Raw genomic sequence first — 142,743 nt, 5'->3', positions numbered from 1 at the left:
TTAGCGAGCAGATTTTGAAACAGCTGTGGAATCTACCCTCAAGCATGTAAAGGAAGACACGCTTGTAAAATAACAGATAAGCAAGCAACTATGGCTGCCCACACAAGACACGCACAATCAAGCCAGTCAACACTTTAGCACGGACGGGGGAGAGGTTGATGAGGCTCCACTCCTACTGAAGAAGCTATTGGTGGCTGCTGAAGAAAAATCACTTTTCTCTGGTGATGTGGCTGCAGATAGGACGCCCATGCCTCGGGGGATGGCCCCCTACCTACACCCACTGACATATAGCCGGCACTAACTGGATTCCAGGGGTGATTAATAATAATAATAATAATAATAATAATAATAATAATAATAATAATAATAATAATTAAAGAAAAGGACATGCCGGGCGTGGTGGCGCACGCCTTTAATCCCAGCACTCGGGAGGCAGAGGCAGGCGGATCGCTGTGAGTTCGAGGCCAGCCTGGTCTACAAAGTGAGTCCAGGACAGCCAAGGCTACACAGAGAAACCCTGTCTCGAAAAACTAAAAAAAAAAAAAAAAAAAAAAAAAAAAGAAAGAAAAGGACATGAAGTCAAGAAGGAGAAGGGGTTGGTATGTCTCAATAGGAGCTGGAGATGGTTGTGAAGGGTGGAAAAGAATAAAATACACTATAGACATATATACATTTCAAAGAATAAAAAATATTATTTTTGTAAGATAAATGATTTATTTTTAAATTGTCTATTATTTTATATATAGACAAATGAGATGAGAATATGGTTCAATGGGTAAAACACCTGACATGTATGCATGAAGATCTGAATCTGAATTCCCAGAGCCCACGCAAAGCCACACACAGGAAATACAGGCTTAATCCAAGCTTTCCTACAGCAGGATGCAAGACAGAGGCAGGAGAACTGCTCTCAAAGCTCACTGACAAGCCTGTCATAAACTGCAGATTAACAGCAAAAGGTGGAAATCCAAAGGTTGTCCTCTGACCCTCATGCACACTGTGGCATGCACACACTGCACTTGCTCACACACATGGATGTGCACACACACACACACACACACACACATACAGCAAAACAAATTTTAAAACAGATTTTTAAAAAGGAGAATGGTGGCACATTTAATCTCAGCACTCAGGAGATAGAGGGAGGCAGAACTCTGAGTTTGGGGACACCCTGGTCTACAGAGTGAATTCCAGGCAAGCCAGGGATCCACAGGAAGACCCTGTCTCAAAGATGAGAAAGGAAGAAAGGGAGGGAGGGAGGGAGGAAAAAGGGGAAGGAGCGAGGGGGGGGGGGAACTCTCAGTAGAAAAACAGAAAGTACAAAAAAATACCAAAGAAGCAGTTGGAATCTGGAGAGATGGCTCAGTGGGTTAAGAGCATAAACTGCTCTTCCAAAGGACACTAGTTCAGTTCCCAGCATCATGTTGAGGAAACTCACACCACCTGTACCTTCAGCTTCAGAGGTTTGATACCCTTCTGTGGACTAAGGGGTTAGCTGTACACACGTGGCATGCTGCATACATGTGGCATACAGTCAGCCTGCCCCTCCCCCCCCACATATACACACACACACACACACACACACACACCAAATCTTTAAAAAAATAAAATAAAAACAAAATGAAAAGTCTAGACTTGAGAATAGAGTGACACTTTAAAGATTAATAGATGGGCTTAACACAGGTTAAGAAAAACAAGAGTAACCATGCCTTTAATCCCAAGAAGCAGAGGCAAATGGATCTCGGTGAGGCCAGCCCAATCTATAAACCAAGTCCAGGACAGCCAGGCCTCTGTTACACAGAGAAACCGTGTACACAGAAAAACCAACCGACCGACCAACACAAAAAACATTCTGGAAGCCAATTAACACAAATCATGTAATCTGAAACACTAAAGATGTTACAAATTAAACAGATCATGTGAGACAGAGTATCAAAGGATCCAAGCACAACCCAAGTCCCCAAAGATGACGAGATAGAAGAAAAATAGTCTACAGTTTTCCAAATTTGGCTTAAGGCACATATTTAGGTTCTCAACCTGTGGGTCATGATACATTTGGAGGTTACACATCAGACTCCCTGCGTTTCAGCTATTTGCCTTACAGTTCATAACAGTAGCAGTTACAGTTATGAAGCAACAATGGAAATGACCTTATGGTGGGAGTCACCACCACATGACGAACTGTATTAAAGGGGCGCAACACTGGGAAGGTTGAGGACCAGTGGCTTTGGGACAAAGAATGTCCGGAGAAGAGCAAGCTCATCAGTTATATAACTAGGTGCGAAGGGTCCATATTAGGCTCTCCAAGAGCAAGCATCTGAAGATATTTTAAGACACTGAGTGCCACTGACTCACCATAAGTTAATAAACAGACACATATCTGGGGATCAGTGAGATGGCTCAGTAAGTAAAGGCACTTGCTACCAAGCCCGATGACCTCACCCCATCTGAGTCCTCTAAAGCATCCTTCAACTTGTACATGGCATGTGTGTGTGTCACACACACACACACACACACACACACACACAAATAAAAATCAATGTAATAAAAACATTTAGGAAACATACTTGAAAAGTGATATTCTACATTTATAGTGACCAGGCCATAGTCGTCTCCGGCTCTGTTACTTCCTAGCGACCTCCAACTGCCAGGTTCCACCCACGGAACACTCTAACTGCCTTAAGAGCAAGACCCAGCCCCTGGCCAAGTCCAAGATCAGGGCTTGAAATCCTATGAGTCCCTGAGGTCACTCCAATCTCTAGACTTGAAATCCCACCAGTCCCCACCGTGGAAAGCTCTGGCCCCAGGAAATCATAGTCTTCTGCTCAGTCCCCTGTCGCGTCTTCCTGCCGAGCAGAGGCAGCCGCCCTCCTCGGTTCTCCCCTCTTAATAAATCTCCTGTGTGAGGTCTGTTGTGCTGTGTGACCTCGGTATTCCTTGGCTCCCAACGGCTAGCATACCTTTCCCTTGGGGAAATTCCTCCCCCTTCCCCCCCCCCCCCCAGCAGAGGGGAAGCCTTCCCCTCAGACCCGTAACATTTACACTGGGTGAGAAGAGCAAAACTGTTAACACAGAGGCAACGTGAGATGGAAGCGCCTGCTACAAGTCTCCCCCTGTCTGGGGTTCCCAACTGCCCCGCATCTGAACTTTTCATCTAACCGCGACATGATGACCACAGCTTTAGTAACACAGATGTGAGCGGTGCCTTGAGATTCCCCGGTTACCCGCAGTGATGATGGGCTTACCCACTGAAACCAAGTTCCAATAATTCTCCAGCACCACGGTCCTGTACAAAGCCCTCTGAGCTGGGTCCATCCACTCCCACTCCTCCTGAGAGAAGTCGATTGCAACATCCTTGAATGTCACCGCGTCCTGAGATGACACAAAATACATCACAAAGTTCTGTTATATTGTTACTATCTGTGTTTGGGGTAGAGGTGGGGTGGGGGGGTGAGGAGGGGGTGGGGAGGGGGAGGGGAGTTGGGATGGGGAGGGGGTGGGGGAGGTTGCCTTGGGAGTCGGTTACTAAGTGGAGGGAGGACACAAAAAAAGACTGCACCCTGTACCATGGCACTTATGTGAAATGTCTGGCAAGTTCAAATATGCAGACAGAAAACAAGGCTGGGAGTGAGACAGAGATTAACTGTGGGCACTTGGAAGGTGAGGACAAGTTCAGGGCCAGCTTGGGCAACCAAGTGGGCCACCTCCTCCCATCTCAAAACAAAAAGAGAAAAGGAAAAAATAAAATAGCTCATGATGAATGAGAGGATATTTAAAAAAAAAGAAAGGAAGAAAGAAAGAAAAGACTTCCATGAGCTCTAATGATCCAAGTATGTGGGATCCGCCTACCTGCTACGGCCAGCAGCTCTGCTGTGGGCAGCAGCTGGAAGTCCTCTAACCTAATCTAGTCCTGACACATGTGTCAGATGTCCCTGAACAGTGTCAGATATCAGTGGCTGAGGGCTGCATGTCACAAGACTGCCTAAATTCTGAAGCCAATTACAAGCTCCGTGTTAAGATTTTAGGGGCAGAGAGAGCTGGACAAAAATTCCCATAGAGGGGACTGGAGAGATGGCTCAGTGGTTAAGAGCACCGGCTGCTCTTCCAAAGGTCTTGAGTTCAATACCCAGCAACCACATGGTGCCTCACAACCATCTATAATGAGATCTGGCGCCCTCTTCTGGACTGCCCAGTGTAAGTGCACATTCATACATTAAATAAATAAATCTTTAAAAAAAAAAAAATTCCCATAAAGGGGTACATGAGAGGGGCCTTGCATGACCATCTATCCTGGAACCCAATTCATACTAGGACTGAGATACCTACCTCTGTTTCAAGCGGTTAAAAATGTGCATTCGGGGCACGGTGGTCCACACCTCGAATCCTTCTACTTGTGAGCAGGAGGCAGGAAGATTGCTGTAAGTTTGAAGCCAGCCTGGGCTCCATAATTAGACTCTGTCTCCCATCTAAGTACTAAACCAGGCCCCCAAGCCCTCCTTAGCTTTCAGGATCCAAGCATACCAGGCACGGTTCATGGTGGTCTGGCCATGAGCTAGGAAGATTCTATATCATAAAGGAGTATATATAATAATAAGGTAGGGAGACAAGGGGCTCTGAGTGGGCTGTATGCCTCATGATAGTTATTAGTCGCCTACTAGGCGGTTAAGGATAACGTCCTGTGGGAGAATGGGTTGGCCAGGCCCTGGGACAGACTGTTGACCACAATTTCCAAAGGACTGTTGCTTAGTGCTAATCACCAAGACCACTACTCGCTGGGCGTGGTGGCGCACGCTTTTAATCCCAGCCCTCAGGGGAGGCAGAGGCAGGCGGATTGCTGTGAGTTCGAGGCCAGCCTGGTCCATAAAGTGAGTCCAGGACAGCCAAGGCTACATAGAGACTCATTACCCTGTCTCTGAAAACTCTGTCTTGAAAAGAAGAGAAGAAGAAGAAGAAGAAGAAGAAGAAGAAGAAGAAGAAGAAGAAGAAGAAGAAGAAGAAGAAGAAGAAGAAGAAGAAGAAAAGAAAAGGAGAGGAGGAGGAGGAGGAGGAGGAGGAGGAGACAGCAACTAACCTGTAACACAGCTTGCATTAGTTCAACGGTCATTTCCTGCCTTCCCTCCTGGCTTCTCTCTTGGAGAACAACTGTGTCCTGGGAAGTCCAGCCTAGGGGAAGAGAGGGTAGTGAAAGCTAGGGTCTTCACTGTTCTTTCAGCATCAGCAGTGTAAGCTGCCCCCTTCCCTTTCTCTCTTCCCAGGTTCAGCTGGCTGAGAGCAGATGTGATGCTTCAACTTCGCTGTCAACTCGACTGGATCCAAAAATCACTTCCAGGACCCCGTGGGAACCACGCCAGGGTCTTCTTGTTCAGCCATTATCAAAGAGGCTTCCCCCTGCAGGAGACGGGGACGAACACAAAGGCCCACTCCTGGACACTGTGCACGAAGGGAGAGACCTTGGAACACTTGGTCCTGAATGGGATGTCTTCTTCAAACGCATCCCTCTCAGGGATCAGGGAACTATGCGGAAGGGTAGGTGTAAGATGGTAAGAGCCACAGGGGATAGAGGACACCAACAAACCAGCTGTCTGCTAAGGCCACAACAGCACTGACGCTCACATGAACTCACAGGGACTGTGCAGCTTGCACAGAGCCTGCACAAATCCATTCCAGATGGGGGTCCCAGAGCTGAGAGGCTAAGTGGGCATGAGTCCCGCCCCCTCCGACCCCCGCCTCCAGCTCCCGCCTGCCCCTAACCCAGAAGCCATCTCCAATTGTCAACGCTAACAAAGGAAACATTAGTTTTTCCTCCCAGAGTCTCGCTGTGCAAACTACACTCAAGGGCTGGCTTCACGCCAGTAGACAGCGCCAACAGAAAATGAACTCCAAGTGTGTGTTGTTTGTTTGTGTGTTTGTGTGTTTTTGTTTTGTGTTTTTGATCTCATGTTTTGCTTTGCTCGTGCGTTTTCTTTACCTTACTGATCTATTGCTTATCCTTTTTGGGGGGGGGGGGGCTCTAGCGTTTTATTCAGTGGAACTCTGGGTCTAGAAGAAGGTGTTGGGCCTCTGGGGCACCGGGAGCTTGATCTTGGAGTCGTGGAACCGCTTGACAGCTGGCCGACGGCACTTACCAGCTGCAATCTCTTCCGCCTTCATGATCTGGATGGAGTGCGCAAGGGCACGGGGCCGGGCACCCATGTCGCGGGTAGCACTGGGTGCGGTGGTTAGGTCCCGGTACTCCCGGTACATGTGTGCGCCACTGCGGGAGTCGTAGCGCAGCCAGAAGCCAAAATTCTTCACACGAAGCGCGGACTTCTCAAACACCTGCCCGCAGGACACTATCTCCCCGGACGAACTTCTTCATCTTCCTCAGCTGCGCGACACGAGGTACCGGAAGTGGAACTTGGCCACCACATGGTTGGGCGCAAAGCTGCGCATTCGGTACAGGGGTGGCGTATGGCACTTCGGGGTGGACAAGCAGCTCCCCATCACCTTGTACTCCTGAAGCGTGCCAGACGCCTTCATGGCAGTCCGTTCGCCGCCACTCACCTGCTTTTATCTATTATTACAGCTCCTGATTTTGTGATTTTATGGGTTTTGTCTATATGTATATATCTCTGTGTGTATGTGTTCCTCATACCTTTTCTTTGCCTTTTTTCCCCCCCTGTTTTGTTTTGTTTTGTTTTCTGGTTTACTTGTTTTCCTATTTGCCTGTTTGCTTTGAATTCTAAAGAGATGGGGAAAAAGAAAGCATGTCTGTGAGGGTGTTTCCGGTGAGGTTTACCTGAAGAAGCAGATTCACCCTGTGGGTGGCACCATCCCATGGGTTAATTTAAAACGGGATAAAAGGGGCTATTGGTTCTCAGCTCACTGCTCCTAGCCTGCAATGGCTTTGCCACCATGCCTCTGTGCCATGATGGTCTATTGTCAAGTCTCGGGAATTTCTGTCAGAACAGTGAGGAAAGTAACTGACACGCTGGCGATTCACGGTCACTACCAGAGTAGAGCAAGTCACCCTCTCCCACATGCTTGAAGTCCTAACTTTTTATCGCCAAGCCTCCCTTCCCTTCCCATCACCAGGCCTCGCTGTAGATAAACGGTCCTACAAAAGAGCCATTTCTTCCATGTTATACACAAAGATGGAATTGTTCCCTATGGAGGTTTGTGATTATCCACGGCTTGCCACAGTCTGTTTGAAATCCCACTCCTAACGCTATCTTCCTCTGCCCTAAACCCCAGCGCCTTCACTTTCTTCTCATACTGGCACAATTCTGCTGCCACCATGTCACTTCTGCCCTTAGCTCACTCATTTCTCCTCTTCTCTTTCTCTAGACAGCTCAGCCCAGCCACTGCAGCTTTTCGGGTGCTTCGACAGAGGATTCTTAGGAACACACAGTTCCAAACATACAGGGAATCTAATGCTGCAGGCCAGCAGGAAGGCTCAGTGGTTAATAGCGCTTTCTGGCCAGGTGTGGCGGTGCACGCCTTTAAACACCGTATTCTGACCTCTACACAGGCCAGAAATGTATATGGCACATAGATACACATCCATGCAAGACACTCATACACATAAAAATAAAAATAAATCTTTAAAAAAAATCTAATGCTAACAAAGGCATGGTAGTGCACACCTGCAATCCCAGCTATTGGAAGTCAGGGTACCTCCCAGGAGTGTAAGACTAGCCAGTGAAACTGTGACCAATTAATTAAGGGAAAGGAAAGGAAAAGAAAAGAAATCTCCCAGGGATATGGCTCAGAGGGGTAAAGGTACCTGATGATCTGAGTTTGATCCCTGAGACTCACCAAGTAAAGGAAGGAATCAACTCCTAAGCTGCCCTGTAACTTCACACACACACACACACACACACACACACACCATTCGTGGCATACATGTGTCCCACAACAAAACTAACAGATAAAAGTTTAATTCAAAGTGTAATCACATTTTTATGTTTTTAAAAAAGATTTTATTTATTTATTTATTTATTTATTTATTTATTTATTATGTATACAGTGTTCTGCCTGCATGCACACCTGCCTGCCAGAAGAGGGCACCAGATCTCACTATAAATGGTAGTGAGCCATCATGTGGCTGTTGGGAACTGAACACAGGACCTCTGGAAAAGCAGTCTTTAACCTCTGAGCCATCTCTCCAGCCCACATTTTTATGTTTTAACAGTCTAACTCTATTACCCTTCAAAGTAGCCACTCCACAGGGTCATGATTACATGCAAGATCACCTGTATCTGGATGGGGCACGGGGTCGGGTGGGGAATGGCAAGACAGAGCAGGAGCTGGAATTCCAGATAAGTATCCTGTGACTCTCTCTCTCCCTTCTACTAACACATATTAACAGCCCCACCACCAACACCAGAAGCTAAGCTGCCTCTGTTGTTCTTTGCTAGTTGCTATGGCTACAACATCCTGGTACTCTCTCTCCAGCACGTTGTCTTGGTCATCTATTACTGCGACAAGACACTGTAACCGTGGCACTCTTTTTTTTTTTTTAAGATTTATTTTTAATGTATACAGTATACACCTACACACCAGAAGAGGACACCAGATCTCATTATAGATGGTTGTGAGCCACCATGTGGTTACTGGGGATTGAACTCAGGACCTTTGGAAGAGCAGCCAGATGTTCTTAACCTCTGAGCCATCTCTCTAGCCTCCACCTCCCATGGCACTCTTATGAGAAAAAGCATTTAATTGGGGCCTGCTTATAGGTTCAGATATTTAGTCCGTCATCATCCTGGTGGGAGCCTAGGGGCACACAGGTGGACATGATGCCGGAGAAGCGGCTGAGAGTTCTACATCCACTAGGCTTTTGAAACCTCGAAGCCCATCCCCAGTGACACACTTCCTCCAACAAGGCCACACTCCTAATCCTTTTGAAGTCCTGCCCTGATGACTAAACATTCAAATACATGAGCCTGTGGGGGCCATGCTTATTCAAACCACCACATTCCACTCCCCCAGAGGCTGGTACCCATATCATGATAAAAAAAAAAAAAAAAAAAACCACGCATCCAGTGCACCTTCAAAAGCCCCATAGTCTCTCATAGTCTCAACAATGTTTTAAAAGCCCAAAGTTCAAAGTCTCTCTTGAGACTCAAGGCAATCTCTTACCTGTACCCCCCCCCCCCCGATAAAGTCAAAATTAAAAAGCAGATCACATACTTCCAACACACAATGTCACAGGATATAAATTACCATTCCAAGAGGGAAGGAAGGGGGCACAGTCAGGAAATACTGGACCAAAGCCAGGCTGAAAGCCAGCAGGGCGAACTCCAAAACTGCACTTCCATATCTGCCGCCATTGAGCTCTGCAAATCCTTTCAGCCTTTTTGGCTGCAGCACACTTTCTCTCTCTCTCTCTCTCTCTCTCTCTCTCTCTCTCTCTCTCTCTCTCTCTCTCTCTCTCTCTCTCTCTCTCTCAGGCTGGTTCCACAGTCAGTCTGCAGCTATTCTCAGCAGGCATCCCACGACTCTGGCATCTCTGACATCTTGGGGTCTCCAAACACAATCCTGGCTTCCTAGTTCCAGCTTCACCCAATAACCTCTGGGGCTTCCAAACAAGGGCACCCCGACACAATCTTGGCCTCGGAAGCTTTCCGTAGCCACAGCGGAAGATTCCGTAAACCCTTTCTTGTATCCCGTCACTCTAACGCCAGAACCACATGGCCAAAACCAGCCAAGTCCTGCTGCTTGCTGGGGCTGACACATGGCCCCCTTTTGTTTAATTACATCTTCGTCAGTTTTCTGGTTTGGATGATGACTGCTTAAGCTTCTCTTTAATTCCTTTTCACAAGTTGAAAGCTTGGTTGTGTCCTAAAGTCACCGCTCCTTTTATTCCATTTAGCATAAGGCTTTCCTTTTTTTTTTTTTTTTTTTTTTTTTAAATCTCCTTGAGCACTGGGCCAAGCTCTATTACACTCTCTGGTGCTCCTCTTCTCCTTAAACTGTACGTTTTAATCTTTCTCTTGCTCAGCTTGTTCCTTTTCATTATAGATCTGCATACGAGTGACCACTAATAACGACATGACACTGTCAATTACTGGGCTATCCTGAGGTCGCCTCTGCCAATATCATTAATCCAAAAGTCTCCGACTTAGCCTCAGGTAGATTTTTAAAAAGGACAAACCGGGTGTGGTGACGCACGCCTTTAATCCTAGCACTTGGGAGGCAGAGGCAGTCGGATCGCTGTGAGGTTGAGGCCAGCCTGGTCTACAAAGGGAGTCCAGGATAGCCAAGGCTACACAGAGAAACCCTGTCTCAAAAAAAAAAAAAAAACAAACAACAAAAAAACAAAAACAAAAACAAAAAAACCCAAAACCAACAACAAAAACAAGAACAAGGACAAAAAGCAGCCACATCCTTTGACAAAATATCACAAGAATTGTCTCTAGGCCACTTTTTCTTCTTTGAAACCTCTTCAGTCGGGCCATTGTAGTCTACATAGCTCTTAGCACCACAGTCTCCCGCACCCCTGCAAATGTGGCCCAGTAAGCCCCGCGGTAAGTGTTCAACTTCTTTCCTAATCCAAAGCACCACATTCTACCAACAAACAGCATGGACAGGCCTGTCTCGACGATACCCAGGTCTCTGGCAGTAAATTCTCTTTGATAACAGATTGCTGCTATACACGTCCTATGTTATGACTCGGTGCGTCGGATGGCACCTGCTTTATGACAGACAGCTCAGGTTGCATCACCACTACCAAAAGTAGAGACCAAGCTTTCTCTCCTGTTCTTTTAAATTAGTCACTATGGCTGCAGGGTCCTGGTAACTCTTCCTCCCATGTGTCAATGATACAGTGGTGATAAACCCAAAGGAAAAGGCCATATACCACTTATCCATAGGCTAGATTCATGCCCACTGTTTTCTCAAGATCAAGCCTGTAACACACACACACACACACACACACACACACACACACACACTTCGATGATACAGAGAAAACACAAATTCAGTTTCTCTTCTTTGCACCACAAACACTTAGGACACCAAGTTGGAAGTGTTCCCAAACACATCCAGCTAGCAGTCCTGCAGCAGACCCAACCAACCTAGGTTGGTTCACCAAATTCAGTTCTGACACTATTATGTCAGATCCCACAGGTTGGGTGCTCAGTCCCTAAGGCTGCCTGGTCATCCTGATGCCAGTTGCAAGTTCCAACTTGTCTTATCTGTGCTACTGAAGGACCGGTTATAAATCAAAAGGTTTCTTTGATCCCTCATAGTTCAATCAATTTGCCTGAGTGGCTCCCAGAACTCAGTAAATCCCTTGTTTACAAAAGTATTAGAAGGAATATATTTAAAGGTATAGGAAGAGCTGGAGAGATGGTTAAAGCCGGTAAAGTTGTTCTCACTCAAGCCTGAGGACCAGAATTGGACTCCCAGAGCCCACATAAAAAGCTAAAGGAGAGAAGCAACTCGGCAGTGCTGTCTTCTGACCGCCACAGGATGACACAAATGTACAACTGAAGAGATACGTTGGGCAAAGTTATGTGCGAAAGGATGTAGAATCTTCCACAGGAACAGTCACACATGAAGCTGTCGGAAAGCTCTGAATCCTTTCCTTTTTGAGTTCCTATGGACACTCCATTACATAGGTGTGGCTGTGTAAATCGTTTATCTAGATGTAGGTTGCACAGGCCTATAATCCCAGCACTTGGAAGGCTGAGTTAGGAAGATCAGGGGTTCAAAGTTTGTGGACAGCCTGGGGTACGTGAAACTGTCTCAAAACAATAATAAAAGGACTGGCCTGTGGTAATCAACTGATCCTTCAGCCCCTCTCCTCCTCTCCCCTGTGGGGTTTGAGGCTCTAATCCCGTCAGGCAGCTGTGATGATCAGGCCCCGACCCTGAAGCAAGCTTGATTCTGCCAAGCCACCATCACGAGTAGTCACCAAGAAATTTGCTACTCTGGAGACGCCAAGCATTTAAGTGCTGTAACGCAGATCACCGGAAGATCGACCTACCGTGCGGTCCACGGGTCCTCTTACACCCACGCCACTTATTTCTTCTCAGACTCCATCTTCCTCTCTCTCTCACGCATTCACACGAACGTGCGGCCACACTGAAAACTCAAAGCCCAGTTCGTTTTCACACATACTCCGGCCTGGCACACCCATGCACACAGGCTTATAACCGGGCTCCCCCAGATTCCGCGCATCCAATCGCCTACCTGCAGACGGAAGGGCGCTGGCTTCTGGGAAACGCGGGGACCAAGAGGATCTCTCCCGCCCGCAAGCGCTCGGGCTCCCACTCCCCAGCAAGCACCTAAGCTCACCCTGCTCACCCAGCTGCCTCCCGACCCCGACGCTGTCAACCAAGGGACGCTGGGAGGAGCCTACATGCTTTCCGTGCGCAGGCGCAGCCTCTGCCGGCGACAGCAGCCGAGCAGAGTTCCAGAGAGGCGGGGCTTACGGAGGAGGAGCGGGTCTTCAGAGGAGCCAGAGGTAAGGGGCGGGGTTATCAAGGAGGGCGGGCTCTCAGAGGAGCCTGAAATGGGGGCGTGGTTATCAAGTAGGGCGGGCTCTCAGAGAAGGCTGAAATGGGGGGCGGAGCCTGAAGTGAGGGGCGCGGTTATCAAGTAGGCGGGCTCTCAGAGGAGCCTGAAATGGGGGCGTGGTTATCAAGTAGGGCGGGCTCTCAGAGGAGAATGAATGAGAGGCGTGGTTATCAAGTAGGGCGGGGTCTCAGAGGAGGCTGAGGTGAGGGGTGGAACCTGAGGTGAGGGGCGGGGTTATCAAGTAGGGCGGGCTCTCAGAAGGATGAAATGAGGGCGAGGTTATCAGGTAGGGCGGGCTCTCAGAGGAGGCTGAGATGAGGGGCGCGGTTATCAAGTAGGGCACGCTCTCAGAGGAGCCTGAGGTGAGGGGCGGAACCTGAGGTGAGGGGCGGGGTTAATCAAGTAGGGCGGGCTCAAAGAGGAGCATGAGGTGAGGGCGGGGTATCAAGTAGGGCGGGCTCTCAGAGGAGGCTGAGATGAGAGGCGGGGTTACTAAGAAGGGCGGGCTCTCAGAGGAGGCTGAGATGAGGGGCGGGGTTACTAAGAAGGGTGGGCTCTCAAAGAAGCCTGAGATGGGGGGCGGGGTTATCAAGTAGGACAGGCTCTCAGAGAAGTCTGAGGTAAAAACGGAGCTTCAAGGGGAAGTGGTGTGTCCTCCTCAGTCGGAGGTGAGGGGCGGGACTTAACAAGTAAGGCGGGGTCTCCACACAGTCAGCGGTGACCGCCAGACTTGAGGAGAAGGGGCGGGTTCTCAGAGTTTGTGGAGAAGGACACCCCCTGAGGCGGTTCTAGTACAGCAGGCGGCAGAAGGGATGAGAGCTGGAACACTGTGTAACTGACTGCGTGATTATGCGGAAGGGTTGCTCAGGGTTTCTGGGCGTGTCTGTAAGAGTGACTGGGTGCCTAGAGACCAGAAGCGTCCCTGGTTACCAGCCCGCTGCAGAGCCACGCGCGACTCACGTGTGCGTCTCCATGCAGGATCTTTAGAGTTCCTTCTTTTTTAGAGAGAGAGGCGATTTGAGGCGATCTCTAGCCCAGACTAGCCTCCAAACTGGCTATGTAACCAAGGATAACTTTGAACTCCCGATTTTCCTGTATCCGTCTCCTCATGTTTGGATTGATTACAGGTGTGAGCCACCACTCCAGACACGGAAGGTTGATCTTTAACGGCTAAGCTTTTCCAAAGCAAGAACATCCACTATTTTGCATCCAATTGTCTCCTCCCTCCCACTCATGGAGATCCCCTCCATAACCAGCAAATCAGCGTATTTTTCACCTGTAAAATGGGTATGTCGTTATTAATATTGGGAACCAATGACTATGACGTCATAGGAACCAAAACACAAGGATCGGTCTCTTTTCTGCCCTTTGCCAAAGTGGAAATTACCCCCATTTTTTTGTTTGTTTGTTTTTTGTTTTGTTTTGGTGTGTTTGTTTGTTTTTCGAAACAGGGTTTCTCTGTGTAGACTTGGCTGCCCTAAACTCTCTTTGTAGATCAGGCTGGCCTCAAACTCATAGCAATCCACCTGCCTCTGCCTCCCGAGTGCTGGGATTAATACCCCTGCTTTGAAGGACCAAGAAATCAATACGTGTACTGAAAGCTGAAGTAAATAGAAAGAGGCCACTGGGATAGAGAAAGAAAGAAAGAAGCAAACACAATTAATTCCCTGATTTCTTAGATCTTACCTCCCACAGATGGAGACAGGTCTGACAAATGGTGAAAGGGGGACAGGAGGTGTAAAGAAATACAAAGCAGGAAAGATGTATCATACATTCCCTATTTTCTTCAGATAACATTTCAACATCTTTGACAACATTTTCCATAAAAGAAATTTGCTGGTTAATGTCAGTTCACGTTTTACGCTATCTGGGAATTGAAGGCTTGGCCCCACAAAACTTCCCAGTATTCGTGGTGGAAGTCCCAAACTTTGGTTGTTTTGCCTGTGTTTCTGGCTCTAAACTGGGGTTTCCACCACCCTCGCTTTTTTCTTGTTTTTTAAGACAGGGTTTCTCTGTGTAGCCTTAGCTATCCTGGATTCACTTTGTAGAGCAGGCTGGTCTTGAACTCACAAAGATCCCCTTGCCTCTGCCTTCCAAGTGCTGAGATTAAAGGCATGTACCACCATACCTGGTTCACCCTCACTTTTTGAGTTCAATTAATTTGCTAGAGAGAGAGATACCAAGGAAACACAGGTTCTTTTTTTCCTTATTGTTGTTCGTTTATAGAATACTTTAAAGGACACATGTGAACAGGTTGAAATTAGCTAAGAGAAAGTCCAGAAGGACCCTGAGAATTGGAGCTTCTGACCCCACAGAATTGTAGTACGTCAGTCTCCAGCACATGGCTGTCTTTTTCTTCTTCTCCTCCTCCTCCTCCTTCTTCCTCTCCCCCTTTCCTCCTCCTCCTCTTCCTTCTCTTCTTTTCTTTTCTTCTTCTTGGTGTTTCTGAAAGCCTTGAACTGTTTTGGAGAGGGCGGAACAAAGGCTTTCTTAGCTAGGTCTGATTGAGTAGATCATTGGCTACTGCTAATCAATGTTACCTTTATCCACCACCATCGCCCCCCCCCCCACACACACACACTCCAGAGAGTAAGCTGTCAGTCAGTTACAGCTGTCTTAACACTTGACTGGTTCTGCTGGCAACTAGCTAGCTCCCTGTAGTCACGTAAAGCCCTGAACACAGTGGTTCTCAAGCCTCCTACTGCTGCGACCCTTTAATACAGTCCCTCGGGTTGTGCTGACTCCTAACTATAAAAGTTGTTTTTGTTGCCACTTCATAACTGTAATTTTGCTACTGTTATGAATTGTGATGAAAATATCTGATAGGCAAGATATCTGAACCCTGTGAACCCTGTGAAAGGGCTGTTAGACACACACACATACACACACACACACACACACACACACACACATACCTTTTTTTTTTCTCGTTCATAGAATAGCTTAGGTTTATTCTAATAGAAATAACGCTGCTTAGAAACATCTTTAATCCTTCACAGTTATTATTGTGATAACTTCTGTATATCAATCACATTCATGGTGCTTTGATTTCAGTTATTACAATACCTTATAGTGATCATATAATTTATGCATTATACACCTCTCTCATTAAAGTACAAGCTACATGAGAACAGGCATTGGACTTATTTAACTTTTTCACACATCCCCTTTAAAGGTGTAGGGACCCCCAGTTAAGGACAGCTGCCTTAAGAGATCACTGGGTGGTCATGCTGGGTGTGGTGGCTCATTCCCGAAATCTCAGCACTCGGAGAGCTGAGACAGAAAATTACAAGTTCAAGCAGCTGTGGTTTCATGGAGTTCCAGGCCAGCCGAGGCTAGAATGAAATCCTCTTGTTAAACACTTTTAGCTTGCAGGAGCTGGAGGTGCTGAACTGAAGAAAAAAATAAATTTGTGAAAATAAAACTTTTATCGCCTCATTAACACAAACTCAATATGTGATTTATTAAAAGGAGCCTTTTTATACATAACAAAAGGCTATCCTTCCACCTTTTTTTTTTTTTAAGATTTATTTATTATTATGTATACAGAGCTCTGCCTGCGTGTACACCTGCATGCCAGAGGAGGGCATCAGCTCATATTATAGATGGCTGTGAGCCACCATGTGGCTGCTGGGACTTGAACTCACGACCTCTGGAAGAGCAGTCAGTGCTCTTAACCGCTGAGCCATCCCTCCAGCCCCCTTCCACCTTCTTGAGATGTTGAAAGAATAGATAGATGAGCGATAGGAGGGTGAAGAGTATATGGTCGATGATAGACAAATATACATGAATTAACGATGGATGGAGAGACAGACGGTGGATGAATTGCTAGATGCATAAACGCCTCCTCATTGGTCTCACCAACTTCACATTCTCTCTTCTTTCTGCACGTTTTATGTGCCTAGACAGAGGGAAAGGGTAGTCTAATTCTGCAACTGAGGTGAGGGACAGTGTTAGTGTTATTAAGCTCCTTGGGTGAGTGTTTCTATAGTGGGGGTGGGGCTGGGGCTGGGGCTGGGGTGCCAGAACCTAACTGATATGCTTAAACTACACTGCGGGGTAGGAAGCTAAATTGCACTGGATTCAATGTCTATTGAAGGTGCGGAGGTAGCTCAGTGCTAAATCATGAAAGCGGTGAGGCCATGGGTTGGATCCAAGGGGGTTGGAGGGGGGAGTCTGGGGGCGGGAGAACTGGGGGGGGGGAGAACCAAGGGGAGGGGAGAACCAGGGGAGGGGAGAACTGGGGAGGGGGAAAGAGCCGAGGGAAGGGAGAATTGGGGGGGGGAGAACTGGGGTGGAGGGAGAGCCGGGAAGGGGGAGGTTAGTACTTACCTGCAATTCCAGCCTCAGCTACACAGTGAGCCGCTGCCTCAACAAAACAATGCCTCGTGACGTTCATTACTTTTCTGTCTCGTTAAGCGGTCCACAAGGAATCAGAAAGTACTGAACCAATAAGGGATTGACACATAAAGAGATGGAGGGTTTATTAAAAACCCAGAAACCTTTTGGTGAAAGTGCCAAGGTAGCAAGGGATGTTTCACAGTACTGCAGTGCCATCTGCTGGAAAGAGTGTTCAAATACACCTTTTTTTTTTTTTTTTTTTTTTTTTTTAAAGACTATTATTGCCAAAGCTGGCCTGGAAGTTCTGAGCTCCGATGATACTCTTTCCTGGGTTTTCAAATTAGCTGTATTACACACTGCCACATCCAGCCAACTTGTTTTAAAAACGTGGGCTAGTTGCTGTCTTTCTGCTTTCATTTCTTTTTAAAATTCTATTTTTATTTTATGTCCATTGACGTTTTGACTGCATGTCTGTCTATGTGAAGATCCTCGATCAAGAGTGAGTTGCCATGTGGGTGCTGGGAATCGAAACCTGGGTCCTCTGGAAGAGCAGCCAGTGCTCTTAACTGCTGAGCCATCTCTCCAGCCCACTATTTTCATTTCTTTAAATTTTTTTTCTTTTTTTTTTTGTGCACCAGTTGTTTTGCCTGCACATTTATCTGTGTGATGGTGTCCGGCCCCCTGGAACTGAACTTATAGGCAGTTGTGAGCTACCACATGGATACTGGGAATTGAACTCTCCCCCCCACCACCACCGCCCGCCCCCCTCTCCAGCCCAAGATGTTGTTCTGTTAAGCCAAACCTTTCTCCCATGCTTCCTCAGCTAGACATTGATTCTCTGACAAGTCACCTCACACTCAGCGACTTTCAAAGAAGAGACTACTTGAGCCATCAATAACAGTACGGAGTTTTTAGTTTTTGGTTTTTTGTTTGTCTGTTTTGTTTTTCGAGACAGGGTTTCTCTGTGTTGCCTTGGATGTCCTGAACTCACTTTGTAGACCAGGCTGGCCTCGAACTCACAGTGATCCTCCTGCCTCTGCCTCCGTGAGTATGCTCTTGTACTTAGTAGGCTTGAGTTCCAGACCAATCCTAATTTTACCGGAAGGGATGACGGACAACAATCTTTCCTGTGGGCTCTTAAAAGGCCACCAGCTCAATGGACTTTCCAGTCAGAGGTCTCTCTACGCACCTGGGTCCAATTCACCGACATTCTGACTGGCAGCTGGTGGCAGCGTGGTGATGCCAACTATCCAGACACAGGAACAATCCTCAAGTCGGGTCGCAGTGAGTGAAGCTGCACAATCCCGGTATCTACCATTAGACCTCTATGCTGGAGAGAGTCTTGTGGATGTAACCCCACCTCCAGCCACCTACCCCAAAAAGACATGGCTAAGGTGCTCATCAGAAAAAAAAAAAAAAAAATGTAAAACATCAGAAACTCGGAAGCAACCTGAATATTCAGTAACAGAGAAATGGAGACAACCATTGCTGGTTTTCATGGAGGTGGTGGCAAACCGCTCATGTGTCAAAATACAAACGTCTTTTCTTTTTTGTTGTTGTTGGGGTGTCGCGCCCTCCCGCCGGCAGGAACGACGCAGACACCAGGATTCTTCTCAATCGCGCTTTATTGGGATAGCTCTGTGTATGTGTGGTGTCAGTATCTCATAGGTCGTATCTGGATGCCTCATTAGCGTGCCTCATTAGCATGCCCATGGCTGAGAGGGCAGCTCCAGAATACTTCATTTGCATACCCCTGTTCGGGAGGGGCAAATTGGGAGAGTTTATGTCCGCGCTTGCGCGGGAGTTACGGTTGCCGCTGTTGCCATTACTGGGTGCGGCTGCACCTTACATCTCCCCCTTTTTTATTTTATAAGAAATGAGCGAAGGAAAATCAGTCTGATCAAGGCTGGACCATTATTATGGCCCATCCGATCGAGGACCAATGTGGGGGTAACACTCAACGCCATCCCGCATGCAATGGGCAGAGTCCCCGCGGAGTGCAATGGCCATTGAGCGTTGGGTGCGTGCCTTCCGACGTGCAATGGCAACAAGGCTCAGTCGGGTGCAAAGGCCATTGAGCACTGGAAAGAATGCGCGCCTTCCGACGTGCGGTGGCAACAAAGCTCAGTCGGGTGCAAAGGCCACGCAAGAGAAAGGTAGAGAGAAGCTCATTTTCTTAGGCTTGCTAGCCATACTTGAGGAGAGGCGCCTTGCTCAACCGCTGGTAAAGCTTGGATCATAAGCGTCTTACCACGGGTGTGATTTCTCTTCATCCGACACAATACCCAGAGACAGAACAGGAGGCCACAGATTGTGATGGCTCCAAAAATTCCCACCCCCACCCACTCCTTAAAGTAGGAAAAGGCAGAATGCAGCCAAGAGGTGAATTCCCCTAGGGTCAGAGGTTTCAATCGAGTGCCATTCAGGTGAGTAATCTGGTCCAGGAGCTGTCGGGATAGCTCTTCAGCCTCCAGCGTCCAGTTTCCTGCAAGGTATTCTGATAGCAATTTACTTTGATTAAAAGAAGCATTAAAGTTGTATTGCACTGGGGTAACACATACATGTTTATAATGGGAAACACAGCTGGCCTGAACCAACTCATATAACTCTACCATTTGTTCTTGTAATAAATCTATTCTCTGGTTGGCCAAACGAAGGCCCTGAAGCAAATGTGCATTCATCTTTTCTTGAGTCACTAATGCCGTAGCTGTTTGCTCTACTACACTGTTGACTGCATCAGCTGTCTGTACTTGTGAGGTCATGGCTACCTCTAGAGGGTTTCTGCTTACTAGTGAACTGAGGATTATATGGAGGGGGTGACGACGGTGCTATTCCGTATGGCCCGTATCTCTCCTGCTCATATTGAGCGGCTGCCTCCTCTACGTCCTGTTTCTCTTCAGTACTTAATTCTTCCTCTTTACTATGGCTCTCGGACCCTGATTCGCTAGAACTATTGAGATACAAATTAGCGAAATCATCGAGTACCGGGTATGGCTTCTTGCTAATACTCTTTTCTTCCTGTTTTTCTTCCTCCTTCCTTTTGTTTGAGCTGCTCTTTTATTTTGTTTATCCTTTTTCCTGCTATTCTTCTCCCTTTCCTTGTTTATTCCTTCTGTTTCTGACATGCCATCTTGGTGATTAGCTAACATTCGTTGGCCGTTTTTGATAACGTCCTCGCATCTCCTATCCTCCAGGCAACGCACCAGGCGCAATAATGGTTTCGTCCCTGCCCGCAACTTTCGTTCTTCTGGTGCTCTGTCTATGTCTCGGCCCAATTTATCCCAACTAGCAAGATTTAAAGAGCCAGTGGGTTCAAACCAGGGGGCAACTTGATCTACTTCCTGTAAAAACCCCTGAATTGTTTGTTCCGATACCTTCAGTTTGCGCTGCTTAAGAAGTTCTTGTACCGGTTTGAGGAAGGTCGTTGAATGCTGATTTCCCATTTTGCGCTATTCCCAACAAATGCACTCCTCCGTGCCGATGACAATTCAAGCAAAAACAACACCACAAAACAATGCTGCCCACAACAAGAGTAGCCCTGCAGCCAGAAGGGGGTCTATGCCAAATGGGGACATGCCCTTAAAGGGAGACTTACCGGTACCGCCGCTCCGCGCGATGAGTTCTGAATCCTCCCGGGGTTTCTTGATCCCGAGGGTCCTCGCAAGTGTCTAGTGGTGCAAGCACTGTTTTCGATTTCCCGGGTTTCAGCACCACTTGTCGCGCCCTCCCACCGGCAGGAACGATGCAGACATCAGGATTCTTCTCAATCCTGCTTTATTGGGAGCGCCCTTGAAGCTGAAGCGAAAGACCCCGAATGCTTGCGAGCGCATCATTTAAATAGCTCTGTGTATGTGTGGTGTCAGTATCTCATAGGTCGTATCTGGATGCCTCATTAGCATGCCTCATTAGCATGCCCGTGGCTGAGAGGGCAGCTCCAGAATACTTCATTTGCATACCCCTGTTCGGGAGGGGCAAATTGGGAGAGTTTATGTCCGCGCTTGCGCGGTTGCCGCTGTTGCCATTACTGGGTGCGGCCGCGCCTTACATTGGGGTTTTTTGTTTGTTTGTTTGTTTGTTTTTTGTTTTTCAAAACAGGGGTTCTCTGTGTTATCTTGGCCGTCCTGGATTCCAGGCTGGCCTCGAACTCACAGCAATATGCCTGCCTCTGCCTCCCGAGTGCTGGGATTAAAGGTGTGTGCCACCACGCCCGGCTGACATCTTTTCTTTCTTCTAGTAATAGGGGACATGGACCTGAACTGGCCATCTTCTGTAACCAGGTAAGGACCTCAAGAGGAAAGATTGGGACACCAACCCAGCCACCTGTCCTTCTACCTGTAGTTTGTCCTGCCTGCAATGTTCTTGGGCCAGGGCCTAGCAGAATCGTCATCAAAGAGAACAGAGAGACTCCATTCAGCAACTAACTGATGGGAGCAGATGCAGATTCCCACAGCCAGACATTAGGAGGGGGAGCCCTGTAGAGGAGGAGGAGGAAGGGAAGGAGGAGGAGGAGAGGGATCAGGAAGAGAGACCAAGGGGTCAGGGATACCACAAGAACTGACCAGGACTCATGAGGACTCCCAGATCAGAGAGCCTGTTGGTCCTCTGCCTATGTTGTGGCTTCGTAGCTTGGTGTTCTGGTGGGATCCAAACAGTGGGAGAGCGACCTGTCTCTGACTCGTCTTCCTGCTTGTAGGACCCATTTCCTCTTACTGGGTTGACTTGTCCAGCCTTAATGTGCTTGTTTGACCTGTTTGGCTGATGTCCCTGGGAGGCTTGCTCTTTTCTGAAGGGAGGCAAGGTGGGAGGGTGGGTCTATTTGAGGGAGAGGGGAGAGAGTGGAAACTACAGTTGGGGTGTAATATATAAAAGAATGGGGGGTGGGAAGACCAAAAAAGCTTAAAAATTATGAAGACAAGCTGGGTGTGCTGGTTTACTCCTTTAATCCCAGCACTCAGAGAGGCAGAGGCAAGCAGATCGCTCTGAGTTCAAGGCCAGCCTGGTCTACAAAGTGAATCCAGGACAGCCAGGCCTACGCAGAGAAACAAAACCATTGTTTTTAAATTATTTGTATTATTTGTAGGTTTGGCTAGCGATCAATCAAGACACAGACATTTGTTATATTTTAAAATAGTTTTAGTTAACCTGGGGCAGGGCAGATATCAATCCTCTAAACTACCTCCCCACAGTAGGGCCTCAGGCATTGGAATTTTGTTTTAATCTCATGTCATTTGTTTTTAATAACTTCTACCGTTACTTTTTATTTATAATCTTGTATGTTTATGTTTTTTATTTGGGCTGGATTTTTTTATCCGCGCCGACCATGTGCTTTTTTTTTTTTTTTTTTTTTTTAATCGACTCTATGACAGCCTTCCTCTCTTTAGGTCTCTCTCTCTCTCTCTCTCTCTCTCTCTCTCTCTCTCTCTCTCTCTCTCTCTTTTTGTGGTGGTCTTTCTTTTCTTCTCACAACTTCTCTCTCTTTTAGTCCCACCTATCTCTTGCCCTGCCCAGGTGGGATGGCTTTTTATTAAACAAAAGCTAAGTCACAGAAGACAGTAAACAGTAAATAACATCAAAATACATCAGACCATCCCCCAACACAAAACAAAACAAAAAGCCAACCAACCAACCAAACATGAAGACAAATTGGGGCAGTGGTGACACACACATATAACCCCAGCACTCGGGAGGCAGAAGTACACAGATCTGAGTTTGAGGACACCCTGAGCTACAAAGCTAGTTCCAGGACAGCTGCATTAAAAACAAACAAACAAACAAACAAACAAACAAAACAGCTTGAAGGAAAAACAACAGCAGCAACAACAACAAAACCATGAAGACACAAGTCAGAAAATATTACAAAATGTGATTTCCTTGCTGGGGGGGTATGGGGGGGGGCGCGGGGACACAGAAAACGAGGCATGTCTTTAAGGACTGTGGAACTGCAGCAAAACAGCGAGGAAAAGCCTGAGAATGTTGTATAACTTCATAAACTAGCTATCCAGGGAGCAAATGATGTGCTGGCTAGATTTTTTTTTTTTTTTCTCTCTCAAGTGAACACAAACTAGAGTCATCTGGGGAGAGGAAACTTTAACTGAGGGATCATCTCCATCAGATTACTTGGTGGGCAAGTATTTATAGGGAGCATTTTTAAAGAACGGTTTCTTTTTATTCTATGTGCATAGTATGTATGCTTTGCCTGTATGTAGGTCTGTGTGAAGATGCCGGATCCCCTGGAACTGGAGTTGCAGACAGTTGTAAGCTGTCATGCAGGTGCTGGGAATTGAGCCTGGGTCTTCTGGAAGAGCAAACAGTGCTCTTAACTGCTGAGCCATCTCTCCAGCCCTGGGTTTGTTTGTTTGTTTGTTTGTTTGTTTGTTTGTTTGTTTTTAATGACTGATATGAGAGGATCAGCCCACTTTTGGTGGTGCCACCCTTGGGCAGATGATACCCTGGTTTAAAAAAGAAAACAAAAACAGCTGGTTATGGTGGTGCACACCTTTAATCCCTGCACTTGGGAGGCAGAGGCAGGCAGATCGCTGTGAGTTCGAGGCCAGCCTGGTCTGCAAAGCAAGTCCAGGACAGCCAAGGCTACCCCAAGAAACCTTGTCTTGAAAAAACAAAAACAAAACAAAACAAAAAAACAATCTGAGGAAGCCATGGGGAACAAGCTGGTAAGCAACAGTCTTCACGGTCTTGGCTCCAGTTCCTGCCTTGAGCTCCAACCTTGAGTCTCATTCCTGGTGGCCTGTAAACTGTAAGATGAAATTAACCCTTTTCTACGTGAGATGCTTTTTGTGGTGATGTTTATCCCAGCGATAGGAGGCAAACCACTACAGAAGGGAACAAGGAAATAGCATTCCAAGGACACTGAGGATTTTCTGGTGCTGGTGCCATTCTTTGTCATAGATGTTAATGACTGTTCCCCCTATAAGCTGACCCTTGTAGGAACTAATGGTGCATATATATGTCTGTTTAACAGGAATTTAAGGGAGATAGGAGCATCTGTCTCTTTTCCTGTTGATGTTCATCTGTCGCCTTCTAGTCTTGGTCACTGGTAATAAAACACAACAATTAAGATCTTTAAAATAGGGCTGAAGAGATGGCTCAGAGGTTAAGAGCACTGACTGTTCTTCCAGAGGTCCTGAGTTCAATTCCCAGCAATCACATGGTGGCTCACAACCATCTATAATGAGATATGGCGCCCTCTTCTGGCCAGCTGGTGTATGTGCAGGTAGAACACTGTATATATAATAATAAATAAATAAATCTTAAAAAAAAAAAAAAAGCTGGGTGTGGTGGTGTGCCACCTTTAATCCCAGAACTTGGGAGGCAGAGGCAAATTTGATGCTGGCCTGGTCTAAAAAGCTACTCCAGGGCGGCCAAGGCTACACAGAATAACCCTGTCTCGAAAAAAAAAAAGGCTAGAGCCATAGCCTGGTGATCTATATTCAACTTCAGGAGCCCACAGAAAGGAGGACAGTAAGTTACTGCAGAAAACTGACCTCTGATCTCTACACATGCACTGTGGTATTTGCGGGCATGTGCACACACACGTGCACACACACACGGGGGGGGGCAGATTTCTATAAAATTCTTTGAATTCCCCTAGGTACACAGGGTTAGCTTTTGAAAATGAAGTTGTTACTTGCAGGGGACAGGCTACATGGCCAATGTTCAGCCATCTTGTCAGAGCCTAGTTTCCTACTTCTCCAGAAGTCTGCCATTCACCAGAAACCAGCTGACCTTGTCGTAGGTCGGCAGTTAGACACCTGTTGTGGTTTATTGTGGGGGCTGGTCATTCTAGACCCCTGAGCTATTCCTTTTCCAGTAAGACTACTGATAAGATCAGATTAAAGGCCAGCTGCCTGCGAGCAGCAGTTCCGGGAACTTTTTCCTGACTAACCAGATCCTTCACAACTTCTCTGGAATTTCTCTCTTCTGCAATTATAACAGCTGTAAAGGTAGACACCTGCTGGAGCATTCCAGAGTTAGGTATCCATAGCAACCCTTGCTTACGCAAATACCCATGCCTCTGTGCCTATATAAACTCTGTGAATTTTTCAATAAACGGGGTTTGATCAGAATGCAGACTTGCCCCCTTCTTCGTGTCTAGTGTTCTGTCTCTATACAGGAAAATTTTCCTCCCGAGCGTTAGTCGAACCCCGGCGGGCTGGGGCAGTTACTATTTTGAGACAGGGTCTCACTATGTAGCCAGCTGGCCTGGAACTCTCAGAGACCCACCTGCCTCTGCCTCCCAAATGCTAAGAGTCAAGGCGCGTCTCACCACACCCTGGATATAGCTTTCTATCTTACCTTTCTTAGCACATAAAAGTATCACTTCATTCTTTTTACTGCGATTCACAGTGTCAGCACGATTTGCTTCATTGTTAACCCAAGAGTTATTTGGCTTCCTCTTATCTGTGACTAAAGCTGGGTCTGGTGGCACATATTTTTAATATCCCAGCATTCAGAAGGCACAGGCAGGCAGATCTCTCTGAGTTTAAGGGTTTACATAGCAAATTCCAGGCCAGCCAAGGCTATCGAGAAAGACTGTGTCTCAAAACCCAAAAACAAGAGGCCAGAATGATGGCTCAGTAGGTAAGAGCGCTGTCTGCTCCTCCAGAGGTCCTGAGTTCAATTCCTGACAACCACATGGTGGCTCACAACCATCTATCATGTGATCTAATGCCCTCTTCTGGCCTGCAGGTGTACAGGCAGATAGAGCACTCATACACATAAAATAAATAAATCCTTAAAAATAAATAAACAAACAAACCCAAACCAAAACAACACAAAAACCCCATGGCTAGATTCTGGGATGTGCTGGGAGACAAAGTTATTTCCAGCCTTTCCCTGTTTCTTTATCATCTAAACAACTGTAAAATGTCATCCAAAACTTTTCATTTAGAATAAGCTGAGCAGAGGCATCTCATTTGCAGTATATTATCTACCCCCATCTCCAAGATGCACAAGCTGTGCTTTCCCTAACCTAATGGGCTCTTGGCATTATTACTTCTGTTCATGTGGTTGCTTTGTCAGCACAAATCCCCTGACGATGAAAAGTGGGCAAGTGCCAAGGGGCGGCCTTTCTACATTTATTTTGTTGGCATGCCTTTCTCTATCGCGCAGTCTCAGGTGCTGAACAGTAGCTGGATCATGAGTCCGCTCCCCTCAGATGCCTTATACTTGTGGGGCTTTTCCTTGGAATGCATCAGTTGTGAGCAATGAATAGCCAAAGGCGGTCTCGCACTCCTTACGCCCGTACAGCTTGCCACCCGCATGAGTTCTGTAATGTGCCGAGAGATGTGAGACCCGCTTGAAGGCCCTACTGCAGACCTTACGCTGGCACGGTCTCTCTCCAGTGTGAACTCTCTGATGTTGCGTAAGCTGCGAATTCACTCTGAAGGTCTTGCCACATGCCTTACACTCACACGGTCTCTCTCCAGTGTGAACTCTCTGATGTCGAGTAAGAGTGGATCCTTGATTAAAAGCCCTCTCGCACTCTTAGCATTCAAAGAGTCTCTTGCCGCCATGAAGGGTCTGATGCGGAGCCAACTGAGACCAATGACTAAAGATCTTCCCACACTCCTTGCACACATAGGGCTTCTCACCAGTATGAATCCTGTGATGTCCTCTAAGGTGTGAGTTCCGACTGAAGGCCTTGCCACATTCCTTACATTGGTAGGGCTTCTCCCTGGTATGGACTCGCTGATGCTCAATCAATCAACTGTGAGCTTCCACTGAAGGCTTTAGCGCAGTCTTTACATTCGTAAGGCTTCTCACCTGTATGAACCCTCTGGTGTTGGATGAAATTTGAACCGGAATTGAAGGCCTTGCCACATTCTTGACACTGATAAGGCTTCTTGCCAGAATGGATACTCTTGTGCTGGGTTAGTCGGGAACCATATTTAAAGGCCTTCCCACACTCCCTACATTTATTTATAGGGTATCTCATTCGTGTGCATCCCTTGGTTAATAAAGGGTTGCTCTTGCCAGAAGTCTTTTTTGCATTTTGTAATGTCTGGAGGAGTTTGTCTGGTAGGAAGAAAGAGATGCTTGCTGGCCTGACGCAGGCATTTCTTCATGACTGATTAACACCGGACTGGCATTTCCGTCTGGATTTCCCAGTCGTCTGCCAAACAGGCCTTTTTCTTCCCAGTCATCTTGGAAATTTGAGCTCTCAAGATGGCGGCTCATAAGGCTTCCCGGTATCTCCCACTGTGGCGATTCCACTTGATGAAACTGTTGCTTTGAGGACATTATTTTGGTACCATGTCCAGATTCCAATGCTGGAAGAAAAAAAAGAGAGAGAAAGAAGCAGAAAATGGTTGGGTTTTTTTGTTTTATTTTGTTTTTTTGTTTTTTTGTTTTTTTTGTTTTTTTTCTTTTCTTTTTCCAGAAAAAGAAACTACGGTGAAAACCGGAGGGTACTCAGGAGGGTCACCAATGAGAAACACATGCCTCTGCTTGCTGCTCCTCCCTGTCACTGCTCAGCATCCTTGTCAGAGTTCCCAACCTGGTGGTGTGGGTCATGCACAAGTGTCTCATGATGACAGCTGGAAAGTCAAGGGCTCTGACATGTGACCACTCGGGAGACGAGCTTCTTTCCCGCTGTCGAGCCAAGCAATCTGTGGGGGAGCACGGAAAGCCATTTCTGTATTTGCGTGTGACTGACCTGCCTGACCAAGACAGAGCTAAGACTAGCTAGCCTTGGAAACACCTCCGTGTTTGTCGGATTCTAGTCTGTGTTGGTAGGCCCACCGCCTACAGTCACCATGATTTCCCGGTTGTTCTCTTCATGGCTTTATTCACTGTGACAAATGACCTTTCTAACAAATCTGTTGGGGGTTGGCCTGGTGCTATGTTTTCTGATGCTAATTAGTGTCTCCTGTCCTCCCCCCCACCCAAGATCTGGTTGCTGGCCAAAAGAGCAGACACTCATGTAGCCCAAAATGATGTTTGTAACCTTGCCTCCCTGTTTGACCAATAAGAAGCTGATCCCTGGGCAGGGCCAGGAAAAGGTAGGCGTGGCAAAGGTTTGCAGGCTCGGGAGTGAAGGATCTTGGGAAGGAGAATGATGAGACACTGAAGGAAGAGGAGAAGGAAGGAGGCCACTGCCATGAGTGAGTTGACCGCCATGGAGTGAGTTGACCTGGCCGCCATGAGTGAGTTGACCGCCATGAGTGAGTTAGAGACCATGGAGCACATGGTCGATGTGGATGGAGGATTCAGCCCAGATGAACATTAGCAAGTGTTTGGGATTATGGATGGGAGGTAGTGCGAGAGAAATTATTAGAAGCAGATGGCATGGGACTGGGGCAGGGTATAGGATATCTGCCCCATATGGGAGGGAGTTTAGGGGGTTAATATCTGCCTTGTCCCAGGTAAAGTCTTATTCTAAAATACATCAGGTGTCTATGTTTTCGCTGATTGCTAGTGGGTTAGAAAATACTACCGTAATAATAATTAGCTTAATAATAAACAGTTATTAGGCTATACTTATAAATTAACCGCAACATAAATCCTTGCCAGATTGTGTGTGTGTGTGTATAAAATGTACACATGCACACATATATATGTAGGAAGGTTCGGCCCCTACACACTCCTGAATATGGCTAAGCAATTCAAAAGCAGGCAAATAGCATGGAGGAAGAGGCAACACTAGAAATGAAAAGTGGAAAACGGACAGTGTTATACTAGTTCTAAAACATGAGTGTAGCTCTGAGTCAACTTTGAACCAGGCTGAGAAGTATTCTAGTAGATTCTACGACAGCCATTCTCAAGCTGTGGGTTGTGACCCCTCAGGAGTAGAAGGGCCCTTTCACAGGGTCACCTAGGACCATCAGAAAACCCAGATATTCACATTATGATTCATAACAATAGCAGAGTCACAGTTATAAAGTAGCAGTGAAAATCATTTTATGGTAGGGGGCCACCACAACATGAGGAACTGTGTTAAAGGGCCGCAGCATTAGGACGGTTGAGGACCACTGTTGTATGAAAGCAGAAATATAATCAAGAATGCCTTCTGTAAATGGCTGGCTCCCTGGGCTGGGGCTTCAGGGGTTGTGCGGGAAGGGGGTACAAGAATAAGCCCTATCTTGATTTGGTGGGTGGTAACATGCGTGTACAAACGTACCATAAGGATCCTGCCAGGTGCTCTGACGTTGTCAATGTGAATGTTCTTAACATCGCTGAATGGTATGCTTAAAATAAGGGTTAAGATGGTAACTTTTGTTGGTTTTGTTTTTTGTTTTTTGAGACAGGGTCTCTCTGTGTAGCCTTGACTATCCTGGACTCACTTTGTAGACAAGGCTGGCCTCGAACTCACAGCGATCTGCCTGCCTCTGCCTCCCGAGTGCTGGGATCAAAGGCGTGTGCCACCACGCCCAGCTAAGATGGTAACTTTTGTTACGTGTATTTTATCACAACTTTAAAAAGAAGTGATGGAAGAAGTGTGTGGCTGGATCCTTGTCCTGCCTCGGCACTTAAGACCATGTCTACCACTGAGCTAAATCCCCAACCTGAAAATGATTTTTAAAGGCTCCGTGGTGTATGTCATGCAGTTCTACCTGGCACATGATTTTGGTCACAGTGACAAGCTAAACTGCAATCAAAGCAACTGGCCTTAATAAGTAAGTAAATAAGACTCATTCCTAGTCTGATGCAAGGAACCGTGGGCAAAAGTGGACTGCTTCGGAACACATTCATAAAGTTCATGGAGCAGATGACCCCAGAGGGCTGCGTACACACAGCAGCACCGCAGTTACCCTCACATTGTTTGTGAATGAACTGGGTGAAAGCTACAAGACTATAAGATGCCTCTAGAGTGGAGGGTAAGGAATGCTGTCAAGGAGGCATCCGATTCTGTGAGGATGACTGTCATAGGCGGCTGACACATGTATGCCACAAACACAGTCAATTCCCATGACAACAAAGGGCGAGGTGATGGGAAAGGGTCATAAAGTAAAGATACATACTTTTCAAACACCATTTGATTGTTGAAGCAGAAAGTGATGGGTGTCTTCTGTAGCATAACCACTTGGTGAGGCAGACTCCCAATATCCAGGATGGCCACTTACATAATGACCCACTCCAAGGCTCAGGCAGCTGGCTATCATCTTACAAAGGAAGGGGACTCACCGGCCAAGGATATTAAGCTCCTAGCTGATGGTCAGTAGGAGACTTTGGGAACAGCCATCTATGACTATGTGGACACGGCTACAGGAACTACAGTGACCACATGGTGCTTGTTTTTACCTGGCCATGTTGGGAAAAAAAAATACTTTGGCTACTTTTTTTTTTCTTTAAGATTTATGTATGTATTTTGTGTACAGTGCTCTGTCTGCATGTACATTTGCACAACAGAAGAGGGCACCAGATCACATTATAGATGGTTGTGAGCCATCATGTGGTTGCTGGGAATTGAACTCAGGACCTTTGGAAGAGCAGTCAGTGCTCTTAACCTCTGAGCCATCTCTCCAGCCCACTTTGGCTACTTTTAAAGAAAGGCTGTTAAACCTTGGTGGTGGCGGCGGCGGCGGCGGCCGCAGCAACAGCGGCAGCAGGGCACACCTTTAATGCTAGCACTCAGGGAGGCATAGGCAGATGGATCAGGGCTACACAGAGAAACAGTGTCTCAAGAAACCTTTAAAAGCATCCCTTTCTCCAATTTGCTATTCTTTCTCATGACTGAGTTTGTTTTTTGTGTTTTTTAAAAAGATTTATTTATTTATTATGTATACAGAGCTCTGCCTGCATGTGCATCTGTAGGCCAGAAGAGGGCATCAGATCACATTATAGATGGCTGTGAGCCACCATGTGGTTGCTGGGAACTGAACTCAGGACCTCTGGAAGAACACTCAGTGCTCTTTACTGCTGAGCTATCTCTCCAGCCCATCATGACTGAGTTTTATGGGTTCATCTCCAGGGGCACTTCCCCCACTCTTCTAAGGAAGGCCATCCCTAATTCTACGTTACGTAAAACTATCCAAAGAGTGCGACCCCGGGAATTTCTAACTCTGCTTCACTCAGTAAGCTGCAAGGTCTGGCCCTCACCTGAACGCAGCCCTCCTGTTGTTGCCCTTTCGTCTACCCACGGCGCTCTTCCTCGCTCGAGGATGGATATCGCATCAGGTTTGGATACGGCAAGACCCGGCGAAGAGAAGGAAAAGGCACCACGCAGTCATACTGAGAGGCCATGGAATTCAGATGCGGGGGCGGGGGGGGGGCCTGTCACTGAGCAGGGGAGACAGTCGCAGGAAGGGCCAAAAGAGAACATAGCAGTGGCCTAAGAGTAGTGGAAGACGTGACTTCAGGCAGTCGGCTGCCTTTTTGCACATGTGAAAGTGACCATTAACGGAAACGAAAGCCCCCCACCACCACCGCGCCCCAATAACGGAGCAGGAAGGGGCACGCCCGGAGTAAGATCCAGAGCACCGGAGCAGACCACTCTTCCCAGGGAGGGCAGGTGGCTGTACTGCTCCAACACCCCATCTCTGTACAGATCCTTCTGAACAGGCTGGAGGCGGTGCCATTCTTGGAAGAAAGTGATGGCCGCATCCCTGAACAGCTCTGAACCCTGAAACAAGAAGCCTGAGCAACGCGTGAACGTTTCATCCCAGGGAATGTTTCAACAGTGGAATGCGGGCGGCTGAGGAGACCTCTGCAGAAGAGGGGGTATTCCAGCAAACACGCACCAGCTTGGGCTGCTTGGCACCAAGAGACTGAGCGCGAGGAAGACACAAGGTTAAAGCATCTTCATACAGTCCACTTAGCTGCAGACCAACACTTCTGTGTATAGGTGTGGGGTGAAAAAAGGTTAAGTGAGTTTTCCTCACGGTAACAAACGGTAGAAGGCGTTAAGTTCTCAATTCAGGTAGGAAGGGTCATTTCTATTTTGTGGAATGGCAAAGATATTTGATGACCTTTTCTGTAAATATTTTAAGAAAATGTTAAAAAAAAAAAATTGTATAAGGCTGGAGAGACAGCTCAGCAGTTAAGAGCACTGGCTGCCCTTGCAAAGGTCTCAGGTTCAATTCCCAACACACACACACACACACACACACACACACGCGGCAGCTCACAGCTGTGTGCAAGTGACACCCTCACACAGACATACATGCGGGTAAAATACCAATGCACATAAAATAAAGCATTTTAAAATGGTTTTAAAAAAATGTTTTTTAAAACCATTTCATAGGGCTCAGTGGTTAAGAGCGCTGATTGCTCTTCCAGAGGACCCGGGTTCAGTTCGTAGCACCCACATGTCAGATCACAACCGTCTGTAACTCCAGTTGCAGGGGATTCAACATCCCAATACAGACACACAAGCAGGCAAACACCAACGCATATAAAATAAAAATAAATTTAAAAATGTCTTAGAAGATTTAAAAGTAATTTTATAGCCACCATGGTGCCCCACGCCTATAATAGCAACCCTCTCCAAAAGGCAGGGCAGGTGGATCACTGTGAGTCCGGGGGCAGCCTGATGTGCACACTGAGTTCCAGGCCAGCTAGCGCTACATAGTAAGACACGCCCCCTCCCCCTCCCCTCCCCCTCCCAAAGAAAAAGTTGTGTATCTCAGAGGGAGGAGCTGTCTTCTATGTCAGGAGTTTGTTGCCAAGCTCAGTTCCCCCATTATGTCAGGCCACAGCACATGCATTTTCTCCATGAGGCAAACCGGAGAGATGGCTCAGCCGCTAAGAGCACTGACTGCTCTTCCAGAGGTCCTGAGTTCAAGTCCCAGCAACCACATGGCGGCTCACAACCGTGATCTAATCCCTTCTTCTGGCCTGTAGGTGTATACACAGGCAGAGCACTGTATACATAATAATAAACAAATCTTAAAAAAAAAAAAAAAAAAGAATACTTTTACTGGGCTAGAGAGACAGCTCAGAGGATAAGATCACTGACTGCTCTTCCAGAGGTCCGGAGTTCAAGTCCCAGCAATCACATGGCGGCTCACAACCATCTATAATGAGATCTGGCGCCCTCTTCTGGCCTGCAGGGGTACAAGCAGGCAGGACACTATATACCTAATAAGTAAATAAATCTTTTTTTTTTTTTTTTTGGTTTTTCGAGACAGGGTTTCTCTGTGTAGCCTTGGCCATCCTGGACTCACTTTGTAGACCAGGCTGGCCTCGAACTCACAGCGATCCGCCTGCCTCTGCCTCCTGAGTGCTGGGATTAAAGGCATGCCCCACCACGCCTGGCCAAGTAAATAAATCTTTAAAAAATGTTTTTTCCTAAGGGAAAAGAATAACTAAAACACTCTCAGCTTTGGAACTAGATCCAGTCTCTAAACCTCTTCCAAGCTCCAAGAAGCCACCCACCCACTCAACTCAGTAGGCTGAGGCCTTCACCTTCCTATGATTCTCAGCTCGGTGTTTCTCCTCTGCTAAAAGCTGAAGGAGCTCACGGAGAAAGAGCCAAATGTTTGGTGCGGTGGTTTGAAAGAAAATGGCCCCCGCGGGCTCAGAGAGGGTGGCGCTGTTAGGAGGTGTGGCCCTGGAGCAGGTGTGACTTTGTTGGAGGCGGGGCATAACTAGGTGGGAGGGGCTTCAGGGTCTCAGAAGCTCAAGCTAGTCCACTCCTTGCTGCACGTGGGTGTAAGATGTAGAACTCTCGGCTCCTTCTCCAGCACCATGTCAGCCTGCGTGTCACCATGCTTCCTGCTATGACGACAATGGATTAAACCTCTGAAACTGTAAGCCGGCCCCATTTAAATGTTTCCTTTATAAGGGTCGCTGTGGTCATGGTCTTCACAGCAATAAAGCCCTAACTAAGGCACTTGATGTAACCTCAAATCAGATCTTACTCTGGCATCCAATATTTGGTACCCCAGCTAGGTCTCCATTACACCCAAACGTCAATCTCTTCCAAGGCAGGGCAATAAACCGCAGGCTGAAATGGTGACCAACACACCTCCCTGGTCTCCTGTGTGATTGCTCTCTCCTTTCAAATCTTAGTTCCTACTGAAAGGACCAGGCAAACTCCATTTTGAGAAAGAAACTCAGGCCGGGCAGTGGTGGCGCACACCTTTAATCCCAGCACTCTGGAGGCAGAGGCAGGTGGATCGCTGTGAGTTCTGGCCAGCCTGGTCTACAAAGCGAGTCCAGGACAGCCAAGGCTACACAGAGAAACCCTGTCTTGAAAAACAAAAACAAAAAAGAAAAGAAAAAAAGAAAGAAAGAAAAAGAAATTCCATTTTGTGTTAAATCTAGCCAAGGGCTGAACCCAGATTCCAGAAAAACCACAAGCTAATCTAAACAGAAAAATATTCCCTAGCAACTCAATCAGCTCACCTTGGGAAAGTCCAAATATACTCTCTACTGGTCAAGCTGACCAGCAAGTAGGAGAAACCAGGCCAAAGTTCCTAATGCCCCCATGACTGCTTCAACCAATCTTTTCTATAGGCCAACTTGCCCCTACACCTATTACCCAACCACGGAACGCCAAGGCTTGTAACTCCCTGCTTGCAGCTTTTCTGCCCAAGTGCCATACAATCATATACTGTTAAAACCCATTTCTTTGTCTAAAACCTATAAAAACCCCTCTCAATTGAGGCTCAAGGCCGCTTCCCTGCATCTGCTGTGCCAGTGCACGGGAGGGGTGGCCCATGTTCGAGGGAGTCTCTCAAATTTTTGGGCATAACACTAAAAGGATGCTCCCGTTTCACATGGGGAGATGGAGGTCTGCTCAGAAAAAATCTCACTACAGAATTAACAGATCACATTTGTTAGAGAAGTTGGAGCAACAAGAAATGTCTAACGACCACCTCTCTTACACCGTAAAACAGATCTCGGGGGACCAGAGTAACTGGTAGCATCTGGGTGGAAAGTTTCAGGATAGCAAATATTTACATGACTTTAAAACTCACAAGGGGCATGCCGTCCAGGAGTTCCAGGGCTGGTGCATCTTCCTCCAGTTCTTCTCTCTTGAGGGAAGGACAGAGTCCTTAGGTGTCAGAGCTGAGGGAAGAAAGAGCAACATGAAGGTCTAAGCTCCCTGAATGCAAGAGTCATGCCCCCCAACTGTTTCTCTCTAACAGCTAGGATAAACTGTCATCCATCACCAGGAAGCCTATTTTAGCTGCTACCTAAAAGGTTTAGAATGAGCTGTCCTTTCTCTCCCACTTCCCTTAAATACTGCAGGTTGCATAAAACTTAGCCAGAGGCCCTCAGACCTGTTCCAGTGATGGAGATCCATACGGTACTCAAAGGAAAAGGAAAGTCTCCTCACTGGGGGAATAAGGAGAACTTGCATAATGTACATAAGCCTAGACCAAAAAAAAAAAAAACAAAAAAACAAAAAAACAAAAAAACAAACCGGAGCAGTCACAGGACCCAGGCTTTTAGCTCTCCCATATATCAAATGCAAGTCAACCTGGCTGTTTCTCCGACTTTCCAAGTCACAAGGATCTCTCTCTCTCTCTCTCTCTCTCTCTCTCTCTCTCTCTCTCTCTCTCTCTCTCTCTCACTCCCTCTCTCTCTCCTGGTCTCTCCCCCCCCCCAAAAGAACAACAACAACAAAAGTCCACGGTTTGGTTTTTTGTTGTCATGTATCCACTTCCTGAGTTCCTTAAACAAACACTGGCCTGTACGGGAACATGAAGGAATTCCTGACGTGTTACAAAGTGTTTGCAGATTGTAGGTGAAGTCGTTGCGCCAGTGACGTAGCATGACGTCATTGGAAGCGCTCCCTTATCATCGCTTTCATTAAGGGTACCTCGCCCTGATGCATGAATAGCCTGTTACTCGCTCAGCCGTTTCCTCACTGCTGGACAGGGAACCTCAGTGTTGCTTCTAAACTAGTGGTGCTATAACTCTAAATGTACTGGGGGGGCAGGGGGGTCCTGCAATACGGATATAATATAAAACAAGATCTCTCTGTAAAAAGCTAAACTCAATCCGGGCGTGGTGGCGCACGCCTTTAATCCCAGCACTCGGGGCGGGGGGGGGGGCAGAGGCAGGTGGATCTCTGAGTTCGAGGCCAGCCTGGTCTACAAAAGTGAGTCCAGGACAGCCAAGGCTACACAGAGAAACCTTGTCTCGAAGAAGGAAAAAAAAAAAAAAAAAAAAGAAGATTACACCCAGACTTGGGCATGTCACTCTTTTCTAAGCGCTGTTAACCCCTGTGTTAAAAATGTAGGAGCTAGAGAGATGGCTCGCCGGTTAAGAGAACTTCCTGCCCTTTCAGGGAACATAGGTTGGAGTCTCAGAACACACATTGCGACCACCAACCTTCTGCATGTAACTCCAGTTCCAGAAGATCCAATACCCTCTTCTGGCCTCTACGCACAATGCATGCATACAACACCGCCCCCCTGCCCCCGACCCCCCCACGTACAAATAAATAAATCCCTTTAAAAATTTATTCTCCTGTTTTAAATGTATCTTAACTTCAGCTCTGCTTCAATACGTAATACATATAATAAAACAAGACTTCGTCTCAGAATAAACAAAAACAAATATTGTGCAGAACGCAAAGCATCCCTCCTAGGTCTACAAGGTTGGCTGAGAAAGTGTGCACTGGGAGGGGGTACCAACAGCGCTTAAGCCGCGGGGCACCATGGGAAATGTAGTTCACCAACGGGACGCCTATGAAAAACGATGGGGCTAGGCACAGCAGTTACTCTGAAGGTTCAGACTTTTTGTCCGTGGCGCCTGCTCCCATACTCACCGCAGAGCTTGCGGAGAGCCTCGGACCCTTCACTTGCTTCATCCTTGGTCCTGCCGTCTAGTTCTCACAGGTACAATACCGCCTCAATACCCGCGGAAGACAGCGCAAGCGCAGAAGTGCCGCAGGGGGAGGGCTAACATCGCAGTTCTTTCTGGGAAATGTAGTTCCGAGGCAAGGGTGTTCAAGTGTGTGTGTGTGTGTGTGTGTGTGTGTGTGTGTGTGTGTGTGTGTGCGCGCGCGCGCGCGCGCGCGCATTTTTTTCCCCAAGTTACTCTTGATTCCCTCTGTGGCTATGAGTGTGCGGCCATGGCTGTGTATACAGTAACTCTTGAGACCACGATTATTTTAATCCTGTGTGATTAGTTGAGTGTGCGACTGGGATCTGTTAACTGTGGATGCACACTTGTGAAAATGTGACTGGAAAGTTTTCCATTTATAGAAGATCTACAGCTAGCATTTCACTTAATTCACATGCACATGCCAACAAATGAGTGCTGAGATTAAAGGCGTGTGCCACCACATCTGGCTCACAAATGACATTTTTTAATAGAAAAATAAAATCTTATGAAAAACCCGAAACATGCAAAACGCTCCTAGAATTAATACATGCGCCCAGCAAGGTGTCAAGAGATAAGTTCATCAAAAATTGACCCCATTTCTCTACACTCAATATGACCACGGGGAATGTGGAGTTTCAGAATACTGTTTGTAGGTTCACCCAAATAAAACACTCGTGGAACACACTTGACACCTCAGCCTTTGGCAGGTGGAGGGAGGAAGGTCACACAAAGAAAATAGGCAAGACGTCACCCCAAAAGAACAAGGGCTGAGGATATATATAACTCAGAGGCAAAGCAATTCCTTAACTTGTGACAGGTCTTTTAGCAGCAGCAAAAACCACCAAGCACCGGCCACCCACAGAGAGATGGCTCAGAGGTTAAGAGCACCATCTGTTCTTCTGAAGGTCCCGAGTTCAATTCCCAGCAACCACATGGTTGCTCACAACCACCTGTAATGAGATCTGGTGCCTTCTTGTGGTGGGTAGGCACACGTGTGGGCAGAATGCTGTATAAACGATAAATAAATCTTAAAAAAAAAAAAAAAAGAATAGCCTCCCAAGGCCAGGTGCGGTGGCGCACGACTTTAATCCCAGCACTCGGAAGGCAGAAGGATCACTGTGAGTTCGAGGCCAGCCTGGTCTACCAAACAAGTCTAGGACAGCCAAGGCTACACAGAGAAGCCTTGTCTCGAAAAACAAAACAAAACAAAACTAAACTAAACAAAAAGAATAGCCTCTCACAGGCTCATATATTTGAAAGCTTGGTCATCAGGAAGTGGCACTACTTGAGAGGTGTTAGAAGGTGTGGCCTCGTTGGAGGAAGTGTGTCACTGGCAGTGGACTTTCGGATTTCAAAAGCTTAAGCCAGGCCCAGTCTCTCTTCCCGCTGCCTGTTCTTTGAGACAGAGCCTCTCTATACAGCTCTGTCTGTTCTGGAACTAGCTCTGAGGACCAGGCTGGCTTCGAACTCACTGAGATCTGTCTGTCTCTGCCTGGGATTAAAGGCTTGCAACCACTACACCTGTCTTGCATCTCCAAATCTTAATCCTCCTTTCTTCCACACCACACCCCCCCCAATCCTGCTGGAATTACAGACGTGGGCCATCACGCCTGGCTTAACTAAATAATCTTAATACCATAATAAAAATGTATACATTTCCTGTATGTCAGTATCATTTTTAAAATTTAATAACCCCTCCCCTCCTTGTTTTCTGGCAGTTTGGTTTGTTTGTTTGTTTCCTGGCAGACTTAACCTAGGGTCTCTGGCGTGCTAGCTAGGCAAGGGATCTATCTACCTCCTAGTTTATATTGTTTCCGGGATGGTGAGGATTTTGGTCAGCGGAGTCTGTGTGTGTGCGTGTTCACTGTGTGTCCACACCAGAGTCTGACACACAGAAGCAGAGTAGTAAGTGATCCATGGAAGGGTAAAGCAGAGAAAAGATAAACTAGAAAGGAAGCCAGCAACGCGGCCTCTGAACCACAGTAATCTGTCTTCATCCCCAGATAGGACACTCACCAGCCAGCACTGCACATGCGTGTTCGAGCACCCCCTCCTCCCCCGGCCCCCACATTCCTCGCCTAAGAGAGAGCCTCCAGCCGAGCAAACTGCGCCTGCGCAGCCTGAGTACATTCTGGTTCAGAAAACCTAAAGAGAAGGGACTAGAGTCTTGTAGAAACTCTCGGACACCCCGAAAGCCGCGCCCTAAAGGGCGTTCCCAGCATGCCCTGCGCCGCCCCGGCCAAGCTCTGGACTCCACTTCCCAGAAGACCCTGCGCGGAGCCGCACCGCAGCTCTGTCTTTGTGAGCTCTATAAGCTCCGCGAGATCGAGCCCCGGGCCCGGGCCGACCTGCCTCGGCGCGGAGCGAAGGGTGACGCGGACCGAGGAGGCGCTCGGTGAGGTGCGGGGTATCGTGTGGGAGAATGTCTGGCGGGACCTGAGTGACCGTGCGAGACCACGCCACCGTGTATAAGGGGCCTGTGACTGGAAGCCTGCATCTGCCTGAGACTGGGGCGGTGACAAATGTGTGTGGCTGTATGAGACAGCACCCCATGCATGGGGGAAGGGTGGGGCTGTGGCTGTGAGACTGGATACAGCATGAAACTGAGAGGCTTGTGCCGGTGTGTGGTAGCCCGCCGGGGGATGTGTGGCAGAGTGTGTGGGGGATCCGAGTGACAGTGTGACTGCAGCGCCTTGTATGAAAAAGCTGTGACTGAGCCTGCACACTGTGAGGCGGGAGTGGTGGTAATGTGTGTGACAGCATGAGGGCACACCTCTGTGCACGAGGGGACCTGGGACTGAAAGGCTGTGACAATGTGTGTGACAGCGCAACTGTGTGTGTGTGTGTGTGTGTGTGTGTGTGTGTGTGTGTGTGTGTGTGTCGGGGCTGGGGGTGAAGGGGAACAGGATGACTTGAGGGCCCGTGACTTTAAGGCTGAATACCGTGTGAGGCTGAGGCTGTGACGTTGCGTGTGATAATATGTGACAGTATAAGGGATCATGTGGGAGGACACATTTGAAGACCCATCTGACAGGATGGGACCCCTACCACCATGTATGAGGGGACCTGGTTCTGAACATACTACTAAACACCGGGTGAGACTGAGGCCGTGGCAACGTGTATAACCTCACAAGACTGTGCCAACAACGCTGTGAGGGCCTCTGACAGTTTGTGAGGCGAAATACTGGCTGTGACCTAGATAGAGCCTGTGACAATGTGTGTGGCAGTATGAGACCGTGTCACAGTGTTGAAGGCCCCGTGGTGGGGTGTGGGAGAGGCCATAAAAATGTGTGGGACAGTACAAGGCCACCAGGTGTGAGGGGCCCTGTGACAGTGCGTGGAAGAAAATGTGTGAATAGTGAGGCTTTGTGACTGTATGCAGAGACAGCACCTCGTGTGAGTGCCTTGTGACATGGAGAGAGTGGCTCTGTGTTTGGGACTATGCGGTAATATCACAGCGAGGCTTTTCCTGCCGGGTGTGATGCAGCCTGTGTGACAGTATACATGGCTATGTCATTGAGCCTAAGACAGTGTAACGGAGACAGGCAGGGCTGGGCGATGGGTAACAGTACGGTATGTCATGAGTGGGGGGCTGTGGGACTGTGTGATTGTGAGAGACAGAGTTTCTTTCTGTGTGTAGCCTTGGCTGTAGACCAGGCTGCCCTCGAACTCACAGCGATCCGCTTGCCTCTGCCTCCCGAGTGCTGGGATTAAAGGCGTGCGCCGCCACGTCTGGCTTCCTTTTAATATTATTATCTGTATGTACCCTGTTGACTGAAGTCTAGTTTCCAGTTTGGCTCAGTTACCTTCTCAACTCTGGCCTTGTGCTTCCTCAATGATGAAGAACCTTCATGTGTAAAAAAGGGTTGGATGTTCTTGTCTGATAATGGCATTCCGTAATCGCTCACAGTGAAAGAGACAACTTAGACATAAAAGTGTGTGTTGAGCCGGGCGGTGGTGGTGCACGCCTTTAATCCCAGCACTCGGGAGGCAGAGGCAGGCGGATTGCTGTGAGTTCGAGGCCAGCCTGGTCTACAAAGCGAGTCCAGGATGGCCAAGGCTAACACAGAGAGACCCTGTCTCGAAAAAACCAAAAAAAAAAAAAAAAAATGTATGTTGAGTTCGGGAGCTATAAGGTACATAGGAAAAAGAATTGTTGAATCTAAATGCTTTGTGTTTGGGCTATGTGTATGTCTGTGTGAGGGTCTTGGATCCCCTGCTGATTGGAGTCACAGACAGTTGTAAGCTGTCTTATGGGTGCTGGGAATTGAACCCGGCTCTTCTGGGAGAGACCCGTTGAGCCTTCTCACCAGCCCATTGCAATTCTTCTTCCTCCCCTTCCTCTTCTTCCTCTTCTTCTTCTTCTTCCTCTCCTCCTCCTCCTCCTTCTTATTCCTGAGACAGAGTTTCTCCGTGTAGCCCTGGCTGTCCTGGAACTCACTTTGTAGCCTGGGCTGGTCTTGAACACAGAGAGATCCACCTGCCTCTGCCTCCCAAGGGCTGGGATTAAAGGAGTGTGCCGCCACACCCGGCTAGAATTGTTAAATTTAATGATGTCTCAAATATGTGTCTGTGAAGGGAGGAGAAAGAAAAAGGAATCGAAGGCTTCCAGGCTAGTGATGGTGGGCTGCAGGGTACATTTAGAACTTACGGTTTCTTTTACTTTTTTCTGTCCAGCGCTACTTTCTCAGGACATTGCCCCACTCCCAGAAACACAGTCATATAGCCTTGACGCTTTAACGCCATGTCCAAGGTAAGAAGCATTTCTTTTTTAAAAAAAAATTAATTTATTCTTGTTACATCTCAATGGTTATCCCATCCCTTGTACCCTCCCATTCCTCCCTCCCTTCCATTTTCCCCTTACTCCCCTCCCCTATGACTGTGACTGAGGGGGACAAGAAGCATTTCTTATTCCCTGAAATGCCGCCTCATTCGTCAGTCAAGCTAAAGGGACATTTTGGTTTCTGAAACTCGGCAGCCGGACAAGATCTCATCTCTTCCAGTGTCTTGCCCTCGTTCCCCATTGCAGCCCAAAACAAAGTCCCCCCAAAGTCTGAGCGCATCCCTTGGTCCCCACACCCCCCCATACCCCCCCATCCAGCATTTGCTTCTTTATTCAATGAGTCATTGAGCCTCGCTGGTGGGTTCAGTGCTCTTAGGAACTCTAATGAGGCAAAAAAAAAACAAAAAAAAAAAAACCAAAAAACACTTGTAGGGCCTGGAGAGATGGCTCAGCGGTTAAGAGCACTGGCTGGGCTTCCAGAGGTCATGAGTTCAATTCCCAGCAACCACATGGTAGCTCACAACCATCTCTAATGTGATCTGATGTCCTCTTCTGGCCTGCAGGTGTACATGGAGGCAGAGCACTGTATACATAACAGTAAATAATACATCTTTAAAAAAAAAAGGAAAAAAAAATACACTTGTAGGTGGGATTATGTAAACCCACGTTGTGGGAATGGGAGGTTGAAATATGTTCATCAGCGATGGGTGGCGATGAGCTTTGCCCCATAATCTCGGGTTCGAAAAGAAATAGGAGGGGTTTTAGGTGCTCAGAGTTAGGGCATTCGGGACAAACTCATGTTCCAGATGATTCTCAGTAATCCAATGTATCAATTTTGTGTGTGATGGGGGACGTTGTTGTTGTTTTTTTTTTTTTTTTTTTTTTTTTTCTGCCTTTGTTTTCTGCAACAGGGTTTCTCTGTGTAGCCCTGCCTGTCCTGGACCTCACTTTGTCGACCAGGCTGGCCTTAAACTCAAAGAAATCCACCTGTCTCTGCCCTCCAAGTGCTGGGATTAAAGGTGTGCACTGCCACCTAGCTCTGGGAGCTCCCTCATTCCTGGAGCCGTTGGTCACTGGTCCTCAGGGACAAGGGAGCAGAAGTGACAAATTTGGGATTCAGAAGGCCCATGAGTATGACGGAAATGGCCTCGAGGAACCACTGCAGTGACATAGCTGAACTTTATTCGGGGTGAACAGGGGTTATGTAGTCCTTGGGGGAATGGGCAGGGGGTTCGCAGGATAGGTGTTCGTATTTGGTTAAGGCTAGGGATGTTTTGATTTGCATTTGGCAGCACATTCCTATCATATGAACCGGAACACAGTACCTCATTATCCTGTAGGTGCAGGAGGGGAGAGCTAGCAGGGAGCTGTTGCCAAAGGCCGTATAGCAGATGTAGTTATGGGCATCTGTGCGTAAAGACACAGATAAGGTCAGGCCCTGCTAGAGCCCTCCTAGCGCTGAGCTCAGAAAGGCTGTCTGGACTGGGTGGGCTGCAACCTCAAACAGCGTAGCTCAGGTCATGATCATTAAAGTGTGTTTCCAGCTGGGCGAGTTGGCGCACACCTTTAATCCCAGCACTGAGGAGGCAGAGGGAGGAGGATCGCTGTGAATTCGAGGTCAGCCTGGTCTACAAAGCGAGTCCAGGACAGCCAAGGCTACACAGAGAAACCCTGTCTCAAAAACCAAAACAAAACAGAAAGAAAAAAGAAAAGAAAAGAAACACATTTGTTGGGAGTGGGTAGGAGAGGAGATAATTTGATGCTGTATTTTTAACCATTTATTATTTTTATTTTATGGGTATGGGTGTTTGTTTGCATGTGTGTCTGTGCAACACATTATGCTGGGGTAGGGGAGGGCAGAAGAGGGCATCAGATCCCCTGTAACTGTGAGCTCAAGGCCAGCCTGGTCTACAGAGCGAGTTCTATTGAGATGCCATGTGGGTGCAGAGAACTGAACCTGTGTCCTCTACCAGAGCTCTTATCCACTCAGCTACCTAGCCCACCGAGCCTGTATTTTTCAAATGTTACAGAAATATCTTTACAACAGCTAAAATAGTGAATTGTGTGAAGTAGAGCAAAAGGGAACCCTATAAAGATGCATAGATAGCCGGGCGTGGTGGCGCAAGCCTTTAATCCCAGCACTCAGGAGGCAGAGGTGGGTGGATCGCTGTGAGTTCGAGGCCAGCCTGGTGTACAAAGTGAGTCCAGGACAGCCAAGGCTACATAGAGAAACCCTGTCTCTAAATAAATAAATATGCATATATAATACCCCCCAAACAAATGCAAGTATGCAAATTGTGTAAGAATGGACGATATTTCCCCATTTACTAAAAATGTAGTTATTAAAGACTCTACTAAGTGATATTATAAATAAGAAATAGACATTGTGGTTTTTTTTTTTTTTTTTTTTTTCCTTCATGGACTTGCTGTCTGCTGTTTTAATTATATGTTAATATGCTGGTGTGTGTTACACCAGCTGGGAAAGGATGGATTATTTATTTAGGAAAACCGTTTTTCCTTACAATTATGGATTCTGTAGGTTAAGTATGTAGCTAATACACATTGATAAGCCAGATTCAAATCGTCTGGAATTCTAATTTTTTTTTCTATTCATGACCCTGCTTTGCCTGAGAATTTTTTAAATTAAATATTTAAAAATTGTCCACCAGGCAGTGTTGATGCACACTTTAATCTAGCACTTGGAAGGCAGAGGCAGGCGGATCTCTGAGTTCAAGGCTAGCCTAGCTCACAGAGTGAGTTCCAGGATAGCCAGGGGTACAGAAAGAAACTGATTTGAAAACACACACAAAAAAGCATTGTATTTACATCTGTGTGTAAGCGTGTGCTACTCCATGTGTGGTTAAAGGACAGCATGTGGGAGTCAGTTCTCTCATTCCAACATGTGCGTCCCAGGTATTGAACTCAGGTTGTCAGTTTTGGCAGTAAATGCCTTTATGGCAACGAATCATCTTGCTAGCCCATGCCTGAAAGATTTTTTTAAACAACCCTGGCATATAGGTATGTAAAATGGTTAGACAAATCAAACTTGTACTCAGAATAAATCATTAAGTGTTAATTTTATTTTATTTTACTTTTTTTTTTGGGGGGGTGTTTTTTTTTTTTTTTTAATGGTTTTTTGAGACAGGGTTTCTCTGTGTAGCCTTGACTGTCCGGGACTCACTTTGTAGACCAGGCTGGCCTCGAACTCACAGCGACCTGCCTGCCTCTGCCTCCCGAGTGCTGGGATTAAAGGCGTGCGCCACCACGCCCGGCTAAGAGTTAATTTTAAACTATTGATTGGTATACATGTGATTTTACCATTTACTGAGGATGAAAATAATTTTGTATACTGACATTAGTGTGCCAGTTTATTTTATTTTATTTTTTGTGCCAGTTTGTTTCTACATAAGCTAGATCTTAGCTGAATATTTGATTCTGCAGGACATTAAACAGAACTAATCAGTATTTTAATTTTATAATTGGCAATGCCGAGAATGCAGCTTTGTTTAAAATTTTTAATACAAAATGGCAGAAGTATGTTTAGGGCCTTTTTATAAATTGGAAGTTCTGACCTAACTGCAAGGCGAAATTCATTTAATGATTTTTTAAAAAAATTACTGTATGTGTTCTGTCTCCATGTATCTATGTACACCACATATGAGCAGATGGCAGGCTTCATGGGTGTGTGTGACAACGTGGGAAGGCGTAGAGTTTTCCAGGCCTGGGATTGGTGGGATTCTGTGGCCTGAAATTGGATTTTTTTTTTTTTTTTTTTTCTTATAGGGCACAGTTTTGCCACTTGTGTCTCCAGGGCCTGGTAACGGCCGTTACAGCAGTTTGAGTACTAGGTCTGGGGTGGGGTGGGGTGCTGGTCACTTGCACCGTCTTCAGGAGCTTAGAGTGGCCATACCTGTAAGTCCAGCACTTGGGAGACTGAGGTAGAAGGACAGAGAGTTCAAGGCCAGCTTGAGTTGTGTAGCTGTATCCTATCTGAGAAAGGGAGATGGGGGGGGGGAACGGAGGGGTAGGGAGGGGGAGAGAGACAGAAAGAGAGAGTGTGAGTGAGTCTGAGCACTTGGGAAGTTGAGGCAGAAGAGTTGTGAATTCAAGACCACCCTGAGCCACATACAAGACCCTGTCTTTGATTGTTTTTTCAAGACAGGGCTTCTCTGTGTCACCCTGGCTGTCTTGGACTTACTTTGTAGACCAGGCTGGCCTTGAACTTATAGTAATTCTCCTGCCTCTGCTGGGATTAAAGGCGTGTGTCACCACAGCCAGTTTACAAGACTCTGTCAAAAAAATATATATTTTTTTATAGACAGTTTAGCAAGTTCTAACTCTTTTCTGTTACATTGTATTATGTTGTTGGTTTGTTGGTTTGTTTGTTTGTTTGTTTGTTTGAGGCACAGGCTCATAAGATAGCTTTGAACTCACTGAGTAGCCCAGGCTGGCCTGGAACTCAGTGCATCCTGCCTCTGCCTCCTGAGCGCTGGGATTACAGGTGAACGCTCAGCTTTAACTATGTGTAACCTAGGCCTGGGCGAGGACTTGAACCAGAATGTGGTCATATCATTTCAGGGTCTGCCGACATTTGGGGACGTGTCTGTCAATTTTACTCGGGAGGAGTGGGAATGGCTGAACGATGCTCAGAGAGACTTGTACCGGAAGGTGACCTTGGACAACTACAGGAGCCTGGAGTCCCTGGGTAAGGCGGGTCTCTGCAGAACTCCACCCAACATGGGGCTGTGTTCTGGGAATTGTCTTCAAGATGTCTTTTTTTTAAAGATTTATTTATTTATTATACATACAGTGTTCTACCTACCTGCTTGTACCCCTATAGGCCAGAAGAGGGCATTAGATCACATTACAGATGGTTGTGAGCCACCATGTGGTTGCTGGGAATTGAACTCAGGACCTCTGGAAGAGCAGTCAGTGCTCTTAACCGCTGAGCCATCATCTCTCCAACCCTCTGAGATGTCTTTTAGTTGCTTTATTAAATGTCCCTTTTTGGAGCCGGGCGTGATGGCGTAAGCCTTTAATCCCAGCACTCAAGAGGCAAAGGCAGGTGGGTCTCCGTGAGTTCGAGGCCAGCCTGGTCTACAAAGTGAGTCCAGGACAGTCAAGGCTACACAGAGAAACCCTGTCTTGAAAAATCAAAAAAAAAAAAAAAAAAAAAAAAAAATTCCCTTTTTTATTAAACTTTTAAAAAATTACATTTCTCTCTTTGTGTGTGTGTGTGTGTGTGTGTGTGTGTGTCTGTGTGTATGTGTATGTGGGTGTGTTGGGAATTGTCTGCACATGCCACAGGGTGCACGTGCGACTCCATGGGGTCAGTTCTCTTCCTCCACCTTTACAGGGGTTCTAAGGATGGAACTCGGGTCATCAGGCTTTACGTAGCGAGCCCTTTTCCCATGAGCCATTTTATTGGCCCGATTTCTCTTTCCTAAGTCCGTAGGGTGACGTGACGCGTGCCTGCAGTGCCATGTGCTCAGAGGGCTCATGCTGTGTGAGTCAGGGTTCTCCAGAGCAGTGGTGCTCAGCCTTCCTAGCCCTTTAAAACACTTCCTCATGTTGGGGTGACACCCCCTCCTCTCTCCCTTCCCTCCCCCCACCCCCCCCACCCCCGGCAAACATAAAACTATTTTCACTGCTACTCCATAACAGTCATTTTATGAATTGTTTGAACTTTATGAGTTCGTGAATTCTGTGACCTGTTTTGAATTGTAATGCAATGATCTTAGGGGAGTCCTATCAAAGAAAGGGTCATTCACCCCCAAAGGTGTTGTGACCCACAGGTGAAGAACCATTGCTCCAGGGGACCAGAACTGACAGGATGAGTAAATAAGACACACGCACACACACACACTCTCTCTCTCTCTCTCTCTCTCTCTCTCTCTCTCTGGGATTTATTAGAATGGTTCAGCTAGTCCAACAATGGCTGTCCACCAACAGGAAGTCCAAAAATATAATAGTTGTTCACTCCACCAGAGTCCCAAACAAGTGAAGGAACGGACTTGCCAGAGAGAAAGATCCAGATTAAAAGTGGGCCTTCCTGCCTGGTGATGGTGGCACAGACCTTTAATCCCAGCACTCGGGCAGGCAGAGGCAGGGGAAATCTCTGAGTTTGAGGCCAGCCTGGTCTGCAAAGCAAGTTCTAGGATAGCCAAAGCTACACAGAGAAACCCTGTCACCAAAAAATAAAAATAAAAATGAAATAAAGTGGGTCTTCCCATTTCAAATGCTTTAAGACAACAAAACCCTCATAGGTGTGCCCAGCCACTTGGGTTTTAGTTAATTCTATATGTAGTCAAGTTGACAACTAAGACCAGCCATCACAGTTAGGGGTAAACAGCCTGGGCGACCTAGCAAACCCAGTTCCAAAAGTTCAAAGAGAATTGCTCCCCCACCCCACCCCACCCCACCCCCGCCTTTTTCTTGGATTCCCCAAATAAATTACATTTTACAGACTTGGTAGCTTTTTTTTTTTTCTTTTTTTAAGACTATTCCTTCCTGCCATTCATTCTAAAGACTACTTCCTGCCTTCCTAAGCTCCCGTCTGTAATGCCTCACCTTCCTGATGAGCAGGGAGCTCGCTTTGATCTCCGAGAGTGGCTAACTCCTCCTCTGTTTCTTGGAAGCAGGCATCCCTATTTTCAAGCCAGCTGTGGTCTCATTACTGGAACAAGGAAAAGACCCCTGGACGGTGCAGAAGGAGGGAGCAAGAGACACATGTCCTGGTGAGTGGGACCGAGGGGCAGGGCACCCTTGTCAGGAAAGGCCCAGCCACCGTTAGCACCCTTGGAAGAGGTTTTATTAAAGCGTCTGGTTCCTACAGAGCAGTGGTTCTCAGCCTTCTTTTCTTTTTCTTTTTTCTTTTGTGTTTTTTTTTTGTTTTTGTTGTTGTTGTTGTTGTTTTGTTTTGTTTTTGTTTGTTTTTTGAGACAGGGTCTCTCTGTGTAGCCTTGGCTGTCCTGGACTTACTTTGTAGACCAGGCTGGCCTTGAACTCACAGCGATCCGCCTGCCTCTGCCTCTCGAGTGCTGGGATTAAAGGTGTGCGCCACCACGCCTGGCCATAACTGTGATTTTGATACTGTTATCTATCTTCCAACCGCCTTTGACCCACGGAGGGGTCGCAACCCCTGGGTTGAGGACCGCTGGTGTACAAGGCACTCTGTCGGGCCAAGCTCCTGGTTCAGAGTGAGTTATTAGGTGCACAGCCCGCAGCAGGAGGAGAAAAGAGAAAGCTGCAGACAGCTATTGGAGCATCAGGTCAGATGCTCACACTGACAGGGGAAGCTTGGTGACCAAAAATGGTAAGTGGGACCTTCTGGTTGACACAGAGGGTTCTAGGGAGATCGCCTCCCACAGGGAGACTCCAGGTAGCCGCAAAGACGCGGTGTTTTCTCTCTAGCAGTTTTCTCTCCTATCCTCAAAGGCACGGTGTTCTCCTTTTTTGAGGATTTTGTGTGTGTGTGTGTGTGTGTGTGTGTGTGTGTGTGTGTGTGTGTGTGTGTGTGTGTGTGTGTGTGTGTGTGTGTGTGTGTGTGTGTGTGTGTGTGTGTGTGTGTGTTGTCTGCGTAGGATGCATGTGCACCATATGCAGTACCTGCAGAGGCCAGAAGAGGGAGCCAGATGCCTGGACCAGGATTTAGAAGTCCCCTTGTGGGTGCTGGGAACTGAACCGGGGGCCTTAGCAAGAGCAGCAAGTGCGCTCCCCTGCTGAGCCATCTCTCCAGCTGCGTGGATAAGGCGTTCCTAATGGAGGCTCTTCTGGTGGGGGTTTTTTAAAGCCCCTTCTCACAGAGTTGAGTTGGGAGGGACAGCCCATCCACAAACAAGGGCGTCTTGGGGGACACTCAAACAAGGGCGTCTTGGGGGACACTCTAAGACATACGTGCTGAGTCCAAACTCGTTGGACCGAGTGATCATTTGGAGGTAGCTTCTCCTTGAATTTACAGCAGCACGTGACAGTTCTTTTGAAGACTTGTTCATTCTTACTTTATGTGTGTGGGTGTTTCGCCTGCATGTGTGTCTGTGTACCACGCGTGTGCCGTGACCACAGAAGAAGTCAGAACTGGGGTTATTACAGCTGGTTGTTAGGCACCCTGCAGCTGCTTGGAGTCCAACTCAGTCCTCTGCCAGAGCAGCAAGTGCTCTGAGCCACCAAGCCGTTGTCTCCCCAACACAGCACATGACAGTTTAAAGACTGAATGACCTCTTCTTCATCCCAGCATCGAGGCCTGGGAAGAAACAGTGAGCAAGGGCGCTGAATTACTCTCTCCGTACACGTTATCTACAAGTTATCTTCGTCTCTGATAACTCTGCATCCAAACAAGTCCCTGGGTTGTTTGTTTGTTTGTTTGTTTTGTCTTTTAGTTTTGCACAAGTTGGTTCATTGCAATTAAAAAAAATGAAGAAAAAGGGGGGCGGGGAACAAACCTAGATTGTTTTTTCCCAAGCACTCATTCCTTTTAGATTGGAAGACTGATATATTTATTAATTCGCTTACTCCTTCCTTCATTGATGGCTTTGAGCACGACATCACACTTCGTCCTGTGGGTTATCCACAAGTTTATTTTTTAGGGGGTGGGGGGGGGTGGTGATTTTTAGAGACAGGGTTTCTTTTGTATTCCTGGGTGTCCTGGACTCACTTTGCAGACCAGGCTGGCCTGGAACTTACAGAGGTCCGCCTGCCTCTGCCTCTGCCTCTCGAGTGCTGGGATCAACGTTTATAAACCATCGGCTAAAAGAGAAAGCACACTCCAAGGTTATTTTCGAGTTTAGGTAATTCCTGAGTGTTAACCCGAAATAATCAGGAGAGAGGAGTTTGGCTAGAGATTCTAAAGAAACTCAGGGCTGGGCGTGCATGCAGTTCAGTTGGTAGCATGCTTGCCCAGCTTCTGTGAAATCCTGGGTTGCACACCAGCACTGCGTAAACCTGCCATTGGTGGTGCACACCTGTAACTCCAGCATTGGGGAAGCAAAAGGCCTCGGGAGGGGTCAGGAGTCAAAGGTCACCCTCAGCTACCTAGTGAACTCCAGGCCAGCCTGGGCTACAAGACATCCTGCCTTAGAAGAGAAAGAGAGAGGTGGGGGCGGGACCGAGGGAGACAGGGAGAGAGAGCGCTCATGAGTATAGAATGCAGTTGGCAGCTGAACTGAACTGAAAGGAGTGTCCGATTTAGACACACTGCGAATGAATGGTACCACTCTCCTAAGAGGCTGCGATACAGGCCAGGCTGAGACATTGTGGGCAAGCGATGCTTGCCAGTTTTCTCAGCGTCCTCTGTGGTAAATAGTTTCTTTGAATAAGTTTTATGTATTTGTATTTGTCTAGTAGTTATTTTTTTGTTTTCCGAGACAGGGTTTTGCTGGGTAACCTTGACTGTCCTGGACTCACTTTGTAGACCAGGCTGGCCTCGAACTCACAGCGATCCGCCTGCCTCTGCCTCCCAAGTGCTGCGATTAAAGGCGTGCGCCACCACCGCCCGGCCTTATTTTTTTTCATTTAAGTTATCAGACTTTTTTCCATGCGCCTGAGCAAAGTCATCTTATAACTCTTTTCTATATCTACGAGAGCTTGCGATATTAATGTCTTATTTCATGTACTGTTCGTTTGGCAGTGATATATTAGATTGCTATTTATACATCAGTTTTAGTTTTTCAAGCTCCTGCACGTGGATTTATTTTGTGTTCCTATATTCTCTCAGTTCTCTGTTTTGGGCTTTTTTTTTTTTCTTTGCTCCTAATTTTGTCATTTATTATATTCTCCGTATCGCTGTAAGAGTAGCTTAGCCTGCTGACCTCTTTCTCTTTAACTTGGTAATGACTGTCAAGGGCTGGGAGAGCTCCTGTGTGTATCTGCAGCTCTTTCCTGGAGATCCTGACAGTTCTTGGGGTTTGCCACTGTCTCTTTCCTTGTAGTTTCAAATATCCCGTTCACTTGAGTTGTTTAAAAAGATGACTTTATTCTTTCATTACGTGTTGATCAGGTTGTTTTGTTGCATTTGGTCGAGTAATGCTAATATTAGGATATATTTATAGACAGCTGCATATGTAAAAATCATTTAATTTGAGTTTTGACACAGGTTACTTTAAACTAAGGTTTTTTTGTTGCTGTTGTTGTTGTTGTTGTTTTTGGGTTTTTTGTTTGTTTGTTTGTTTGTTTCTCTGGGTAGCCTTGGCTGTCCTGGACTCAATTTGTAGACCAGGCTGGCTTTGGACTCACAGAGATCCACCTGCCTCTGCCTCCCACGTGCTGGGATACAGGCATGTGTCACTGTGCCCAGCTAAATTAAGTTTTGACATTTTGTACTACCATTTGCAAACTTGCTTTGACTACTTCAGAACATTTGTGTTTCATATAAATTTTAGAATCAAAATGAGAATTTTTTACTCAAAGAGCTTTGTTTGGGATGGTGTTTACGTATGTATTAATTGAGAAGGAACTGACATCTTAACCATCTTTTAAAAATCCAACAAGGTTTAATTTTCTCTAATTTGTCATAGGAATATTTTATAGTGCCCAGTCTAGTAGTTATTTAGTAGTTATTTTCCTTTGTTCCTTCATTTCTTCCTTCCTGTCTTTTATTTCTTTCTTTTCTCGCTCTCTCTCTCTCTTTTTTTTTTTTTTTTTTAGGTTTTTCAAGACAAGGTTTCTCTCTGGATAGCCCTGGCTGTCCTGAAACTCACGAGGTAGACCAGGCTGGCCTTGAACTCAGAGCCTGCCTCTGCCTCCCAAGTGATGGGATGAGAGGCGTGCGCCACCACCTTGAGGCCTCAATGGTAGTGTTCTTATTGCCTTTTGCATTTTCTTCCTGAAGCTCTGAGGATTTTCTGTGTCATCATGCCTTCTGAAAACATGGGCGGTTTTATTTCTTTCTCTCTGTATTTCACCTTCTGTTTCCTGCCTTCTCGGCAATGGTTGCTAAATTGCACTTGCTAAATATCATCGAATGGGGGTGGTAAAAGCGTATGTACGCATGTTCCAGTCTAAGGAGGATACGCGCTCTGGTTTTCACTGTTAAGTTGATTCAAACTGTAAGGGTACTTAGAAACAGAGCCCTTGCTTTGCTAAAAATTTTATAGCTAACAGTTCAGATACTGATTCTGCATTTATTGGGGCAATCATATGATTGTTTCTGCTCGTTCTTTCACTGTCTGTTTGTTGAGTGCCGTAGTGAACATCACTGATGATTTTCCAATATTAAACCAACCTTGCATTCCTTGGATTGATTATTTTTTAATCAAAATTATGCTTCCCATATTTTATATGCTTTGCTATGGTGTCGTTATGGCTCGTTGGGGTTTCGCTGTGAATCTGAATCACTATGGTTTTGTTAAACATTCTGCATTTATGTTTAGGCACTGCATTGGTCTGTGGGCTTACTTGTGCTTTCTTCTTCTTCTTCTTCTTCTCTCTCTCTCTCTCTCTCTTTTTTTTTTTTTTTTTTTTTTTTTTTTTTTTTTTTTGAGACAGGGTTTCTCTGTGTAGCCTTGACTATCCTGGACTTGTTTTGTAGACCAGGCTGGCCTTGAACTCACAGCAATGCACCTGCCTCTGCCTCCCAAGTGCTGGGATTAAAGGCATGTGCCACCACGCCTGGCAGGCACTTGCAATTTCTTTATCTGGCTCTATTAACAAGATACTGCTGGGGTTGTGAAAACAAGCTCAGGAGTCTTTCATCATCTTCTCTTTCTGAGAAAGTTGCTTAGAACGGTATCCTTTCCCCTGAACTCTTTGGTGGAATCCACTGCTGAAAATATGAATAGGAACCAGATTTAATGAATATGAGATTATTTTGGACTCTAATTCTCCTCACTTCAGCTTTGGCAAGACTCTCACTTCCGAGAGACCTGCATGTCACATGTGTTGCCCCCTTTATTAGCAGAAGTTATCGAATCATCCTCTCTGTTGCGTAGAATATGGTTGACTCCTTTCAGCTCTGATGTTGGCAAATTTTCTCCCTTTTTTAACTTTTCTAAAACCCCTCGAGTATTTATTTACTTTGTATGTATAAGTGTGTGCACGAGGATGGGCACACACTTGCCCCAGCATGTGTATGGAGGCCAAAAGACAACTCGCGGGGGTTGGTTCCTTCCTTTCTTTTTTCTTTTTTTCCCCCCAAAGACAGAGTTCCACTATGTAGCTCTAGCTGTTCTGGAACTTATTATGTAGGCCAGGCTGGCCTCGAACTCACAGAGAATAGCCTGCCCCTGCCTCCCAAGTGCTGGGATTAAAAATGTGTGCCCCAAGCCGGGCGTGGTGGCACACGCCTTTAATGCCAGCACTCAGGAGGCAAAGGCAAGTGGATCGCTGTGAGTTCGAAGCCAAGGCTACACAGAGAAACCCTGTCTCAAAAAAAAAAAAAATGAGTGCCCCTGTACCTGTTATAACCACCTTTCTTAATTTAGTTTTAAAATGAATTAAGAGATGTTAAATCTTTTCACTTCAGGCTGGGCGTGGTGGTGCACGCCTTTAATCCCAGTACTCGGGAGGCAGACGCAGGTGGATCGCTGCGAGTTCGAGGCCAGCCTGGTCTACAAAGCGAGTCCAGGACAGCCAAGGCTAACACAGAGAGACCCTGTCTTAAAAAAAAAAAAGAAACAGAAAAACAAAAATCTTTTCATTTCATTTGTATTTTACTTTCTCTGAGCACTTTCTTTTCTTATAACGAATGAATTTTAAAACATCTCTTTTCTCGGTGTCTTTTAGATTGGGAGTATGTATTCAAAGGCACCGAATTTTCATCAAAGCAAGATATTTATGAAGACTCTGCCAAAGTCCTAACAGTGCGAAGAAGCCATCTCAGTCACAGACCTGAGTGCCCCAATTGGAAAGAAGACCGTGAAAGAGAAGAACGCTTTAAGAACAAGTTGGGAGGTCAGGAGGTCCATTCCCACCCACTGCTCATCACTCATAAAGAAGTCCATGAAGAGCAAAGCAGTGGGTGTCACCCATCTTGGCAAACACTCCATCAGGATGCAATACTGGATAGGCCACCAAGTTTCCCTACCAAAGAAAGAATCCATCAGTGTGAGCCGCGAAAGAGGAGCTACCGGAAAAACTCGGTGGGCTTGAAACATAAGAAGGCCCATGCAGGAAAGAGAATCCTGAAGTGTACTGACTGCGAAAAAGTCTTTAACCAGAGCTCATCCCTGACCCTCCATCAGAGAACTCACACTGGGGAGAAACCCTACGCGTGCGTCGAATGTGGCAAAGCCTTCAGCCAGAGCGCAAACCTAGCTCAGCACAAGCGAATCCACAGCGGGGAGAAACCTTACGAGTGTAAACAGTGTAGGAAGGCCTTCAGCCAGAACGCACATCTTGTGCAGCATCAGAGAGTTCACACCGGGGAGAAGCCTTATCAGTGCAAAGAGTGTAAAAAAGCCTTCAGCCAGATTGCACACTTGACTCAGCATCAAAGGATTCATACTGGGGAGAGGCCTTTCGAATGCATCGAATGTGGAAAAGCTTTCAGTAACGGTTCGTTTCTCGCTCAGCATCAGAGGATCCACACCGGAGAGAAACCTTACACGTGCAACGTGTGTGGGAAGGCTTTTAGTCACCGTGGATACCTTATCGTACACCAGAGAATCCACACCGGGGAGAGACCCTACGAGTGTAAAGAGTGTCGGAAATCCTTCAGCCAGTACGCACACCTGTCTCAACATCAGAGAGTCCATACTGGAGAAAAACCTTATGAATGTAAAGTCTGTGGGAAAGCCTTCAGCCAGATGGCTTACCTCGATCAGCACCAGCGGGTTCACACCGGAGAGAAGCCCTACGAGTGTGCCGAGTGCAAAAAGGCCTTCAGCAACAACTCGTCCCTTACACAGCATCAGAGAAGTCACACCGGAGAGAAACCCTACACGTGTAAGGAGTGCAGGAAAACATTCAGCCAAAATGCAGGCCTTGCTCAACATCAAAGAATTCACACTGGAGAGAAGCCTTACGAATGCAATATCTGTGGGAAGGCCTTTAGTTACAGTGGATCTCTCACTCTGCATCAGAGGATTCACACCGGAGAGAGACCTTACGAGTGTAAAGACTGCAGGAAGTCTTTCAGGCAGCGTGCGCACCTTGCTCATCACGAGAAAGTCCATACTATGGAGTCGTTCTTGTCCCTTTCCTCTCCGTCACCCTCTGCATCCAGGCAGTTGCCAAGAGCTGTAGGTTTGATCTCTTCACTGTGACCCAAATCTGACCCATTAGAAAGAACCGTTTAGCCAGGCGGCGGTGGCCCACGCCTTTAATCCCAGCACTCGGGAGGCAGAGGCAGGAGGATCGCTGTGAGTTCGAGGCCAGCCTGGTCTACAAAGCGAGTCCAGGACAGTCAAGGCTACATAGAGAGACCCTGTCTTGGAGAGAGAGAGAAAAAAAAAAGAACCATTTATATTTCATCATCTTCGTCTTCTACATGTTAATCTGTGTTATGTGGAATATTGAAAAGGATTTCTGGTGTACTCATGCCTCTTTTCAGTTTCCACACTTCAGCCAAACTTTTAAGCAACAAAGTTTGGTCATATTATTTATCCCTCATTAGCTAAGATTTCTTAAGACACCCAAAACTTTATGGGGAATAAGCACACAGTTCTTAAAGTAACCCATCAGGCTATCTGGCCCCCAGAATCTTATTTCTGATCACCTTTTAAAACCTTCATGCCAATACTCATCTTTTTTTTTTTTTTTTTTTTTTTATACATACGGAATTAAAGTAGACCTAGTGTTTATACTTGCTCTTTCATCTTCTGTCCCTAAATTTAAGAGAGCATTTGGTCCTTTGTAACTTTCAATCTTATTTATATTTTGAGACTTATAATGGCTCTACCTCAAAAGTAATCGGGAGAAGTGAGTAATGCATGTAAATTTCTTAAGCAGAGTGCCTAGCATAAAATAATATTAATCTGAAATAAAGACATGATGATACACAAAGAAGAGCTGGTTATTTTAATCATAAGGAACCAATAACAGACCCGGGACATTATAACATTTTAAAAGTGAGAAATACTAAAGTTGGAAACTGAGGGTGTAGCTCAGTTTATAAAGTGCTTACTTAGCATGCCCAAAGCACTGGGTTCATTCCCAGTACCATGTGAGCTGGGCATAGAATTTTAAGGTTATCCTTGGCTACATAGTAAGTTCAAGGTCAGCCTGGGCTGCATGAGACCCAATCTTAATATATTAACATCAACTAATGTATTAATAAATATTTATTAATTATATTTTAATTACTATTTATTAATAATAATTGATTAATATTAATTAAGAATTAATAGTTATGTATTATGGGTGACATCTAGTACAGTTGGATTGACATTAGATTGATGTAGAGGGAAGCATGCTAGCTTCTATTCCAGCATGCATATGTAATATATGACTAGGTAAGAAAAGGGATTTAAAAAAAAGAAAGAAAGAAAAAGAATTTCAGTATTCAAGTTCTATGAATCTACACTTGCGTTTCTTTAAAAGAAAAAAAAAAATCACTCGAAGCTGGGCATGGTGGCGCCCTGTCTCAAAAATAAATAAATAAATAAATAAATAAATAAATCACTCGAGGTAGAATTTACTGAGATATATTCATTATATATTTGTAGACAAAAGCAAAACATATTAACAACAACAACAACAACAAAAAGCAGAAAATCTGACAAGTAACCAATAAGCTAAAGCACCTACCAAAATGTACTGCAATTTAAGCCTAAAAACACTTCAGCCAGGTGGTGATGGCCCACACCTTTAATCCCAGCACTCAGGAGGCAGAGGCAGGTGAATCTCCTTGAGTTCGAGGCCAGCCTGGACTACAGAGCAAGTTCTAGGCCAGCCAGAGCTGTTACACAGAGAAACCCTGCCTTGAAAAACCAAAAAAGAAAAGAAAAGAAAAAGAAAAAAAAAATGCTTTGAACTGAGTCAGCTGAGAACATAGCAAATTGGAATTTGCTGGATATAGCTCCCATGGTCCTTAAAACTGCAGCCGCACCTCACATTTGTTTAAACGATCTCAAATCAACTACTGCTTGCACCTGAACAAATCAGGAAAGGAAGAGAAATAAAGGGAAGACTAGGCACTAGGGGTTTGCAGAGATGCTCTGTGGCTACGGACACTTGGTCTTGCAGGGGACATTGTCCTCAGTACCCTCGCGATGGCTCACTACCACCCGTATCTCTAGTCCCAGGGCCTCTGACGCCCTCTTCTGGCCTCCATGGACAGTGCATGCAAGTGGTGCACATAACAGACCTGCAGGCAAAACACTGACAACATACACATACGAAAATCTCTTTTTTTTTAATTAATTTATTTATTAATTATGTATACAGTGCTCTGCCTGCATGTACACCTGCAGGCCAGAAGAGGGCATCAGATCACATTATAGATGGTTGTGAACCGCCATGCTGTTGCTGGGAATTGAACTCAGGACCTTTGGAAGAGCAGACGGCACCCTTAGCCACTGAGCCATTTCTCCAGCCCCCGAAAATCTCTTTTAAAAGAAAGAATGGGAACTACAGAAAGAAAGGCAGCTTGGAGTGTGTCTTGATGACAGAGAACCAGCTCAGAATGTATGAGGAAGGCCCTACCTAGGTTCAATCCCGATCACGTGGCTCCCTCCCCAATTCTGAATGGCAATCAAATAGAAAATCAAAACAAAAGCTCATTCTTTGAAAATGTCCATAAAACTAATAAGCATTCAGCTGGATGTGGTGGCACACGCCTTTAATCCCAGCACTCGGGAGGCAGAGGCAGGCGGATCTCTGTAAGTTCGAGGCCAGGCTGGTCTACAATGCGAGTCCAGGACAGCTAAGGCTACACAGAGAGGCCTTGTCTTGAAAAACAAAAACAAAACTTAATAAACATTCATATGCATAAAGAAAATGGAAATACATATCTCCAGTGTCTGGCATTATAACAGGCACCTACAACTCCTTTTACTGAAAAGCATTGACTCCATGCTTAGTCCCACGAGACCCTGTAAAAGATGCCTGGAGGTCTCGCGTTATTATCCTAAACCTGTGGTCACCTTGGATTCTAGGAGCAATGATGTGACAATCAATACTTTTATGGGGCTTGGAAAATGGCTCAGTCAGTCAGGTGCCTTCCATGCAAGTGTGATTCCTCGCACCCACACCAAAGCTTGGCACAGCAGGGTGCCGGCCTGTAACCACACAGCACCGGAGGAGCAGAGACAGGCAGATCCTGTTGGCTAGTCAGCACATCCAAATCGATGAGCTCCAAGCTCAGTGAGAGACCATTTGCCAAAAACATGAGGTGACTGGCGGTCAATATGGCTCTCAGCTCAGCTCATCATAGCACCTCTCGCTGCACTAGCTGATGATCCAAGTTCAAGTCCCAGAACCTATGGAAAGGTGGTAGCAATAACCCACTTCCCACAGTTGACCTCTAACCTCCATATTTGCATCTTGGCACATATTTCCCTCACATCATGCATACACTTATATAGCGCCTTTTTTTTTTTTTTTTTTTTTTTTTTTTTTTTTTTTTTTTTAGTTTTTTGAGAGGGTTTCTCCGTGTAGCCTTGGCTGTCCCGGACTTACTTTGTAGACCAGGCTGGCCTCGAACTCACAACAATCCGCCTGCCTCTGCTTCCCGAGCGCTGGGATTAAAGGCATGCGCCACCACTGCCCGCTGCAATCTCTCTCTCTCTTTTTTTTTAAAGTGGAGTGCAGTTGAGATCACTTGACATCGACCTCCAAACACATGCTCCCTCTGGCACACATATACTTTCTACACACACGCACATACACGCACACACACACACACACAGTTTTTTTCTGACAAAGGATGAAAACTAACCCCCATATGATGCTGAGGTTTGGACCCTGGATCAAGAATAATCAGTGTCACCAAGCTCTAGTTCTCGCTTTCCCTCGGCATCCTAGTCCGTATGATCTCCGTGGAAAGAATCCAGACACAAACAGCAAAGTGTAGGGGAACAGGTACCCATTAAAAGGCAAAGTACAGCATTTCCAGGATGGGCCTGGTGGCGCTCGCCTTTAATCCCACAGCGCTTGGGAGGCAGAGGCAGGCAGGTGGATCACTGTGAGTTCGAGGCCAGCCTGGTCTACAAAGTGCATCCAGGACAGCCAAGGCTTCACAGAGAAACCCTGTCTTGAAAAACAAAACAAACAAAAAAACAAAAGGCAAAGCACAGCATTTCCAAACGGACCATTGTGGGGTGAAAACGGATAGTTGCCACAGAAACCTAGGCAGATGTTATAATGTTTCTATTGTCTCTGGAACACAGCATTTTCCCCAGGGGTATTTTCTACCTGGGTGATTGACAGGCCCATTCGGTTTAACTCTTAGGGGAGGAAACACTGGTAATATCTTTTTTCTTTATCAGCCCTCCTGGGAAATCCAGAAGGTCATGTCTTTACTTCAGGCCGGGAATATGACTTCAATCCCACTGTTTGGATCAATAATCAGAGTCTTGCGTTTTTGTTTCCTGGTTGCTGCTATTGAGGAATGAATGGCTCCACCCTGGACGACTTTAAGCCTGCTAGTGCCTAACTAGCTACCTAATATTAATGAGGACAACACTGCTTCCTTTGTCTTCATCAACTGATGATAAAGATAACTTCCTGGAACCACCCTGGGGAGCAATATTGTGTGATGGACTTTCCTGGGGGAGATGTAACAACCCCCCCCGAAACACACACAGCTACTCTCTTCCCCAGAAACACATAGCTACTCCCCCCACAGAAACACACAGCTACTCCCCCCCACAGAAACACACAGCTACTCCCCCCACAGAAACACACAGCTACTCCCCCCACAGAAACACACAGCTACTCCCCCCCCCCACAGAAACACACACAGCTACTCTCCCCCACCCCTGCCACAGAAACACACAGCTACTCCCCCCAAAGAAACACACACAGCTACTCTCCTCCCCCACAGAAACACACAGAGCTACTCCCCTCCCCCACAGAACACACACAGCTACTCCCCCCCACAGAAACACACACAGCTACTCCCTTCCCCCACAGAAACACACACAGCTACTCATCCCAGAAAGGGAACACACTACAGACCAAAGTAATGATTGCATTGAAGTCCAACTTGGTAAACCCATGAGGGTTTTTTTTTTTTTTTTTTTGGTGTTTTCTTTTTAATGCGTACTTTATGTGTATGGGTGTTTGTCTAGTGCCTGAGGAAGCCGGAAGAGGGTATCAGATCCCCTGGAACTAGAATTATAGATGCTTGTGAGCCACCAGGAGGGCCCTGGGCATCTCTCCAGCCCCACAATGAGTTTTTATCAGGGTTCCTAACAGGAGTATGGATGAGGGGTTACTCATAAGAGTAGGGGTTACAAGCTGGGCGTGGTGGTGCACGCCTTTAATCCCAGCACTTGGGAGGCAGAGGCAGGTGGATCGCTGTGAGTTCGAGGCCAGCCTGGTCAACAAAGCGAGTCTAGCACAGCCAGGGCTACACAGAGAAACCCTGTCTCAAAAAACCAAAACATACAAACAAATCCACAAACAAACAAATCTTTAAAAAGAAAGAAAGAAAGAGAGAGAGAGAGAAGAGAAAAAGAGTAGGGGTTACAGACAGGGATTCTACCATATCTGACTTTAACCTAGGGATCTAGGGATCCAATTGTAGTCGACAGACTTGTGTAAAGTGTTTCACCAGAGTTATCTCCTGGCCTTGATTTTATTTGTATGTGTATGGGTGTGTTTGGCCTTCGTGTTTGTTACACACCACAAGTGTGCCTCATACCTTTGGGGGCCAGGAGAGGGTGTCATATCCCCTGGAACTAGAGTTACAGCTGCGAGCCACCATATGGGCCCTGAGAACTGAAGCTGGGTCTTTTGGAAGAACACCAAGTGCTCTTAAATCGCTGAGCCATCTTTCCAGGCCCCTGCTTGTTGTTGCTTTTGTTTTGCCGACTAGGAACTATCTATGCAGTAGTCCAGCCTAGTTTTGAACTCATAAAGATTCCCCCCCACCCCCCACCCTACTTCTGGCTTTTGAGTTCTGGGATTAAAGTCATGTACCATTCCTGACCCTATTTTACTTTTTGAGAATGTGTCTCAATACATCTGGAGCTCAGCTTTTCAGCTATTTTATCTGACCAGCAAGGCCCCTGATGCACCTGTTTCCACTTCCCACAGTTGGGGTTACAGATACGTGCTCCCATGCTTGACTTTTATGTGGATGCTGGAGATATGAATTTAGGTTCTCAGGCTGTGTTTGGAGAAGGGTGTACCAAGCAGATAGCTTGACCACCGGTGGGATCACTGAACACTTTTTGGGAAAAGGTTTGTGGCTAGCACTAGCCAAGCAGGGATCCTGGCTGCTAAGCCATCCCAATCCTTACACACTTCAGGTCTATTTCTCCTTTTGCTTCCATTGGCTCTTTGACTTCATTTTATCTGCACCTCTATAAATCAACTTATATCCATTTGGGATTATGTATGCTTGGAAACTGATCCCTTTATTATAACCTCCTTTTTTCCCCCCTGTTGGGAATTGAAGCCAGAGCTCATCACATGCTAGGCTATTATTCCATAATAATCATTTTTTTAAATCCCTTATTCCTTGGTTTCAGCTTTTTGAGTGTTTATACCACTATGCCCTCCAACACACACACACACACACACACACACACACACACACACACACACACACTTTACATTTAATTTATGCATTTGAGGTGTATTGCTAGTAGTTCAGTCTTACATACTTTTTTTTTTTAAAAAGATCACATTGTGTGTGTCTGCACAACCTGCAGGAGTTGGTTTTCTCCTTTCACCATGTGGGTGGGTCCCAGGGATTGAACTCAGGTCAATCAGGCCTAGTCATTTGAGGAATCTCAATTGAGTTCATCAGACCTTGCACACGCCTGTGCGGAGGATGTCTATGGGTACCACCCTTCTCCGGGCAGGCTGGCCTGAGGTGTGTGGGGCAGCTAGCTAAGCACAGGCCTGGGAACCAGCTGGGAACCAGGATTCCTCCACAGTTTTTGCCTTCTGAGTTCCTCCCTTGACATCTCGATGAATGATGGACCGTGCCCTGGAAGTGTAGGCTCAGTAAACTCTTTCCTCCTGAGTGGTTTTTCAGTGTTTTATCACTGCAAACAGAAAGCAAAGTAGAATACGTGTTGTCTTCGTCTACTACTAAGCCATATCTCAGGTGGCATCCTCTTAGGGGTACTGTTGATGTAGAACCAACCGTTCGGGCCGATGAGAACAGACTTAACAAAGCATGAAGGTTTGAGCTGGGCTGAGGGGTGTAGAAAGGGAAAGAGCGAAACACATCTCTCCTTGAGTCTTCTCTGGGCCACTCCTCAACTGTTTGCTCCCATGACTTTATTTTTGTCTACATATCAGCTGCCTTTACGCTGCCTGCAAGCTTAGCTTCCCTCAGTTTTTGTTTTTGTTTCTACTTGTATTAGAGATTTTATTGCCAAGGCAACATACTAAAGCCACACAAGGTCAGATGTATTTTGGTTTTAGTCCCTCTTAGGGGTGAGCAGAGCAGGCAGGACAGAGCTCTCACCCGGTTATCAGGAAAGAGAGATGGGGCAAGGGATGGGCAGGGAAGGTTCTGGTGAAAGTTCTCTGATGTATGAGTCAGCTTGGGCTGCCACAACAAAATGCAATAGACCAGCTGGCTTAAAAAAGGGGGTGGGGTGGGGTGGAGAAAGGGCTCAGCAGATTTGAGCACCTGTTACTGCAGAAGTCAATTCCGAGCACCCGCATGGCGAGTCACAACTATTAACTCCAGTTACAAGGAATCTGATGCCTTCTATTGGCCTCTGAGCACCAGGCAAAACATTAATGCATAGAAAATAGTTTATTTTATTTTTGTTTTGTTTTTTGTTTTTTAGAGACAAGGTCTCTCTGTCTTAGCCTTGGCTGTCCTGGACTCACTTTGTAGACCAGGCTGGCCTCGAACTCACAGAGACCCGCCTGCCTCTGCCTCCCGAGGGCTGGGATTAAAGGCGTGCGCCACTGCTGCCCGGCACATGCTCCCCCTTTTATAAAAGTGGGGTTCCCCAAACTCCGCCTAATGTTTGGCTGTGGGTCTCTGCCATCTGCTTCCATATATTCATACATGTAAAATAAAACTTAAAATTCCTTTTTAAAAAGTTCTTAAAGGAGAGTGTAGGACAAGACTCAGCCTCTTTAGGACGCTCCCGACCCCCCACAACCTAGTTCCTCCAGTAAGGCCACACCTAAAATTCACAAAGCTGGGAAGATGAATCTATAGTGGACGTTTCCTATCCAAACCACAATGCTTGCCGTCAAAATTAGAACCCCGAGGTCAAATATAAACTTTTCTTAAAGCCAGGCATAGTGCTGCACACCTTTAATCCTAGCGCCCGGGAAGCAGAGGTAAGTGGATCTCTATGAGTTCAAGGTCAGCCTAGTCTACAGATTTGAGTCCCAGGACAGCCAGGGCTACACAGAGAAGCTCTCTCCTGAAAAAACCAAAACCAACCAACCAACAAACCAAACGAATAACAAAAACAAAACAAAACAAACAAACAAACAAAAAAAACCAGGAGGAAAAAAAAAGAAAAGAAAAAAGAAGAAATGAAAACAGGTATTCTCCTAGATAGGTTTTGTGGAAGAAAAACTCATAGAAAAGAGCTTGAGGGCTGGAGAGATGGCTCAGTGGTTAAGATCACTGTCTGTTCTCCCAGAGGTCCTGAGTTCAATTCCCAGAAACCACATGGTGGCTCACGACCATCTATAATAGGATCTGAATCTCTCTTCTAGTGTGCATGAGGACAGAACACTCATATATGTAAAATAAATAAATCTTTAAAAAGAAAGAAAGAAAGAAAGAAAAGAGCTTGATTGACACTCTAACCACAGAAAAGAACGCAGACTTTATTTCTTATATAAGCTGGAAATAGAGATTGAACGCGTTGGACAGCTCAAAGGAAAACAGCCAGTACCTCAGCCAAGGACTTCGCCCATATGTTACTCAGCTGTATCACAGACAGACTTACTAAGAGGAAATTAGGCTCCCATAGTTCCTCCGTAGGCCCGAAGTCCAATGTCAGGCTCTGGTGAGGGCTTTTTCTTGGTTTGCGGAGGGCTTATCTGTGCTCTCAACACGGGACAGATGGCTGGTGGCTCTGATCCATAAAGGGCCCATCCACATCACGACTTCGTTAATCTCCTTTCCAAATATCACATTGAGGGGTTAGGGCTTCTACATCTTGAGTTTTGGGGTGACACAAATATTCAGACCATAAAAACACGAACACATATCTCAGTAGTTACTTTTTGTATACCAACTAGCATTATTGCATGAAAACAGCGTGCGTATACAAATATAGACAATTTATTTTCAAATAAAAAAGTAAAAAAAAAAACAACTTCTCCCTGCTCTGATGTCCCTCATTCTCCAATATCTCCTGCCCAACCCGCAGTCCTAGCCTCTCATAGTCATACTATATTTTTGAAGTGCATTTTCATATGCATGGAGGCAGTGACTACTGCTCCACGCTCACTGTAAATACTATTTTTGGTGTTTTTTGTTTTTGTTTTGTTTTTTGTTTTTTGTTGTGTTTTTTTTTTTTTTTTTTTTTTTTTTTTTTTTGAGACAGGGTTCTCTGTGTAGCCTTGGCTGTCCTGGATTTGCTTTGTAGACCAGGCTGGCCTCGAACTCACAGAGATCCACCTGCCTCTGCCTCCCGAGTGCTGGGATTAAAGGTGTGCGCCACCACGCCTGGCCTAAATACTGTCTTTTGTTGTTGTCGTCACTGCAATACATATTTGTCAGGAGAAAGAAGCACCCTGTTTCCTGTTTAGCCTGTTAGACTCCACATTCTATTTTCCTGGGACCTCAACCCAGGCTCAAAGCACCATCCAGAAAAAAAAGAAAAAGGACTTTGCAGTTCTTTTTCATTGCATGGATGCAGTGAAACGTCCCCAACACTACACTGGAAAACAAAACGCCAACTGAAAAGCACCTCCACTCCCAAGCCCCAATCCAATCTTCTGAGCATACCTCGGCTGGTGGCTGGGCTCCAGTTCCAAGTCCACCAACTACGTTTGTTCTTTGGCTTTCAAAGGGAGAATATCACACAACGGCCCCATAAGCACAGAACAGGTCACAGGCAATTAGTGATTTGTGATTTTCGTTTTGTTTTGTTTTGTTTTGTTTTTTCCAGCATCATGATGACGGTACAGAAGCGATGTACGTTCAGCTAGACACTGTGATGTTTCCCCTAGGCTGATGATGAGCAGGGTGATAACTCTCGCGTTGCTAGGCAGCAGGAGCAGGCCATGGTGCCGCAGCTTCCAGGAAGCCATGCAATCTGGAAAGCGAACAACTGGGACTTCACAGTGGACTGTGCTGATGAAGGCTCACATTTGGTAGGCTAGACATATTAAATATATATATATATATATATATATATATATATATATATATATATATATATATATATATATATATTTGTTTCAAATGCTGCAACCAGCGGTGAGTTTATCGGGACGTACGTGGTCGGAAGTCAAGGGCACTTGCACACGTTCTCCATGGCTCTGAGCACTTCTTTGACCATCCTCGTAGCTGTCGGCAGATTCAGCCAACAACTCTTAGGATTTTTCCTCCGAGGAGTGTGTGCTCTGATGCCTGATCAGAGATGAGCTCCGACTATAGGCCTTGTCGCATTTGCTACATTCATACGGCTTCTCGGAGGAATGACTTCTCTGATGGCGAATAAGATCTGAGCCGCTACTGAACGCCTTCCCACATTCAGTACACTCGTAGGGCTTCTCCCCAGTGTGACTTCTTTCGTGCAGGATGAGGGATATGCGCTGGGTGAAGGACTTCTTACACGTTCTGCAGGCATAAGGCTTCTCTCCCGTGTGGATTCTCTCATGCTGCGCAAGGTGAGCGCCCTGGCTGAAGGCTTTCCCACACTGCTCACACTCGTAAGGTCTGTCTTCGCTGTGAATCCTCTTGTGTCGGGTCAGAGATATTCGGTGGCTGAACGCTTTGCCACACTCCTCGCACTGATAGGGCTTTTCCCCGGTGTGAATCCTTCGGTGTTCAAGAAGAAACGACTGGCGGCCAAAGACCTTACTACACTTGTCGCACTTGAAAGGTTTCTCTTCTGAATGGATGTTCAGGTGCACTTTAAGGTTTTTAATCCCGCAAAACATCTTTCCGCACTCCTTGCACGCGATGAGTTTCTTTTTCCTCTTATGAACTTTCTGGTGTTGAATGAGGGCTGAAAGCCGATAGCAGACTTTCTCACACTTATTGCACTCATACCGCTTCTCCCCATTATGAGTTCGTAGGTGCAGGATCAGGGTCGAAAGCCGTCCAAAGTCTTTCCGGCATTTATCACATTTGTAGGGTTTCCCGGAAGCGTGACTCCTCTGGTGAAGCATCAACGGCGGGACCCTACTAAAGGACTTCCCACACTTCCTACACATGAAAGGATTTTCCAGGCAGCGAGTTCTCCGCCCGGGACTCTGAATTAAGACCTTCCTGCTTTCATGAATTTTCTTTCCAATACAGATCCTTCTATGTGCAAGGGCTTGTCCCTTTTTGCAGCCTCTCCCGTGTTTGTTGTATTTTTGTATTTTGTCTCTAGTGTGAACTCTCTTATGAAGTAAAAAGGACGACACCCGCCTGAAGGCTTTCCCACATTTCCTGCAGTGGTGAATGCTCTCAACAATGTGATTATTAGGGTGTACACTGAGCTGCGGGCATGGATCTGAGGCCTTCCCATTGTTAAAATATCCGTTTCCACTATGAATTCTCCTGTGTATCGTAAGAGTCAATTTTTTATTAAAGATTTCCCCACATTTATCGCATTCGTAGCTTTTATTCTGACTGTGAACTCTCCCATGAAGAATGAGGGAGAAGATCTGCCTGAAAACTTGTCCGCAATGACTGCACGCGTAAGACCTCTCTCCAGTGTGAAAGTCTTGATGAAGTTTAAGGGATAAGCTTCGAGAAAAGGTTTTCTCACAACGATTACACTTTAAAGACTTCTTGCCTGAATGTCCTTTCTTGGGTTTTCTTGGGAATGAATTTTTGTTAGGTTTTGCTTTCCCTGTGGGATCCTTTGGTTGTGAAGACACTGCTTTCGTACAGATGCTTTGCCCAGGTTTGTTACATTGATTTGGTGGTAGCTTCTTGGTCTCACACTTAGAGCCCAATTCTGGAAGACACCAAGAAGTTAGAGTTGGTTTTCCTGTGCTGAAGAAATGAAGCTTGTATAATTAAAAAAGGGAGTCATTAAAATTAGTGATTATAATAACTCATGTTACGAAGAACAATTTATCTTTACTATAGTCCCATTACTATACTAAGGTCTTACGATAATTAGTTTGGGTTTTTTGTTTGTTTGTTTGTTTGGTTGGTTGGTTTTGGTTTTCCGAGACAAGGTTTCTCTGTGTAGCCTTGGCCGTCCTGGACTCACTTTGTAGGCCAGGCTGGCCTCGAACTCACAGCAATCCACCTGCCTCTGCCTCCTGAGCGCTGGGATTAAAGGCGTGCGCCACCATCGCCCGGCTGCCATAATTAGTTTTAATCATCAGTGTGACAAAATCCAGGAAGAGAGGGCGTCTCTGAGAATATCTTAATTACCTTAATCCACTGCGGGTGGCACCATTCCATTGGCTTGGGGTTCCATAGTGAATAAAAAGGAGCAAGCAAGCTGAGCAGTGCATGCATTAATTCACTCCTCTGCTCTTAACTGTGGATAAAGTGGGTTGCTTCAAGTTCCTGCAGCCTTAACTTTCCCTCAGTGATGGAGTGTAACCTGGAATTGTGAACCAATAAACCCTTTCTCCTTTATATTGCTTTTTTTTTTTTTTCTGGGTGTTTAATCACAGCAACAGGAAATGAAAGCAGGACATGGCTTTCCAGAAATATTAGTTAATGGAATTCAGGAACGTTGGGAATTTGGAAGTGAATAAATCAAGTGTTTGTGTATGCAATATATTTCATACCACATTTCGTACATTTAACTCCATGGACTGTTGATTGGTTAAATGCATTTTACTATATGAGGTATTCATAAAAGGGAATATCTATCTGGAAATATTAAGTGGTTACTTGAAGACTAAAGGTGAAAATAGAAACTAAGTATAAATGAATAAGAAAGATATTACCCATGTGATGAAAATCATCTAAAACTGGATTATGTTGACATCAAACTTAGAAATTAATGGAAAAATGGATTATACTTAAAAAATAAGTTAGCTTTCCTTCTTTCCTCCTCCTCCTCCTCTTCCTGCTCTTTTTTCCTCCTCCATTTTTTTTTCCATGACATGGTTTCTCTGTGTAGCCCTGATTGTCCTGAAACTCGTTCTGTAGACCAGGCTGGCCTCGAACTCAGAGATCCACTTGCCTCTGCCTCTCGAGTGCTGGGATTAAAGGCATGCGCCGTCGTTGCTCAGATGGATTATACTTTTAAACTGAGCGATTACCTCTATAAAGCTATAAATCCTAAAAGCATGTTCTTGACTATCAAATCTTAAAAACCACAAATATATGAACAATCAGGACTGAGTGAACATTTCAGACTATGATAACTTTAAACTTAGAATGGGGGGGGGGGAACTCCAAGGAAACAACGTAACATATTAAGCTAAAAGGTCAAACTGGAGTAGGACACATTGGTCCAAAATGGCTCAAAATAATTACTTTGTGCCAGTAATTCGGTGGTGTTATGTCGGTAACCCCAGTACTCAGGAGGCAGAGGCCAGAAGATTCTGAATTCAGAGTCAGCTCAGGACACTTGCTGAGTTGCAAGTCAACATAACAAGGCACTGTCTCAAAAAAAACATTTTTTTTAAAGTACCTTTAAAAGAATTATTTTCCAAATAATAAAGTACTTACATAGCACAATGACTATAGACCTTAGTTTTTTTTTTTTGGGGGGGGGGCACAATCAACAGAGTAAATGATTTATAACTGTGCTGTCCAACACAGTAGCAACTCGTCATATGTACTGCCTGGGTACCTAAAATGTGGCTGGTATGATGTGGGCTATGCTACGTGAGTATAAAATAAATATACACCAAATTGTGAATGGTGGGCTGTAGCCAATCAGAGCATGGCAAGCAGGGCTCTAGCAGGAGGCCTTCCCTCATTGCTTCTCCCTCGTAAACCATTAGATTACATTCCTAAAGCTAGCCACCAAGGTCCATTCCCTTATTTGGCCACTTATGTTGGGAACACGCAAAAGAGACTTATTCTAAGGACTGCCATTTTGTTTTCTGACTCCATTTAATCACAGGAAAAAAATAAATAAATTCAAGGTCCAAGGCCCTAGGGGAGCTGGGGGATTTCCCAACAGCTGGATAGCTTCTGTTGTAAGGGAACAGGTGCCTGTGCCCACCCATCCCAGGAACCATCTTGCTGACAGAGTCAACTAAGTTCATGTTCCCAGGCTCAGGCACCTACTCTTATCCCATCTGATGGAAACTCCCTTGCTCAACCCCTATGTCAAAATATGATTGGACAATGCTACAGCCCACCAAGCTCCCCCTTGCTTTATGGTTTCATTCTTTTTTTTTTTTTTTTTAAGATTTATTTATTTATAATACGTTCTGCCTGCATGTTAGCCTACACGCCAGTAGAGGGCACCAGATCTCAGTATAGGTGGTTGTGAGGCACCATGTGGTTGCTGGGAATTGAACTCAGGACCTTTGGAAGAGCAGACAGGGCTCTTAACCACTGAGCCATCTCTCCAGTCCATGGTTTCATCCTCTAAATATACTGTATAACATCCCTTCAGGGGTCGCAGTTCAGAGTCTGTTCTGCGGCCCTGATCCACCAGTCACAGCCTGAGTACAATAAATTCTTGTCACCTACACTGACCTGGTGTTTGAACTATATTGGATTAAAGGGAGCCCCACAAGGTTGACTAGCAAGCCCAGCAATCAAAAGGCTCCTTTTGGCTACATTAATTAACGTGCCCAATAAAAATTAAACACCTCATCCTAACATGTGGTTTCCCCTTGCACCTTTATAAACCACCATTTGGTCTATGAGCCACATCTGTCTCCTCTCTATTCAGAGGCCGTCCTTTGTCCCTCCAGGGCAAATAAACCTTCCCCTTTTTTTTTCTTGTTCCTCTTCCCTTCTCCCTCATCCTCTGTGTCCTGTCTTGTCTCTTATTCCCTGCCCTTTGTGCCTCTGGATCAAGTAAGTCTCCCTTGTGCTGAGAACTTGACCTTGGTGTGTCCTGTGCCAACATGCAGAGCATCTCTTTATAAAAACACTGATTACATTCAATAGTATTTGGGTCATACCAGATTAACAAAAATATTAGAGAAGCCCTATGTGGGTGACGGTAATAACATAAGTACTATAATTGTTATAAGCAATACAAATCTTAATTGCTGACTATCTCTCCAGGCCCCACATGCTCTTTAAATTGGATACAATTGGGTTGACCAGATGGCTCACTTTTTTTTTTTTGAAGTATTTGCCATCAAACTTGTCTTGTATTTGATCTCTAGGACCAACAGGGTAGAAGAAGAGCAAACTTCAAGTTGTCCTCTCATCTACAAATAATGCACCGTGGTACATGCACACACATGCTCATGCACATGCGTGCGTGCACACACACAACAACACAGTGTTAAAAATGTCAATTAAATGGATACAGTGGCTACCTGATAGGATTCTTCTGAGAAGCACAAATTTTCTGGTCCATACTGTCTCCTCTATTTGCAACTCTGGTGTTCTAACACCTGAGAACTGAAGCTTTGATTGGTTATTGATGTTGAGTCATTAAGAACAAAAAGAACCAGGAAACCCAAAGTATCTTCACTTAACTAATTTTTAGAAGATTTGACTATCTCAATTGTTAACTTGATACCATCTAAAATCACCCGAGAGACAGGCTACTGGGCATGTTTGTGGAGGATTATCTTTTTTTTTTTGTGGAGGATTATCTTAATTAGGATAAACTTTCCCACTGTGGGTGTTGCATAGCACTTTCCTCTAGGGTTAAAATCTTCCATCTTGGAGGGAAGCTCATTAAGAGGTAGGATGTTGCCGGGCGATGGTGGCGCACGCCTTTAATCCCAGCACTCGGGAGGCAGAGGCAGGCGGATCGCTGTGAGTTCGAGGCCAGCCTGGTCTACAAAGTGAGTCCAGGATGGCCAAGGCTACACAGAGAAACCCTGTCTCGAAAAACCAAAAGAAAAAAAAAAAGAAAAAAAAAAAAAAAAAAAAGAAAAAAAAAGGAGGTGGGGAAAAAAAAAAACTAGTATGTTATAAAAGGGAAGCTCATTAAGATAGAGGGTGTTAAAAGTACATGAAATATTCAATCATGCAAGTAAACTCATTAAGACACAGGATATCCTAAGGAGAGATAAAAATCGTTTTATCCTGTAGAGAGAGGCTTGTTAATAAGTTCAGGAAGTGAACATCAAAGTCTTCGGAAAGTTCCCGAAATTGACTAGATATATCAGGATTCTCCCTCCCTGAGCATATATAAAGCAATAAAGTTTTCTGAAAGGCATTCTCAATCAAAAAAAAAAAAAAAGGAGGCGCACACTACCTAAGCTGCCTACAACAGCCATGATACTCTCCAACCTGTCAGGCTGCTTGCAAGTTGTACAGTATGCTCCAGTTTTATAACTTTCGTGAGCTGTCTGCCATGCTGTTGTGTAACACAGCCCCTGAGTCAGGGCCCCTGAGATTGAAACATTCCATCCCACTGGGAAGCTCCTTGGGCAGGCTGATAAGTATCAGGAAGTCCCTGAAACTGACCAGATTCACTAGTGTCTCCCCCTCACCCAACCAGAGTAAATAATAAAAGCTGAGGGTCCCTCTCAGACAAAGGAAGGTAAGTTCTAAAGAAGACTCGGTGGAGAATGTTCTGTCCATGGGCTAGATCTGGGTAGGGGTTCGAAGTTTACTGCACGTATTGTCCTTGGCTGGTGCCATAGTTTGAGCAGGACTCCTGGGCCCAGATCTGGCTATCATAATGTTCTACTTGTAGGTTTCTAGGACCCTCTGGATCCTTCTATTTCCCCATTCTCCCATGCTTCTCTCATCTAGAGTCCCAATAGGATGCCCTCCCCTCTGTCCCACTTTCCGGATAAGTGAAGACATTCATGGGACATGCCCCTTGGGCTAGTGTCCAGATATAAGTGAGTATATACCATTTGACTCTTTCTGCTTCTGGGTGAACTCACTCATTATGATCATTTCTAGTTCAATCCATATGTCCACAAATTTCGGAAATTCCTTGATTTTAACAGCTGAGTAGTATTCCATAGTGTAAATGTACCACAGTTTCTTTATCCATTCTTCTACTGAGGGACACTTAGGCTGTTTCCAGGTTCTGGCTTCGAACCGCTACCCAGATCTACCCAATGGACAGGACATTCTTCACAGTTGAGTGGAGAGTGGGGTCTGACTTTCACATGAACTCTGCTGCCTCATATTTGACCACGTCCTCTGGATAGGGAGGCCTGGTGGCACTCAGAGGAAGGATAGCAGGTTACCAAGAAGAGACTTGATACCCTATGAGCATATACAGGGGGAGGAGGTCTCCCTCAGTCACAGTCATAGGGGAGGGGAGTAAGGGGAAAATGGGAGGGAGGGAAGAATGTGAGGATACAAGGGATGGGATAACAAGTGAGATGTAATATGAATAAATTAATAAAATAAAAAAAAAAAGAAGACTCAGAAAACCAAACCAGCTGCCTGGAAGAAACAGAGACCAGGTGAGCTGCCTGGAAGAGGTTTAGTCCAGTGTCACTACAATAGGACACATGTGGGTTGTCTGCAGGATATGTGTGGTATGCTCTAGGTTTCCGGTTCATGTGAACCCTCACCCCAGCTGGGGTGGGCCTTGGTGATGCAGCTGTCTTTGAGTCATTTCTGCTTCTCTAAGTAGCTCAAATAAAACTCATTGGTTTGTCAAGTTGGCTGTCATTGGTTCCGTCTGGGCTGAGTAGATATTTGTCTACCTTGAAGGGGCTCTAGCCAGCTCACAAGCATGGCTCTGGGAGGTCTTGTCCTTCTCCCCCATTCCCTCTGCCTTGTTAAGAAACCATTAGATTACATTCTTTTTATTTATTTATTTTTTTAAGAATTATTTATTACATATACAGTGTTCTGCCTGTACACCAGAAGAGGGCACCAGATCTCATTATAGATGATTGTGAGCCTCTATGTGGTTGCTGGGAATTGAACTCAGGACCTCTGGAAGAGCAGACAGGTGGTCTTAACCACTGAGCCATCTCTCCAGCCCTAGATTACCACCTTCTTCTTCTTCTTCTTCTTCTTCTTCTTCTTCTTCTTCTTCTTCTTCTTCTTCTTCTTCTTCTTCTTCTTCTTCTTCTCCTTCTTCTTCTTCTTCTTCTTCTTCTTCTTCTTCTTCTTCTTCTTCTTCTCCTTCTTCTTCTTCTTCAGATTTATTCATTACATATACAGTGTACTGCCTGGATGTGTGCCTGCACACCAGAGGAGGGCACCTTGATCTCATTAGAGATGGTTGTGAGCCACCATGTGGTTGCTGGGAATTGAACTCAGGACCTCTAGAAGAGCAGACGGGTGGTCTTAACCGCTGAGCCATCTCTCCAGCCCTAGATTATATTCTCAAAGCTAGCCATCAAGGTCTATTTGCTTATTTTGTTGGGAACAAGCAAAAGAAACTTGTTCTAAGTAGTGCCATTTTGTTTTTAGACTCCGTTTAATCATAGGGAAAAAAACAAGTTTAAGGGCCCAGGCCCTAGGAAAGCTGGGGACTTCCCAAGAGCTGAACAGCTTCTGTTATAAGGAGACAGTTGTCTGAGCCCAGATGTCTCAGGGACAACTCCATCTTGCTGGCTGGGTCAACTAAGTTCATGTTCCCAGGCCCAGGAACCAACTCCTGTCCTCCCTTGTTGAAACCTTATGTCAAAATATGATTGGACGGTGCTACAGCCCACCCCGATTCCCCTTGCTTTATGGTTTCATCCTGTAAATATGCTGTACAATGTCCCTTCAGGGTTGTGGTTAAGCTCCCCAGTCTGTTCTGTAGCTGATTGATCAGTAGTGGCTTGATTACAATACATTTTTGCCGTCCGCATTGACCTGGTGTTTGAGTTATATCGGATCTAAGCGGACTCCCTAACAATTTGGACACTTCCTCCTTCCTAGGCTGAATATCAAGGTCCAGCTATCAAAGTATTGAAGTACAGAAATCAAAAGCTCCCGTTGGCTCACCTAATTAGCATAACCAATAAAAACTAAACACCTCATCCTAACCCAGGGTTTCCCCTTTTATCCTTATTTATTTTATTTTATTTTATTTAGGTTTTTCGAGACAGGGTTTCTCTGTGTAACACTCCTGGCTGTCCTGGACTCACTTTTGTAGACCAGGCTGGCCTCGAACTCACAGCGATCCGCCTGCCTCTACCTCCCGAGTGCTGGGATTAAAGGCGTGGGCCACCACACCCGGCTCCCTTTTACCTTTATAGATTTTCACTTTCCTGTGGGCCACCTCTGTCTCCTCTCTATCCAGAGACTGTCCTTTGTCCCTAACCACCACGAGGACAAATACCCCTGTCCCTCTCCTCTCATTGTCTATCTCCTGTCTTTGTGTCTTATTCCCTGCCCTCTGTGTCCCTCTGGGCAAATAAATCTTGTTTGTGCTGAGAACTTGGGGCTTAAGGGGTCCTGAGCTGATACCAATCTCTTATACACCTCTCCCAAGAATAGCGCAGGATAACAGTGGGTGACACTACTCCACAGCTAAGGTCCTGGGCTACATAAAAAGAACGCGAGATGTTCACAGGCATCCGTGAATTCTTGATAGTCACGTCTGCCTCATGCTGTTGTGACTTCATCGTGATGAACTTAACATCATAATTGTGAACTATAGGTTCACGCATTCGAATGCATAGTCACCTATAGATTCACACATTGGAATGCATAGTCACCAGCTAACGAAACAGTTTGGGAACAGGGGGTGTGGCCTTTTTGGAGTGAGTGTGTGACTGGGGGCAGGCTTTGAGATTCCCAAAGAACACACCAGGCCCAGGCCCAGTCTCTGTCTCTGTCTGTCTATCTGTCTGTCTCTCTCCACCTGCAGACAAGGATGTAAATCTCTCAGCTACTGCTCCAGTTTGCCGTGTCTGTTTGCTTTCTGCCATCATAACCACATAAGTAAACCCCAATTAAATGCTTTCTTTTATGAGTTGCCTTGTTCATGGTGCCTTGTAGTAAGAGCTTTGATTTATTTTTTAAAAACCCAGCTATGTTATGTGAATATGTATTTTATTTTAATCTCAGGTGCGGGATAAGAGGCTGCTTCACGGCAGGTGATTACAGTTTGCCTTGTGCACTAGCAGGGGCGTAGTCTTCGACAGGCTGCACACAGTTTAACTCTGTGGATGCTGAAGAGGTATAAATGGGGGAGCCCCGAGCGGATGTGTGGTGGCTGCTGCTGCCCCCACTGCTGCTGCTGGCTCATCCTTCTGCTGTGTTTGCTGTTGTGTGTGGTATTGATGCTGGATTGCTGGTTCGCTGGGCTGCTGGAGATTCTGACAACAAAGTTTAGACTTGCCTCAAGGAACTCTACGTCCCTGATCGGCAGGAAGTAGTCTATCGAAGTCTATGGCCCTCGCCCCCTAACCTTCTTTCTCTTCTACCTAGTGTTGTGGGGTTGGAAGGAATTAAGAGTGGAAACAGGGTTGGAAGAAAGGTAGAGATGTAAGAACTCAGTAAAATAGCTAAAAAGATGTGCCAACGGCGTCTCTCTACAGCCACAGAAGAGTGACTAATACACCTTAAGTTGACTTGGTCAGAATATTTTAGCACAATGGACAGAAAGGTAATTAAGACAGAAGACTAGGACTGGAGAGATGGCTCAGAGGTTAAGAGTACTCACTGCTCTTCCAAAGGTCATGAGTTCAATTCCCAGCAACCACATGTTGGCTCACAACCATCTATAACGAGATCTGTATACATAATAAGTAAATAAGTCTTTAAAAAAAATAAAATCTTAAAAAAAAAAAAAAAAAAAAGACAGAAGACTAGCCATACATGTTTTGTCCTTAACAGGACGTGTTTGGCTTTGGAGTACCAACCCAGCCCTTGCGAGAAGTACTAAACAATATACAGTCTAGAACCACTTTACCTTTCTCATGTCTGGACAGTATGAACTATGAATCCCATGATGCTCCATGAACGCTAGGGGGAAAAGTTCCTGCAACTGTTCAGTTATCTCATTGTTGCAAGATACTCCATCCCATTGTGATCCCTGAGATTGGGAACTGTATTTAAAAAAAAAAAAAACCTGTCTTTTGTTTGGCGTGGTTGAGCCCTAACACACACACATTTAATCCAAGAGCTTCCAGTACACGGGATTTAATAAAGTGGACCCTAGGTCAAGAGGCAGAGCAAGAAACCAGCTAACAGGGATTAAAGAATAGGAGGGACAGGGCTGGAGAGATGGTGCAGGGGTTAAGAGCACTGACTGCTTGTCCAGAGGTCCTGAGTTCAATTCCCAGCAACCACACAGTGGCTCACAACCATCTATAGTGAGATCTGGTGCCCTCTTCTGTCTGGTGCTCTCTTCTGTCACAGTCACGCATGCAAATAAAGTGCTTATATATGTAAATAAATAAATCTTAAATTAAAAAAAAAAAAGAATAGGAGGGAGTTTGAGTTGAAGGGTATTTAAAACAGCTTGTAGAAGCAGAAGGCGCTTTTAGCTCTTTAGCGTTTGAGCTCTTCAGCTCTTTGGCCTTTTGCTTTTTGGCCCTTTCCTCCCGGGTTGTCAGCTGAGCTAGTGAGATTTTGGGCCTTTTCCATCGGGACATGAGCTAAGTAGGATGGTCAGCTGGGGTGCTTTCTCTGCCTCTCCGAGCTAGCAGGTTTTTGGTTTTGTTTTGTTTTTTTTTAGAACGTTTGGGATTTTCATTTAAAACAACATCTGGTAACAACTATCATAATTATTATTAGGAGAAATAACAAAACATTCTGGTAAAACGAGGAATTAAAGGAAGCAACAGAAAATTTCACCGTGAAGCAACAAGATCAGATGAACAAGAAGAAATCTGGCTCCCTGAGGCTCACAGAATACCACGGAGAAGGAGGTAGAAAGAACGTTACAAGTCAGGATGTAGGGGCTGGAGAGATGGCTCAGTGGTTAAGAGCACTGGTTCCTCTTCCAAAGGACCCGGGTTCAATTCCTAGTACCCACATGGCACCTCCCAACTGTCTGTAACTCCAGCTCCAGGGAACATGACACCCTTACACCAATGCACACGGAATAAAACGAAATAAATTTATTTTTAAAAAGAGCCAGGATGGAAAGGAGTGTGGTCATTATATACTCATGAACTGAGTACAGTTATGGTCACTTATCCAAGATCAAGCCAACAAGATCAGTCAGTGTTCTATCAGGCGACACTAAAAAGGACACAGTGGTTTACGACAAACAAAACAAACAAGTGGAAGAGGGGCATGTAGGGAGTGTTATTTGGAAGGCTGAGTTGCATGTAGATTCTTAAAGGGACCTGAATTCAGCACAAGACACCCAAGACCATGTTCTCAGCACAAAGGAGATTTATTGGCTCAGAGGGACAAAGGGCAGGGAGGCAAACACAGGATACAGAGGACGAGGGCGAAGGGCAGGGGGACAAGGGAGAGCAGGAAGGAGTGTTTGTCCCCGAGGGATAGAGAGCAAACGGGTGTGGCCCATAGGCAAATGGCAGCCCATCCAGGTAAAAAAGGGGGAAACCCCATGTTAGGATGAGGTGTTTCGTTTTGACTGGCCGTGTTAACTAGGTGAGCCAAAAGGGGCTCTTGATTTAATACTTTGATAGTGGAACCTTGGTAGTCAGCCTCAGGAAGAGGAAGTGGCCAAATAAGGGAACAGACCGTGGTGGCTAGCTTTAGGAATGTAATTGAAGGGTTTTTAGCAAGGCAGACTGAATGAGAGGGCAGGGCCTGGCAGAGCTCGGGCTGGCTGGAGTCCCTTCACATAAATATAATACATACAAGTATAAAAACCTCAAAGAATACATAAAAGATTTTTTTTTTTTAAATTGGGGGCTGGAGAGATGGCTCAGTAGTTAGGAGTGCATACTGCTGCAGAGGACCCAAGTTCAGGGCCAGCACACACACTGGGTAGTTTACAACCAACCACCTAGCTGTAGATGTAGGTGAATCTGATTTCTCTGGCCTCTGCTGGCACCTAAACTTTATATATGTGTGTGTGTGTGTGTGTGTGTGTGTGTGTGTGTGTGTGTGTGTGTATGTGTATATGTGTATATATATATTTAAAATAAGTAAATAAAAAAATAAAACTCTTAAAATTTTCTGAGATTTATCCTAGAATCCTTCCTGGTTCTAATCCCATTGGTTTTCCTTTACCTGTTTTTCAAGCTTTGGGGATTTTTTTTTTTTTTTTTAATCTATATATGTGTCCGTGTGTGGGTATGTTCAGAAGCCCAGGTCATTGAGAGGCTAGATAATGGTGTTGAATCTCCTTGGAGCTGGAGTTACGGTTGCCCACTCCTCTACAAGAACAGCAGTACCCATAACCATTGAGCCATCTTTATAGACACTTCCTTATTTTTCCCTTTGCACCTTTGTTTACTGAGGATCCCTCCTTCTCTTCTTCTTTTTTTAAAAGATTTATTCATTTATTATGTATACAGTGCTCTGCCTGCATGTACACCTGCATGCAGGCCAGAAGAGGGCATCAGATCACTTTTTTTTTTTTTTTTTTGGTTTTTTGAGACAGGGTTTCTCTGTGTAGCCTTGGCTGTCCTGGACTCCCTTTTTAGACCAGGCTGGCCTCGAACTCAGGTCGATCCACCTGTCTCTGCTTCCCGAGTGCTGGGATTAAAGGCGTGCACCACCATGCCCGGCTCAGATCACATTTTAGATGGTAGTGAGCCACCATGTGGTTGCTGGGAATTGAACTCAGGACCTCTGGAGGAGCAGCCAGTTCTGAGCCATCCCTGCAGCCCCGAACCCTCCTTTTCCTCTGTTGAATGCTAACACATCCCTTCAGTTCATCACGCTGTTTCCGAGAAGGGAGTCTAAACTACGGCACACGCTAAAGCTAATCCCAGTGATGTCACACAGGCCTGGAGACCCGAGTTATGCCCCCGGAATCTACATAAACGTGGAAGGAAAGAACCATTCCTTCAGAGTTGTTCTCTGACCTTCACACATACACTGTGGCGCACACATGCCCGCGCACATAGAACATACCATACATACAAATAAATATTTTAAAACATTTCAAAGCAAACTAAAATTAAATAGGACATACTCAAAATTTTAGAAGGCAGATGAGGCGGGTGTGGTGGCGCACACCTTCAATCCCAGCACTCCGGAGGCAGAGGCAGGTGGACTGCTGTGAGTTCGAGGCCAGCCTGGTCTACAAACTGACCCCAGGATAGCCAAGGTTACACAGAGAAACCCTGTCTCAAAAAACAAAAACAAAACAAACAAAAACAAAAACAAAAGGAAGGCAGATGAATGTCTACACACAAGTGAAAATATAAGACAGGGTCAAACCAATAGATTTCAACCCTATGCAAATGCCTGTAAGATGGTTCAACCAATAAAGGCTCTTACTTCTATGTCTGATGACCTTAGCTTGACTTCTGGGGCCCACCTGTTAGAAGGAGAGACAATTCCATACATTGGCATCTGATGTCCACAAGGCATCCATCCATGCACGTATCCACCAACTGACCCTCATGGGCGACACACAGAGGAAAGGCAGAAAACAGAACCTTGGGATGGAGATACGGCTCAGCGGATAAAACACTTGCCATATAATCTTTTTTTTGGGGGGGGGGTGGTTTCTGAGACAGGGTCTCTCTGTGTAGCCTTGGCTGTCCTGGACTCACTTTGTAGACCAGGCTGGCCTCGAACTCACAGCGATCCGCCTGCCTCTGCCTCCCGAGTGCTGGGATTAAAGGCGTGCGCCACCACTGCCCGGCCTGCCATACAATCTTAAGAGCCAGGATTTGGATTCCTGGAGCCCAAGTAAATGACAGGTGGCCTGTCAGTAATTCTAGCCTCAAGTTTGAAGACTAGGGCAGCTGGGGACTAGCAAGATGTGGAGGTCAGCAGGGCTGAGATTAGCATCTTTATACTGTTCCCTCACCCTTCCCTTTACAGTGTACTCTATGAGAGGACAACATCAATGAACTTGAACGTGGGCCACCACCAGATGCTGTATCTGCATTTCCAACTCCTAGGACTGCGTAAGATGCATTTCTGCTGTTTACCAACAGCCCAGTGTATGTACTGCTTTGGCATCTTTCTCAGCTTGAATGGTAAGACTTAGGCCTTGGTTCTCGGTCACTCACCAGGGCCCCGGCGCCGTCTCGATGGCTCTGTCACACACGGTACCTTCCCTTTCTCCAACAAGGTGATGATATTTGGCCTCCGGGAGACAAGACCTGCACATGGGACAAATATGGGAATTGATCACTGCGTGGGGACACCGCAGAAATCAGAGCCAAGCTTTGTGTCAATAAAATGTGGGTTTATCATCACAGTGGGGATACACAGAATGTGAGGGGCAGCTGCAGAATGGTGGTAGTGGGGGGTAGGGATGATGGTAGACATGGTGATTTATTCTTTTTTTTTTTTTTGGAGGGTGGGGGGGGAGGTTGATACAGGGTTTCACTGTGTAGCCCTGGCTATCCTGGAACTCGCTCTGTAGACCAGGCTAGCCTTGAACTCAGAAATCTGCCTTGCTTCAACCTCCTAAGCACTGGGATCAAAGGTATGTGCCACCAATGCCCTGAGGATATGGTTAGTTCTTAAAAGAAAAAAAAAAAAAGTAGATTCATGATTCCTGGCACCACCAACCCCCCTCCTAAAACCTTTAACCTCCAAAGTGGTGTCTCCCATATGCTAATGGGATAGCAGGTACACCCAGGCTCCTGAGGACCAGCCAGAGAAATCAACAGTGATTAGAGAGCTTCAGCCTCCATCCCATCCCTTAACTTCATAAGAGAACTAGTAAGATGCCGGGGGTATTTTCAGTCGAATTAATTATAACGAAGCCTTTATAAGCCCCAAAGGGAGGGTGCAGAGAACATGGTGGGTGCTGCACACGTGGGGAGTAGCACTTTCAGAGAGGGTATGGAGACTCTCCCTCCACTCTTTCCCCGGAATCCCTGGTACACCTCTTCATCTGCAGCGATGTACAGCATTCCTTACACTGAACTAGTAAGTGCAAGCACAAACCTGAGGCTATCAAGCCTAGAAGGGGCGTGGTTTGGGGGACCCCCCGCCCCGCACCCTACAGTTAGCTGGAAACTCCAGAAGCGTGAATTTATGAGTGTCTGAGATAGGAATAGTCTTGTGACACCGGGCCCTTAATCTGAGGACCTGACACTGACCCAGGCAGGTAGTGTCAGAATTGTGACTTAAGCCTGATACTCAAGTAAGAACTGCTTGGTGTTGGGGTAACCTCTTTCCTCTGTTGTCAGGCTATTCTGGGTTGGATAAGGGCGAGGGTTGGTTTTTAATTTTTTTTAATATAGAGAAGATGAAAACTAAGTTGTTACATACAAGGTGTTGTTTATCTAACTCTATAAAATAAATTATGTGCTTCTGGGACAAGGTCTTAACGATATCAACTTTCAGCTTTAAATCACCGTCACTCTATGATCCTCTAGTATGTTGGGCCTCCATTCAAGGTTCTGCGGCCAAAAAAATTACACGTATTAAGTAAAAAGCAAGTCATGTATACATTACTATATGTCAAAAACTGTAACTGTGGCTGGGTGTGGTGGGCGCATGCCTTTAATCCCAGCACGCGGCAGGCGGATCGCTGTGAGTTCGAGGCCAGTCTGGTCTACAAAGCGAGTCCAGGACAGACAAGGCTAACACTGAGAGACCTTGTCTTGAAAAACTAAAAACAAAACAAACAAACAAAAAAACCCGAACAACAACAACAAAACTATAATTGTTACACACACACAGACACACTACCACAACAACAACAACAACTTGGACCCACTGAGGATTTACAAAGTCAAACAATTTGACTTCACACGGCCTTAAGCTCTACAATCTAAATGTGCCCTTTGCCAGTTTTGCCAGTTAGGGTTCTATTTCAGTCTCCAGGTTTCTTTCAAACCCCTTCCACCTTGTTCACAGAACCAGCCTCATATAAGCAAACCAGGTAGCACATGCCCCCTCCTTTTTCAGAAATCTGAATTCTAGCTTTGGGGTGTGGGGTCTGGGGTGGTGTGGGGTCTGGGGTGGAGGCTCTTCCTCTTAGTCCCGAAAAAGCCATCAAACTTTTCCCTTCCTCCCCACAGTATTTGAGAAGGTAGCTGCAACCCTGTCACCATCTCTGTGTTAAATCAGTGTCTATGTTCACCTTTTAACACCTTATAGTACATTCTTTCAAAACAACAATTAAAAAAAAAAAAAAAAAAAAAAAAAAAAACCTACGGCGAGGTGGCGGTGGTGCCACGCCTTTAATCCCAGCACTTGGGAGGCAGAGGCAGGTGGATCTCACTCCATGAGTTCAAGGCCAGCCTGGTCTACAGAGCGAGTTCCAGGACAGCCAGAGCTGTTACACAGAGAAACCCTGTTTCAAAAAAAAAACCAAAGGGAAAAAAAAAAAACCAAAAAGAAAAAGAAAGAAAGAAAAAAAGAAAACAACAACAACAAACCAAACAAACTACACATGGCAGGGGTGGGATGGGAAATGGGAGGTGATTCAGAGGTTAAGAGCAATGGCTGCTCTTGCAGAAGGCCTGGGTTTGGTCCCAAGCATCCACAGAGTGACTCACAGTTACAGGGGATCTGACACTCCATTCTGGCTTTCATATGCACCAGGAATACACGCGGTGCACATGCACACATGCAGGCAAAACACCCATACACAAAAAATATTTACATCATAAAAAGCAGTTTCCACCTGACCCACCAATTCCATTTATAAATATATACCCAAGAGAAATAAAACCTATATCCCCAAAACCTGTTCATGAATGCTCACAGCAGCAATTCACTAAAAGTAGAATGACACAAACACCCACTGGTTAATGACAAATAAAAGAGGTGAAGTCTAGCCATACAATGTAATCATTCAATAATAAATCAGAATAAAGTACTGACATGTGCTGCAATGGAGGTGAACCTCAAAACATTATACCAAGTGAGATAAGGCCATATATGGCTCAGATTAGCAAATCCAAAGAGGCAGAACAAGGGATACACACACATGGGAAATGAATTGTTCTTGACCACAGGGTTTCTTTGGAGAGTAATGAAAATGTTCCAAAATTGATTGACCACCACGGTACCATGGTAACTGATGTCTAACTCTGTGACTCCAGTAAAGAAAGAAAAAAAAAAAAAACCAACCAACCGTGGAATTTAGAAACAGACACAAACACAACACACACACACACACACACACACACACACACACACACACACACATACATGCCAGGAATGGTGGCCATGCCTTTAATTCCAGCACTCGGGAGGCAGAGGCAGGCAGATCGCTATGAGTTCGAGGCCAGCCTGGTCTACAAAGCAAGTCCAGGACAGCCAAGGCTACACAGAGAAACTCTGTACCAAAAAATTAAACACAAACACACACACACACACACACACACACACCACACAACCCTGTTTTAAAAAGTGCACACAACTTAAGAGACTTATGTTTTCCTGATAGACCCTTACTAGACCCTTACTGATATATGCCCTTTACAAGTTGGTTCTGGATTGCTGCACACCCCCTCACACACGACACCCCCTCACACAAGACACCTTACCCAGTGACACCAGATTGTGATAATTCTCCAACATGACATCTTCGTATAAATCCTTCTGACTGGGACTCAGCCACTCCCATTCCTCCTGAGAAAAGTAGATGGCTAAGTCCCCAAAAGTCACTGGTGCCTGAAATTTAAAAAAAAAAAAAAAAAAAAAATTACAAGTCTATTCAATCATGAGCTTCAAAAGTTCTTTCTTCATGGCTGGAGGAAACGGTGACTATGGGAGACGTATCCTGACAGGGGTTCTGAGACCAAAAGAGTGGAGTTGCCGGGCATAGTAGCGCATGCCTTTAATCCCAGCACTCGGGAGGCAGAGGCAGGCGGATCGCTGTGAGTTTGAGGGCAGCCTGGTCTACAAAGTGAGTACAGGCCAGGGCTACACAGAGAGACCCTGTTTCAAAAAACCAAAAAAAAAAAAAAAGAAAAAAGAAAAAAAGAGTGGAGTTATTAAATAAATTTATTAGCATGTAACATAATAATGAAATAATATAATAATAAAACTATTATTAAAGATCATGCTGCATTAAAAAAAAATAGATCGCCTTTAATCCCAGCACTCGGGAGGCAGAGGCAGGTGGATCACTGTGAGTTCGAGGCCAGTCTGGTCTACAAAGTGAGTCTAGGACAGCCAAGGCTACAAAAACAAGCAAAAAAGATCAATTTGGACTTGCTGGTTTTTATAGTCAAGGCATTTTTCTCTAGGTACGTAACTATACGGGTTCACTCTGTACTCAGCTGTAGTAGTGGTAAGACACTGCTAAGAAGGTCATAGTAATACTACAAATGAGGAAACTAAGAACTAGAATTGTGGGCTGGAGAGATGGCTCAGCGGTTAAGAGCACTGTCTGCTCTTCCAGGGGCCCCAAGTTCAATTCCCAGCAACCACATAGTGACTCACAATCATCTTCACTGGGTTCTGATGCTGTCTTCTGGCCTGCAGGTGTACATGCAGATAGAGCACTCATATGTAAAATAAATAAATCTTAAAAACAAAAGAAGAACTAGAGTGGTGATGTGAATTAATTGCAGTTCCCACAATTCCTAAACAATGGAGCTGGGACTCAATAGTGCAGTCTGGCTCCTTCCAAATTAAAAAGATGTTCTTTAATCAGGTTATTGATGGTTTATCACAACATAGGAAGATTTTGTGTGTGTGTGTGTGTGTGTGTGTGTGTGTGTGTGTGTGTGTGTGTTGGGGGTGTGTGTACATGCTCGTTTGGGTGTGTACATGTGTACGGGTGCACATATGCTAATGCACCTGGAGGGCAGAGGTCGACAATCAGCAAATTCCTCAACCGCTCTCCACCTCGTTTTTTTCCTTTAATTATATTATTCTTATACATATACTTTTATATTATTACATACATATATTCAATAGATTACCTATGGCAAGAAGAACCATGACACAATCAGGAATTATATAAATGTTACATTCTTAGTGTTTTGGCTATGTGTATTCGACAGCCCTGAAGAAAACATCTTTCCTATCTTGGTGCATCTAAATTTCTGAATGTAAATCAATCTCCATCACATACTGTCATTATCACCAACAGCTCAAGGCCCTAAGATCAACCATCAATCAGTGGGACCTTATGAAACTCGACCTTATTTTTTGAGACAGCGTCTCTCCCTGAATCTGGAGCTCACCGATTCTGACAGACTGGTCAGACAGTGATCTCTCAAGGGGGCCTCCCTCTTGACCTCCCCAGCAGTGGGGTTATAGATGGATATTATAGAACCTGGCCTTTTTTTACTGCCTTTTTTGTTTGTTTGTCTTTTTGAGACAGGATTTCTCTGTGTAGCCTTGACTGTCCTAGACTCCCTTTGTAGACCAGGCTGGCCTCGAACTCACAGAGATCCGCCTGCCTCTGCCTCTCAAGTGCTGGGATTAAAGGCGTGCGCCACCACAGCACCTGGCTTTCTAAAATGGGGATCCTAACTTGATCCTCCTGCTCGAATGACAAGCACTTAACCACCATCTTCCTCAGCTCCGGGAAAATGTAACTTATATAGAGTACCTAGTCTTGCTCCGGGTTGCTTGACCTTTGGTGTTGCTACCGTGAAAACGGGGGAGCACATGTTCAGAATGAGAATTAAGCCCGTTAGTAACAAACAGACCTGGAAGGGGACCTAAGCCCCTTAATGAAAATATAGTCAATCAACCATTTGATTTTGATCATGGAAAAACCTAAGCTGAGGACTCGGCTAAACCATCTTGTGGTTGAACCCTGACCAAGTCAGGAAAAAAAAAAAAAAAAAAACAGGGAATGTATGTTGATTTAGTAACTGGGGCAACAAGACAGAACAAACACATGTAACTGGGTGAGATGTATTTTGTTAGTTTGAAACAGGACCTCGTGTATCCAAGGCTGGCCTGGAACACCCTATACAGCCAACGATGATGACTTTAAAGTCTCCATCTTCGGGTCTCTATCTCATGCGTGCTGAGGTCATAGGCATGTTCCACCCTATGCAGTTTATGGGGTACTGGGGACTGAACTCAGGGTTCAATTTACTTTAATTAATTAATTAATTAATTAATTAAGATATTTAGTTAGTTAGTTAGTTTTTTTGTTTTTCAAGATAGGGTTTCTGTGTAGCCTTAGCTGTCCTGGACTTGCTTTGTAGACCAGGCTGGCCTTGAACTCACAGCGATCCGCCTGCCTCTGCTTCCCGAGTGCTGGGATTAAAGGCATGCGCCACCACGCCCCCAGCTCAGGGTTCAATCTTAAGCAAGCAGTGAGTGTACTAACTGAGCAACATTCCCAGACTAAAAAAAAAAAAAAAAAAAAAAAAGTATTTCTTATGAGAAACTGCTCATCTGCTTGACTGTTCAGCACCCATCTCCAGAGGAGAAGCAGAGGTTAGCTATAAGGCTGGTGCACCTCACTTTACCATTTTCCTTTCTTTTCTTTTTTTATTTTTAAAGATTTATTTATTTATTATGTATACAATGCTCTGCCTGCATGTACACCTTCAGGCCAGAAGAGGGCACCAGACCTCATTATAGAGGGTTGTGAGCCACCATGTGGTTGCTGGGACTTGAACTCAGGTCCTTTGGAAGAGCAGACAGTGCTCTTAACCTCTGCGCCATCTCTCCAGCACTCACTTTTCCATTTTCTTTTGAAGATTTATTTATTGTTTATACAGTAGTCTGCCCACACGTGTGTCTGCCCACCACAAGAAGGCACCAGATCTCATTACAGGTGTTGTGAGCCACTGCGTGGTTGCTGGGAATCGAACTTGGGACCCTCGGAAGAACAGATGGTGCTCTTAACCTCTGAGCCATCTTTCCAGCCCTCACTTTTCCATTTTCAAATCATACTCCTCCTCCTTGTACTGTAGCCAGGCAAACCTCTTCAAGTGAGTATGGGTTTTACAAGGAAGAGCAAAGTGATGCGACTGGATTGACCTGGCACACACCTGACCTCTTTGGCTGAGTGGGACCCACTTGGGTACCCATCCCCAAGAGAAAGAGACTACAGGATTCTCATATTCTTTCTGGGGAAGGCATCTCTGAGTGCTGCAGTGTCCCTGCTGATGCTAAATGGACCGTGAATGGTCATGTGAAGACTGGGAAGGACGGAAAACGGAGAACACCAGGTGTCACGTCAGTCTTCTTATAGGCAGGAAGTCCCCAGAAGGAAAATGGACGGGGCCCACATCTTATATTCCAGGTTGGGGTGGGGATGGGGTGTGTCACCACTTACCTTGGATCTTGATTTCCCCCGTGCTACAGGCATCCTTTCTCCCGCCTATGATGGTCCACATTCAGAGGCTGAGGCAGATTACTGGCAGAAAAGAGAGACCGCCTTTGGAGTGGTCCTGAGGTCCCCAGTCCCCAATCATCACCTCTCCACAGGCCAAGGCACTGGAACAAGTCCCCTCTCCCCACCCACTTAGGGTCAGGAAGGGGCAAGGAAGGAGTCACACAACACTGTCTGTTCCTAGGATCACAGTAGCCTCCTGGTCAGGTGCCCATCCCTCTGACAGGTGGGTGACTCAGGTGCCAGGCAATTGTTGGGGGTTGGTCTGATGTATTTCGATGCTAATTAATAAAAAGCCATCACACCTGGGCAGGGCAAATGAGATAAGTGTGGCTAAGGCTTCCAGGCTTGGGGAGACAGAGTGGATCTTAGGAAGAAGAGAGACTGTAGGAGAAGAGAGGAGAAGAAGGTCTCGCCATCATGGGTTAGATGGAAGAGAAGCACATGGCCAGCATGGATGGAGGATTCGGCCCACATGAAGAACATTAGCAAGTAGATGGTATTATGGATGTGAGGTAGCTTGATAGAAATTATTAGAAGCAGATGGCATGGGATTGTATGAGAAGTAGTTTACAAGATTGATATCTGCCCTGTGCTGGGCAGGCATGGGTTTGATGTGTAAATAGATTTAAGAAGGCTGTGTGCTGGGGCTGAAGAGATGGCTCAGAGGTTAAGAGTCCTGTCTGCTCTTCCGAAGGTCCTGAGTTCAATACCCAGCAACCACATGATGGCTCACAACCACCTGTAATGAGATCTGGTGTCTTCTTGTGGTGAGCAGGCACATGTGTGGGCAGAATACAGTATAAATAATAAATAAATCTTAAAAAAAAAAAAGAAGGCTGTGTGCAGCCGGGATGGGGGTGATTGGGGGAGGAGGGTAGTGGTGGTGTGGGTGGGGCTGCGTGGGTGTGGCACACACCTTTAATCCCAGCCAGGGCTACACAGAGAAACCCTGTCTCAAAAACAAAACAACAACAAAAAACCCAAACCCCCAATCCCCCTCTCCCACACACAAAGAAGGCTGTGTGCTAAGGCAGGGTGAGGTCAGGAAGGCTGGTGGAACTAGATCAGGAAGACGGTGAGCAGATTCTGTGATTGAGATAAACTGGGGGGAAAAGTGAGAGAAACTGAGCAGGACTGAGACTAATCAGTCTTCCAACTTAACAAAATTTGGTGGTGGTTACGTGGCACAATAAACTGCTTTGGTGGCTGTGGAGAAAGCAAGTGGTGTAGTTGAGTCATTAGGTAGCTATTAAACACTTGAGTAAAATACGAACAGCAAGGACCAAGAAAACCTCTTTACCCTAGTGTCTACAAGAGTCTCCATTATGAATTTAAGAAGCACTGCCCGAGGCAGGGGATAGGGGTGGGGTGGGGTATGGGGGGTATTGAGGGATTGGGGCACACGCCTTTAACCCCAGCATTCCAAGGCAGAGGCAGGCGGATCTCTGTGAGTTCGAGGCCAGCCTGGTCTACAAAAGTGAGTCCAGGACAGCCATGGTGACGCGGAGAAACCCTGTCTTCAACAAAACAAAACAAAAACTACCCAGCTGAAGTTAGTGATTCTTTTTTTGTTTTGTTTTGTTTTGATGTGGTTTTGGTTTTGGTTTTTGGGTAGAGGTGGTGAGTGAGCCATGTGGGCCTAGAAGAATTGGGTGGGGTTGGGGTGGTCAGAGAAGACAGAAAGGGGTAAAGAGAGAGAGAGAGAGAAAAAGAGACTGCCAGACTGCCGGGAACAGAGGCTAGGACTTTTATTAGCCTCACACACTAGTCCCACCTGGTGACAGCAGGAGGTCATGACGTAAGCAATTGCTAAGGTGCCTGAGGCCAGGGCAGCAGAATCACCGGTGCTAGCAACAGGGATGTTGGCTAGCCCAGGATGGAGAAGCTTGTCTGATTAGTTTCTCTCACCTTTTCCCCTGGTTAGGTTAAGCACTCAAAAGGTTAGTAAGTACTGAGTTCAAATAAAGTTTTGAAACCATCAAATCAGGGGCAATTTGTTACAGCAGCGATATTACCCAGTATTCTTTCCTCTAGGTCATAGACCAAAAAAAAAAAAAAAAAAAAAAAAAAAAAGGCTGCTTCTTCTGTGTCAGTGACCAATGCTGGAAAACACAGGCTGGGATGAAATGAAGTGGCTGTGTTGACAATGGCAGAGGCTACCCAACAAGGTCACTCCAAAAAGGCTCTGTGACACACTTGCCATGCCTCTGGTGTTTGTTTGTCTGTTTGCTTGTTGACAGAGTCTCACTGTGTAGCCCTGTCCTGGAATTCTATTTGTAGACCAAGCTAGACTTGAACTCACAGAGATCCACCTGCCTCTTTCTCTCCCAAGCGCTAATGTGTGCTAGCATTTAAGGTGGCTGGCCCTGGCTCCTCTGTGCCCACCCCTACCTGCACTCCATGTGCTCCCTCAGGCTACCCTGATTAGGAAGACACCTAACAGGTTCCACAAGCAAGGGTAGGCTGCACTTTCCCCTCAGAAAGATACCTGGGCAGATACTCAAGAAGGCAGGTGCTTGCCTGGGAGTAAGAAGGTGTGTGTGTATGTGTGTGTGTGTGTGTGTGTGTGTGTGTGTGTGTGTGTGTGTATACACCTCTGCTAGAGGTGGGAAGTGGCCAAATTCCAAATGCAGACACACATAGTGTATCTTTGGGATTCACCACTACTGCCTTACCAGTGCACAGGTCAACACACAACACAAAACCCCCCACTCTCTGTCTACCACAAAGGCCTGGCCCTACACTGCACTCACTGTGTCCCAGACACTACACAGGGTAGTCCACTGACGGATGCTATTTATCCTTTTGTACAGAGGGAAAAGTCTCATCCTTACCAGGTTCAGCTTCCCAGAGTAGGCCATCACAGCTCCTCCTCTAGAGCAGCCCGTTGCCACAGTAACAAATGGGATAAGGCACAATCAACCTCACACTGGCACACACTCACAAAGCCACTGTCATCTGGTGGCGTACAGTAAGTATCTCTAGGCTGATAAACAGCTTCATCGGTCTCTGTCTTTCTCTGTCTCTCTCTCTGTGTCTGTCTGTCTGTCTGTCTGTCTGTCTGTCTCTCTCTCTCTCTCACACACACACAAACACACAGCTAGCGACAATAGCGATGTTCAGAACTGTGTGCCCACACCTACACTCGTGGCCCCCTCCAACCTGCGGCGCCTTCCTTTTCCCACTACACGCCACTAATCAGTTCCTGCACACTCACCTGTTCCTAGGCCCCACAGGCCGAGTGCCCCCAGACTATGACAAACAACCCCATGAGTCTGTCACACTCGCACACAAGTACAACTGAGATGCCCAGAACTGTTTACACGCACCTGTTTCTTAGGGGGGGCCCCACGGTCCTATTCGGTCTCTGTCTCTCCCTCCCTCTCTCTCCTTTCACACACATATACACACATGGGGTGGCCTGAAGGATCCTCACACCCTGTCTGCCCCCCCCCCCCAACAAGACATGCCAAGCCAACGCGAAGTTGCAGGCAGGCGCTCAAATCACCTCAGATCACGAGAGCTCAGGGGTGCACGACCCACGCAAACAGGTCTCTCACATACACACACACACACACACACACACACACACACTCACGCGCCACCATCATTTCCACACAAGTCTCACCAACCCTCTCACCTGCTTCCCGGCTGCGTCCCTCCGCCTCACAGCTGCCACAGACCTGGACAGCAACTGAGCCCCCGCGCCTGCGCACTCGCCTTCCGGACCCTCGGGGTCCCCCCCCACCCTCGGGGCCGCTCCACTCCCCACTCCCACCCCGCCCCGTAAACCCTACGTAGGCCACTGCGGCCACGCCCCCGGGCTTCCCCAAGAGCGCGGAGCCACGCCCCCTGACGCGCGGGGCAGGAGGAGGTGGGGGGGGACTTGCTCTCCCGCGGACGTCTGTGCGCGCTCCCAGGCTGAGGCGCTTCCCCGACGGCTTCCGCCAGACTCCGGTTAGCATCCGTGCAAACATGCCTCCCCATCCATTCCAGGGTGCTTCTCCTCCTCCCAGCGTCCCACGCCTCGGGGTTGGCGGGCTCCCACGCGCCTCACACCGCAGGCAATCGCGAGCTTTCGCCTCCAGCCTCCGGGATTGGGAAGGGCCTGTGTGTGCACGGCCACACCCGGAGCATGAAGAAAAGGCCTGACTGTGGCCTGTCTGGGAACTCTGAGAGGGGAGGACAGATTTCCCTTCTGTGGTAGTTCAGAAAGCCAGGGAGGAAATGTTGGACGGACACGAGAGAAGGAAGAAGAGCTACCCACCTGGGAGTCTGATCGAATCCTCTCCTTAGCCGAGCAACGTGAATTCCCGCGCAATTTAAGCCCCCCCCCCCCCCCGCCCCACGTCCTCCTTCCCAAGCTTAAAAACCTGAAATGTCCTAGGAATCTCAGAAACCCCACTTAAAGCGGAAAGACCTGTCCTTGCGCAACCCTAAGGAGATCTGGTCCTGCCTTATCAAGTTATCACCCCAAGGCACTTCCGGGAGCCACCTCACATCCCACGAAGGAGGGAAAAGAGGGGTGGAGGTAAGACTTGAGAAAACCCTCGGCTCAGTGAAGGACAAGGTGAGAAAACCCTCGGCTCAGTGAAGGACAAGGTCACCAGGATAAGGACAGACCCTCACACCAGACCACCTAGCGAGGACGCAGTCATTGGTGTGCGCCCTGGAGAATGCGTGCTTGGCAGCCTCACAGCTCAGCGCACCCAACCTGAGCGTGAACACATCAGGTGCCCCGAAAGTAGTGACTTTATCTCCATAGTCGAGGCAGTGACGAGTGTCAGCTGGGACACGAGTGGTCGCTGTGTGAGGAGCAACCCTTTAGTTCTCTCAACACCACTGAGCAGACAGTGCGGTTTTGTTTTACAGATGGGAAAACTGGGGGTTCTTAAAGCACGTGTCCTTTACCTGAGGCCTCAGAGCTAAAAAGTGGGGAGGGGGCACAGAGTTCTACGCATCATTTTTCTTCAAGGGGGGAAACAAGAGTGTGAAAAGGACCCCAACCCAACAATGGGGGTACAGCGTGGGAAGCCCCAAAGAAGAGGTGCAGCTCAGATCCTCACAACCGTTTTTCAAAGTCTCAATCTAATCCAGGAGAAACTATGTTGTCACCAAGGAATGAGGTAGGCATCATCTAGAAGATCGGAAAGGGTGTGGAGGGAAGACTAAAGGTTGCGTTCACTTCCCAATGAATGGAAAAGAAAAAGAAAAAAGAAAAAGGAAATGACGTGATTGTTCTTAGGTATGGTAGATGAAAGGGAAACGTAGAGTCAGCAACATCTGAGAGAATCCAAAGAGAACATGGCCCTAGGCCATGGGGGGGGGGGGGGGCAGGGAGGAGGGAGGGCCAGACCAGGAGGCCAGGGGACTAGGTGAAAGGACCAGGTAACCAAATGGTTGGATTATATAGGGAAAAGGCAGGCCAGTTTGGAGTAGGGGCAGGGTATGCCAGCCAGGAAGACCCAGTAATGGGGTCCTGAGGGATTCTGGGAGAACCTGGCGGCCAGGTCTGCTTTGATAACTCTTTTTTTGTTTGTTTATTTGTTTGTTTGGTTTGGTTTTTGGTTTTGTTCTTTCGAGGCAGGATTTCTCTGTAGCCTTGCTGCACTCCTGCAATCCCAGCACCAGGCCAGCCTGGTCTATATAGCGAGTCCAGAACAGCCAAGGCCACACAGAGAAACCCTGTCACCAAAAACAAAACAAAACAAATTTAGCACACGTATACTAAAAAATAAAAAAAAATTTAAAAAAAGAGAGAGAATTAAAAAGAAATGAAGGAAAAAGGAAAGAAATAAGAAAAAGAAAAAAAGCTAGGCTGTGGTGGTGCACTGGGGGTAAGGGAGGGAAGAGGCAGGTGTACCTCGTGAGTTCGAGGCCAGCCTGGTCTACAGAGTCCAGGACAGTCGACGCTACATAGAGAAACCCTGTGTCGGGGGGGGGGGGGAGAAGAAGAAAAAAGAAAAAGGAAGCGAACAAACAGGCCTCTCTACCAATCGGAATCCTGCTTTTGCAAGACGCACAGTCTTTCTCCCCACCCACAACCACAGTACCCCACCGGCGTCTTAGCGTTTCGCTGTCTCCAAGGCAACCAATCTTGTAGCCTTGGAGCGCCCCAGTGACTTCTGGGTATTGTAGTTTGAAAGAAGCAGAGAAGCTGGAGGTGCGCTTGTCTGTAAGGCAGAGTTTGCTAGCAGAAGCGTCTGAATCAAGAAATGATTTGGGAGATCGAAAAAGTTGTTCAGATCTTCTTGGGGGGTGTTTTTTGTTAGGAAAGAGGAAAAGACTAGTCGCGAAGGTTTGTGGGAGTTGTAGTTTTGCATTCTGTTGCGGGCTGGAGCCGGAAGTCGTGAGACAGTGCCGCCTCGCGACAGATGAGAGCATAGCGCGCCCTGGGTTTGGCCAGGCTGTTCTCCCAGACAGGAGTCTCAAGACTTTCATATGGGCACTGGGGGGAGTGTGAGTTGGGGAGCATTTGTACAAACAATAAGTGTGTGCAAACCCTCACGTTGTGCCTGTCTGCCTGCTTTATAGTGAGTGAGCAGAGTGCACCAATATGTTGCACTTGCTTTTTTTTTTTCTCTTCCAAATTTGACAGGAAATCAGTCTTTTTTGTTGTTGTTGTTGTTTTTCCATCCATGATGACTTTAAATAGCCATTAACCATATAGTACAGGATAACTGGACTACAATCCACAGACCCAAAGAAGCCAAGGAGAGCTCAAGGGAAGATGCTTGAATCTCACTCAGAACAGGAAATACAAGGCACATCCCAAGTAGATGGAGGGAGGGAACTGGGTAGAAGAGGAAGTGGGGAGCATAACTGGAGTGGAGATCCAGCCAGAGGAGAGAAGAGGTGGGAGGGTGAGGTGAACTGGGAGAGAAAACAAAAATCCGTTGGGGGGGGGGGCAGGGGGAGGGCATCTCTGGGACAACGGCAGCTTCTGGGAGGCTATGGGGGTGACCCTAGCAGAGACCCTAAGCAACAGGTGTTACGGAGCATGAAGTCGGCACCTCCTGTTGCTAGGTGGGACTCCCAGTGGAGGGAGGGGGGGCACCGACCCACCCATAAAACCTTCCACCCAAAATGTGTCTTGTCTTGTCTACGAGAAGTGTAGGGATAAAGATAGAACAGAGATCGAGGGAATATGGCAGACTGACGACTGACCCAACTTGAGACCCACCCCACGGGAGAGCGCCAAGCCCTGTCACTGTTAATCATACTCTGTAGACAGGAGTCCAGCGTAACTAACTGTCTTCTGAGAGGCTTTGTCAGACAAATGATGGACACAGATGCAGAGACCCAAGGCCAAACAATGGGGGCCAAGCTCCAGGAGTGCTGAAAGGATAGAGGGAGCCGGATGGGGTCAAGGACACCACAAGAAGTCCTACAGAGTAATCTAACCCTGGCTCACGGGGCCTCACAGAGACTGAGCCACCAAACCAAGAGCAAGCACTGGCTGGACCTAGATCTCTTATACATATGTAGCAAACCTGCAGTATGGTCATCATGTGGGTCCCCTAAGGTTAAATTGTAACTTAGCAAGTGACACACACTTACTGAGTCCAATTAGTGTAGTTACCAAGTGGGTGGAACCCGTAGACGGCCTTGACTCTTTTTTTTTTAAGATTTTATCTTTACTTAATATGTGTGTTTTTCCTTCACGAACATAAGTATACTATAGTGTGCATGGTACTGCGTATCAGGTCCTCTGTAATTTTTTTGTCTGTTTTTTTTTTTTTTTTCCGAGGCAGGGTTTCTCTATGTAGCCTTGGCTGTCCTGTACTCACTTTGTAGACCAGGCTGGCCTCGAACTCACGTCAATCCGCCTGCCTCTGCCTCCCTCCTAAGTGTTGGAATTAAAGGCGTGGGCCACCATGCCCGGCTGGTCCTCTGTAACTTGAGTGACTGACAGTTGTGAGCTGCCACGTGGATGCTGGGAACTGAACTCGGGCCTCTTGCAAGAGCAGCCAGTATTCTTAACTGTGGAGCCATCTCTCCATCCTCCTGCATCCCAGGCTGGCCTGGGACTCACTACATCATCAAGAATGGCCCTCAACTCCTAATTCCCCTCCACCCACCTTGATACTGTCTAGGGGTGAAGGAATATGGGTTCATTTTATGTCAAGTAAAGAAATAAAAGACAGGAAATAAGCAGAGTACTGACGGTGGAGCACGCCTTTAATCCCAGCACAGGCAGGTGGATCATTGTGAGTTCGAGGCCAACCTGATCTACAAAGCGAGTCCAGGACATCCAAGGCTACACAGAGAAACCCTGTCTCGAAAAACTAAAACAAACAAACAAAAATATTTACTTATTATGTATACAATGCTCTGCTTGTGTGTACACCTGCAGGCCAGAAGAGGACATCAGATCACAAAGTAGATGGTTGTGAGCCATCATGTGGTTGCTGGGAATTGAACTCGGGACCTCTAGAAGAGCAGTCAGTGCTCTTAACCACTGAACCATCTCTCCAGCCCCAATCTTGTGGTTCTCGGTCTCACCTAAGCTAAGAAGAATCACAAACAGAAATTCAAGAGCAAAGAACTGACACAAGCAGAAGCTTCAGGACCATTTATTACAGTTTAAAAAGGAAAACCCCAGGATAGGCATGCTTGGAATCTTGTCTGCTGCTGCAATACAGGAGAGGGTGAGGGGGAGAGGGAGAGAGAGAGAGAGAGAGAGAGAGAGAGAGAGAGAGAGAGAGAGAGAGAGAGAGAGAGAGAGAGAGACTGACTTTACAAAGAGCATAAGGGAAGCCCAAAGTGTCAGGGAATTTAAAAGCACACTTAGGCTTTAGCCAGCATCTGAAAGCACAAGGAGACAAATAGACCTTTCTGCTCTTTAATTTGTATTTGAGGGCCAGTAAGATGGCTCAGCGGAAAAAGATGCTTCTTGCTGCCAAGCTGACGCCATACTCACTCAAAATACACTCAATCAAAATGTAACACCGTTTTTAAATTTGAAAAGTATAGATGATTCCTAGCACCTCCCCCGCACCTCGCCTCCCCCCCCCCTCCCCCCCCCCCCCCACACCCTGGGTTAATTTGCTGCGTCTCATGAGTGAAAGAAACAAACACTTAGCCATTACACAAATGTACATTTAATTAGAGAAATGGTAAAGAAAGGCTGGAAATAATCCAGAAGAAAAGGTGTCGGGGAGACACCTGCAGCGGCTCACTCGGCTGCTCTCCGCGGAGGGCCCATGTTCTGGTCCTCAGAGAGGCTTCCTGCTGGCCTTCTGGGCACACTCACTGCCCTCTGGTTTGCCAGGCCAGAGCCCAAAGAGTTTCCTTGGGAGGCGAGATGTATGGGAGATGGAGGGCTCCTCGCCGGTGCGTGTGAGTTGGAGCAGGTTTGCTAGAAAGAACAGCAGGGGTCGTCTCTAAGGAAGAAGCAAAAGGAGGAGAAACACAGTTGGACACTTGTTTACCCCCTTCATATATGTGCAGACTTCCTGCCTCATGGTGCCCCAACCACTCCACAGGACTCTATGCGTGACCTCTGAGCCTGCAGTTCTTACTGAAGAGATAGAAAAGTTGCTCTTCCACCCTGGCCACTCGGTACTTTCCAAAGATGGCCTCAGGGCTGTTGTACTCTGTCCCGGAAAAAACACATCCCCATACCTGTCCCAAGCACCTGACAGCACGTGACATCCCAAGCTGAACTCTTGTCCCCTCGGGGATAAAATAACTAGTAACCAATCATTTTACAGGTCAACTAACCAATCATGTTTGTATTGAGTTCTGTGTCTGTAAGGGTATTTAAACCCTCCGCCATTACAGAACGGGGTCTTTCCATCTCCCCGGAGTATGCTGGACCCTGACGCATCAGCTTAATAAATTCCTTTGCTTTTGCATCGACTCTGGACTCTGGCTCTCAATTGGGCTTCCAGGAATAGACTCTGGCGATCAAAGTCTAACACTTACCTCCATCTGGTGCCATGCTCTTTGTGGCTATGGTCTACTCACCCTGTTTCCCCCCCCCCCCAAATTATTTCACCTGCTGATGTCATGTCACTCCGACCTCACGGCGCTTGGCTCCCAGGATGGCCTCAAACTCAGAGATCTGCCTGCCTCTGCCTCTTCCCCCACCCCTCCCCCCAGCCCCCGGACTAAAGGCGTGCACCACCACCACCTCACCACCTATATTTTTATGTGTGTATCTGTCCATGTGTATGTTAAGTGCACCGCACGCATGCAGTGTCCATGAAGGCCAGAAGAGGGTATCGGGTCTCCTGGAGACCTGGGAGCCGAGCCACTGTGTGCGTGCTAGGAACCAAACCAAAGTCCTCTGGGACAGCAGCAAGTGTCTTGAAACCATCCCACCCACCAAAAAAAACAAAACAAAAAAACAAAACAACAACAAAACAGCAAGTGGTCTTAACTGCTGAGCCATCTCTCTTGCCCCTATTTTATTTTTAATTATGTGTGTGGGGGTTGTATGTGTGGGGGTTGTATGTGTTTACGTATTTCCATGTGGATACAGGTTCCCTTGCAGGCTAGAAAAGGGCATCTGGTCCCCGGTGGCTGGAGTTACAGGCAGTGCACATCCCACAGTGTGGGGTGCTGGAAACTTAATTTTGGTCCACTGCAAGACTAGTGCATGTTCTTAGCCTCTGAACTTCCCCCCTGGCTCTCTTCTTAAACAACAAAACAAAAACCCCACTTATTTAATATAGTGTGCAGGGGAGGGGAAGACACACATGTCATTTCTCCCACAGTACAGGAGAATGAACTTGGGACCTTCCGTGCAATTCTCTGCGTGGACTTTGCACTCACTCACAAACCCCACCTCAGACATTAGGTCTTTAAAAGCAGCCTCCTGGATCCAGTGAGATGGCTCAGCAGGTAAAGCCACTTTGTTGCCCAGGCTGAAGACTAAGTTCCACCCTTGAGACCCATCAGATGGTAGAAAGGAAAGCACTGGCTCCGGCAAGCTGTCCCCTAACCTCCATATGTGGGCCAACACAAGCCCAAGCAGTAACAACAAAATGTAATTGAAAACGTTTAGCGGTTCCAGGGCTACTCGGTGAAAGCTTGTGTCAAAAACAAAACCAACAAGCCGGGCGGTGGTGGCGCACGCCTTTAATCCCAGCACTCAGGAGGCAGAGGCAGGCGGATCGCTGTGAGTTTGAGGCCAGCCTGGTCTACAAAGTGAGTCCAGGACAGCCAAGGCTACACAGAGAAACCCTGTCTTGAAAAACGGGAAGAAGAAGAAGAAGAAGAAGAAGAAGAAGAAGAAAAAGAAGAAGAAGAAGAAGAAGAAGAAGAAGAAGAAGAAGAAGAAGAAGAAGAAGAAGAAGAAGAAGAAGAAGAAACCCAACCAAACAACCAAACAACCAAACAAAAAAAGAAGCTTAAAGCTAATCTCCCTTGACCCATTGGCAAAGGTGGAATCCCCTTCCCTGCTGTGCCGTACCTCAAATCCATGTCCGGGTTACAGTAGTGGCAGTAACACTGGGTAAGACAACGATGGAGGAGTGAACAGGAAACAGAGAGAAATAAAATAAAATAAAACAAAACAAGAATTAAACCGCCGACAACCTTCCTTCCTACTTCATTCCCTCCTGGGCTATTGGTGATTGGTCAGCCATTCTGTGTCCCCTAGCTCTGCCTCAGTTTCCAGCCTGTTCACTTTTCATAAGTCATGCCAGGGTTTCTAACTGAGACCTGATGACCTTTTGACCTGGGTCACTTTCGGTGCCAGTGGGGCAGGAATGTTGTCTCTGGCCTCTCACTAAATTTCAGGGGCACCTTCCTTCAGGGTTAGTCATACAATACAATTAAAAAGTCTCCAGACACTGCTCAGAGTCCTCTGGAAGACCGAGTCACTTCTGTGAGAGCCAGGGCTCCCTGATCAACATCTGGGACTTACCTCCTGGGTTCCCCTGGTTCCCTCAGCCCTCAAGCCCAATCCGTGGGCAACACTCCTCAGAAGAGTCTAGCCCAGCCGTTCTCAACCTGTGGGTCACAACCCCTTTGGGTCACATAAGATGGTTGGAAAACACAGGTATTTACATTATGATTTGTAACAGTAGTGAACCTACAGTTATGAAGTAGCAATGAAAAAAAAAATATATATATATTTGGTTTTTCGAGACAGGGTTTCTCTGTGTAGCCTTGGCCATCCTGGATTCACTTTGTAGACCAGGCTGGCCTCGAACTCACAGCGATCCGCCTGCCTCTGCCTCCCGAGTGCTGGGATTAAAGGTGTGTGCCACTATGCCCAGCTGCAGTGAAAATAATTTTATGGTTGGGGGTCATCTCGACATGAGGAATTGTATTAAAGGGTCGCAGCATTAGGAAGGTTGAGAGCCACTGGTCTAGGATAGCTAAGGCTTCACGGGGCGGAAGGAGGGGAAGGGGGAAGAGACAGAGAGACATGGGGAGGGGGGAGGGCAGGAAGTGGGATTTCACAGGGAGGTGGTTTTGAGCTTTTGTTTTGATTTTTGTTGTTTGAGACAAGGTTTCTCTGTGTAGCCTTGTTTGTCCTGGACTCTCTTTGTAGACCAGGCTGGCCTGGAACACACAGTGATCCACCTGCCTCTGCCTCCCAAGTGTGGGATTAAGGGCGTGCGCCACCATGCCCTGCTGGGAGGTGGTTTTGAAAAGCTGCTTGTGGCCAAGCCTAATAACTTGAGTTCAGTCTCTGAGACTGAATGTGGCAACCATGCCAGTAAATGAATGTAGTAGAACTAATGCTATCAAGGGTTTACTCAAAGGCCTGCTTAGGAAATATTAAAATACACAGGGTAGAATTTAGCTAGCTTAGTGTGTTAGTGGGCTAGTTCAGAATTTTCCTTCTGTACCTTAATTAAAGTTTAGGGGTGCTGAGAAAGTCTCTGCAGATGATGTTCATCCCACCGGACTGTCCTCCAGTTAGGCTCCATTCCCATAACAAAAGGGGGCAGCCCCTCAACAGAGAATATGCCTTAAGGGGTCCCCTCCAGGGGGCAGTGCAGGGTGACAACCGGCTTTAAGTCCAGGTCTGCCTTAAGGTCTCTGCTCTTAACAGTGAAAAAATAATAATTCTGCCAAGTGGGCAAGATGAGACTTGGTTAACGAGCACTGGAAGAAATCAACACTAGAATGAATGCTTAAAAAATAACGCTGGCAATATCTTTCTTGGCTGTGTAAATCTTTCATCTGCCCAAGTGGCCAGACTTGGCAGTCTCCTGTGTGTGTAAATTGTTCAAAGTGTACCCTGAGGCTGGTACAATGCAAAATGCATACACCTAAGGTGTATATAAGTTGGTTTTTCGAGACGGCGTTTCTCTGTGTAACCTTGGCTGTCCTGGACTCGCTTTGTAGACCAGGCTGGCTTTGAACTCACAGAGACCTATTTGCCTCTGCCTCTCCGGATGAGTGCTGGTATAAAAGGTGTGCGCACACCGCTCCAGGCTTAATAAAATCTGTTATTCAGGCTGGCTGGAGAGATGGCTCAGCGGTTAAGAGCACTGTCTGCTCTTCCAGAGGTCCTGAGTTCAATTCCCAGCAGCCACATGGTGGCTCACAACCATCTACAGTGAGATCTGGCGCCCTCTTCTGGCCTGCAGGTGCACATGCAGGCAGAGCATTGTATATATAATAATAAAGAAATAACTTTAAAAAAAAAATCTGTTATTCATGGCCAGCCCCTCTTTGGGCATGAGCTAGAGCTCTTTGTGAACAATTATTCAAATTTTCCTTTATTAACCTCTAAGTGTGAAGAGTGATTTCTTACTGAGGAGGCATATTAATTCTAGGACAGTAGGAGAGAAGTGGCTCCCAAAAAGCTGTCCAATGACCTTCTCGTGATTTGTGGACACACACACACACACACACACACACACACACACACACACACACACACACACACACACACGGAGTGAGTTAAAAAAAAACAAAACAAAACAAAAACAAAAAACCAGAGAAAGGAAGGCAGCCACTTCGCAAGACAGCCTCCCCTCCTACCGTCTCCTGCTCTGTAGACTCCCCCGCCCCTCCGTCTCTTCCCCTCCTCCCTCCACAGACAGAAAGGCATCCTCCTTACCCAGTCTCCTTTATTGTAGGACACGAAGAAGAAGGTCATGACCATGTAGGCACATCGCAAAAAGTTCCATCCGCTGCCGTTCCTCGTAAGTGTCCTGGCCGTGGTGGTGGACGGGGGAGCCTTCACTAAAGGCAAAAACCGCTGAGAGTGACTGATAATACCCAGAAGGCCCTGCGCCTTTGGCGCTCCAAACTTGTGTCTCCTGGGTTGCACTTTTTTTTTTTTTTTTTTTTTTTTTTTTTTTTTTTTTTTTTTGGTTTTTTTCGGGACAGGGTTTCTCTGTGTAGCCTTGGCTGTCCTGCACTCACTTTGTAGACCAGGCTGGCCTCGAACTCACAGCGATCCGCCTGCCTCTGCCTCCTGAGTGCTGGGATTAAAGGCGTGCGCCACCATGACCGACTCTTTTTTTTCTTTTTTTTTAAATTTACATTCCACATTGCGGCCATTTCCACCCTCCCCCATCTTGGTCATCACTCAACTCCCAGGCAAACTATTTGCTCTTTTGCACTCAGGGTTAGGGTTGTGCACTGGGGGGGGGGGGGGGGGGTTTTTTTTTTTCTCAGCAAAACCCCTTTTCGTTCTGTGGGGACCTCACCGAATTTCCTCTCTTTTTGTTCTTTTGGCTGTGCGGTGTGGTTTGGTTTTTGGAAACAGGAGCCCACGTACTTCAGGCTGGCATCAAACTCAGTATGTAGCTATGGATGACCTCTTCATCCTCCTGCCTCCACCTCCCAAGTACTGGGATCATAAGCATGTGCCATCAGGCCCATCTTACTAATTCTTCTCACTTTCTCAGTCTGTGTGTATTGAACATATGTATGTGTTCTGTATGTACACACACACACACACACACGTGCATGTGAAGGTCAAAGGCTGATGTCTGTTTCTTCTTTAATCCTGCTCCATCTTAATTTTTTTTATTGCATTTTATTTATTCTACCCATCTTTCCTTCCTTCCTTGGTTTTTTTTTTGGGGGGGGGTTGGGTTTTTTTGTTTTTGTTTGTTTGTTTGTTTGTTTTTGGTTTTTTTTTTTTTTTTTTTTTTTGCAGGGGAGGGCAGGGTCTCTCTCACTGAACCCGGAGCTTACCAATTTGGCTAGGCTGGATGATAAACTGAACTCCACATGTGCAAGAATAGGGGGAGTCCTGGGCTGGAGAGATGGCTCAGAGGTTAAGAGTAGTGCATGCTCTTCCAAAGGTCCTGAGTTCAATTCCCAGCAACCACATGGTGGCTCGCAGCCATCTATAATGAGATCTGGTGCCCTCTTCTGGTGTTCAGGTATATATGCAGGCAGAGCACTGTATACATGATGAATAAATACATCTTTAAAAATAAGAATAGGAGTCCTCTCGGTCCCTCGTGTGGGTCTTGGAGGTCGAACTCAGGCCATTGACTTTTACAGGCTGCGACATCTTGCCGGCACCCCCACTTTTAATACTCCTTTTTTTTTTTTGAGACAGGGTTTCTCTGTGTAGCCTTGGCTGCTTGGCTGCCCTGGACTCGCTTTGTAGACCAGGCTGGCCTCAAACTCACAGCGATCTGCCTGCCTCTGCCTCCCGAGTGCTGGGATTAAAGGCGTGCACCAGTGCGCCCAGCTAATACTCTTTATTATTTAAGATGTATGTGCGGGTATGAATGAAAATGGCCCCATAGGCTCATATGCTTGAATACTTGGTTCCACGGTTGCTAGAATGTCTGGGAAGGGTAGGAGGTGTGGTGTTGTGGGAGGAGGTGTGTCACTGGGGGTGGGTTTTGAGGTTTAAAAAGCTGACACCGTTCCCAGTTAGCTCTGCCCCTCTCCCTCCCCCTCCATCACTTCCTTCTCCCTCCCTCTTAGCCTTGTGCCTGTGGATCATATATAAATTCTCAGCTGCTGCTCCAGTATCCTGCCTGCCTGTCTGTCTGCCTGTCTCTCTGTCTGCCTGCCAGCCTGCCTGCTGCCTGCCTGTCTGTCTGTCTGCCTGTCTCTCTGCCGACCTGCCTGCCTGCCTGCCTGCCTGCCTGCTTGCCTGCCTGCCTGTTTGTCTGCCTATCTTTCTGTCTGCCTGCCTGCCTGCCTATCTGTCTGTCTGTCTGCCTGCTTGCCTGCCTGCCTGCCTGTCTGTGTGTCTCTCTGTCTGCCTGCCAACTTGTCTGCCTGTCTTTCCATTTGCCTGCCTGCTTGCCTGCCTGCCTGTCTGTCTGCTTGTCTGCTTGTCTGTCTGTCTGTCTCTCTGTCTGCCTGCCTGCCTGCCTCTCTGTCTCTCTGTCTGTCTGCCTGCTTGCCTGCCTGCCTGTCTGTCTCTCTGTCTGCCTGCCAGCTTGTCTGCCTGTCTTTCTGCCTGCCTGCCTGTCTGCCTGTCCGTCTACCTGCCTTGCCTGCCACTGTGCTCCCCACCATAATGGTCCTGGACTCCCATCTGAAACTGTAAGCAAACCAACCAACTACATACTTTCTCTTCTAAGTTGCCTTGCTCACGGTGTCCCATCACAGCTGCAGGGAAGTAACTAAAACAATGTATTTTATTACCATTGTGTGAGTGTGGATGATGTGTGCACAGGTGTGTGCACGCCACACATGTGGTGGTCACAGGACAGCTTTGGGGAGTCAGTTTTGTCCCCCCACCTTTATGTAGGTTCCGATCGAATGTGGCTCATCAGACCGCTCCAAAGGTGCTTTTAACCCTGGAACCATCCTGTGGGGTTACCACAGGAATCCCTACTTTCCTTTATTTTGGGTCTCTGTGGGGTTCTCATAATCTCTTGAAACATGTTGCTTGGTGTTTGTTTGTTTTTTTTTTTTAACTCTACATACACTTCCTGGGAGTTGGTTCTCTTCTTCCACTGGAGATCAAATTCAGGACCTTAGGCTTGGAGGCAAGTACCTGTCCCTTCTCAGCCATCTCACCCACCTAGGGATGCACCTCTTAACTGTAGCTGCATATTCTCAGCTCTAGAAGATCAATCAATGCTTGTTATAAACCATAACTCCCCAGTGACGTTGCTGATAGCTCTAGTTTTGTTTTGTTTTGTTTTTTTTGAGACAGGGTCTTATGGAGCCCAAGCTGGCCTCCAACTGGCTACGTAGCCTTGGCTAGCCTTGAACTTTTCTCTACCTCCTAAGTCAGAAGCTTTCAACCTGTGGGGTCATGACCTCTTTGGGGAGGGGGGGGTCAAATGACCCTTTCACAGGGGTCACTTAAGACCACCAGAAAACGCAGATCCATATGATTCATAATGGTAGCAAAATTACAGTTATGAAGCAGCAACGAAACTAATTTTTGGTTGGGGGGGGTGGTCAGCACAGCATGAGGAACTGTGTTACAGTGTCACAGCATCAGGAAAGTTGAGAACCACTGAGCTAAGTGTTCCATGCCCAGTGGTTGTTTTTGTTGTTTTTGCTCATTTTTGTTTTGTGTTTGAGACAGGGTCGCACTATCCTAAGCTGGCCTCAAATTGGCTACTCAGTCCAATCCAGCCTGCTGTAACCTGAGATCCTCGTGCCTCAGTGTCCCCACTGACATCCCACAGTCCCATCCGTTTTTTCTGTTATTCCTGTTCTGTGTTTTGAAGTGGGGCGCGGGGGCTCATGAAATCCAAACAGGCCTTGGACCTTCATAAGCTGCCCATGTTGCCCTTGAACTTCTGATCTTTGTGAGAGCTGGGGTTACAGGTGTGAGCCACCGCCTCCCCCCCCCCCCCCCACCCATAGTGACACACACCGGTTATGTGTAGTCCTAGAGACCCGATCCAGGCCTCTGTGCCTGCTAGGCAAGGACTCCAATGCATTCTACCCTGCAACTTCATCCAAGATCCTTTAACAGGAACTCTCCGCCATCTCCTCCATCCCGAGGCTCGCCGCTGCTCCCGGCCACATACGCCTGCCACTCAACTTACCCTGTCATTTCCAGGGGAGAGAAGGCGTTCGGAGGTGTGCAGGAGCAGAATGCCACTTCTTACCTCGGTGGCACAGAGTCGAAGGGACAGCATGGCTGAGTGCTGTGGATGCTTCCGGAAGACTCAGGCGTCTGAACTCTGACCTTTGCTCCGGTACTACAGTACACCTCCCTCAGAGGGAAGGTGCTAAGGGCCCCCCGGGGAGGGAGCAAGCACACAGCACCACCCACCTTCTTCTCTGCAGTCACTTGTGTCTTCTAAGAAGGGAACACATGGAGACAGTGGAGGAGGGGAGGACAGAGAGGAAGTTGGGGAGGGGGGTGGAGAGGAGGGAGGGCAAAGGGGAGAAAGATAAAGGACAATCAGGGGTTGGATGGAAATCCAGCTGCAAACGGAGCATCTGGGCCCTAGCGTGCCTTCACTCAGGCACCCTCCTGCCCTTGCCTGTCACTCTGTGTGAAGTGCCCTATCCAAAGACCCACGTGGGTGCACGCAAATGCATACAGTATGTCCACGTATGTGGGCCCCCTTCTGTTCCCTCAGTTCTTGGCTCAGATGTCACTTCCCTCTAGCACCCTCTAAACATGCATCCGCTTCCCCTCCCCTGGGCTCTCATGTCCCCTGCTGTCCTCTCCTCTCCTCATAGGACACCAGTGTTCTTCAGACTCTGAGCCTGCTTCCTGACTGCCTCATTCCTCTCTCATCAGAATGCCAGCTGCACTTGGTTGTTGGTTGGTTTTGTTTTTAAAATTGCATTTATCCGGTGTATGTGTGTGGTATGTGAGTGTGGTGGTGGTGGTGGTGGTGTGTGTGTGTGTGTTTTGGTATGTGTGTTTGTGTATGTGAGGGTATGTGTAATGGTGGTGGTATGGTGTGTGTGTGTGTGTGTGTGTGTGTGTGTGTGTATGGTGTGGGGTTTTGTTTTTAAAATTATATTTATTTATGTGGTGTATGTGTGTGGTATGCGAGTGTGTGTGTGGTGTGGTGTGTGCGTGTGTGTGTGTGTGTGTGTGTGTGTGTATGCGCGTGTGTGTGTCTATGGTGTGGTATGTTTGTTCATATGTATGATGTGTATGTGTGAGTGTGGTAAGAGGGTTATGTATGTGTGGTGTGTGTAGTATGTGTGTGTTGTGGTATGTGTTTGTATGGTCTAAGGTATGTGTGTACGTGGGGCTATGTGTGGTGGTGGTATGCACGTGGGGGGTGTATGTGGGGTGTATGCAGTGGTGGTGTGTGTGTGTGTGTTTGTGGTATTGTCATGGTGGTGGTATGCGTGAGCACACGCACATGTGTATGTTTGTGTGGGGGGAGGATGGGCTGTGTAGGGCTATTGTGGTGGTGGTGTGCATGTGTGTGGGTATATGTGGCTGTGGTGGTGCTGTGTGTGTGTGTGTGTGTGTGTGTGTGTGTGTGTTGGTTTGACTTTGTACGCCAGATTACATACACAGAGGTCAAAGCAGAGTCGACTCTCTCTTGACACTATTCTATTGCACCCCGGGGACTGAACTCAGCTCATCAGCCTGGGTAACAAGTGCCTTTTCTCACTGAACCATTTCTTCCAGCTGTTGATTTGTTTGTCCGTGACAGGCTGGCCTTGAACTCATAAACTTCCAATCCTCTCCTGTGTCTAGCTCCGGAGTGCTGGCTGGCATTACAGGCCTGCACCGCCTCACTCAGTTTGCCACGTCACATATATGGGTACATATATCACATATCATAGTTCATGTTCTATCTCAACCCCCAGAAGATGACTCATCACAGCGAACGCAACCTGCTGCTTGAATATATGATGTCATAGGATTGTGCTGCTAATGAAGGTGGGGTTGAGGAATGTAGGGTTCGGTGACATCGAAAGGCTCTTCCAACCCAAAAAGCTAATAGCTCTGTACATCCAACCCCAAAAAGCTAATAGCTTTGTACATCCAACCCCCAAAAGCTAATAGCTCTGTACACCCAAACCCAAAAAGCTAATAGCTCTGTATATCCAAACCCCAAAATGATGAAGCCGCCAACTTACCATGCAGCACTTGGAGGCTCAGCAGACCTAGTGATAAAAAAATGCAAATAGAATCACAAAAGTAGCCAGACAGAAGCCAGGTCAACAGGGCCCAAAGGCCTACCCAAGCCCCTGTCTCCTAAGAAACCCCGCAGAATTCTGGCCCGTTTGCCTGCCTTCTTGCTTGCTTACCTGCCTGCCTGCCTGTTTCTTGTTTGCTTGCTTGCTTGCCTGCCTGTCTGCCTGCTTGCTTCCGATATAGGAGAAACTGGGAATATTGAATTGATGACACAAAGGATCTAGTAAAGTTGCTTAGGAAATATTAAGCCACACAAAGCTAAAATTAGCTAAAGGAGCTCGCTGATTCTCTTGTCCAGAGGAGCGTGATTCTGCCAGGCAGACAGGATGACTCTGGTGGACAGCCCTAGTCTGTCTCAGGATAACTATGATAATATTTTACCATGAAACTCCCCCCATTTGTCCAAACAACCAAAAATTGGCTTTTATCTCCATAAAACAGGTTTAATTGCTCAAAATGTAACTTGGAGAAGGGGGTGTACAACTACGTAAGAAGCCGGAGTTTTCTGCTCTGGGCTGGTTCCCTTCTGTGAGTTACCCAGAGCCACCCAGGCTCAGTATTTTTTTTTTTCTTATTAATCTCTAAGTGGTACAGTAATCTAGCAATTTCTCACTGGGAAGGCTTCTCAAGTCTTTCATATCTTCTTTAACACTTTCTACTTGGGGATAGGGCCCCCTTGTGTAGTTCTGGCTGGCCTGGACCTTGCTATGTAGCCCAGGCTGGCCTCAAACTCACAGAAATCTAGCATCCTTTGCCTCTGGGATTAGAAGTGTGTGCCACTATGCTCATCACGGCCCCTTCTCATAACATTACCACCACCGCCAGCAGCAGCAGCAGCAGCGGCAGCGGCAGCAGCAGCGGCAGCAGCAGCAGCAGTGGCAGCGGCAGCAGCAGCGGCAGCGGCAGCGGCACTGTGTGTGTATATACATCTTTATGCATGTGACTGTGAGCCCAAGCCAGAGGTCAACCCCAGTTGCTAATTTTCAGGAGCTGCCCATCTTATTTTTAGACACAGAGTCTCTCGTTGGCCTGGAGCTCACTAAAGAGGCTGTGTCTTGCTGACCAGTGAGCTCCAGAGATCCACCAGTTTGGTACCTCCCAGCACCAGGATTATTGGTGAGCTCCACCAGTCCCAGCTTAGGTTCTGGTGACTGAATCCAGGTCCTGAAGTTCCAGGAAGTCCTGAGTCCATTGGCACCACATCTCAGGCAGGTCCCCGTCTGTCCCCCATCCCCGACACTCCAGCTCACAAGGTGGTAGAAAGAAGCTTGTTACACAAGTCCAGGGCCCACACAGACTGAGGCACTTACCGAGGATCCCTGTGCTCCATCCAGGGGGCAGGAGGTAGTGATGAGTCCAGGGTCCGTGAGAGAGGAGACCACGAGAGGGAGAAATAAATCACAGCATTAGATGGTGGGAAGTGGGGACCAAATGAGCTCAGAGCCCAGGGCAGTGGGCCTTAGAGCAGAGTTGAAGAGGACTGGCCCAAGAGACCTGGACATCAAAGGAGAATCTGGTGATGATGAAGGAGGGAAAGGGTTAGGGCGTTTTAAATGTGTTGGTGGCTTTACATTTTTATTTTTATGTGTCCACGTGTAAACCTGGTGCCCTTGGAGGTCAAAAGAAGGTGTTGGGATCCCTAGAACTGGGGCTACAGACAGTTGTGAGCTACTGTGCAAGTTCCGGGGATTGAGCCCAAGTCTTCTGGAAGAGCAGCCAGTTCTCTTACCACCACCCCCCGCCCCTCCTCCCCGTGTGTGTGTGTGTGTGTGTGTGTGTGTGTGTGTGTGTGTGTTTGTGTGATAAATGCAAATATCTACGGAGGCCAGAAAAGGGCATCAGACCCCAGGGATCTGGAGTTACAGGTGAATGTGTCACCGAACACGTGTGCAGGGAACCAAATTTGTGTACCCTGCCAGAATAGAAAGCACTCTTTTTGTTTGTTTGTTTGTTTGTTTGTTTTACGAGACAGGGTTTCTCTGTGTAGCCTTGCCTGTCCTGGACTCACGTCGTACACCAGGCTGGCCTCGAACTCACAGTGATCCGCCTGCCTCTGCCTCCCGAGTGCTGGGATTAAAGGCGTGCGCCACCACCGCCTGGCTTAGAAAGCACTCTTAATCCCTGAGTCATTTCCCCAGAATCCAGTTTTAATTTGTGTTGTTGTTATGTGCCACACATGTGCAGGTGTCCACCAAGGCCAGAAGAAGGCATCAGATCCAGAGCTCAAGGAGCTGGAGTTCCAAGCAGATGTGAGTCACCAGATGTGGGTGAGACCTGAACTCAGATCCTTTGGAAGAGCAGCAAGTGCTCTTAAACACCGAGCCATATCTTTCAGCTTTTCTTATAACTTTTAAAATTACACTGTAGTGTGTGTGTGTGTGTGTGTGTACACCGCAGCATGCACGCAGAGGTCAGAAGACAACTGAGAGGATTCAGTTCTCTCCTTTCACCACTGGAGATCAAACTCAGGCTTAGCTGCAAGCTCTTTGGCCCCCTGAGCCATCTTGCCGTCCCCACACCGGCCTTTTTGAAGATGAGTGTAGTACACTCCCACCCTGCCCCTCGACAGACCCTACCTTGATGGCGGGGGGGGGGGGGGGGGCTGGCAAGAATAAGAAGGGGAAGTGGGTGAGAAGAAGAAGAAGAAGAAGAAGAAGAAGAAGAAGAAGAAGAAGAAGAAGAAGAAGAAGAAGAAGAAGAAGAAGAAGAAGAAAAAAAAAATGTGAACTTACGTTTCAGTACTGTGGAAACAGGAACATCAGGAAGAGGAGAGTCCAGGTGGAGGTGTTGGGTACCAGCGGAAGTGAAGATGCGAGAGGAAAAGGGTGTTAACAATGCCTGTCCCTCCCCCTCCCATCCCACCTAGAGCATCCTCAGCAGAGATCCTCCCCACAAGGGACATAGAAATATCACGCACTCCACGTGGCACAGGTGAGGCTATATATAGACACGCTGGAGCATCTGTGACCTGTCTGCTTTGAGGCACATTCCTCCATATGCCTGGAATCCCCTGGCCCAGTTTCCCTTGGGGATTTACGCTCCAGTGATCTAGAGGGCATCAGAAAAACATCTCTGCTCTTTTCTCTGTCCCCGACTCAGGGAGGAAAGCTTGGCTCTTAGCTTTTTATTTTGTTTTGTTTTATACCTATACACATGCATGACTCCTGCTGTCTCATGCTCTAGGGTAATGGGAGCAGTTTAAGAATCTGCTCAGGGGCCTGGAGAGGTGGCTCAGAGGTTACATGCACTGTCTATTCTTCCAAAGGTCCTGAGTTCAATTCCCAGCAACCACATGGTGGCTCACAATCATTTATAATGTGATCTGATGCCCTCTTCTGGCATGCAGATGTACATGCAGACAGAGCACTGTATAATAAATAAATCTTTAAAAAAAAAAAAAGAAAAAAGAAGAAGAAGAAGAAGGAAAGAAAGAAAGAAATCTGCTTAAATCCTGGGACTGCAGAACCTCAGGTAGCCCAGGCTAACATCACATTTGGTATGTAACTTAGGCTAGTCTTGAACTGCTAACCCTCCTGCCTCAGCCTCCAGAGTGCTGGGGTCATAGGCATGTACCACCATGCCTGTTTCCCTTCTATCTTGTTTCTCCTTCCAAGCATCTGGAAACACCCAAGTTACCCACAAGAAAGCAAAACCATTTTCTGCTAGGCAAGGTGACATACACCTTTAATCTTAGCTCTCAGAACGCCGAGGAAGGAGGATCAAGAATTTGAGGCCATCACTGACTATATATGGAGTTTGAGGCTAGCCTAGGTTACCTGAGACTCTTGCACCAAACAGCAAACACCAAAAGACATCAACAATAATAGAAAAAAATAACTTACTTTTTACTGGAGAGCGTATTGGAGGCAGAATCAAGGAGTCACCGTGGGAAAGAACAGGCAAAAGAGTAGAGTGAATATTAGTACCTTCTGTCCCTGATGCCTTCCGTTTTTCCCTCATAAAGTATTTTTAAAAGTGTTTGACAATTGTTCTTGTGTTCTGCTGAACTCACTTGCAGGGGATGCCAGGTCTGCCGAGGTCCCAAGCAGATAAAGCTACCAGTCTCCTAAGGTCTCAGCCTTGCCTCTTTCTGTGAGCATTAGCAAAAAATGTAACGAGCTATTTCTTGCGTATACCTGCAAAGGCAGGACATCCCTAATCAAAGTGGTCCAGTTACAGGCTTTTTGAGTACCAAAGTGATGCTCAGATAGTTTCAGTTTGATTTGGTTTTATTGTTTTTCTAAGTCTTATTTTACTTTTATTTATGTGTGTATGTCTGTGTGAGCACGTGCCGTGTGTGTGTGTGTGTGCGCGCCCTCGGAAGCCAGGTGGTGTTACAAGCAATTATAAACTGTTTTAAGTGGGTGGAAACCTAACAGGTCTGGGAAAGCAGAAAGTGTTCCTAACCACTGAGTCGGCTCTCCAGCCTCCATTTGTTTTTAGCTTTCGAGACAGGGACTTCTCGCTCTACAGATCAAAGGCTATCGGGCAACTTGTTTTGTTAGTTGAAACCCAGCCATAGCACCCCGCCTTTGTCTCCCAAGTGCTAAGATTACAAGCATGAGTTATTGGAGGTTGGTCTGGTTGCTGCCCAAATGAGCAGACTCGCATACCCCAAAATGTTTGTAACCTTGCCTGAGAACTTATTTCTGTCTGACCAATAAAAAGCCAGGAAACCCGGCCAGAGCAAATGGGATAGGCGTGGCTAAGGTTCCCCAGCTGGTCAGACAGAGAGGGTCTTAGGAAAGGAAGCTGTCAGAGACCTGAAGAGGATGGGGGTGTGGGTGGGGGGTGTGTGGTGGAAGGAGACAAGGAGAGCAGGAGGACGACGGCTGCTGTGGGTTAGATGGAAGAGAAGCACGTGGCCGGTGTGGACGGAGGATCGGCCCACATGAAGAGCATTAGCAAGTATTTGAGATTACGGATGGGAGGCAGTTTGATAGAAATTATTAGAAGCAGATGGCATGGGATCAGGGCAGGGTATGAGATACCTGCCCCATATGGGAGGTGGTTTAGCTGCCCTGCCCCAGGTGAAAAACCAAGGCGATTTTAAAATATAACAGTTGTCTGTGTTTTTGTTGATTGATAGCGAGTTAGAAAATACCTCTGTAATAATAATTAGCCTAATAATAAATATTTACTAGGCCCTTCTTTTTCTTCTTCCTCTTCTTCTTCTTCTTTTTAAAGATTTTATTTATTTAGTATACAGATCTCGTTATAGATGGTTGTGAGCCAACATGTGGTTGCTGGGGATTGAACTCATGGCCTTTGGAAGAGCAGTCAGTATTCCCAACCTCTGAGCCATCTCTCCAGCCGTCTTCTTCTTCTTTGTTTGAAAAAAAATTTTTTTTTAAAAATTTTAGCTGGAGTTACAGACAGTTGTGAGCTGCCATTTGGGTGCTGTAAATTGAACCCAAGTTCATTTGGAAGAACAGCCAGTGCTCTTAACCACTGAGCCATCTCTCCAGCCCCCTAGGCCCTACTTCAAAATGAACCATAGCAGTGAATCACTACACCCTGCTTTGGATCTGGATGGTCAGGGGAAAAGATGCCAAACCCGTGGAGTCTGTAAATGTTCACAATTTTGAAAATGTCTGAAATTGGAAATACTTCCAAACCTCTGTAGACTAGAGAAAAGTGGAGTTGGGCTCAGCCAATCAGAGACATCTGATACACTTGCATTGTACAATCAGGGCCTTTGCAGTGGGCTAGACCAAGCAAATCAAGGGAATCGCTGTGACCTGGTCACCATTCTCTCTGCTTGTCCCTTCATCCCCTGTGCTCCAGCCCACTACGCTGTCTGGGCAGTGTTCGCGAACTGCTTCTGGTTTTTCTCTGCCTAACTTGTGAATTACTAGTTCTAACAAACTTTTTTTTGTTGTGGTACTGGGGATTCAATATAAGGTCTATCTAATACATGCTAAGAGAGAACTCTACTGCTAAGCTACCCCCTAGTGCCTCACTGGGGGATTCTAGACAGGTGCTCTACCACTGAGCAACACCCCAGCCTCTCACTAGGGAATTCTAGGCAAATGCTCTACCACTGAACCACACCCTCTTTTTACTTTTTATTTTGGGGCCGAATGGAGTTCATGACTCTCCTGGGCAGTGGAGTAAGAACTCTTTTGAAAATAGAAAGTTAAAGGCCAGGCAGTAGCGGCATATGCCTTTAATCCCAGCACTTAGGAGGCTGGTGGACCTCTGTGAGTTCGAGGCCAGCCTGGTCTACTGGGTGAGTTCCAGGACAGCCAAGGCTACACAGAGAAACCCTGTCTCAAAAAACAAAAACAAACAAACAAAAAAGAAAAGGAAGAAAGCAAATAGGAAGTTTTTTTTTTAAGTGATTTTGGGATATAGTTCATCAATACAGCGTTTAGCTAGAATCCCCCAGTGAAGGCCTGGGGGTGTGATTCAGTGGTAGAGCACCTGCCCAGCAGATGCGAGGTTCTGAGTTCAATCCCCATAAATATGCAGTGGGAGAGGTGGGAGAGGGGAGGGGGGAGGGGAGTTGAGCTCCATAACCTTTCATAGTACTTACTTTCTTCTTCTGTCCCGTCTGGAAGGAAGAATACATGCAGCCACATTCAACAGGGATGCAGAGAGAAGGGTGGGATGGGAGGGGCGGGAAGGAGGGAGAAAGGGAGGGAGGGAGAGAGATCGATGAATAATTTTGCTACCAAATAAGCATCCCTGACTGGTCAGAGACAAGAGATGAGAATGCTATCAGAAAGCTGGCCAGCTCAACCCTCTCACTTCACAGGGCAAGACAGGGAGTTGAGTCTGCAACCATTCTTTCTCCTAACAAACATTTATGGAACATCTACTGTATCCTGGGCATAAGCAAGGTTTGGATGAGACAATATCTACCCCCAATGAACAATTTCTGTGGTTTTCAGGAGCTTGCAGATGAAGGGGACCAAAACCCTTGTGAAGTGGGACAGAGGTTGAGAGTAGCCTTCTGGTCGACCTGCATGGCATGGTGGAAACTTTATAAAGGGACGGTGGCTGCTGCCCTTGGGTGGTTACCAGGGGAGGTGTCTTGGAGGAGGATATGATGTTTTGTCTGAAACCTGAAAGATGAGAAGGGCTTAACTGAGTGGAAAAGATCTTGGAAGAGGAAGGGGAAAAAAATGATCCCAGACATGGGCAAGAGTGTGGATATGGTCCTACTTGAAAAGAATTTGGCTGTAAACAGGCTGAGAGACAAGATTATGGCTGGGTGATGCAAACACACGTAAGTAACCTTAAGTATCTTGGACTCCATTCTAAGAGCAAGGGAGCTGTTAGCCGAACAAGCCTGTGTTCAAATCTCGGTTCGTTCACCTCCTAGCTGTGGGACCCTCTTCCACCATTTCCTCATCATAAAAACAAACTCAGGGAGGCTCGGAGAGATGGCTCAGAGGTTAAGAGCACTGGTTTCTTTTGCCACAGACTTATATTCTGATTCCCAGCACCCACAGGGTAGCTCACACTTGTGTGACTTCAGCTCCAGGGAATCTGATGCCCTCTTCTGGGCCCTGTGGGCACTGCATGCACATGGGTCACAGCCATACATGCTGGCAAACACTCGCCCCCCCCCCACACATAAAATAAGAATAATTAAATTTTTAAAAATTTAAGAAAGAAAGAAAAAGAAACAATGAGCTTCAGGTTCAGTGAAGAGAGCCTGTCTCAAGAAAAAGAAAATAATGTGGGCAGTAATTGAAGAAGACACCCAGCATTGACCTCTGGCCTCCAAAAGTGCATGTATGGATACACCCATGCACACTAATGTGCACACCTGTGATCTCATGCATTCGTGCACATACAAAAAATGGAATTATGATTCCACTGTGTGCACACCTGTGATCTCTTGGCTCTGGAGAAAAGGCAGGTGGACCACAAGTTCAAGACTAGCTTACCCTACTCCTCTTTGGTTTTTCCAGACAGCATCTCTCTGTGTAGCCCTGGATGTGCTGGAACTCACTTTGTAGATGAGGGTGGCCCTCAGAGATCTGCCTCCCAAGTGCTGAGACTAAAGGTGAGCCCCACCACACCTGGCAAGATTTTGTCTCAAACAAACAAACAAACAAACAACAACAACAACAAAACACACCCCAATCACCCTTTACACAAGATTCCAGAATGAGAGATGCCACTTTTAAAACTGGAACTGTCCTGGGCAACAGGCAACACACAACACACACACACACACACACACACACACCACAAAAATATATAATAGCATGGCTCTCTTAGAGATGTCATGAGGAGGAGAAAAATCTAAAAATTCATTAGCTCATTTAAGGTGCTTAATAAATGTATTTATTGGTCTTTTGAGGCAGGATTTCAAATCCCAGCTTGCTTTGTGATGGTTTTGTATGGAGAAGAATTTCCTGGCATGTCTGCAAGGGATTTTCTAGGTAAGGTTAGTTGATGCTGCCCCACTTTAACCTCGGGCAGTATCGTCCCATGCGCCAGAGCCCCAGGATGAATGAGGAGTAAAGCCAGAAAGCAGAGCACCTGCAGCCACCAGGCTCTGCTTCCTGACTGTGATTGCGATGTGACCAGCCGGCCCGACTTTCTGACACCATGGGCTCTCCACCATGTTTCCCCCATGGACTGTAAACTGAATAAACCCTTCCTTTCCTAAACTCGGGGTATTCTGTCACAGCCATGAGAAGAGTAACAGATTCACTATGTAGCCCAGGCTGGCCTCAAACTTAAGACCCTCCTGTTTCAGCCTCCTAAGTGTCGGAGTCACAGATGTGAAATCCTGCAGCTAGCTCTCTTTCCACCATGTAGGTCCTGAGGATTGAACTCAGGTCATCATGCTTGGCAGCAGGTGACTTTGCCCAGTGAGTTATTTTACTGGCTAGTTGCTCAGCTTTTGTCAGTTGCTACTTTGTCCTTGATGACTCTGACCTTATCCACACTCAACTCCCAGTGGATAATACAGATGTTAAGAGAATGCTATTTTTTTTTTTGTGGGGGCGGAGAGTGTTGAGACAGGGTTTCTCTGTGTAGTCTAGACTCGCTTTGTAGACCAGGTTGGCCTCAAACTCACAGCAATCCACCTGCCTCTGCCTCCCTGAGTGCTGAGATTAATGTGTGCACCACTGTGCCCAGCTTTAAAAAAAAACTATTCTATTATAATGGTTCACACCAGCAGTTTTCAACCTGTGGGTAGAAAGTCCTTTCGGGGTCACATATCAGATATGCCGTATATCCGATGTCTACATAACATTCAAAACAGTAGCAAAATTAGAGTTATAAAATAGCAATGAAATAATTTTGTGGTTAGAAGGTCACCACAAGATGAGGAACTGTATTAGAGGTTGAAGCATTAGGAAGGTTGAGAACCACTGCCTTACATAAACATGTATATATATATATATATATGTGTGTATCTATATACGTACACACATAATCTAGCTATTAATGCCATGTACGGTTGATATTTGGGGTGGAGGGATGGAGAGATGGCTTGGTGGGCAGAAGGTCTTGCTGTGCAGGCATGAGGATCTAAGTTCAGATCCTTTTAACACATATATAAAAAGCTGGCTAAGGCCACCGATGCCTGTGATCCCATTGCTCTGGAGATGCAGTGACAGAAGGGTCTCAGGCACTTTGCTGACCTGAGCCAACCTACCAACAGTAAGTGAGCTCCAGGTTGGGTGAGAGACTTTGTCTCGTGGAAGTAAGACTGAAAGAAATAGAACAGGACACCAATGTTCTCCCCTGGCCTTTGCATGCATACACACGCACACACATGTACACACACACACACACACACACACACACACACACACACACACGCATGTGCACACACACACACACACACACACACTTGGGACACCAAGAAGGATCAGCAAGTCCGAAGATCTGGGTTCTATTCCTCAGACCCACATGGTGGAAAAGGGAACCAACTCCTTCCTGCAAGGTGTCATGTAACTTCCACATGCGTGCCTTGGTGCATGTGCCCCTTAAATATAAAAAACTTTTTTTTTTCTGGAGACAGGATTTCTTTGTGTGGCCCTGGCTGTCATGGAACACTCTCTGTAGACCAGGTTGGCCTCAAATTCAGAGATCCGCCTGCCTCTGCCTCCTGAGGGCTGGGATTAGAGGGGTGCACCACAATCACCCAGCATAAATGTTTTTTTTTTTTTTTTAAGCTTAAAACCAAAGAAACACAGCATGGAACTGGGTAACACATGAGACAGTCTGCAGCCTCACTATGTCTGCGTCACTCCTTGTTAGCTGAGGCCACAGATTCATACTTACCTTCCGGAGACAGTCTGCTCATTAACCCTGAGGGGGGAAACAAACAAACAAAAAAATGATGTCAACACACAACAAACACAACAGAAAGAAAATCCATAGTGTAGGGACTTTCCAAGTCCAACAGACTAGCCAACTCTGGGGGACGTGTGGCCTTAGGTGCTGAGGCCAAGGCCATTTACGATGGCAGGAGGGGGGGGGCCATAATAAGACTGTTAGTTCTTCTAATGGCTTTTGCCCCCAACAATAGGCAGTAAGTGTCCATTTCTTGGTGGCTTTTTGTCCCTAGCAACTCCCATTTTTCCTCAGACAAGATGGGTTTCTCTGGGTCTGTTACACTCCAAGAGGAAAGGAGGTTGGGACACATGCTTTGACCCCAGCCAGTCAATTCAGGTTTTCCTTCACTTGTGAACATAGACCGAGACTCAGTTCCTGCCACAGAAGAGACCTGTAGACAACTTCAGACCGATACAAAACAGGACATAGGGACACCCTAAAAGGATAGGTGGGATACCCTAAAACCCAAATAATACCCCAAATGTCCTTAGAGATGGTGGGATCCTCAGGGTTCCTTATCTTCCCAACAAATCTGTAACATTTGCCACTAAACTTTCATCATATGCCAAGTTGTTTTCCCATCTTTTCATTCTTCTTTAAAAAAAAAATATTTATTTGTATTTATTATATATACAGTGTTCTCTGCCTGCGTATGTGCCTATCTACCAGAAGAGGGCACCAGATCTCATTATGTGGATGCTGGGAATTGAACTCAGGACTTTTGGACAAGCAGCCAGTGCTGTTAACCTCTGAGCCATCTCTCCAGCCCCATCTTTTCATTCTTTAACTAATGGAGAAAAGGAACCCACCCATCAGGTCATAGCAACCTCACTTGGAGCAGAGGTTCTCAACCTGTGGGTTGTGACCCTACAGGGGTCAAATATATATATCGCCCATCAGACATTTACATTATAACTCATAACAGTATTAAAGTTACAGTTATGAAGTATCAATGAAATAATTTTATGGTTGGGGTGTCACCACAACATGCAGAGCTGTATTAAAGGGTCACAGCGTTAGAAATGTTGATTTGTTTTACTGGTTGTTGTTATATAGTGTTAAGTATTCTGTGTTTGAAAGTTTGAGAATAATATTCACATCTATATGATGCCTGTAAACACAACAGTACTTATAAATGAGTAAATAAAATTGTTTTAACTTTGTGCCATGAAAAAAAAAAAAAAGAAATGTTGAGAACCTCTGCTTTGGAGTTTCCTTAATAGTCTCAAGTCTTTGTCCCAGCTCAGTCACATAAGGCATCAGTTGTCTTCAGAGTGGTCTGAACACCAACCAAGTCACTAGGCACTTTTGTCATTGTGCGGACATAGAATGGACTTCCTCAAATTGAGATGCTTATGGCATCAGTATATAACATTAAGGTCTTCTGGAATGTATGCAGATAAGCACTAAATAATTATGTGACCCAACATATGGTTGCCATGTAGCACACGATCCCACTAGATTTCTGAAATGGTTCCATCATCATGCTAAAACTTACCAATTTTCTACGTATATGTGCATGCTCAGGTGTATGTAGATGCCTGTGTATGTGCACACTGAGGCCAAAGTTCAACCTACAATGTTGTCTCAGGAGCCATCTCTCTTGTGATTTTCTTCTCAAGATTTAATTTTTAATCTTTAATTATGTGTATGTGTGTATGTGCATGTGAATGCAGTACCTTCAGAGACCAGTAGAGGGTGGCAGATTCCTTGGGGCTGGAGTTATAAGCAGTTGTGGGCAATTGGGCATGACTGTTAAGAACTGAACTCTGATCCTCTGGAAGAGCAGTAGATGCTAACCACTGAGCCAACTCTCTATCTCCTGGCCTGTTCCTTTTTTTTTTTTAAGTGAGGAGTTGTTTGTGCCACAGTGCATGCATGGAGGGCTGAGAATAACTCAATGGCATTGGTTCTCTCCTTTTACCATGTGTGTCTCTGAGATGAAGTCAGACCAGCAAACAGCAAACACCTACCTCCTGACCCCTCTTGTCAGCCCCATTTAAAAATGTGCATGTAGCTATTACAAATAAGGCTCTAACAAGCATGGTTGAGCAAGTGTCCTTGTGGTAGGATGGAGCATCCTTTGGGTATAGTTTCAAGAGTAAGTGGCATATATGGCTATGTCTTGAGGTAGATTGATTCCCAATTTTCTGAGGAGCCACCATACTGCAGCCTTATTCATAATAGTTAGAAGTTGAAAACAACCCAGATGTCCCTCAACCAAAGAATGGATAAAGGAACTGTGGTACATTTACACAACGGAATATTATTCAGCTGTTAAAAAACAATGACGTCATGAAATTTGCAGGCAAATGAATGGAACAAGAAACTAACATCCTGAGTGAGGTAACCCAGACCCAGAAAGATAAACATGGATCTCCCTGAGAAGGGAAAATTAAAAAGAAAAAAAAAAAAAAAAGATTTTGCAGGTGGACTAGGGACAAGTGGGGACAAAAACTGAAGGGGTCAGGTTGGGTAAGGATGGGAGAGATGGAAGGAGAGAGTGCATTTGGGGGCATGGAATATAGAAACAGTGCTGTGGAAACCCTCTGAAATCCATGAGGGGGACCCCAGTGAAGTCTCCTAGTGATGAGAGATAAGGAGCCCCATTTTATCATCTTCTGTAACCAGACAAGGCTCCTACCCATGGGACTGGGGCGTCACAAAACCTTGGACCTACAATCCGTCTGCCTGCAAGATGCTCTGGAGCAATGATGGTACAGGACTTGTGTGAGTGGCCAATCCATGACTGGTCCAACTTATGGCCTATGCCATAAAAGATAGCCCATGCCTGACGCTGCCTGAAACTAGAGGCAGGACAGCCCAGAGACCTAGGATAGAACCAAACATGACTGGCAAAAAAAAAAAAAAAAGTCAATGAAATGATTCCTAATAATATTCTTCTATGCTCATAGATTGGTTCCTAGTCCAGTTGCCACCAGAGAGGCATCATCCAGCAACTTATAAGAGGCGGCGCAGAGACCTGCAGCCCAACAGTAGGCAGAGCCAAGGTAATTCCATAGAAGAGAGGGAGGAAGGATTGTAGGAACCACAGAGGTCAAAGGTACCAAAGAGCACAGCCCACAGAGTCAAATAAGCAGAGCTCTTAGAGACTGAGGAGACAAACACAGACATTGTATGGATTTGAGGTAGGTCTTCTGCATAGGCCTTATGGTTGTATAGCTGGGAGTTTTTCTTTTCTTTTCCTTTTTTCCTTTCTTTTTTCTTTTTTGGTGCTTGTTTTGGTTTTTTTGAGACAGGGTCTCTCTGTGTTAGCCTTGGCTGTCCTGGACTCGCTTTGTAGACCAGGTTGGCCTCGAACTCACAGCGATCCACCTGCCTCTGCCTCCCAAGTGCTGGGACTAAAGGCATGTGCCACCACATCCGGTTATAGCTTGGAGTTTTTGTGGGACCCTTAGCAGTGGGAGCAGAGGGTATCTCTGACTCCTTTGCATGCACTTGGGGCCCTTTTCCTCCTACTGGGTTGACACATCCAGCTGTGATATGAGGGTTTGGGTCCAGTTTTATTGTATCTTGTTAGGCCTGCGCTCGCTCGCTCTCTCTTTCTCTCTCTCTCTCTCTCTCTCTCTGAAGGGAAATGGAGGAGGAATTATCTGGGAGAGAGAGGAACTGGGAGAAGTGGAGGGAGGGGACACTCAGGTAGGATATAACATATGAGATAAAGATAAAAATTTCAAATATAGGCATGTGTTCCTGTGTGTGTGTGTGTATGTGTGTGTGTGTGTGTGTGTGTGTGTGTGTGTGTGTACACCATGGTGAGTGTGTGGAGGTCAGAAGACAACCTTGAGTGCAGTCTATAATTTTAATTTTTTTTTTTTGAGAGAGGGTCTCTTTAGCCTGTAGTCCTGGAACTCTATTTAGATGGGGGTGGCCTCTGTGGAGCAAATGAGCCATGAGATGTGGGACTGGGAGGAGCTAGCCTGGAGTAAGAGGGAGGTGAAGACATGTCCAAACTCTGAAAATCTCATCTTGAGACCAGAAGGATCTGGTCCCTTGAGGTAGTCATGTAGCCTGGTGACCAGGACAAGTCCAGCTAGCACCTGGAATCCCTGTCCATACAAATGAAGCATTCCCAGCACCTCAGCCCCAGCCAATGATGTGCACTCACCCCCAAAACTCCCTACCCATGTCCCCAAGGTTTATATAGCCCCTTATTCCCCCAAATAAAGAGATGTTTCATTGTAAACCATCTCAGAGAAGGGTTGCTTATTCCCCGGCACTCTCAGAGGACCAAGATCCTCCTAACCCAACAGCCCGGTTAGCCTTCGTTCCTTACAGCACTAGTGGGTAATAATAGTGTCTGGACGCTCTGAAGCCAGGACGGCAGGCCTCCAACTCTGCTTCCTGAGTGCTGGGATTAAAGGTACCCACCGCCACAGCTGCCTTCCAGCCACGCTAATTCTTGCTTGGAGTTTTCCATTGACCTTCCCAGCCCATGACACTGTCAATGGAACACACATACTTACCCACGATTCCTGAGGGCAACAGGACCAGGCGAGGTGACATGGAGGCCAAGATTACAGATAAAGCACGCAGCGTTGAGCGTTGAGTCGGATGGAGACAAAGCCACAATTAGAAAGCCAAAAACAAGATTAGACTCTGGGGGCGGGGTTGGGAACATATTGGAAAGCGGGCTGGGGATGATGACTCAGGTTCTATGAGATGCCCAACGTTCCCTTTGCAACGTTGGGGTAGGACTGAGGATGAACACACCGGAAGTTCCAGTCCACCGTCTTTATGATGTAAACAGAGCATGCTCAGAGATGTTCCTGGCAATCAATTTAAAGACACAAGCTGAGCATTGCCCAGAAGCATTTCTGTCTATCATGCTTGTGGTTCAAAATGGGCACGAGAGTGAGCCGGGTGCGCCAGTGGCGCACACCTTTAATCCCAGCACTCGAGGAGGCGTTGGCAGGTGGGTCTCTGTGAGTTCGAGGCCAGCCTGGTCTACAAAGCGAATCCAGGACATAGAGAAACCCAGATGGGCATGTACAGATGTGTCCTTGGCTGGCATCTTTAACTTTTTTTTTTAACATGACCATGGCACATCCCCAAAATGTGTCTTCCGTGGTCCCCTCCTTACATAGGACCTTCCTTCAACTAAGCATTCTGGGGACTGTACCTTCCAGTAAGTGCTTTTCTATTTGACTGTGTGGGCTCCTTTGTTGGAGAAGGGCACTGTTCTGGAAACAAATCACTACTTCTTTCCTTGCCTGCTGTGGATAATAACTCTTTCTTTATTCTTTTGTTTCTTGGCTGAGGTCGCTTTGACCTTATTCTCACCAAGATGCAAACCAGTTACATATGAACTAATGGGGGAAAAAAACACCCAACACTGTGTTTGGGGTGGGTGAGTGGGAAGAGTGGTGCTTGAATTCTATCAAAGGAGGTATTCTAGCTGTTGGCGTGCAGGCACTTCTGCTGGACTGCCCTAGGGGACCTACCAATCGCTTGCGTCATCACCTGCCACCCTCGCCAGGTGCGACAGGTGTGTGTGTGTGTGTGTGTGTGTGTGTGTGTTTGTGTGTGTGTGTGTGTGTGTGTGTGTGTGTGTATCCCGATAAAAGGACCGCTGTCCACTCCCAGCTCTCACTCTGTCCTGTGTTTTCTCCCCGGCCCCCACCCATTCTCCCTTTATGCCCCCTTAATCTTCCCTCATGGCTCGCTCGTTGCCTCTACCCATTTCCAGGTCCTCGTTCCTCTCTGTTCCCCCCTATAAATCTCCTTTATACCAGATCTGTTGCGGGGCATGATTTCTCAGGGACATACCTCAACATGGGCCCACCGTGGTACGCCCCACCCCCGACACGTTATATTTCATTACACTAGCTACTCAATTTCTCTTTTGTACCTTAGATTAGAAGCAGGGCTATGGACATGCTGACTGACAGTCAGATGATATTATTTCTGCAGGACAAAGGCAGCTAATAGGTGGACAGTCTTACCTTTCAGCACTGTAGGCACGCGAGCATCAGGAAGGATGGGCCGGGACCAATGGGGATGTTTGTCCAATCCCAGTTGAGAGGGAATACGGAATCAATTAAGTCATCCTTTGGGCATCGTCCCTAAGTGTACTCCAAGATCCCCAAAAAGGCTAAGAAACTAGAATGGGGAGCTTTGAAGATACATTTATTCCAGAAGAGAGAGATCCGGGGGAACCAGTCACCTGGGGAATCTAAACTCTCCCTGTTTCACCTGACCCAGAGAATAGCAGAGTATGGTCTCCATAACAACCAACTGTTACCTTCTGTTCTCCGCTAGAGGCCAGGATGCTTGCTTCTCAGTGAAGAAGAAAGCCTGTCAGCCCTGTAGCTCACCAGTGAATACACCGTCCACCCTGGCTGTACAGATAGAGTGGAGCTCCCAACTGGGCCAGTTACTGACATTAATATCAAGCTATAGTCACGGAAACCAACAAAGGTCCTTTCTTTCTCTCTTGCAAGCACCATTCCCACAGGATCTGAGAGGATGTCTGCCTTTGATGTCTACCCCATCCCCACCCCATGACCTTCAGACCTAGGATGTATGGCCGTGTCCGAGTTGGGTGCTCTCTGAGTCTGTTCCCACAGAGTGTGATGGTCAGGTGTTTGCCCCTCTCTATTGTCTCCCTGAGTTGAACCCTTATTTACGTAGAGAGGGATTGTGACTTACACTTGACTTGAAGAGGAGCCAACACCAGGAGCCAGAGAGTCAGCATGGAAAATAGAAAGAAAGAAGAGGGTAGGGTTAATAGGAATACTAACTACCTCAGTCTGCCCAGTATTGCTTGGTTCCTTCATGGCATGGTTACATGCCCACTGTTATGCACGGAGGGCCTTTTATGCAGTGGTAACACCGATTGCCAAAAGTGTCCAGAACCCTCTGGTGGTTTGAATAAGAATGGCCTATATTGGCTAAAAGATTTGAATACTGGATCAGTCACTAGGTAGTGGTTATTAGTAGGTGTGGCCTTGTTGGAGTAGGTGTGGCCTTGTTGGAGTGGGTGTGGCCTTGTTGGAGTGGGTGTGGCCTTGTTGGAGTGGGTGTGGCCTTGTTGGAGTAGGTGTGGCCCTGCTGGAGTAGGTGTGGCCTTGTTGGAATAGGTGTGGCCTTGTTGGAGTGGGTGTGGCCTTGTTGGAGTAGGTGTGGCCCTGTTGGAGTAGGTGTGGCCTTGTTGGGGTGGGTGTGGCCTTGTTGGAGTGGGTGTGGCCCTGTTGGAGTAGGTGTGGCCCTGTTGGAGTAGGTGTGGTCTTGTTGGAGTAGGTGTGGCCTTGTTGGAGTAGGTGTGGCCTTGTTGGAGTGGGTGTGGTCTTGTTGGAGTAGGTGTGGCCTTGTTGGAGTAGGTGTGGCCTTGTTGGAGTAGGTGTGGCCTTGTTGGAGGAAGTTTCAAATGCTCAAGTCAGGCCCAGTGTCCTGCTCTTCCTGCTGCCTGCTGATCAGAATGTAGAGCCCTCAGCTCCTTCTCCAGCACCATGTCTGCCTGCACGCTGCCATGCTTCCCGCCATGATGCCTGGGAGCTGCTTACTTTTAATAGCTATTTTATGATCCTCAAGCCAAGGTCTTATAGCAGATTGAAGTTCCATCCTTCCCCCCAGAATTCCTAGAGGGTTCTCTAGGCTCAGCAGAATCTAAGAGGAACCATCTATGAGAGTACAAACACAGGTTATCTACAGTTCTTACTTTTTTCTTCCACTGCGACTGAAGGGAAAAAGCATCATTTGTGTGGATTCCAGCAGGACCAGGAAGCAGGAGCAGGGAGAGAATTAGACACAAGACTCAAATCACTGCAGTCATCCAGACCACCACAATTGTCATGCCTTTGGAAGCTAGCTAACACACTCTGTTTGGTTTGTTTTGTTTGAGACAGGGTTTCTCTGTGTAGCCTTGACTCTCCTGGACTCGCTTTGTAGACCAGGCTGGCCTTGAACTCACAGCGGTCTGCCTGCCTCTGCCTCCTGAGTGCTAAAGGCGTGCACTACCACCGCCTGGCACACACTCAGCTTTTAAAAAAGATTTATTTATTATGTATACAGTGCACATTAGGTCACATTATAGATGGTTGTGAGCCATCATGTGGTTGCTGGGAATTGAACTCAGGACCTCTGGAAGAGCAGTCAGTGCTCTTAACCTCCAAGCCATCTCTCCTACCCCCCACACACTCAGTTTTTAATTAAAGTTCCACAGGTGCATTCATCTGCTCACCCATGTACGTACTCATCTGTCTTCACCTGTCTGTCTATCACGCATCTGCTTATCTGTCCAGCTATATATTTATCAATTATACTATACGCCAGACAAAACAGGTGGTCGTCTGCCAATCATGAAAATCACAAGATGGAGCTATGCCCTCCTTCCCATGGTTCTAGTCCCAACGTTGAGTACAAACTAAAACTTGAACGCATTGGAGATCTAATGGGGGGGGGGGGGAGAGAACAGTGCAGTTTCATGGCAAGACTCAGGTCATCCCAGGGTAAACTCTGGCATCTTCACACCGTAAAGGACTGGCATCTATCTCACTGGCCACAGGGCCGATGACTCCTAGCACTGCACAAATGAGAGCTCCGCAACGACACAAAACATTCTGGGGGATTCTGTGACGACTGAGGAGCAGATGAGGGCAAGGGGCTGGCTGACCCAGGTACTCTTTCTCTCAGGCAGCTGAGAAAGAGTATGCCCATCTCTGTGGAAGAGCCACGAGGGTCTTCAGAGCAGGCCCATCCACACAAAATTGACGAAGACACCATTGCCTCCAAGGACAAATCCCCCAACTTGGGACTAACGTAGACACAAATACCTCCAAGAGAAAGTCCACCAACAAAACATTTCACGAAGCCACGGGTATCTCAACCCAGGACACACGCAGCCATCTCCAGAAGGGAAAAGAGGATGGGCCGTCTACACCCAAAGCAAGGAAGCCTGTGGTAGACCTCACAATTGCTTATTGAATCCAGCCTCAATGCCCTCCCCACCCTAGGGTGTCATAGAGAAAGATAAGAGGAATGCATGGAAGCCCTACCTTCACGAGGCATGCAGGCCTCTGTCAGGCCCAGGAAAAGGAGGACCACCAGGGACCTCTTCAGAAATGGCTCCAGTCTGCACATAGCGGGGCCCGGACGGGGTGTCTGGTGTTCTTCTTTGAGGTTCAACAGGCGTCTGGTCACTCACTGTTCTCCTGGGCACTCAAGGTAGAGTTCACTGCCCACATATGCCCTCCTGGAGGCACCCATCTGGTGAGACCATTGCCCACGCCACCAGCTGCTGCTGGCCTGGTAACTGTTCCTTCCCACTGGTGCCTGCTATTTAAAAAAAAAAAAATTCTGTGATACATATTATTATCACTTGCTTGTTTTTCAGTGACTCAGATACAACATCTTGTTTGTTGACATCCATAGCTAACAGTGATGGTTGCATTTTAATTTTTATGGTTATTTTTAAACAGTTTTTAAATCTCTCTCTTTGTGTGTCTCTGTGTGTGTGTGTGTGTGTGTCTGTGTCTTTGTGTGTCTTTCTCTGTGTCTTTGTGTGTGTCTCTCTCTGTGTCTTTGTATGTCTATGTATGTCTGTCTGTATTTGTGTCTGTCTGCCTGTCTGCCTGTCTGTTTGTCTGTCTGTCTCTCTCTCTCTGTATGTGTGTCTGTGTGTGCGTGTCTGTCTGTCTGTCTCTCTCTCTTTCTCTGTGTGTTTCTGTGTGCCTGGTTTCATGTGTCTGTGTGTCTGTCTTTCTGTGTGTGTGTCTGTCTCTCTTTCTATGTATGTGTGTGTATCTGTGTGCCTGTGTGCGTGTGTGTCTGTGTGTGAGTGTCTCTTTCTCTGTGTCTCTCTGTGTGTCTGTCTGTGTCTGTGTCCTGGAGCTGAAGTTCTGAGCATTCATAAGCCACACAGCATGAGCCCTGAGACCTGAACTCCAGTCCTCTGCAATAGTAACAAATGCTCTTAACTGCTGATCTCCAGCCCTTATTGATGTTGTTTAGTTTTTTTCTTATATTTTTATCTTTTATGTGTGGGTGTCTGGGAATCAAACCCAAGTCCTCTGGAATAGCAGCCAGTGCTCTTAACCACTGAGCCATCATCTTTCCAGCCTGTACTGGGTTTGTTGTTGTTGGTGGTTTGAGACAGAATCTTATATTGTATTCTGGGATAGACTTGAATCCATAGTGATCCTCCTGCCTCGGTGTCCCAGGTTTGTAACTATAGTCACATGCTACCACACCCCAAACTGTTGTTGTTTATTGTTGCTGTTGTTGGTTTTGAGGCAAGGTATCACATGGCACAGCCTAGCCTGGAATTCGTTCACTGTGTCACTGACAACGAAGGAGCTTAGGTTTCTGGCCTTTCCGCCCCTGTCTCTCCAGTGTTGGGATGACAAGTGTCACCACCTCACCGAGCTTATGTTGTTCTGAGGCTTGATCCCAGGCAGGCGGGGAAGCACTCAATCAACCAAGCTACACCTGTTTCTGTTTTACATTTACTTGTTTACTTGTTTTGAAGGGTGCTGTGGATGTCCACACATGCTTGCAGTGGCTCGTGGATGGAGGTCAGGGGACAACTTGGTGGAGCTGGCTCTTTCCTAACATGCGGGGCTCGGCAGGAAACACCTTTGTCTGCGGTGCTATCTTCTAGGCTCTTGTGTTTGCTTTTGAAACGGGTCCTTGCTTAGACTAATCTGGAACTTAAAATTCTCCTTCCTCGGCCTCCTACTTTCTGAGATGATGTGCATACACCATGATTGCCTAGCTGAAAAACAATGAGGGGGTCCTTTCTATAGGGAACGGGTCTGTGTAGGTCAGATGGACTGGGCGGTGACACAAGCATCTCTGAAAACCACAGCAGAGTGGAGTGTGGGAGTCCACATTTGCAGTCTATCACTGAGGACCTTGGGGGAGGGTTGAAGGAGGCTGAGAAAGAGGGGTTAGGAGAGATGGTGGTAGCCAGGCATAGTGGCATACGCCTTTAAAACCCATCACTCTGAGAGACAGATGAGAGGGAGGGAGGGAGAGGGGGGGGGGTATAATCCCAGAACTCAGGAGGATCTGATGTTGGAGGTCATCCGTGACTACAGAAGTTCGAGGTCAGTATCAGATGAAAAGGGAGGGAGGGAGGGAAGGAGGGAGGGAGGGAGGGAAGAATGACCATGCGGAAAGAGACCGCAGCAGGGGCTTGTCTGTTATCCCGCCAGCCTGTGAGGTCTCCAAAGGCAAGGACCCTTTTCTCTCACCATCCCTGATGCCAACACAATACCCGCTACACAAAAGAAACTTGGTAGCTACTGAAAAGCTTCCTGAGGGTCCCGAATATTACTGGTTGGAAAAGTAGGGCTGACTGATTTCAAGTTCTCTCCCTCCCCTTTCCTGTCTTGGGATGGGACTGGTCAAGTTTGCTTCCTGTTGCTGTGATAGGACAGACTAAGAAAACAACTTGGAGAGGAAAGTGTTTCTTTGGCTTACAGGTTACAGTCTCAGACCAAAGATCTGAGGGAACACGGGGCAGCAACTCACGGCTGGAACCTGGAGGCAGAAGCTGAAACAGAGCCCTTGGAGGAAGGCTGCTTACTGGCTTGCTTCGCCTGCGTTCTTACCCACCCAAGGCCATCTGCCTGGGGATAGCACCACCCACAGTGGGCTACTCCCCCGCCCCCCACATCAATTACCAACCAAGAAAATGTCCCCATAGGCATTTCCACAATTGAAGGTCCCTCTTTCCAGGTAGCTCTAGTTTTTTTGTCCAGTTGATGAGGAGGGAGTGCTGGGAAGTCGCCAAAGTCTTCAAGAGCCCTCCCCCCGGGGCGGGGGTGGGGTCGGGGTGGTGCTCTGTCTCAGAATGGGAAGTTATGGCAGGCAAGAGTCAAGTATCAGCAGTGGGGAAGGCCATCAGCCTACTGGGAACAAGTGTCTCGGTTCTGCTATCGGTGACCCATGTCACATTCGCATCCACAGAACACTGCAGTCCCCATCCTGGAGAGCCAATGAGCTGTGTCCTCCCTCGGGTTCGGGTTCGTCTCCATCACTCGCTCTCCCAGCCCTAGGCACTCATCTATTCCTAGAATTCTAAGGGGGAAAAAAAGCCCTGCAATGTCTCACTCCTACTTATTGAGGCCCTGTTCAAACTTGGGGAACCTTTCTCCCTCTTTCTCCAGTCCTCCCACAGATCAGGTCTTCCAGTGCCTGACTGAGGTGTGGCTCTATCCGTCCTCTGAACACTGTGGCTAATGAAACCCCCTCCGAGCCAGGCAGAGTGTTGGGGGAGGGGGGAGTCCGTCTCAAAAGAGGAGGGAGCAAGGTAGATAGAGGGGGAGAGAAGGGGAGAAGAAGAGAAGGGAAAGAGGAAGGCAGGAGGGGAATGGAGAGGCAGGAAGAGGGAGGAAGAAAAAGAAGAAAAGGGGAAAGAGAGAGGGAGGGCCGAGGAGGGAAAGCGGGGCGGCGGCGGGGGGGGGGGGGGGGGGCGGTTGAGAGCAGGAGGCAAGAGGTCCTCTCTATTTGCTGGCTGAGTGAGGTGCCTACCCTGAGCCCTAAAACGGGGTATCCTGCTGTCCTCTCCGGACACCTATTATCCTTTATGGACACGCCTTCCATCTATTTTGAGTCTCCTTCCTCTTTTGAGTCTCCATTCAGGGCAGTGGTTCTCAACCTTCCTAATGCTGTGACCTTTAATACAGTTTCTCAACGTTTGTGGTGACCCTCCCCCGCAATAATAAAATTATTTGTGTTGCTAATTCAGAACTGTAATTTTGCTACTGCTATGGACCTTAAGGTTAAATATCTGGTATGCAGCTTATGTGATATGTGGGTTTGGGACCCACAGGTTGAGAACCGCCGCTTTAGGGGATGTCCCACGACTATTTTGCTTTTCTTTGCCACTATCTGAGATAGCTACTCCATCACTAACTTGCGTCTTCACCATCTATCCAGTGACATCACCTTTTTTTTTTTTAAACATTTTTTACATTTATTTCAATTTAAATTAATTTTTTTAATTGATTCACTTTACATCCTGATTGTAGCCCCTCCCTTGTCTCCTTCCAGTTCCACCCCCCCTCCTTCTCCCCCCCCCCATCTCCCTCCTCTAGTCCTCAGAAAGGAGGAGCCCTCCTCCCCTACCAACTAACCCCAGCCTATCAAGTCTCATCAGGACTGCAAGAAGACCAACAGAGCCAACATATCTGGACACAAGGGGGCTGGCGGGGACCGATGCACCAACCAAGGACCACGCCTGGAGAGGACCTAGGTCCTCCACTCAGATGTAGCCGAAGGACGGCTCAAGTCTCCATGTGAGTCCCCTAGTTAGGGGAGCAGAGGCTGTCACTGCCATGGACTCCGTTGCCTGCTCTTTGATCACTTGCCCCTGGCAAGGCCGCTTTGCCAGGTCACAGAGGAAGAGGATACAGATGCCAGATTCTTTTTCTGAACCACTACCTTCTCAGGGCACCAGCATTACATCCAATGGCTGTGTATACAATGTCCACTCAGGGTGACTCCCCTTGTCCTACCTGGTCCTGGCAAGCAGGGCCCATCACATCAGTCCTCACCAGGATTTCTTTCCTTTCCTTTTCTTTCTTTTGTTTTTGTTTTTCAAGACAGAGTTTCTCTGCGTAGCCTTGGCTGTCCTGGACTTGCTGTGTATCTTAGGCTGGCCTCGAACTCACAGAGATCTGCCTGCCTGTGGAGGGATTAAAGGCCTGGGCCACCACTGCTCGGCCGATTTGTTTTACTTTTAACTGACGCATAACGGTCCACATGTCTCAAGCTGGCCTTGAACTCACTATGTATCTAAGGATGAGTTTGAACTTCTGATCCTCCTACCTCCGCCTCCTAAGTGCTGGGATTGCAGGTGTGTGCCATCATGTGTGGTTTATGTGCCGCCGGGGATTGAACTCAGGGCTTCGTGCACACTAAGCAACCACTCTGGCAACTGAGTCACATCCTTGGTCCTAGGATGACTTTGGAAGGAAATCTGGGTCATGTCACCCTGCCCTCCTTGTTTAAACCTCTTTAGTGGACCCCAAGTTTTGTTTTGTTGGTTTTGGTTTTTCGAGACAGGGTTTCTCGGTGTAGCTGTGGCTATCCTTGACTCGCCTTGTAGGCCAGGCTGGCCTCGAACTCACAGAGATCCACCTGCCTCTGCCTCTGCCTCCCAAGTGCTGGAATTAAAGGCCTGCGTCACCACGCCCAGCCATGGACCCCAAGTTTTGGATTTTTAAAGTGAATATGTAGTAAGAAAACAGAAAGGAAAGCTGACGGGAGAGGAACGAGCTTCAGTTGAAAGTGGACAAGGAGTGTGGGAGAAAGTGTGTTACCGATGACTGGAATACAGGCCAGGGGGTTTCCAGATTCTTTTTTTTTTTTTATATTTCTTTTTAAAAATTAATTTATTCATATTACATCTCGATTGTTAGCCCTTCCCTTGTTTCCTCCTATTCCTCCCTCCCTCCCACTTCCCCCACTTCTCCCCTCCCTATGTCTGTGATTGAGGGAGACCTCCTCCCCCTATAAATGCTCTCAGAGTATCGAGTCTCCTCCTGGTAACTTGCTATCCTTCCTCTGAGTGCCGCCAGGCCTCCCCATCCAGGGGACGTGGTCAGAAAAGGGGCACCAGAGTTCGTGTGAGAGTCAGATCTCACTCTCCGGTTTCCAGATTCTTGACCTCAATCCAAAGAATTGAAAAAAATAAGGGCTCAGATGGATTTGGGAGAGAAGCAAGATGTCTTTATTCTCAACCCAGCAACAGTGCAGGACATAGAGGGTTAAATTGTCATGTTTGATAGCCGGAGGCATGAGCGAGAGCACCCAAAGCCCCTGTTATTTTTTGGGGCTTCCTTTTATGGGGTTCAACTGCAAGAGTTTGTTACTGAGGGAATGTAGTTTGAACGGTTCTCTACTTCGATAAATTAATTCCTATAGTCATTTTTTTTTCCTTACTGTGCACATCCCTTCCCATAATGCATTTGCTTTTAATCATATTCGTGGTCAATTATGCATAGGCATAAGCTGGTAAATCAGGGAATTCTCTCTAAATGTTTACTACAGGACAGTTTTGCCTTCCTGCTCAGGCACCCAAAACCATTTTGGGCCAGATTGATCCTGCTATTCTTTATATCAGATATAGTTGGGAATACACATAAGTAGAAATTGTCCAAATTTCTTTGTTACCAGAGCCAGGGAAACTTATCATTCAGAGCTGGGAGTTTGTGGGGTTGAGTAGTTCTGAGGCCGCTAGGCACACTGTTTGGAGAGGGGTGTGTTTGCACGTGCATTGTAAGAGCAAGTGAAGGACCTAGGCTGTCACAGGGGAGTGTGTGTATCACCAGCCAAATAATGTCTTAGGCTAAAGTAGTAGTTCTCAACCTGTGAGTGATCTCTTTGGGGGAGGGGTGTCAAACAACCTTTTACAGGGGTCGCCTAAGACCATCAGAAAACACAGTTATTTAACGTTATGATTCATAGCAGTAGTAAAATTACAGTTATGAAGTAGCAATGAAAATAATTTTACGGTTGGGGGGTCACCACAGCATGAGGAACTGTATTAAAGGGTCACAGCATTAGGAAGGCTGGGGACCACTAGACTAAACTGCTTCCTATGCTTCTTGCGTCAGGCAGAGGGGAAGGGAACATATGTGTGAAGAGGCCATGAGGAAAACCACCGCTTCATATGCTAACCTACAAAATTAATGTCATGTTTATGTACATATCTTTCACATCATATATGCACATGTGTGCTCACTTGGCAAATCTGCATGTCCGCAGCTCCACATTCTCTCATTCAGCCACCCTTAAATGGAAAATATTTGAAGAAAAGAAATGCACCGGGGAGCAGAGGTGGCTCAGAGGATAACAGCACTTGGTATACACGCTCACACGTAACCCCCAGAAATGTCGAGGCTGGGGAGAGATAGGAGGGTAGCTGGGACTTGCTGACTACCAGCTAGTTCTACGTCCAATGAGAGATCCTGCCTCAAAAAAAAAAAAAAAAAAAGTGGAGAGTAGGACTCGTGACACACACATATATACACACACAGATGCACCCACACAGACACACACACACACACAGACACACATCACAAAACACAGTTACAGCTGCATTAAGTATTGCAGACTCTTTTCATCATTTCCCCGACAATACAGTGTAATAGCTATTTGCACAAGATTTCATACATCAGATATTACAAGCGATTTGAGATGATTTGATATGAGAGAATATGCATGGATTGTGTACAAATTGGAACATTTTTTATTTTACAAGGAACTTGAGCATCCATTGATTTTGATTATTAGGAGCAGATATTGGAACTGCTTTCCTGTGAATCCTAAGGAACAAGTGTGTGTGTTTGTGTGTGTGTGTGTGTGTGTGTGTGTACGTGCGTGTTTGTGTGTGTGTGTGTTCCCATACACACACGTAGATGTTTATACATACACAGAAAATCTTTAAAAACCACATTAGTATTAAAATTGTCTCTAGAGTCAGGTATAGCAGAGCCCGCCTGTAAACCCAGCTCTTGGGTGGTAGAGGTAGGAGAATCAGGAGTTCAAAGCCAGACCGAGTGACCTAGCCACGTAGAGGCCAACCTGGGATCCATGAGACCTGGTTAAAAAAAAAAAAAAAAAAAAAAAAAAAAAAAGGAGGCCGGTGAAATTGGTGGGTAAAGGCATTTGCTGCCAAGACTGGCAACCTGCATTCTATTCTTATTCTCTGAACACACGTAGTGAAAAGACAGGGCTAACTCTTGGGAAACTGTCTTTTCTGACCTTCACACGGACATTGTGCCACATGTAAATACACATGCACAAGATAACTGTCAATAAAACGGTGGGACTGTGGGCAACCTAATCATTCTCTACTCTCTTTTCTCTGTGTTATGAAGTGTATTTGATGGGCGTGTACCATCTTTACCATCAGACACCGGCAACAATCACTTTTTAAAATTAGCGAGCCCTGAGTAAAATCGGGCTACCCTTGGGGGCCAAGCAATCGGCAAATGATGTTTTCCAGCCTCTCGGAGTTAACTTCCTGATACTAATTGAAAACTGCTGCAGGCAGGAATTGAGCTCCCTGCTCTCAGGGGCTCATTAAAAGTGGCGGTAGCATCTCCCACGGGGACCCTGAACACAGGTGATACCCAGGGCGGAACTCTTCTCACCACTGGGTCACTGTGACCAATTTACTCAATCTATGGTGTCCTGGAGTATACACACACCTAAGAAAAAAAACACCAAAGAGAAAAATAGCCCTGGGTTTAGCAGAAGGATTTGGGAATAAATCAATTTGAACCAATTCAAGAAAGTTAAACTCTGAAATAGCGAGAGGAGTGTTGCAGTGTCACGCTGGGGACCAATTAGCCAGCTTGCCTGTGTCACCAAGGGCGTTTTGTCATTTGGAGTCTTTCTTCTGTTTGCATGATGACAGGAGCCTATGCCGAAGTTTCGACAGGAGCCTATGCCGAAGTATCGAAGTTTCGTAATTCTCTGTGGCCCGACTCTTCGACTCTTCTCCCGGTGCTCTCAGGTGGTTCTTGAGCTTGGAGACACTGTTTTGAGTTGATGTTGTTTTTTCTTCACTCTTGAAATATTCATCAAGAAACTTTGTAATTAAAATGCAAACAGTGTATCTGCCCGGTGGCTCATGGGTAAAGGCACTTGTCCTGGGGCATCATGATAACCCCAGTTCCATCCTAACACGCAAACAGTGGTAAGAGAGACCAACTCCCGTGCGTTGTCCTCTGCCCTCCATATATGTGTGTATGGAACACACACACACACACACACACACACACACACACACACACACACACACACGTTAAAAAAATAAGTACAAATAGTTTTCCTGTTTCCAATGACAGAAACTGAGACTGATGAGAAAGCACAGATCTCTCCATAGATTATTCTGAATGTGTTTTTTTTTTCTCCCCTCTCTTTCATCCTGACACTGTGGGCTGTAGAGCTTTGTGAGGGTACCATGCTTCTGGCTGGTTTTTGAAGAAAAACTCAGCCATCATTATGTTCTAGATAAATTCCTCAGATGGCAAGTGAGGATCTTACTTCTCAGGAGGCACTAAGGCATGGCTGGATGGGAGACAAGGCTCTGATATGCTGCTATGCACAGGCAGGAGAAAGGGCTTTGAAAGCCTACTACAGATGACAGATGGAGGAGATAGCTTTAAACACTGGGACATATATATACATGTGTGTGTGTGTGTGTGTGTGTGTGTGTGTGTGTGTGTGTATCCATATATATTATGGATTGACATATTATATGGTACTTAATAAAGAGAGTTTAGTTATATCAGTTAAAAATGGGGGGGCTGGAGAGATGGTTCTGTGGTTAAAAGCATCCCTTACAGAGGACCTGGGTTCTGTTCCCAGCATCCACATGACAACTCACAACCATCTGTAACTCCGGTCACAGGGCATCGAACACCCTCTTCTGGCCTCCAAGAGCACTGCAGGTAAAACCCCTATACACATAAAGTAGGGGCTGGAGAGCATGTAGCCCCACTTGCAGAGGCCCAGAGTGGGATCCCTAGCACCCACACCAGTGCCTTGCAATTCCACCTCCAGCAGAGCCAGCATCCTTTTCTGCCTCTCTGGGTCACTGTACTCATGTGCACACACTCACTGTCTGTCTGCCCCAACGTACATATACACGCATTTAAAACAAAATACATATATATTTTTTTGTAATGCATAAGTCAGGCATGGTAGTGCATCCTGTAAAGGAAGTAGAAGGGTAAAAAATTCAAAACAAGCCTCGGCTGTGCAGAGAGTTTTATGCCAGCCTGGGTTATATGAGAACATGTCTCAAATGAATTAATATTAAAAAAATAAGCCATGAAACTGGGCAGTGGTGGCACATGCTTTTAATCTCAGCACTCGGGAGACTGAGGCAGGTGGATCTCTGAGTTCAAGGCCATTCAGGGCTACACAGAGAAACTCTGCCTCGAAAACATAATAATAATAATAATAATAATAATAATAATAATAATAATAATAATAATAATAATAATAATAAATAATAATAATAATAATATGTCTGATACTACATGTCTGTAATCCTAACTACTTGGGGGACTGAGGCATGAGGATCCCAAATTCACAACCATCCAGATGTAGAATGAGCCCTAGGACCCGGTCCTTCCTGCCAATAAATAAATAAATAAAAGAGGGTTGAGAATGTGACAGATTCAACAGATGCATTCTTGCCTAGAATCCACCAGCGAGGGACTGGAGGCATGGCTCAGTGGCTGAGCACTTGCCTAGGATGCTGGAGACCCTAGGGTCAAGCTCTAGTACTGCCAACCAATAAATAAACTCAGAAAGCTGATATCATCAAGACAGGCTGAGATCTAATTAAGAGATCATTTCAGGGGCTGAAGAGATAGCACAGCAGTTAAAAGAACTGGCTGCTGGGTTCAATTCCCAGCATCCACATGGCAGCTCACAACCATCTATAACTCCAGTTCCCCAGGGGATCCTGGACACTGTCACACAGACATACATGCAGGCAAAACACCACTGTATATAAAAGTAGAATAAAAATTCCAATAAGGGGCTGGAGAGGTGGCTCAGAGGTTAAGAGCACTGACTGCTCCTCCAGAGGTCCTGAGTTCATTTCCCAGCAACCACATGGTGGTTCATAACCATCTATAATGAAATCTAGTGTCCTCTTCTGGTCTGTTGGAAGACATGCAAACAGAGCTCCGTATACATAATAAATAATAAATAAAAATTTTTTAAAATTCTAATAAAAAACATCATTACAACCAGGTGGTGGTGGGCACATCTTTTATTCCAGCACTCAGGAGGTGGAGGAAGGCAGATATCACCCTGGGCAGCTTAAAACTGCCTCTAACTCCAGTTTCAGGGGAGTGGGTGTTTTATTGTGTTTTTTGGTCCTCTTCTGACTTCTGCAGGCATATATCCACATACACACCCATACACACTTAATCTAAAATAAATCTTTTTTTTTCTCAAGACAGGGTTTTGCTGTGTAGCCTTGGCTGTCTGGAACTCCCTCTGTAGACCAGCCTGGCCTGGAACTCAGAGATCTGCCTATCTCTGCCTACTGCGTGCTGGGATTAATGGCATGCACCATCACTATTCCTTGGAAAATGAGATTGTTTTGTTTTGCTTTTGGTTGTTTTATTAAAATAAATCTATTTAAAAAAATTTTTTTTGGAAAAAGAAGGCAAGTAAGTTTAGCTACACACACACACACACACACACACACACACACACACACACACGCGCGCGCGCGCGCATAAATGTCTCTTTGCTGACTTATCTGGCTTATCAGGTAGAAAAGCAGCTAGCTCTTTGGACTGGAGAGTTGGCTCAGCAGTTAATAGCACTTGCTGATCTTGCAGAGGACCAATCAGGGTTTGATTTCCAGCACCCACCCACATGGTGGCTGACATTTGTCTATGACTGAGGCTCCAGATCTGATGCCTTCTTCTGACCACAGGTACAAGGCGCATGCATGGTGCACAATACACATAAAATAATAAAGACAAAGAATATAAATCTAAAAACATTAAAAAAGAAAAGTGTTGCCTTCTTTCCTATCATTGAATTGTAGCACTATGAAGTCAAAGCAGATACCCTGCTGCATCACAGGTCAGAAAAGGCTGTTTTCTGCCACCTGCTGGACATTTTCCGTAAGAACTGCACATGGTCACTAAAATAAAATTAATAAAAATAATAATGATAATAATGATGATGATGATGTACCGGGAGATGACAGGATCTCCACAAGAAGACTAACAGAGCCAACTAACCTGGGCCCAGGGGTGCTGATGCACAAACCAAGGACAATGCATGAACTCAATCTAGGCCCCTTACACATAACTAGCCAATGGGTAGCTTGGCCATTTTGTGGGTGCCCTAGAAGGAGAAAGGGCTGTCTCTGACATGGACTCTGTTGCCAGCTTTTCCACCACAGTCCCCTGAAGAGGCTGCCTCGCCAGGCCACAAGGGAAGAAGACACATTTAGTCCTAATGCATCTTAATGTTGCTGGTGTGGGGCTGGGACAGGGAAGTTCCCCTTATTTGAGGAATATAGGAGTGGGGACAGGAGAAGAGGAAGAGAGAGTGGGACTGGGAAGAGAAAAAGGAGGGCTCACAATTATGTAAAGTGAATAGATTAACTAAAATAAACTTTAAACTTTAGCTGGATGTTGCAGAGGAACGTTCACTCAGAACATGGCTTTTCTGGCAAGAGATGGCATCCATGGATCTTCCAGGTCTGTGTGATCTGGCTGGAATACAAGCACGCCTTTAATCCGGGAGACAGAGGCAAACAGATCTGAGTTCAAGGCCAGCCTGGTATAGAGCAAGTATCAGGTAACGAAAAGCTTAGATCCAGGCATGGTGGTTTAAGCCATTAATCCCAAACATAGGTGAAGTTAGTTTGCAGAAGGAAGCACCATGTTTTAAAAGGATGTCTAATTGAGTGGCAGAAAAGGTGATGAGTCAGAGAAGATTTGACAGAATATGACATGTTCAACTCTCAGGAGAAGAGAGAGGGAAGGGAAGCTACTTAAGAGGCAGTTTCATAGAGAGAGGACCAGTTTTTAGCATGACAGTAATACAGAGACGGGCCAGAAAATGAGAAGATGCCAGAAAACTAGAGCAGATTGCCGAGTTAGTTTGAAGCCAAGGAGAAGAATTCCAGGCCAAGAGAGAAGCCGGAAGAAGGGTTTGAACCAGAACAGCTGAGTTGAACCAGTCAGCCCAGAGCTCAGAAAGAACAAGTAAGGGGGAGCTTATTTTGTTTTGTTTTGTTTTGTTTTTTCGAGACAGGGTTTATCTGTGTAGCCTTGGCTGACTTGGACTCACTTTGTCGACCAGGCTGGCCTCGAACTCACAGCGATCCACCTGCCCCTGCCTCCCAAGTGCTGGGATTAAAGGCGTGCGCCACCGAACCTAGCAAGGGTGAGCTTATTAAGCAGTAAATCTTAGAGGCTAAAACAATCTAGGGTTAGATTAGATGAAGCTTCCAGGACTAGGCCTAGGTTAGCAGAAGGAGGCAGGTTAGCCTCTAAGACAACAACTGAGCCAGGAGAATAAAAGCTACTTTTACAGGATGTCTTGGCTCAAATCTTTAATCCCAGAATTCTAGATGCTGAGCCAGGAGGATGGTGGCGACTTAAAGGCTAACCTGGGAAACAAAGTGAGATGATGCCTCAAAAATATCCACGTAAGGCTGGGTGTGGTGGCGCTCGGGAGGCAGAGGCAGGAGGATCACTGTGAGTTTGAGGCCAGCCTGGTCTACAAAGTGAGTCCAGGATAGCCAAGGCTGCACAGAGAAACCCTGTCTCAAAAACAAAAACCGTGTAGTGGTGGGATGCCCCGAGACTATCATCCCAGAGATCTAAAGACAGGCAACAGATTAGCTCATGGCCATCCTTGGCTACATAGTTCCAGGACAGTCAGTGGTACATTTCAAGACCTTATCTCAAAAAATTTTTAAAGGGAGAAAAAAAAGAAAGAACAGAAGAAAGAAAGAAAGAAAGAAGCAAACAAACAGTATTTCCAAAATACTTGGGGTGGATGAGCTGGTACCCAGATGTAGCTACATTCTGTCCTTTACAGACTGCTCCTGCATCCAGGACTGAAGATGTACCTCAGTTGTCAGAGAGCTTGACCGCTGTGCAGATGCCCAGAGGTCAGTCCCCAGCACCAGGTACCACTGAGGGTGGTGGTGCACTCCTGCAAAAACCCCTTCCTCCAGAATGCTAAAATGTGGACAGGATTAGGAGCTCGAGATCATCCTGGGCTAAATTACACGTGACCCAACCTTTTAGAAAATATTTATTTATTATTATGCATACAGTGCTGAAAAGGGCATCAGATCACATTATAGATGGTTGTGAGCCACCATGTGGTTGCTGGGAATTGAACTGGCTCTTAACCGCTGAGCCATCTCTCCAGCCCCAACCCAGCCTTTATTTTTTTTCTCTTTTTTTTTTTTTTTTTTTTTTTTTTGGGTCTCGTTCAAGTTCTGTTTCTTAAGGAGAACTACTTGATGTTTTTTTTTTCTTTATTTATTCTTGTTACATCTCAATGTTTATCCCATCCCTTGTATCCTCCCATTCCTTCCCCCCCCCCCCCATTTTCCCATTATTCCCCTCCCCTATGACTGTTCCTGAGGGGGATTACCTCCCCCTGTATATTCTCATAGGGTATCAAGTCTCTTCTTGGCTACCTGCTGTCCTTCCTCTGAGTGCCACCGGGTCTCCCCCTCCAGGGGGCATGGTCAAATGTGAGGCACCAGAGTACATGAGAAAGTCATATCACACTCTCCACTCAACTGTGGAGAATATTCTGATCATTGGCTAGATCTGGGAAGGGGTTTAAAGTTTACCTCCTGTATTGTCCTTGGCTGGTGCCTTAGTTTGAGCGGGACCCCTGGGCCCAAATCTGTCTATCATATTGTTCTACTTGTAGGTTTCTAGGACCCTCTGTATCCTTTTATTTTGCTATTCTCCCATGCGTCTCTCATTTAGAGTCCCAATAGGATGCCCTCCCCTCTGTCCCAGTTTCCTGGTAAGTGAAGGCTTTCGTGGGACATGCCCCTTGGGCTAGTATGCAGATATAAGTGAGTATATACCATTTGATTCTTTCTGCTTCTGGGTTAACTCACTCATTATGATCATTTCTAGCTCAATCCATTTATCCACAAATTTCGGGAATTCCTTGTTTTTAATAGCTGAGTAGTATTCCATAGTGTAAATGTACCACAGTTTCTTTATCCATTCTTCTACTGAGGGACACTTAGGCTGTTTCCATGTTCTGGCTATTATGAATAAGGCTGCTATGAACATGGTTGAGCAAATTTTCTTGTTGTGTGCTGGAGCATCTTCTGGGTATATTCTAAGGAGTGGAATAGCTGGGTCTTGAGGAAGCCCTATTCCCATTTTTCTGAGATAGCACCAGATAGATTTCCAAAGTGGCTGTACTAGTTTGCATTCCCACCAGCAATGAAGGAGTGTTCCTCTCTCCCCACATCCTCGCCAGCATGTGGTGTCACTTGAATTTTTGATCTTAGCCATTCTGATGGGTGTAAGATGGAATCTCAGATCCAATCCAGCCTTTAAATTAACTAATTTTATAGGCCGCTGCTGTGACTCTGTGGTGAAGGGACTTGCACCACACATGACAATGTGAACTTAATCGGAGGGTCCAACAACGTGTAAGGAGAAAACCAACTCCCACAAGTTGCCCTCTGAACTCCACTCAGACCCACACATACGCAAGGAAAATAAGGCTCGACATGGAGGTGGATCCAGCACACCTGAGTCAGAGGCAGGGGGATGTCTCTAATCTAGAGGTCAATCTGGTTTAATGTTGAGCTTTAGGCCAACCAGGGCTACACAGAAAGATCCTGTCTGAAAGTAAATAAGTAAGTAAAAGAATAAATGGATAATTTAAAGGAAAGTTTAATTTTAAAATGTTAACTTTTAGTATCTATATTTAGTTTAATTTTAAAATATTAACTTTTAGTATCTATGTTTACCTGAAACTCAAATCTCTTTGTGTACCCTGGCTGTCCT

General features: G+C 46.5%; 6 protein-coding genes across 6 annotated transcripts in view; 1 reads left to right on the top strand and 5 right to left on the bottom strand.

Annotated features, from left to right (window-relative positions):
* The window catches only part of LOC127203041 (zinc finger protein 471-like), a 7,793-nt gene extending 4,397 nt beyond the window's left edge, over positions 1 to 3,396 (bottom strand). The window contains exon 1 of the mRNA XM_051161854.1: positions 3,249 to 3,396. Within this exon, the coding sequence (XP_051017811.1) occupies positions 3,249 to 3,396 (148 nt within the window). The remainder of the gene's footprint in view (positions 1 to 3,248) is intronic.
* A 2,646-nt stretch (positions 3,397 to 6,042) lies between these two features.
* On the bottom strand, positions 6,043 to 6,522 carry LOC127203040 (60S ribosomal protein L18a-like). The gene is given in 1 exon segment (XM_051161853.1): positions 6,043 to 6,522. A coding segment is annotated over 1 exon segment (480 nt).
* A 19,509-nt stretch (positions 6,523 to 26,031) lies between these two features.
* Znf582 (zinc finger protein 582) lies at positions 26,032 to 26,994 on the bottom strand. The gene is given in 3 exon segments (XM_051161852.1): positions 26,032 to 26,577; positions 26,579 to 26,791; positions 26,793 to 26,994. Coding segments are annotated over 3 exon segments (903 nt in total). The 5' UTR covers positions 26,937 to 26,994.
* Positions 26,995 to 45,898: 18,904 nt separating this feature from the next.
* Positions 45,899 to 55,754, top strand: LOC127203037 (zinc finger protein 583). Its single transcript, XM_051161851.1, has 3 exons — positions 45,899 to 46,082; positions 48,019 to 48,114; positions 54,095 to 55,754. Exons 1-3 carry the CDS (start codon positions 45,899 to 45,901, stop codon positions 55,573 to 55,575), a joined length of 1,761 nt encoding a protein of 586 aa, XP_051017808.1. The 3' UTR covers positions 55,576 to 55,754.
* A 10,176-nt stretch (positions 55,755 to 65,930) lies between these two features.
* Positions 65,931 to 87,888, bottom strand: Znf667 (zinc finger protein 667). The gene is made up of 4 exons (XM_051162360.1): positions 87,841 to 87,888; positions 84,128 to 84,254; positions 80,681 to 80,773; positions 65,931 to 67,539 (listed from the first exon to the last, which is right to left on the bottom strand). The coding sequence occupies exons 1-4, from the start codon at positions 87,871 to 87,873 to the stop codon at positions 65,960 to 65,962; spliced, it is 1,833 nt and encodes a 610-aa protein (XP_051018317.1). The 5' UTR covers positions 87,874 to 87,888; the 3' UTR covers positions 65,931 to 65,959.
* A 9,373-nt stretch (positions 87,889 to 97,261) lies between these two features.
* Eddm13 (epididymal protein 13) lies at positions 97,262 to 127,306 on the bottom strand. Its single transcript, XM_051162358.1, has 12 exons — positions 127,222 to 127,306; positions 125,886 to 125,903; positions 124,103 to 124,109; positions 122,472 to 122,488; positions 118,151 to 118,177; positions 114,906 to 114,957; positions 114,402 to 114,448; positions 107,830 to 107,856; positions 106,043 to 106,069; positions 101,936 to 102,060; positions 99,323 to 99,360; positions 97,262 to 97,286 (listed from the first exon to the last, which is right to left on the bottom strand). The coding sequence occupies exons 1-12, from the start codon at positions 127,304 to 127,306 to the stop codon at positions 97,262 to 97,264; spliced, it is 495 nt and encodes a 164-aa protein (XP_051018315.1).
* Positions 127,307 to 142,743: the final 15,437 nt, after the last annotated feature.

This window comes from Acomys russatus, chromosome 19 (genome assembly GCF_903995435.1).
Source record: "Acomys russatus chromosome 19, mAcoRus1.1, whole genome shotgun sequence".
NCBI lineage: Eukaryota > Metazoa > Chordata > Mammalia > Rodentia > Muridae > Acomys > Acomys russatus.
This window is presented reverse-complemented; position numbering and strand designations above follow the sequence as displayed.

Bases quoted from the DNA above. Each gene is read 5' to 3' on its own strand.
- Eddm13 (XM_051162358.1), bottom strand. From the start codon at position 127,306: ATGTGCAGACTGGAGCCATTTCTGAAGAGGTCCCTGGTGGTCCTCCTT. The intron at 102,061-106,042 runs GTGGGTGGTGCT...TTTTGCCTTTAG, and splicing joins AAGTGACTGCAGAGAAGAAG to TGAAGGCTCCCCCGTCCACC. The intron at 97,287-99,322 runs GTACGGCACAGC...CTTCTTCCTTAG, and splicing joins AACCCGGACATGGATTTGAG to AGACGACCCCTGCTGTTCTT.
- Znf667 (XM_051162360.1), bottom strand. From the start codon at position 87,873: ATGCCTGTAGCACGGGGGAAATCAAGATCCAAG. The intron at 84,255-87,840 runs GTAAGTGGTGAC...TTTAAATTTCAG, and splicing joins GGGGGAAATCAAGATCCAAG to GCACCAGTGACTTTTGGGGA. The intron at 67,540-80,680 runs GTGAGTGACCGA...GGTGTCTTCCAG, and splicing joins GAGACGGCGCCGGGGCCCTG to AATTGGGCTCTAAGTGTGAG.
- LOC127203037 (XM_051161851.1), top strand. From the start codon at position 45,899: ATGTGTAACCTAGGCCTGGGCGAGGACTTGAACCAGAATGTGGTCATA. The intron at 46,083-48,018 runs GTAAGGCGGGTC...TCTTGGAAGCAG, and splicing joins CAGGAGCCTGGAGTCCCTGG to GCATCCCTATTTTCAAGCCA. The intron at 48,115-54,094 runs GTGAGTGGGACC...GGTGTCTTTTAG, and splicing joins AGCAAGAGACACATGTCCTG to ATTGGGAGTATGTATTCAAA.